This window comes from Mobula hypostoma, chromosome 17 (genome assembly GCF_963921235.1).
Source record: "Mobula hypostoma chromosome 17, sMobHyp1.1, whole genome shotgun sequence".
Classification (NCBI taxonomy): domain Eukaryota; kingdom Metazoa; phylum Chordata; class Chondrichthyes; order Myliobatiformes; family Myliobatidae; genus Mobula; species Mobula hypostoma.
The window spans coordinates 54,638,816-54,782,994 of record NC_086113.1 but is presented as its reverse complement, the minus strand read 5'-3'; the positions used below and the strand labels follow the sequence as shown (position 1 = coordinate 54,782,994).

The 144,179-nt window shown below is 42.4% G+C and overlaps 1 protein-coding gene across 3 annotated transcripts; it reads right to left on the bottom strand.

The window, feature by feature from the left end:
• Window positions 1-47,414: 47,414 nt before the first annotated feature.
• On the bottom strand, window positions 47,415-134,823 carry ripor2 (RHO family interacting cell polarization regulator 2). 3 transcript variants are annotated; one of them, XM_063069374.1, is made up of 23 exons: window positions 134,754-134,823; window positions 112,094-112,217; window positions 107,458-107,613; window positions 106,720-106,798; window positions 102,784-102,807; window positions 101,383-101,436; window positions 93,148-93,297; window positions 85,353-85,416; window positions 84,162-84,205; window positions 83,717-83,842; window positions 79,822-79,970; window positions 77,066-77,195; window positions 71,681-72,373; window positions 70,499-70,665; window positions 67,388-67,550; window positions 65,650-65,785; window positions 59,858-60,019; window positions 56,651-56,806; window positions 53,685-53,887; window positions 51,849-51,932; window positions 49,864-49,954; window positions 48,376-48,458; window positions 47,415-47,721 (listed from the first exon to the last, which is right to left on the bottom strand). In XM_063069374.1, exons 2-23 carry the CDS (start codon window positions 112,189-112,191, stop codon window positions 47,716-47,718), a joined length of 3,018 nt encoding a protein of 1,005 aa, XP_062925444.1. In that variant the 5' UTR covers window positions 112,192-112,217; window positions 134,754-134,823; the 3' UTR covers window positions 47,415-47,715. The 3 variants fall into 3 exon arrangements, with proteins under 3 accessions (XP_062925444.1, XP_062925443.1, XP_062925442.1); XM_063069373.1 differs by adding an exon at window positions 133,387-133,456 and having other exon boundaries at window positions 47,415-48,458; window positions 134,754-134,808; XM_063069372.1 differs by having other exon boundaries at window positions 47,415-48,458.
• Between the last annotated feature and the right edge of the window lie 9,356 nt (window positions 134,824-144,179).

The following is a 144,179-nucleotide window of genomic DNA, read 5'->3' as shown; positions in this document are numbered from 1 at the left end:
CATGTGGGCCAAGAACTGAGCAGCAGTTGATAGCTATGCAAGAGAATCAATTACAGGGAGAAGATTTGGGGTGTGGGATTGGTGGGAATGTGCTGAAAACTGACATGGATTTGATGGACTGAACGGCCTGCTTAACTGTCATAATGAAACAAAAACATGAAATTATCAGGTGGGTTGAATGGCTTGTCGCTATTGTAGACTCCCAGATGGTAAATGACACCCAGTATATTTGGAAGTGCCAGATGTTGGAATAATTAAAAAGAAACAGCAACATTCATCCCTATGGCACAAAGGCTTTGTGTGTTTCATCTGTTTGGATTGTCTGATGATGCTCCATCAGAATTGCAAACATGAACATTGATTGGACAATTATATCAGAGAAGCTTTCCAAATGTGAGTGTCAGGTGTGGAGACGAGTGACTGACAATGCAGTTTCAGAAAGAGCTTGAAGTGAGCAGCTTGAAATATCTAGAGGTGCAAAAAGCTGAGAGAGATTTGGGAGAGGAGCTCTGAGCATTGGAACATGTAAGAGTCAGGAATCCGAGCAGCACAGAATGAGTGCTGGCTTAAGAGTGATGGTACAACGGTGTCAATGAGGTTTGCGGGTACTCCATTTCACCAAGTGCGTTCCCTCTATGTGCAATGGCTTCCAAAGGCACACGGGTTAATCAGACAATAAAAACTCCACCTGATATATAGGTGGCATATAGAATATTGGGGGGGGGAGGTTGATGGAGGGAGTGGAATTAACAGGTCTATGGGGAAAATTGGTTTCGGTGAAAGCGAGAGGGTAATGGGTCGCTATATAAGCAGGAATATATTTGATGGACCAAGTGTGTCATAGAGATGCCAGAGAAAATGTTTGAGGCAGGTATAATATTACTACATAAAAACACTTGGACAGGTACATTGGTTGGAAAGGTATTGAGGGATATAGGCCAAATGCAAGCAAATGGGGTGAGCTTAGATGGGCAACTTGACTGGCGTGGACTAGTTGGGTCAAAGGTCCTGCTTCCATGTTGGTTTATTCTTTGACTGAGACTCTATAAGGAAGTATATGGAAAAGGTAGCAGTGATTGGATGGAGCTAGACTTAGTAGGGGTTATAGACAATGGGGTTGCAGATGGTCCAGAGGAGGTTTGCATGATTCCAGAAATGAAGAGGAGTGCTTTTTTAGCTCAGGGACTGTACTCACTGGAACTTAGAAGAATGAGGGGGATCATATGGATAGGCCTTGATAGAGTGGATGTGGAGACAATGTTTCCAAAAGTTGGGGTGTCTAGGACCAGGGGGCACAGCCTCAGAATGCAAGGATGTCCTTCAGAACAGAGATGAGGAAAGAATTTTTTCAGCCAGAGGGTGGTGAACCTGTAGCATTCATTGCCACAGATGGACGGGAAATTGAAGTCATTTGGGTATATTTAAAGCAAAAGTTGATAGATTCTTGATTATTAAGGCGATCAAAGGATTTGGGGAGAAGGCAGGAGAATGGAGTTAAGAGGTAAAATAAATCAGCCATAACTGAATGGTGGAGCAGACTTGATGGAAATAATGGCATAATTCTGCTTCTATATCTTATGGTGCTGAGGGTTCCAGAGCAGCGGCTCCCAACCTACACTGCCCAACATTGTCAAGGTACACGGCAATGAGAGATTTTTCTGGAAGGAACAAAGATTACAGAGTGTCCACGAGGCTTACATTGACGTGATTTAGTTATTAAGAGCACCAAACTAAAGTTAATAAACTTGCTGTCCCACCTATTAAATAACACACCAATAACTTTGTCCAGACAATTTCGATAAAAGCAAATGTATCTTTCTCTTATTTAAAGTAAACACAATTAAGTTAGCAATGAAGAGTAGGTTTCTTTCAGATCTATCTGCCTTAGCTAAATCTAATGAAGAGTTCTTCTGTCACAAGGGGTCTATCTAACTTCTGTGTTACTCTAATGGGACTTCTGTAGAAAGAAACAAAAACTAGTCAGTTCACTTGGCAATCAGTTAACATTAACCTAAATCTTTAGAGGTGTTGCATGCAGCCCCAGACAATTTTTACTGGTTAATGCTCTGCACTGAGTTTACTCTTTCCAGTAAGTTTGATAGCTGAAGGGAGATAATGAAAAATTATTTACTTATTTTATTTTAATTATTGAGATATTGTGTAGAATAGATGCTTCCTGCCCTTTGAGCCACGCTGCCCTGGTTTAATCCGAGCCTAAACACGGAACAATCTACAATGACCAATCAACCCACCAACAGGTACATCTTTGGACTGTGGGAGGAAACCAGAGCACCCGGAGGAAACCCACACAGTCGTGGGGAGAACTTACAAACTCCTTACGAGCACTGGCTGGAATTGAACCCGGGTCTTCTGTACTGTAAAGTGTTGTGCTAACCACTACACTATCGTGCCACCCAGAATGTGAAGCATGCAGTCATTACTAGTGGTAGTGCCAGTCTGCAGAGCTGAGCAACCTGAGCTCAGGCTACAGCCTGACTAGCGTGTAATGATGCTGCATTAGTCTTCACCTCAGCTCTTGTCTCTCTGGCGTCCTGCTTTAAGAGCTTTATGTTTATTCATCTCTTTGGCCCACTTGGCTTTGGTCTGGCAAAGCAGAGCAGCCATCATTATTCTAAAGGCCGTCACAAGCTGTGATGAAGCAGCTGTTGATATATTCTGCTTTAATGCTGTTTCTGCTCTTCACATAACGAGGGCAGATGGAGTCTGTTTTTCTTGTGCTTGTTTTTTTTATCTTCTTCTCTTATTTTTGCTCTCTTTCTTCTCAGTTGTTTGAAGCCATAACCTCTGCCAAATGATGAGCAGCTGCTGCATTTAATTTATTGTCCTCTGTTAGACTCTTTGCTGAGTTCTGTCTCTTGTTACAAACAGACATTCCAAATCTGTGTCTGTCTATCCTCTCTGGCCAGTCTAATAATGATCGAAGAGAACACGAAGATCACCTTGATACTTGTGTCTCAGTCAGACCCTGTCACCATGTTCTTGAAGGTGGGCTTGTTCAAAATATACCCATGATTCTGACTTGCCCATTGTTTATCTTTAAGTCCATGAATGTTTGTGCTTCTGAAAGCTTATCATGGAGCTGACTTCACTTCAACATGAGAAGCAAACAACCCATCCCATTGGAAAAAAGCAGTGGTATTTTCCAAAAGCATGCTTACATATTTAGTAAAGAATGAAGTTGATAGCTGAGGTTTTACCCTCAATGGCTGTAGTATCACTGAATATAATCAAGAGAGATTATTAACTGTTGAGGGAATCAAGGGTATGGGGTTAGTGCTGAGGAAAAGAACCAGCCAAGATCTCACTGAACACTGAAGGAGCCAGGAGAGTCTCAATGGCCAACTTCACCTACACATATCCAAATTCAGAATGGTGGACAAACAGAGACTTTTAATAATCAAAATGCCCCAAGGAAGACTGTTTAAATGGAAGATTGTCCTAATTCAGAGGAGTGGAATATATACATTATATATTGTCATCTTACTTAAAGCATCAAGGTTGATATTTTGTGTACAAAGTAACCAGAAGATACAGAATTATTTTATTTATTGAGATACAGTGCGAAATGGGCCCTTCCAGATCTTTAAGCCGTGCCACCCAGCAATCCCCTGATTTAATCCAAGCCTAATCACGGAACAATTGACAATGACCAATTAACCTACCAGCCAGTACGTCTTTGGATTGTGGGAGGAAATCGGAGCACCTGGAGGAAACCCACATGGTCACGGGGAGAACGTACAAACTCCTTATAGGAAGCAGCGGGAATTGAACCTGACCGCTGGTACTGTGAAGTGTCCACTGTTGCAATAAGCTACTGTTTTCTATGTCACTAGCTAAGAACCCGAAGGAATTGGAGGCTTAATGAGCTGTTGCGAATGTATTGCTGGAAGTGCATTGATGCTTTTCGAGGGAAATCTATGCACTAGGGGAGAATGGTGAAATTAGAAAAAACGTAAAACTTTTTCAAAAAGTCGGGGGAGGAAGGATGGCCTATATGCTTCAACACCATGGGGCCTTCCGATTCCAGCCTAATTTCACAAAGAAGCTTTGGATAATCACACACTAGTATTTTCCGACATACTGTAGTTTGCGACAGCTAAGTCCACAAATCTCTCCTAATAGCCTTTCAATGAGACACAAATAATGCCATTGTGTTACAGCAATGGCTCTGTCATCTGTGCAGTACAACGGATGACAGTGCCTCTATTATTCGTATATTTCATTAAGAATTAATCAATTCAACTTCGAATATAGAGGTGGCTTTGAAGTTCTAAAATGGTCTGTAAATAACCCTGAACCAATCTTAAGGAGAATCATGTGAGAAGACTATGTTTGAAAATCTGACAATAGTTCAGTGCTAATAGAGTCATACAGCACTGACAAAGGCCCTTCAGCCCAACTTCTGCATGTCAACCAAGGAAATTAAAGTGTGCAATAGAAACCACAGAAAAACTACAGCACAGAATCAGGCCTTTTGGCTCTTCTTGGCTGTGCCGAACCATTTTCTGCCTAGTCCCACTGACCTGCACACGGACCATATCCCTCCATACACCTCCCATCCATGTATCTGTCCAATTTATTCTTAAATGTTAAAAAAGAACCCGCCTTTACCACCTCGTCTGGCAGCTCATTCCATACTCCCACCACTCTCTGTGTGAAGAAGCCCCCCCCTAATGTTCCCTTTAAACTTCTCCCCCCTCACCCTTAACCCATGTCCTCTGGTTTTTTTCTCCCCTTGCCTCAGTGGAAAAAGCCTGCTTGCATTCACTCTATCTATACCCATCATAATTTTATATACCTCTATCAAATCTCCCCTCATTCTTCTACGCTCCAGGGAATAAAGTCCTTACCTATTTAACCTTTCTCTGTGACTGAGTTTCTCAAGTCCCGGCAACATCCTTGTAAACCTTCTCTGCACTCTTTCAACCTTATTAATATCCTTCCTGTAATTTGGTGACCAAAACTGAACACAATACTCGAGATTCGACCTCACCAATGCCTTATACAACCTCATCATAACATTCCAACTCTCTGACGGTGGTGTCTGAAAAGAGGATGCTGTCTAAGTTGCATGCCATCTTGGTCAATGTCTCCCATCCACTACATAATGTACTGGGTGGGCACAGGAGTACATTCAGCCAGAGACTCATTCCCCCGAGATGCAGCACAGAGTGTCATAGGAAGTCATTCCTGCCTGTGGCCATCAAACTTCACAACTCCTCCCTTGCAGGGTCAGACACCCTGAGCCAACAGGCTGGTCCTGGACTTATTTCATAATTTACTGGCATAATTTACATATTACTGTTTAACTATTTCTGGTTCTATTACTATTTATTATTTATGGTGCAACTGTAACGTAAACCGATTTCCCCTGGGATCAATAAAGTATGACTATGACTATGACTATGACTATACTCAATACTTTGATTAATAAAGGCCAATGTACCAAAAGCTCTCTTTACGACCCTATCTACCTGTGACACCACTTTTAGGGAATTTTGAATCTGTATTCCCAGATCCCTCTATTCTACTGCACACCTCAGTGCCTTACCATTAACCCTGTATGTTCTATCTTGGTTTGTCCGTCCAAAGTGCAATATCTCACACTTGTCTGTATTAAACTCCATTTGCCATTTTTCAGCCCATTTTTCCAGCTGGTCCAAGTCCCTCTGCAAGCTTTGAAAACCTTCCTCACTGTCCACTACACCTCCAATCTTTGTATCATCAGCAAATTTGCTGATCCAATTTACCACATTATCATCCAGATCATTGATATAGATGACAAATAACAATGGACCCAGCACTGATCCCTGTGGCACACCACCGGTCACAGGCCTCCACTCTGAGAAGCAATCCTCTACTACCACTCTTTGGCTTCTTCCATTGAGCCAATGTCTTATCCAATTTACCACCTCTCCATGTATACCTAGCGACTGAATTTTCCTAACTAACTTCCCATGCGGGACCTTGTCAAAGTCCATGTAGACAACATCCACTGCCTTCCCTTCATCCACTTACCTGGTAACCTCCTCGAAAAACTCCAATAGGTTGGTCAAACATGACCTACCACGCACAAAGCCATGTTGACTCTCCCTAATAAGTCCCTGTCTATCCAAATGCTTGTAGATTCTGTCTCTTAGTACTCCCTCCAATAACTTACCCACTACCGACGTCAAATTTACCGGCCTATAATTTCCCGGATTACTTTTCGATCCTTTTTTAAACAATGGAACAACATGAGCCATTCTCCAATCCTCCAGCACCTCACCCGTAGACACCGACATTTTAAATATATCTGCCAGGGCCCCTGCAATTACAACACTAGTCTCCTTCAAGGTCCGAAGGAATACCCTGTCAGGTCCTGGGGATTTATCCACTTTAATTTGCCTCAAGATAGCAAGCACCTCCTCCTTTTCAATCTGTACAGTTTCCATGATCTCACCACTTGTTTCCCTTAATTCCCTGGACTTCATGACAGTTTCCCTAGTAAATACTGATGCAAAAAACTCATTTAAGATCTTCCCCATTTCTTTGGTTCCGCACATAGCCAACCACTCTGATCTTCAAGAGGACTAATTTTATCCCTTACAATCCTTTTACTCTTAATATACCTGTAAAAGCTCTTTGGATTATCCTTCATTTTGACTGCCAAGGCAACCTTATGTCTTCTTTTAACCCTCCAGATTTCTTTCTTAAGTATTTTCTTGCACTTTTTATACTCCTCAAGCACCTTATTTACTCTCTGTTTCCTATACATGTCATACAACTCTCTCTTCTTCTTTATCAGAGTTGCAATATCCCTTGAGAACCAAGGTTCCTTATTCCTATTCACTTTGCCTTTAATCCTGACAGGAATGTACAAGCTCTGCACTCTCAAAGTTTCTCCTTTGAAGGCTTCCCACTTACTGATCACATCCTTGCCAGAGAACAACCTGTCCCAATCCATGCTTTTTAGACCCTTTCTCATTTCTTCAAATTTGGCCTTCTTCCAGTTTAAAACCTCAACCCCAGGACCAGATCTATCCTTGTCCATGATCAAGCTGAAACTAGTGGTGTTATGATCACTGGAACCAAAGTGCTCCCCTACACAGACTTCTGTCACTTGTCCTAACTCGTTTCCTAATAGGAGATCCAATATTGCATCCCCTTTAGTTGGTACCTCTATATATTGATTTAGAAAACTTTCCTGAACACATTTTACAAACTCTAAAATAGGTGGAGAATGGTGGAATAAGGATGAATGGAAAACATTTTGAAATATCCAGGGAAGGAATAATGAACACATCGGAACCTTCTGGTTCCATCCAACCTGAGTTAGTTAGTTCTGTTTGCTTGCTTTTGGCCCAATTCCTTTAAACATTTCTTATCCATGTATCTGTCCAAATGACTATAATTGTACATGCTTCTATAATTTCCTTGAGCAGCTCATTCAATATACCCCCTAGCTCGTTCAATATACCCCCCAGCCTCTGTGTGTAAGTTCTGTCCTTGAGATTCCCTTTGCACCCGAAACCTACATCCTCTGGTTTTAGACTTTCCTACCCTGGGAAAAAGAATGGCTATCCACCTCATACATTACCCTCCTTATTTTATAAAGGTCATATCTCAGCCTCCTATGAGCCGGAGAAATCAGTCCCAACCTATTCAATCTCTCCATATCACTCAAGCCCTCAAGGCCTGTGGATATTTTCTGCACAGTTTCCAACGTCATCATATCTTTCCTATAGTAAGGCAACCAGAATTGCACACAATACTCCAAGCGTGGTATCACTAGCGTCTTGTACAGGTGTAACATGACATCCCAACTCTTGTACTCTGGTGTCATGGCCTGAGTAGGAAAGTATGCAATGCACCTTCTTCGCCTCAATGTCTGCCTGTGCTGTTACTTTCAAAGTTCAAAGGAAACGTATTATCAACATATGTATATGTCACCATATACTACCTTGAGATTCACTTTCCTGTAGATATTCACGGTCGAACAAAGACATACAATAGAGTTAATGGAAAAACTACGCAAGGACTGGCAAACAACCAATGTGCAAAAGAAGACAAACTGTGCAAAATAAATAAATAAAATACACGGGTGGATAGATAGATAAATAATGAGAACACAAGTTACATAGGGAACAATGTACAAAATTTCTGTTGTACAGCACTCTCCATGGTAGTGTCATTCAATATGTATGGCCTGCCCTGGTTTAACTTCCCAAAATACATCACTTCACATTTGTCAAAGTTAAATTCCATTGGCCATTCCTTCCACTCTTCTAGATCCTGTGTAACCTAAGACAAACTTCTTCACTGTCAACTGGTTGATTGGCACCCGTCTGCCTCGAAAGACAATGGGTGATGATGATCCTCATCACTAACCTGGGCGGAAGTTATGGAGATCCTGAGACGCCCAGTTGTCAAGATCCCCTTCTCGGCTTCACCAGTGCAGTCAAAAGGAAAGCTTATGAACCAACATGTTTGCCACCAGCTCGGCTGCAGGAGCTGCTGGAAGGATGTTCAATGACGTCCAGCCGCCGTAGTGCCTCCACTCCAGATTTGCCGTCTGGGTTTACTCCCTTGGCCTTCGTCTCTCCCGAGGCTGCCCCCAAGGCAGTGGGGCCATTTACCCATAGCTGGGGATCTGGTTCACGAGCCCCAGGACATGCCCACATACTGGTGGGTCTGCATGCTACATGTTCAGGGGCCAGACCTCCTCCCCATCCTCTGTAGTTCAGCCTGAGTCTGAAAGTTCAGTTTCCATGTGTTGCCAGTGAGGAGGCATGACATGAGAATTGCTGTTGGAGAGGGTGTGTGCTATGGACTGTCCACTACACCACCAATTTTGGTGTCATCTGCAAAGCTACAAACCATGCCACCTACATTCTCATCCAAGTTGTTAATATGAATGAAAAACTACATGGAACCCAGCAGTACAGCACCAGATTGAAACCTGAACCATAACCCTCCACAACCTGAAACTGTGACCCAGTATATTTGTGTACTGGGACTTCAGTCTGAATGGTTCAAAGAGTTAATGATAATATTTTCACTTTAACACCTGCTAAAGGTCCTGTGTACTAAATTCAGGCAACTCTAATTTAGCATTGGCAAGCACAACAAAAGAAAATTTCTTTAAAATTTAATACTTGACTAATTAGTACATATTAGACTTCTTCACTCGGTGAAGATACAAATATACTGGGACTGTCAGGCCATCTAGTTACACAATGGAGAATCGGTTGATGTTGTGTACTTGGATTTTCAGAAGGCTTTTGACAAGGTACCACACATGAGGCTGCTTAACAGGCTACAAGCCCATAGTATTACAGAGAAGATTCTAGCATGGATAAAGCGTGGCTGATTGGCAGGAGGCAAAGAGTGGGAATAAAGGGAGCCTTTTCTGGCTGGCTGCCGTTGACTAGTGGTGTTCCACAGGAGTTTGTACTGGGACCGATTCTTTTTACATTATATGTCAGTGATTTGGGTGATGGAATTGATGGCTTTGTTGCAAAGTTTGCAGATGATATGAAGATACTCGGAGTGGCAAATAGTTTTGAGGAAGTAGAGAGGCTACATAAAGACTTAGACAGATTAAGAAAATGTGTAAAGAAATGGCAGATGAAGTATAATGTTGGGAAATATATGGTCATGCACTTTAGTAGAAGAAATGAAAGGGTTGACTATTTTCTAAATGGAGGGAAAATACAAAATAACTGAAGTGCAAAGGGATTTGAGAGTCCTTACGCAGGATTCCCTGAAGGTTAATTTGCAGGTTGAGTCTGTGGTGAAGAAGGCAAATGCAATCTTAGCATTCATTTCAAGAGGACGAGAATATAAAAGCAAGGATGTAATGTTGAAACTTAATAAAGGACTGGTGAGGCCTCACATGGAGAATTGTAAGCATTTTTGTGCCCCTTGTCTTAGAAAGGATGAGCTGAAACAGGAGACGGGTCAAAGGAGGTTCACAAAAATGATTCCAGGATTGAATGGCTTGTCATATGAAGAGTGTTTGATGGCTCTGGGCCTGTATTCACTTAAATTCAGAAGAATGAAGGCTGACCTCATTGAAACCTATTGAATGGTGAAAGGCCTCGATAGAGTGGATGTGGAGAGGTTACAGCCTCAGAAATAGAGGGTGTCCTTTTAGAACAGAGTTGAAGAGGAATTTCCTTAGCCAGAAAGGGGAGAATCTGTGGAATTCTTTGCCACAGCCAGCTGTGGAGGCCAAGTCTTTATGTACATATAAGGCAGAGGTTGATAGACTTTTGATTGGTCAGGGCATGAGGGATATGGGGAGAAGGCAGGAGATTGGGGCTGAGAGGAAAATTAGATTAGCTATGATGAAATAGTGGAGCAGACTTAATGGGCCAAATGGCCTAATTCTGCTCCTGTATCTTATGGTCTTATGGCCTGGTTATTTGGTGGCTGTGGTTGCTGAATGAGCTCCCTTCCAATCATACACCTTTGGTTTGCCTGAGTTTGATGTTTGCATACTGAAGCATACGAGAGATGGGCCTCACAATCGAAGTGAACAATATCAACATTCTCTACAAATATGGATCCATGGCACCACACTCCTCTTGGGCCTTATAGGTTCGCAACAAGACCCTAGAAAATGTGGACCCCTTCCTAGATCACAGGAGACACTTCTCAGTGGAGTAAACAATTCCCCTCCATCTTCCTCTATTTCCCACACTGACCTTTCACTTCTTCTCACCTGCCTATTACTTCCCCCGGGTCCCTTTCTCCTTCCCTTTCTCCTATTAGCCAGTCTCCATTCCAATCAGATTCTTTTCTTCTCCAGCCCTTTACCTTTCCTACATCCCTGGCATCAACTATCACCTTCCAGCAAGCCTCCTTCCCCTCCCCCTACCTTTTTATTCGGGTTTCTTCCCCATTCCTTCTCAGTCCTGACGAAGGGTCTCAGCCCGAAACATCAACTGTTTACTCTTTTCCACAGATGCTGCCTGGCCTGCTGAGTTCCTCCAGCATTTTGTGTGTGTTGATTTAGATTTCCAGCATCTACAGATTTTCCTGTGGTTGAAACATCTGTAGTACTGTGCAAAAGTATTGGGCACATATAGAGAGCTAGGGTGCCTAAGACTTGTGCACAGTGCTGTATATTATGTTTTTCCAGTTACCAAATAAAAAATTAATACTACTGAGCTAATACTCTTAATTCTGTTTCCCATCCACCTTCCTATTTTAACCAATACACAGCACTGTGCAAAAGTCTTAGGTACCTTAGGTATATATATAATAATAATTTTGCACAACACTGTAGCACACAGCCTATGGTGCATTGAGGAGAAGTGTGTTTAAAATCAGTTTGCATAAAAGCCACAGTCAGTAGAGCTACAGAGATGCCCGCCATCCATTATGCTTTCCATTCCATTCCCATCGTGACCTCTCAGTCCTTGGCCTCCAATAATGCATAAAGGAAGCTCAAGGTGCAGGCCCTTGCCTTCTGATTAAGAATGTTAAACTCTTCCAGCTGTAATGTTCTGTGAATGATTGAGTGCAGGAGCTGAGAATAAGCCTGTTGTTGTGATTTACACCTTCGTGAGCCACCTTCTACTTCTCTGATTATTTCATCTTCACTCATAATGGCCCTGTAACTTCAGTCCTTCTGTTATCTCCTCACTCACAGTTCCCATATCAACATCTCTTTCCACCCTTTCCCTGGTTCTGCACCTATCTAAAATCACTTTTTCCACTTCTTGCTTAAAGAATAACGATCAAAACCTCGCTGCTTCAGTGAAGATCCCTTCTTCTCTGAATATTCTCTCTTGTCCCCCTTCCCAGAAAGCAGAAGGTACAACAGTCTGAAAGCACTGAAACCAGGCTCAAGGACAGCTTCGAACATGCTGTTATAAGACTATTGAAGGGATATCTTGTACAATAAAATAGACTCTTAATCCTTCAGTCTGCTTCACTATAGCTTTGCATATTATTGTCTGCCTGCAATGCATTTTCTATATAACTGTAACAGTGTATAACTGCATTCTGTTACAGGCTGGGTGGATTGATCTGATGAAGTGATCTGCACAAAATAAAGTTTTTCACTGGACATGTGATGATAATAAACTAATTCGCTAATTGCTCTCTCATGGATGTTGCCTGACTTGCTAAATGTTACAATTGTTTCTATCGGAGATTCTATTGATCTCTGGTATTACACCCTTCTATTGCCCATGTATCAGCATAGTATCTTCATTGATCCAATAACTTTGGCAAAGGTCGCATGCAACTGCATTCATGGGCCACAGACGGTGATCATTCACATGGAGGCATTGCTCTTAATTGTTGTTCATTTGACTATTACAGTCACCCAACATATGAATGGTAAATGATCATCGCAAGCAATAGCATGTAACTTCCTTTTGGAGTTGGAGGCAATTCAACATGGCAGAACATGCAAGGCAACAGGCTCATCACCAAGAGAAAGGAGGACTCGACATTCGATCGATTTAAGCGCTGGGCTGTATTGGAAATGTCAGGTACAGGCCAAATCGAGTCAGTGGGGTTCAGGCCCCAGAGGGTATTGAAGTGACTGAACCCAATGCTTGGACGATGATTTAAGGCCGGGCCAGATTGAAAACGTCAGTATGTCGGGGCCAAGGCAGGGGATAGGCTTGTTCAGCTGACTGCTCCATTCTTCACTGAACTAAAAGGTCTGGGGACAGCACTCTCTTTGTAGCTTCAGTTCAAAATGCTATTTGCTTGCATGATTTGTTTGTTTCTCTCTCTCTGCACATAGGGTGGTTAATGATCCTCTTTTTTTAATGGGTTCTTTTGGGTTTCTTTGTTTCGTGACTGCCCGTAAGGAGATGAGTTACACTTACTTCGATAATGATTGTCCTCTCTTGATACAGGCCCCGTCGCTGAATTCATTTATTATACCTTGCTGCCCTCTGGTGGCCATATGCATTACTTGGGCCCACAGCAATAGAAAACCCAGTTACAATGGTCTGAAGGCAGAAATGGTGGGGGGGGGGGGGGAAGCTGCACGTGCAAGAAATCCACAGCAAAAACACAAAATGCTGGAAGCATGCCAAAATCAAGAGGCACTGTTGGGGAGAGAAACAGTCAACATTTCAGGTCAGAGGCCTGAATACATCTGGAAGGGTGGCCATGAGCTCCCAGTCATCTGCCACTTCATTTCCCCATCCACCCTGTCTTTACTTTGACATTTCTGTCCTGCATTGTTCCAGTGATCCCCAGTGTAAGCTTCAAGAATAACACTTCACCTTTTGATGAGGCACAGTGCAAACCTCAGGATTGGATTAATAAATTCAGATAAAAATGTTCCTTTTATTTCCAGAATGTGGTTTTGCATCATGCAGTTTCAATTTGTTTTGTTTCAAATTGATTCTCTATCATTTTATTCCAAATAATTTTTTACCTTCACAACTTTGATTTAAACTCTGTCTTAGACATCCACTGTTCCCTCCACTGCCCCTCTCAGGAGCTTAAATTCCAGTGGTTTCTCACTTTTCCGGTTCAGATCAGGGGTCCTTGACCTGAAACGCCTCTAATGCTCTCTCCTGGGATGCTACCCGACTTGCAGAGCATTTCCACCGTTGTCCATTTTGGTGAGAGGACTGTGTTTGATAAGGTGGACAGGGATAACGGATTAAAGGGTGACATGTAAGATTAGCAGTGCCAAGCAATTAAAGATATATTTCATAAATGATTGCAAAGGGAATGATGCATCGTCTATGACTAACTAAGGATGGTAACAAATAACAATTAAAGGAAAACATATTGTGAAGATTGAGCTGAGTTGAGTTGAGTTGAGGCCTTCTGTTGATCAGAGTTGACCATAGATATTCCATCCTAGCTGTCTAGATATGCTAGCCTGGGCAGTATGATATGGAGAGCAAGCCGGTTCCCATGTAGCAAGCTTCCCCTCTCCGTGCATCTGTGAACCCAGAAGAACAGCAGAGACCAACACAGTTTGGTACCAGCAGCATCGCAGGAGTTGCCAGTCATCATTGAACTCAATGTAGGACTACCTTAGGGACTCCAGCTCCGGATTGTTCCCTCAGGGTTTACTCCCGAAGCCTTCCTTTTAGTTGGTATGGAGCAAGGCAGCGGAGGTTTGAGATCAGAGTTTTCCTTCTCCTGGATGAGCTGCCAACCTCAGCTGACGAGCCCCATCTGACTGAAGCGACTGGTTTTAAGGTGCCAGTAACCTGCCTCTGCCCCTTCTCCACTGAGAAACTGTTCCACTGAGCTTAGTAGCAAAGCCACATGTCAGGAGCTGAACTTGGTTGTCAGAGGCTATTTGAGGTGCATGCCATTGGGAGCATTTAATAGATAGTGGGACAGTGGGAGCTTGTCCCTATTACCACTCCCTTGTCCATTTGTCCCCCCATCCCTCCCCACCGATCGACTGCCTTGTCCATTCGTCCCCTCATCCCTCCCCACTGATCGACTCCCTTGTCCATTCGTCCCCCCAATCCCTCCCCAGCAATCTCCCTCCTGGCACTTATCCTTGTAAGCAGAACAAGTGCTACACATGACCTTACACTTCCTCCCTTACCACCATTCAGGGCCCCAGATAGTCCTTCCAGGTGAGGCGACGCTTCACCTGTGAGTTGACTGGGGTGTTATACTGTGTCCGCTGCTCCCAATGTGGCCTTCTATATATTGGCGAGACCCGACGCAGACTGGGAGATCGTTTTGCTGAACACCTACGCTCTGTCCGCCAGAGAAAGCAGGATCTCCCAGTGGCCACACATTTTAATTCCACGTCCCATTCCCATTCTGATATGTCTATCCACGGCCTCCTTTACTGTAAAGATGAAGCCACACTCAGGTTGGAGGAACAACATCTTATATTCTGTCTGGGTAGCCTCCAACCTGATGGCATGAACATTGACTTCTGAACAATTTACGTTATTTTTTGTATTTTTTTTCTCACGGTAACACGTCGAAGCTGCGCCCTCTCTAACATGCTGGTAGAGAGAGTTTTATTTGTGTTTTTTTTTTAGCGCTGGAAATGGTTACATCCGGACACGTGGGACAGAAGCAAGGTCGCATTGTGTATTCCAGCTAATGGCGGCCGGTTTAGTGAGCAGAGCGGCGGACACCCCTGCTGAAATCTGGAGGAAAACACACAGAGGATGCAGAGGGGGATCACAAAGTCGAGGAAAGAGGACCGGGTCGAGACAACAGAGACTTATGGAGAAGAGGAGTTTGGTGGGTAATTACCGTTCTGCCTGACCGGACGTGCACTGAGCGTAAAGGAGTTGGGTGCTTACTGATCTGGTTAATAACAGATGGTGCAATCCGGGGTATATTATGATCGAGGAATGTGTTTGCAGACTGGATATTGAACTTTTTACTGTTGGACTTCAGCCACATTCCACCGTGATACAACACTTGGCGGCACGGGAGGTCGTTCCTGCCTGTGGCCATCGAACGTGCAGCTCCTCCCGTAGAGGGTCAGACACCCTGAGCCAATAGACTGGTCCTGGACTTACTTTCCATCTGGCATAGTTTACATTTTGCTGTTTTATTGTTGGTGGTTTTTGTATTGCTATATTTACGCTCTATTCTTGGTTGGTGTGGCTGTAACGAAACCAAATTTCCCTCGGGATTAATAAAGTATATCTATCTATCTATCTATCTATCTATCTATTCTCAAACTTCCACTAATGCCCCACCTCCCCCTCGTACACCATCCGTTATTTATCTATATACACACATTCTTTCTCTCTCTCTCCTTTTTCTCCCTCTGACTATACCCCTTGCCCATCCTCAGGGTTTTTCCCCCCTCCCCCTTTTCTTTCTCCCTGGGCCTCCTGTCCCATGATCCTCTCATATCCCTTTTGCCAATCACCTGTCCAGCTCTTGGCTCCATCCCTCCCCCTCCTGTCTTCTCCTATCATTTTGGATCTCCCCCTCCCCCTCCCATTTTCAAATCTCTTACTAGCTCTTCCTTCAGTTAGTCCTGACGAAGGGTCTCGGCCTGAAACGTCAACTGCACCTCTTCCTAGAGATGCTGCCTGGCCTGCTGTATTCTACCAGCATCTTTGATGTGTGTTGCTTGAATTTCCAGCAACTGCAGATTTCCTCATGTTTGCATTTTTAAAAAGACAGGCATAGCTGGGACCCATATGGGTGTCCATGGCTACACCTTTAGTTTGGAGGAAGTGGGAGGAGCCAAAGGAGAAATTATTAAGGGTAAGGACTAATTCGTTGCTTGAATTTCCAGCATCTGCAGATTTCCTTGTGTTTGCATAAATACTATTATGTTTTGCTGGTGAGAAAGTCCTCCATGTCGGAGCTTCCACATGTGCTTGACCTATGGGCCACGTCACAAGTGCCCCCTTGACAAGTGCGCTGGATCAAAGCCTATTGCCAGTCTCCATCTTGTCAGAGGATGATCTCGGAAGAGTTGCAGGGGTATTTGGTGAGATGAGTTTTGAGCATCTGCATTGCACAGAACTCTGTGCTGCATGGCTGTTACCGACGATGCATATGGAGACAAATATCTACTGCCTGAGAATCATCAGTACAGTGACAGGCACCCTTCAGAGCAAGGTCTTGTTCTGCACTCTGAGGTTCAGGAGCACATACATCACTAGAAGAAGCTGTACCCTTTCATTTGGCACCATGTCCGTCAATGTATTGATATATTTATTAAGATACAGCGCAAAATAGGCCCTTCCAGACCTTTGAGACATACCATCCAGCAATTCCCCGATTTTATCCTAGCCTAATCACGGGACATTTTACAATGACCAATTAACCCACTCACCAGAACGTCTTTGGACTGTAGGTGGAAACTGGAGCACCTGGAGGACTCCCAGACTGTTTCAAGGAGAACGTACAAACTCCTTACAGGCAACGGCAGGTAATGGACTCAGTACAGCAAAGCGTTGTGCTAACCACTACACTATCGTGCCACCAATTGTAGGGACCTACTGCCAAACTTGTATCAATCCACTTTCAAATCATTATCGTTTATCCAAGAACAAACATTGCATACTAACTGGCTTACTCGTTTTATTTCAGATTTAATAAAAGATACATGCAGTGAGACTAACAGAATGCAGGCTGGACAACGAGAAACGTTAATAACAATTTATCAACTACACTGCAATTTGTATTTTTAATGCAGTTTTTAGTAAGATGATGTATTATGCAAATATGATTGTTGACAATATGTGGGAATTCGTGAATTAAATATGCGGGAGTTGTTTTATGTGCTTAACAAAAGTTGCAGCTCATTACTTCCATTGCAAACAAACCAAAACATTACATCAGACACCATCTCTTAAAGTGAACCTGGATCTCTTCCTCCTTCCCTATCCCCCCCCCCTTCACTTTCCTCCTCTATCAGATTCTTTCTTCTCCAGCCCTTGACCTTTCCCACCCACCTGGCTTCACCTATCACCTTCCAGCTAGCCTCCTTCCCCTCTCCCCCACCTGTTTAATCAGGTGTCAGTACTTCTCAGTCCTGAAGTGGGGTATCAGCCTGAAACATCGACTGTTTGTTCATTTCCATTGACGTTGAGTTCCTCTGACATTCTGTGTGTGCAACTCAATGATGGTGTTTTAGAATTATGTAAAACAGTTTCTATTCTGATTAATGTGTATCATCTGTCACCTATTACATTACCTTACACAACCCCCCACCCCCTGGAAGTGGCTCGGGGACTTCAAAAAGTGCTAGTGGTGCCTGAACATGATGGTTAGTTTTCACCTGCTGACACCCAGCAGCCTGCACTCCAGTCTCACCCCTCCTTCCAAAGACTGTGCCAGTCAAACTTTAAAGCAACCATTTTCTGAGAAGCCTCCCTGCCTGGTTGCGAAAGACCGTGAATGGAGTTAAAGACGTTATGCCAATAGTTTGCAGGCACTACGGGGCAAGCGTGACCAATTAAGAAATCACTCAGGAGAGAAACTGCTGCATCTGCAAACTTGATGCAAGCCTGTGACTGCTGTTTTATAAGCCTGGACCTCTGGGTCAGCAGCTAGGTCGGCTGCCATGCCACCATAGTCAACCCTGACGTGTATGGCATTGGTAGCGGGCCGCGAGAGGCAATCCGGCACAGCTTTACTTTTCCCTTTGATGTGCTGTATGCCCATCGTAATTCTGAAATGTATGTGTTGCTACCATGCAGAACAAGGGGCTGACGGTTTGGTCGTCGCATGCACGAGGGGTTTGTGGTCAATGAATGCTATGAAATGTGAAAAACAAAAATGGCAGACAGCCAGATAGAGACTAAGAAGCTCGCAGTCAAACATGCTGTACTGCCTCTTATGGGGAGAGGGGGACAAAGCTGCCGGCTGAAAAAGGTGAGTGGCTGCCGCATGCTTCCAACCAACTGTTCAAGCAGAGCACCCACAGCGTATTTGGAGGCTTCAGCAGTGATGGCCATTGGTGTGTCAGGAAATGGGTACACCAGTAGGGTCGCAGTCAAAAGAGCTCGTTTGGTGTCGTCAAATGTTCTGGTCATATCTGCTGACCACTCAGGCATGCAAATAGTGGCACTATACAAAAGGGGCATAAGTTCAACAGCTCGAGGAATGAAACGGTGATAGAAATTCACCACACCTAAAGTCTCTTGAAGTGCTTTGGTAGAGCAGGGCAATGGAAAGTCCCTAATAGCCACGACTTTTGATGGCGGGGTGATAGACGGCTGCAGAAATGCAGTGGCAGAGAAAGTGGATCGTAGACAACCCTAAGTGGCATTTCGCGGAATTAATAATCAGCCCACGTTGGCTCTAGCTCTTGAAAAGTGTGCAGATCAGAAAAGTCCTTGATAAGTATTCAGTTTTGGATGCACTGGCAACAAGTATGTAGACCAAATAAACAAAAAGGATATCTAAGTCTTAGATTCTGTTAGTCATTGCAAAGTTTGTGATCTATTTTCGGCCCTAACGGTATGCACAGAAACTCAAATACGTCAAACAGCAGTTTTGGGAACATCCTCAGCTCACACAGGCACCTGATGGTAGCCCCTAACTAAATTCACTTTAGAAAAAATGATCTTACTGGCTAAGGGTGCTGAAAAGACTTGAATATGTGGGACTGGGTAAAGATTGGGAATGGTGGCCTCTTCAAGGTGGCATTAATCACCACATGGACAGCAACCACCATCGATCTCAGGGACCATGTGGAGGAGTGAAGCCCAAGGGCTATTCGACTGCGTACAATGCCAAACGTTTCCACGTTAGCAAAGTTAGCGTTCGCGCTGGCCAGTCTAAGTGTATGGGTGCAGACCGGTGAGCCAGTTGTGCTTGACTCTATGCTTTGTGGCTGCAGTGGAAAATGTAGTCTTGGTGAGGTTTGGGAAGGTGGCAGTGTTAGCAGTGAGGAGGATGCTAAGAGGATGCAGGGTGACTTGGATAGGTTGGGTGAGTGGGCAAATTCATGGCAGATGCAATTTAATGTGGATAAATGTGAAGTTATCCACTTTGGTGGCAAAAATAGGAAAACAGATTATTATCTGAATGGTGGCCGATTAGGAAAAGGGGAGGTGCAACGAGACCTGGGTGTCATTATACACCAGTCATTGAAAGTGGGCATGCAGGTACAGCAGGCGGTGAAAAAGGCGAATGGTATGCTGGCATTTATAGCGAGAGGATTCGAGTACAGGAGCAGGGAGGTACTACTGCAGTTGTACAAGGCCTTGGTGAGACCACACCTGGAGTATTGTGTGCAGTTTTGGTCCCCTAATCTGAGGAAAGACATCCTTGCCTTAGAGGGAGTACAAAGAAGGTTCACCAGATTGATTCCTGGGATGGCAGGACTTTCATATGAAGAAAGACTGGATGAACTGGGCTTGTACTCGTTGGAATTTAGAAGATTGAGGGGGGAACTGATTGAAACGTATAAGATCCTAAAGGGATTGGACAGGCTAGATGCAGGAAGATTGTTCCCGATGTTGGGGAAGTCCAGAACGAGGGGCCACAGTTTGAGGATAGAGGGGAAGCCTTTTAGGACCGAGATTAGGAAAAACTTCTTCACACAGAGAGTGGTGAATCTGTGGAATTCTCTGCCACAGGAAACAGTTGAGGCCAGTTCACTGGCTATATTTAAGAGGGAGTTAGATATGGCCCTTGTGGCTACAGGGGTCAGGGGGTATGGAGGGAAGGCAGGTACAGGGTTCTGAGTTGGATGATCAGCCATGATCATAATAAATGGCGGTGCAGGCTCGAAGGGCCGAATGGCCTACTCCTGCACCTATTTTCTATGTCCAGCGGGCGAGTGAATTCCCATGTGGTTGTGCATGCGCTAGACAGAGCCATCATGGGGAATTTACTGGAGGTACAGGGTAACGACCCAAAGTCTGTTGTACACACAAGCTGGCAGTTCTTAGATCTACTGACAATCCTTTGGTGCACAGTAAATTTGTGCTGGGCTGAAGTCTAGCAACTTTAGCCAAGACAAAGTCCCATGTGTGGTGTTGTCCACTGAAGCAGAAGGTTACACGTCATGCTCCATAAGTCCAAATCCTGCTGCTATTGACGGCACCAGTGAGGGTCCATTGCTCTCTGCCTTACAGTCAGTGGCTGATACTGGCAGCACACTCACTTGAACGCCCCGTCACACTGGAAGCTTCGCCCTGAAATGGTGTCTGTAGTGAACAATAGACAACCCTGGCAGCTGGAACCCATGGCATTCACAGACCTCCAATGTCCCGACGCAGTTGTACGGTCAAAGCTGTATGGCAGTCGGCACTACTTGGCATTCATACGAGATAACGTACACGATAAAAACATAGACTGGTTCAGAGCCACAGCAGTGAGCCTGCTGCATTCACTGCTGCCAGAGTTCATTGAGACAGGGAAAGGAGGGGGAAGAATGCCCCTCCGATGGTGTAGACTATCAAGCATCTTAGCAAGCTCCCTATAGCCCTTCATGGGTGTATTAGTGAGGGTGCACAAATTTGATCAGGTATCTGTGGCATAATGAGTTCTTTAAAAATAAATCAAGGATGGTGATTGCCCAGGAGAGATAGCATACGGTCCATTAGTTGGGAAGGCCAGGCGTCACTCAGGCTGGGCAAGGAGAACTGCATTGTATGGATCTATTTCTTTCAGAGCAATGACCCCCCCACCCCCACTTAGCTCTACATATTGATCTGTTGTCTACTCATGTGGATTGTTCTCTCTCTCTCTCACTGCAATGTGAATACACCAGTTACAGCCAGCTCCTGTGTGCGCCCTTTTATTTAATCGATATGTAGTTGTGCACAGACACAACAAATTGGTGACAAGGATGAACCTGAATGTCAGAGAATATCTCCAATGGCACCAACTGCTATGGGACAAAACAGCGAGAGTTAGACAGCACAAGAAGGCCGTTACAGATGCTAACAAAGGAATGCGTGAGTAATAGCGAAAGATAGAACATGGAAAAGAAAACCTACAGCAAAACACAGGCCCTTCGGCCCACAAAGCTGTGCTGAACATATAGCTACCTTAGAACAATCTAGGCAATATTAGTACAACTCTCTTTGTGACTCTTCATAGAAACATAGAAAGCCTACAGCACAATACAGGCCCTTTGGCCCACAATGCTGTGCTGAACATGTCCTTACCTAGGCCCTCTATTTTTCTAAGCTTCAGGTACCTATCCAGGAGTCTCTTCAAAGACCCTGTCATTTCTGCCACCATCACCATCGCCGGCAGCCCATTCCATGCACTCACCATTCTCTGTGTAAAAAAATTACCCCTGACATCTCCTCTGTAACTACTTCCAAGCACCTTAAAACTATGCCTTCTAGTGCTAGCCATTTTGGCCCTGGGAAAAAGGCTCTGACTATCCACACAATCAATGACTCTCATTATCTTGTACACCTCGATCAGATCACCTCTCATCCTTCGTCACTCCAGGGAGAAAAGGCCGAGTTCACTCAACCTATTCTCATAAGGCATGCTCCCCAATCCAGGCAGCATCCTTGTAAATCTCCTCTGCACCCTTTCTATGATTTCCATATCGTTTCTGTAGTGAGGCAACCAGAACTGAGCACAGTACTCCAAGTGCGGTCTGACCAGGGTTCTATATAGCTGCAACATTACCTCTCGGCTTTCAAACTCAATCCCACGGTTGATGAAGGTCAATGCACCATATGCTTTCTTAACCACAGAGTCAACCTGCATAGCAGCTTTGAGTGTCCTGTGGACTCGGACCCCAAGATCTTTCTGATCCTCCACACTGCCAAGCGTCTTATCATTAATGCTATATTTTGCCATCATATTTGACCTACCAAAATGAACCACCTCACACTTATCTGAGTTGAACTCCATCTGCCACTTCTCAGCCCAGTTTTGCATCCATTCAATGTCCCGCTATAACCTCTGACAGCCCTCCACACTATCCACAACACTCCCAACCTTTATGTCATCAGCAAATTTATTAACCCATCCCTCCACTTCCTCATCCAGGTCATTTATAAAAATCATAAAGAGTAGGGGTCCCAGAACAGATCCCTGAGGCACACCACTGGTCACCGACCTCCATGCAGAATATGACCCATCTACAACCACTCTTTGCCTTTTGTGGGCAAGCCAGTTCTGGATCCACAAAGCAATGTCCCCTTGGATCCCATGCCTCCTTACTTTCTCAATAAGCCTTACATGGGATACCTTATCAAATGCCTTGCTGAAATCCGTACACACTACATCTAAGCTTAGCTCTACCTTCATCAATGTGTTTTTTCACATCCTCTAAAAATTTAATCAAGCTCGTAAGACATGACCTGCTTTTCACAAAGCTATGCTGACTATTCCTAATCATATTATGGCTCTCAGGATCTTCTCCATCAATTTACCAACCACTGAAGTACGACTCACTGGTCTATAATTTCCTGGGCTATTTCTACTCCCTTTCTTGAATAAGGGAACAACATCCGCAACCCTCCAATCATCTGAAACCTCTCCCGTCCTCATTGATGATGCAAAAGTCATCGCCAGAGGCTCAGCAATCTCCTCCCTCACTTCCCACAGTAGCTTGGGGTACATCCCATCCAGTCCCGGTGACTTATCCAACTTGATGCTTTCCAAAAACTCCAGCACATCCTCTTCCTTAATAACTACATGCTCAAACTTTTCAGTCCACTGCAAGTTATCCCTACAATTGCCAAGGTCCTTTTCCATAGTGAATACTGAAGCAAAACATTCATTAAGTACCTCTGCTATCTCCTCCGGTTCCATACACACTTTTCCACTGTCACACTTGATTGGTCCTATTCTCTCACGCCTTATGCTCTTGTTCTTCACATACTTGTAGAATGCTTTGGGGTTTTCCTTAATCCTGTCCACCAAGGCCTTCTCATAGCCCCTTCCGGCTCTCCTAATTTCATTCTTAAGCTCCTTCCTGCTAGCCTTATAATCTTCTAGTTCTCTATCATTACCCAGTTTTTTGAACCTTTTGTAAACTCTTCTTTTCTTCTTGACTAGAATTACAACAGCCTTTGTACACCACGGTTCCTGTACCCTACCATCCTTGCCCTGTCTCATTGGAATGTACCTATGCAGAACTCCACACAAATATCCCCTGAACATTGGGCTGAATTGAAAATGAAAATAATGGCTTCAGTCAGGAAAGTCAATGAATTTGATAGTGCTAATCAAGGCGGGAGGTCTTTTATTGAGAGGGCTGGTCTGTGTTGTAACACGAACAATATGAAGGAGCAAAAGAAAGCCCCTGTACTTCTTAGCTTAATGGGCCCAAGAGCGTACAGTTTCTTATGCAACTTATTAATCCCTGCAAAGCCAGCAAGCAAGACGTTCAATGAAATTGTTACAACTTTACAAAATCACTTGAGTCCTAAACTGCTTGTACTAGTTGGGATATTTAGATTTTACAAAAGGAATCAGTCAAAAGATGAATGCCTTTCTGAATACATTGCAGAACTGAATAAACCTTCTCAGTACTGTGACTTTAGAGATGGGCTATCTGACGTATTAAGGGATAGGCTTGTATGTGACATGCATAGTCAAAACACTCAAACGAGGCTACTGGCAGAAAGCTAACCTTAGAACTGGAATTAACCTTTACAATATCATTAGAGACTGCAGCAAAGGATTCAGCAGAACTACAGAAAAGGAGATTAGAATGTGAAATGCACAAAATGTCCCTGAATGGTGCAAAAAGCCAAAGTAGTTATCAATGTGATAAATCCTCACATGATGAAATGACTGTTGGTTCAAAGAAAAAAACTGCAGGAAGTGTCACAGACAGGGTCACATAGAGAGAATGTGCAAAGCAGACAAAAAGCACAACTGAGTGAAAAGTCCTCAGGACAAAATTAAGCAAATGCATAAAGTTACTGAATGTAACACAGAATCAGACAACATAGGGTCTGACAAAGGTGCACTTCTATGCCTAGAACTACATTGTGTAACTGAAGCAGATCACAAAATCTTTTGGATTACAATAGTTGTGTCTGGTGTAAATCTGAAAATGGAGCTGGATACAGGGTCAGCTTTGTCCATAATTCTAGAGTCTGACTACAACAGACTGTTTTCTAAGATAGCATTAGAGAAGACTTCAGTGATGCTAAAGACTTGAACTGGTGAAAAAGTGTCACCCAAAGGCAAATTGAAAGTAAATGTGATGTATAGAGGCCAAACACAATAGTTAGAGCTTTATGTATTGAAAAGTTAAGGGCCAGCACTTTTGGACGTGAATGGTTGAGGAAAATACAACTAGACTAGCACTCAGACAAAGCTCTCAATGTGACATCAACAGGCAACTGCAGCCCAAATGGCAGCACTAACCAGAGACTGTCACAGTCAATGCTAAAACTTAATGCTAATAAGAAAGTGTTTGAAAAGGGATTAGATAACAGGTCGAAGACTTGGCTAAAAGCTGTTCAGGATGCTAAAAAGCTCAAAATGCACATCACAGGTACCATTACACCCATGGGAGTGGCCATCTTCACCATGGCAAAGAGTACATATTGACTTTGCTTAGCCATTCATGGACTCCATGTTCCTGATTGCTGTAGATGCTCATTCAAAGTGGCCAGAGGTTATAGAAATGAAGTCAACCACCTCAGCAAAGACTGTCTCCGATCTGAGGACTACCTTTGCCAGAAGTGGCTTATCAGAACAAATTTTGAGTGACAACAGACCACAATAAACATCAGAAGAATTCTGGCTGTTCATGAAAAATGGCACCAGACAGTTCAAGTCAGCTCCTCACCACCCAGCAATGAATGGGTTAGCTGAAAGCTTTATCCAGACCTTCAAGAAGCCCATTAAAATGATGGACAAGGAGGACATTTCTCTACAGCACAAGTTGGACAACTTCCTTTTTGTGTATCGGAACTCTGTTCATGCAATGACAAATCAAACACCAGCAATGCTGTTCATGAACAACAAACTGAGATCTCGCATAGACCTTTTCAAACTAGACCTCTGGAGGGAAGTACAGAATAAACAGTCCAGCCAGTTGCCAAGTGAAGCAGCAAGAAGCTTCGAGATTGGACAGGAAGTCCTAGCATGTGATTACCAAGGCAAGTGAACATGGTAGGATAGTTACAAGAACTTGACCACTGATGTACACAGTTGATGTTGGAGATCAGATATTGAGACATCATGTGAACCAGATACTGGATGTCAGCCGAAGAACATACCTGAGTTGATTGCGTCCAATAGGACGGACACATTACAGTCCTCAGACTTGCCTCTCAGTGATGGAGTCACTGACAGCAATGTGACACCAGAAACCGAAAACTTTGCCTGAGACAAGACACCTCCCAAACCTGCTGCCACTCTATCCTGAAAGAAACAGAGTGCCACCCAAAGGACTGAATCTCTAGAACTGTTATGTTAGTTATGGACTGTTATTGTGGAAGCATGTTTATTTCAAATATGCGTTTATGAAAGGGAAATTGAATATTTTGTACATATCCAGTTTTATGTTGCATTAAACTAAAGGAGGAGGAAGTGTAATGTATGGATCTATTTCTTTTAGAGCAACGACCTCCCCCCACTTAGCACTACGTACTGATCTGCTGTCTACGCATATGCATTGTTCTCTCTGCTCTATCTTGCTGTAATGTGAACACACTAATTAAAACCATCTCCCACGTCCATGCTTTTATTTAATCGATATGTAGTTGTGCAGACACAACAAGAGCAACTATTTGGCACACTCAGACTCAGACAGTCCAAAAGTCTGTAATAGGTGAGTTTTCAGTGACATATTTATCACGTGCAGGCGTGCCCTTTAGTATACTCACCACTCTGGCTGCAGTGGAACTACTTAGCCATGCTATGACGTAGTATAATTTGGTATTGTCCACGGTGATTTCTCACAGCGCAAAGTGTGCTTCTGCCCGTGCAAACCACATGGTAGTGTGCTTCCTCCAAAACTCTACAGCTTCAAATCAACTGTGTTGGTTAACATGTCGTTGAGTACTCTGGAATCATCCAATATGTCCAGCTGACTAATGTACGATTTTGTGACTAAAACATGCACAAGTCATTTTATGTGCTTAACACAAGCTGCAGACTTCATTTCCATTACAAACAAAAGCAGTCACCTTACAATGACGTCATTATGTCAGACACCATCTCTTAAAGTGAACACAACTCAATGATGGTGTTTGTGAGTTATGTAGATCAGTTTCTATTGTTACATAACTGGCAACAATGAGTATTAACCGAGACAGGTTTTATAAAAACCACCAAACATTTATTAAACACGTATAAACGATAAGGAAAAAAAAACAAAGGAAAACTTTAACCGGAGGTTAACAGGTACGCAGCTGTTCACCAACTCCACTTGGCTCTGGTTCTTAAAGCGTTAAATGCGAAAACAGTTCTTAAAGCGATACAGTGAGATATAGTTCTTAAAGCGATAACTTCGGAAGTCCAACAGTTTTACACATTCAATTGGGAGAGACTTCTCTGGAGAAGGATTTCTTCACAGACGCACCTTTACTGCTGGTTCTGTCCACAGGATTCCCAATGCCGAAAATAAACAGTTTAAATCAACTGACTTTAAATTCCTTTAGAGAGAGAGCACCTTTTTGCATGAACTCATTGCCCTCTTGCAAGAATTATCTCAATGCAGATTCTCTCCAACGAAGACTCAATAAGGTTGATTCTTTATTAAACTGCCAAACGATGCCGACTTCTCTCGATCCTTTGACGAATTCTTCACTCTCCCTTCAAATGTCCGAATTGAGTAAATTGGCACTTCCAGCCACAAATTTCCAGTCCAAGTAATATGGAATCTTTCAACAGAACGTACAACCGTTTTAAAAATGAAACTGTGTCACAAAAACAAACGCAACAGAAACAGAGTGACAGCACGTTCTACCTGGAAATCTACAAACTCAAAAAACAAAAACTAACTGCATCACGGGGCACATGCCATCACGTGACCTCACATCGGCAGGAAAATCACATCAGGTGACCTCCAAAAAACCATTACATCATTGTCACAAAAAAAACAGATCTCCTTGAGCATGTAACACTATTATGAACAGTATGTGTCATCTGTCACCCATTACATTACCCTACAAACAGGTATAAAAGGTCATCATGGGTGTGCTAGGCCATTTCTGTACTGTACAACTTCATGACATACTGAGGAATGGTACTTTTATTTTTTGTAACTTTAAAACATTAAATTAATTCAAAGAAACAAAGGGAGTCCAGGGGTTCAGGTCTACCTCATCTTTACTTTAAGTGAGGCACGCATGTGACACCTGATAGTGTGATGACGTATGAAATTAATACATATACTGTAATATGTAATTGATTATTTAAATGAACAAAAACCAATTATATATAATTAAGGTTACTCAAATATTATTGAAATCTCGTATTTGTTGTTTTTGTTCTTTTTTTTGTGCAGAAGGAGAGATTTGGGAATTGACGTGCCTGTTTCATTTTTGTTTGTTATTTTTTTGTGCAAGAGGAGGGATTTGGGGGATGATTATTGTGCTGCCTTTTGTTTCTTTCTTGGTTTCATGGCTACCCAGAGGAGAAAAATTTCGGATTTGTATACTTTGATAATAAATGAACCTTTGAACCTTTGAATATTAAATACACAACAGGTAGGACCTAGGTGGAGGTCTGTGCCTATCTGAAAGTCAAGGTTTGTGCGACTCTGGAAGTAGGGACCTGAAGATCAAATCTGGTGAAGTTCAGAGGACAAAGCTGAAGGTCAAAGACTGGAGGCATGGCCCCGAAGAAGTCACAAGGGTCCAGAGGAGTTACGAGGGCCCAGGTTGGCAATACTTGTGGGCTGCCCCCAGCACATCCTTGGGTGTGCTGGTTTTTACTGCACAGGATACATTTCATTATGTGTTTCAATGTAATTGCAATGAATAAATACGAATTTAAATCTAATCAGTATGAAGGTTCTGTGGAGGACAGCCACAACTTAAGTTCCTCAATTCCTTATAAGTTAGTCGGAAGCTATGTTAAACTCCATGAAATATTTGCTCAAAAGTTATTTCCTTTGTACAATAACTGATATTGTGATTGTATGATAACTGAATAAGTGAATGGACTAATATGAGTTGTGATGAAAATGTTGACTTCTATGTTTTGCATTGTAAACATTTGAATTTTTATGAATAAAACTGATCACGAGTTTCCTTAAGGTTGTTATAGCTGGGGGTGGTAATGGGGACAAACTCCCACTACCTATTAAATGCTCCCAATGGCGTGCACTTCAAATAGCCTCTGACAACCAAGTCCAGCTCTTCACGTGTGGCTTAGCTACTAAGCCCAACTGAACCGTTTCTACTGACAGGAGAAGGGGCAAAGGCAGGTTACTGGTGCCTTAAAACCAGTCACTCTGGGCAGATGGGGCTTTGTTAGCTGTAGTTGGAGCTCATCTGGGAGAAGGAAAACTCTGATCTCAAACCTCTGCTGCCTTGTGGCTATACCCACTCATGGGAAAGACTTTAGGAGTAAACACCAAGGGAAAAATCTGGAGCTGGAGTCCCTAAGGCAGTCCTACATTGGGTTCAATGTCAACTGGCAACTCCTGTGACACTGCTGGTACCAAACTGTATCGGTCTCTGCCGTTCCTTTGGATTCATCAGGTGTGTGGAGAGGGGGAGCCCCCACATCTGAAGCCCTCTCTTGCCCAAAGGGGGCTTAATTCTCATTTTCTCCAGCAAAAATTGATGAGATCATTTTCAAATCTACTGTCTGTTTGAGATGCTAGCTATTTGGGTGGATCTGATCTCAGTGCTTTTATCTACCTGAACAGGGAGAAATTGAAAATTTGTGCATTGGGTTTCTGTGGGATACCAGTTACAATTTAAACAAATTAGATGAAAACATATGAGAGAATGAGCCAAGTTTAGCAAAATACAAGACAAATACCTCAAACACTATTAGGTTACAATTAATAATTTTTCTTTGGCTGCTTCTAGAGGAATGGGAGAAATTCTCCTTATTAATCTACATTTGGCTGACGTTCAAAGAGGTAACGTGATTGCCCGAGCCATGACATCATCAGATATTACTTCAATATTCTTGACGGGGAAAGGAACTACACATTTGGTTTTTAAACTCCCATAAGTTGGACAAATGAGATGGCACCACCATGTGACATTGGCCAGGCAAAGGAAAAAGATTCTAAAAGATTGTAACCTCATTCTCTGGGATGAATAAACAATGGCTCACAAGGCACCCATTGAAGGATTAGGTTTTACCTTGCAAGATCTTAGACACAGTAATAAAGACAAGGGAACACACAACAGTCTACATAGCGGGATCAGAAGTGGAGAGAGTGAACAATTTCAAGTTCTTGGGTGTCAACATCTCTGAGGATCTATCCTGGGCCCAACATATTGATGCACTAGAAAGAAGGCACGACAGTAACTATATTTCATTAGGAGTTTGAGGAGAGTTGCTATGTCACCAGAGACACTCGCAAATGTCTATAGAGCATTCTAACTGGCTGCATCACTGTATGGTTTGGGAGGAGGTGAGGGAGGGGGCTGCTGGCCATTGCACAGGATCGAAAGAAGCTGCAGAAAGTTGTGAGATCAGTCAGCTCTATCATGGGCACTAGTCTCCCCCCCAACATCCAGGACATCTTTAACAAGCAATGCCTCAAAAAGGCAACATCAGTCATTGAGGACACCCATCACCCAGGATCCTGTTCTCATTGCTACCATCAGGGAGGAGGTACAGGAACCTGAAGGCACACCCTTAATGATTAAGGAATGGGGTATTCCCCTCTGCCATCTGATTTCTGAATGGGCTTGAACCCATAAACACAACCTCACTACTTTTTTTTGCGCTACGTAGTTAATTTTAACTATATATATATACTTATTATAATTCACAGTGTTTATTATGTATTGTAATGTACAGCTGCAGCATAACTACAAACTTCCCGACATATGCCAGTGATATTAAATCTGATTCTGATTTTGATTCCGAAATTAATGGAAGATGTGACTTTGGTCTAGCTGGAGTTTTGTCAAATACTATAGCAGATGAATTGAAAGCCTGTATTAAGGCATCATATATTTAGGAAAGTGTTAAATGCTTGAAGGACATAAGCGCACATATTTAATAGGTGATCTGTCTATGAGAGTTTATTACTGATTAGGAAATAGGTAAGTTAAACATGAATACAAAACAGGAATGATTTTGATTTAAAAAAAAACCTGGTTAAATTGTCACTGAACACAATTAAACACAACCTATGGACTCACTTTCAAGGATTCTACAATTTATGTTCTCAGTATTATTTATGTATTTATTTATTGATTAATTAATCATTATTATTTGTTCTTTTTCATATTTGTACAGTTTGTCATCTCTTACACGTTGGATGCTTGTCAGTCTCTATGTGTAGTTTTTCATGATTGGATTACGTTTCTTTGTTCTACTGTGAATGCCTGCAAGAAAATGAATCTCACCGCAGTATATGGTGCCATGTACAGTCTGTACTTTGATAATAAATTTACTTTGAACTTTGAGGCCACAGTGACTGTAAAGTGTAAAATGCCTTTACTCCCTGATAACCACTTAATTTCCAAACTCATTGCTTTGCCCATAGTTACTGTAGTATGTGCTTGTTGCTCCAGAGTTGGAGATAAAAGTAATCTATGCATTTTTACACCAGATTCAAAAGAAAGCAATATAATATATGTCGTATCACTTCAACATTGAAATCAATTGAAGTTAAATATTATGCATAGGTACTTGACCACTTAAAGAGAAGTATATGAAATGGAAGTCAGTGTCTAGATTTTTATTGTTAAGCTAAATAAGGTTAATCCCTTAATTACATTATTCTTGAAATATCTATATATACTAATTTCAAATTTGTTTCATTTATATTGGGTGTTCTAAAGACCAATTGCATGGAAATAAATGCAAACATCATCTATACCAGCAAAAGTAACCTGAGCCACACTGGGTAGAGCAGCTGCTTTTGAAATAAAAAAGAGGGAGAGCAAACATTCTTTAATTGCACCACAATGAAGAAACAGAGCGGGTGTAACTGTGTGTGGGATGGTGAATTAATTCCAAGACACAGACACAATCGTTAGGAGTAACCTGATAATTTTATTTATGAAATAATTGCATGTCTAAGCAACAAACACAAGTTAATGACTTAATAAACTTTTTGTACATAGTTAGAAAGCTCTGTTTGGCTTTTCAAACCCTAAGAGATGGATCAACACTTGAGCGTAATTTTTTGGCCAACCCAACCATGAGATCTCTGACACATGTATTAGGCTGGCGTGAAGATGTTTAATCTTATTGAGGCGCCTAATTACAGGAACATTGTTGCAACACAGTACATTCAGCAAGTAACATGCCCAAAATTTGACCTTGATGCTCATATGGTGAGTGTTTCTGGTGTTGAGTATAGTAACCAGTGTAATCAGAATTTGCAAATCTACCACGAGGTTTTGGTTGCTGGGATTATTGTAGCAGATCCCAGCCAAGCTCTGCAGGACAATGATCTTGTCCTTTTCTGAAAACAGTGTTCGATTCAGGAAGCGAAGGAGATTTTCAATGTAGGGCTGTGCACAATTTGCTGCTTCAGGTCCACCTGGTGGAGATAAGAAATTGGTGTGATCTAAATCATGACTCTTTCCGATATTGATCAAAAAGCACATCAAGGAGGGAAACCACATCCTGCAGTTCATTATTTTATTTCATCTCTGTTTTTGGCTTCCTGATCGAAATACAGATAGGAAGCAAAGCAGGGAAGAAAGATGGGTGGTCCTCTTGCTTGTCTGACAAAATCACAAGAGTATAGTTTCAGTGCAGTGCATTCTTACAAGGCTGAGGAAATTCAGCATGCCCTCAGTGACTTTGACCAATTTTTTAATGCACCATAGAAATCTTGGAATGGCACTGCTCAGACAAAGACCATAAGAAATTGCAGAGAGTTGTGATCACAGCCCCAATCTATCATGAGTTCCAGCCTCCTCCTGTTGTAAAGACCAGAGATTTTGCAGATGCTGGAAATTCAGAACAACATATACAAGATGTTAGAGGAACTCAGCAGGTCAAGCAATGTCTATGGAAGTGAATCAACAGTCCACCCTTCTTCAGGACTGGAAAGAAAGGGGAAAGATGCTGGAATAAAATAATAGGGGAGCAGAAGGAAGACTACCTGGAAGGTGATAGGTGAAGCCAGATGGGTGGGAAAGGTAAAGGGCTGGAGGAGAAAGAATCTGATAGGAGAGGGGAAAAGGGAACCAGGGGGATGTGATAGGCGGGTGAGGAGAAGAGGTAAGAAACCAGAATGGGAAATGGAAGAAAAGGACTGGGAAAAAAAATTACCTAAACGAGAAATTGATGTTCATGCAATCAGTTGGAGGCTACCTAGATGGCTCCACCCTGAGAGTGGCCTCATCATGGCGAGAGAGGAGGCCAGGAACTGACATGTTGAACAGAAATGTGGATAGGAATTAAAATGGTTGGCACCCCAGAAGTTCTGCTTGTGTCAGATGGAAGGGAAGTGCTAGACAAGCGGTCTCCCAATTTAAATCAGGTCTCTCCAGTATACAGGAGGCTGCACTGGATGCAGTAGATGACCCTAACAGATTCACAAGTGAAGTGTTGCTTCACCTGGAACGACTGTTTGGGCCCTAAATGGAGGTAACGGAGGAGGTGAATGGGCAGGTGTTGTATTTCTGTCTCGTGCAAGGATATGTGCCAGGAGGGAGATTAGTGGGGAGGGACAAATGGACAAGGGAATCATGGAGGAAGTGATCCTGAGGAGAGTGGAGAGTGGGTGAGAGCTAAAGGTACATTTGATGGCAGGATCCCGTTGAAGATGACTGAAAATGTGGAGAGTGATGTGCTGGATGCAAAGGCTTATGGGTGGTAGGTGAGGACAAGAGGAGCTCTATCACTGGTAAGGTGACGGGAAGGTGGGGTGAGAACGGATGTTTAGGAAATGGAAGAGATGCGGGTGAGGGCAGCTTCAATGTTGGAGGAAGGGAAATCTCATTCTTTGAAGAACGTAGATACTCCTGATGTCCAATAAAGGAAAGCCTCATTCTGGGAAGAGATGCAGCAGAGAAAAAGGAACTGAGAAAAGAGAATAACATTTTTACAGGACACAGGGTGGGAAGGGGAATAGTCAAGATATCCATGGGAATCAATAGTTATATAAAAAATGTTGGTAGACAGTGTTCACAGGTATGGAGAATGAAACTTTGAGAAAGGGAGAAAGAAATGGACCAAGTGAATATAAGGTCAGGGTGGAAGTTGGAGGCAAAGTTGAGGAAATTGACAAGATCAGCGTGGGTGCGTGAAGCAGCACCAGTGCAGTCATCAATGTAGCATGGGAAATGTCCCCTCTTTTGTCTCTGTTGACACTTTCCTTTGCCTTGGAAAAACAACCAATATAATCAAGAGCCCCTCCCACTCCAGTCATTCTCCCTTCTCTCCTCTCCTGTCAGGCAGAAGACACAACAGCTTGAGAACATGCATTACCAGGCTCAAGGACATTGTTAAAGACTCCTGAATGAACCTCTCATACAATAAACGTGCTCTGCGTTTCCCAGTCTACCTCATCTTGACCCTTGCATTTTATTTGTCTACCTACACCGTGCTTTCTTTAACACTCTACTCTGTTTTTTGCTTTCCTTTTTCACTATCTTGATGGTCTACCTGGAAAGCAAACAAAAGCTTTTCATTGTATCTTGGTACATGTGGCAATAAACCAATGTCAATACCAGTTAGCAAGTAATACGTCCAAATGTTACACTGCAGATAGCTGGGCCAATCCGTCTGCAATTCTGCCCTCTCACTTTGTGCTTTGGAAGGCTGATAAATCCAAGTCCTATAATTCAAACAATTTACTGAGTTCATGTTCTGGCACCATTGAGTTTTTACTTTAGATTCTAGAGTTCTTAATATAATGTGTTGTTATTGCTATCTGGAATTAACACATGTTGATCCATTCTCAAGTCTACCACATCATCTGAGCCTCCATTTGTAATTGCCTGGTGTAATGTTAAATTGTCTTTGCCTGTAGGTCCAGTGACCTCACCTCATCTGCTGGCATCACCTCATTCACTGAATGTCATCTTAGATATTAGTAATGCTCCTCATTGGGTGTTTCCACTTCAATAAATATCAAAGCTGCATGGGTTCACCAGGATGAAGGACAATTGCTGTTTCTGAAACCTAGAGGTACAGTATAGAAACTTCCAGGAACACCGACTGGGTTGTTATCGATCCAATGAGATGCCCCTATTTTTGGATGGAAATATGGAGATCTGTAAGTAGTGGCAGCCCTCAAGGTTGTAGCAACTGTACCAGATTAATAGCTAGCTCCAACAATCCATGAGATAGGTAATTGCCCAGCACCTAAAGGTTTAGAGATGTCGATGTTAATCTGCCCCATTAGCAGCAAGCTAAAGGGCTCTTCCTGGCATGCCAATAGGCATTTTGGTTCTGGTGTCAGCATGCAGAAGTTAGTGGTGGCCAGTGATCTAGGTGATATTCTTTGCCTGGTGAATTTATTCCTTTACACACTGCGGTATTCACCCACAGTCAAGCATATTCACCCACACAAAAGATTGCTGCACACTCTCTAATATTCTCCCTACAGCATTGCAACAGTCACTGTTCATCATTGGAGTTCTCCTCCAGCATCATCTTTGGGATGTGGGAGTAGGTAGACTATTGGCCATTGTAAATTTTCCCTCTTGTAGGTTTGGAGGGCATGTGCTATCATGAGATACTGGACAAACTTGGGTTGAGCAGTGGAGGCTGAGGAGAGATCTGATAGAGGTTTATAAGATTATGAGAGGCACAGATAGAGTAGACAGGAAGTATCTGTTTCCCAGGGTTGAAGTGTCTAACACCAGAGGGCATGTATTGAAGGTTCAAAGGGGATGTGAAGGGTGAGGATTTTACTCAGAGTGGTGGGTGTCTGAAATGTGCTGCCTACATTAGAGGCTTTTAAGAGACATATAGATAGGTACATGAATGTGCAGAAGATGGAGGTATATGGACATTGTGTAGGTAAGAGGGATTAGATTTTGGGTTTTTTTTTGCTTTACTTTTTAGCTATTTCAGCACAACATTGTTGGCCAAAGAGCCTGTTCCTGGGCTGTACTGTTCTATGTCAATGTCTGTAGGCGAGTGATAGAATCTGGGAGAAATTGATGGGGCTGTGGGGAGAATAAAATGGGATTAGTGTAGGATTTGTGTGTGATGGTTGGTTCATCAAATATTAGGGTGCATGGTAACCCTAGCTATTGATCTTTGCATTGATGGTTGAATGAGTTGGTTAGATTTTACAGAGTACTCATTGATTTAATGACTTAATTTTAGCTACACTGGGTTAGTTTTTGCAGTCAGAGAAACATAGAAACACAGAAAATAGGTGCAGGAGTAGGCCATTTGGCCCTTTGAGCCTGCACCGCCATTCAGTATGAACAGAACCCTGTACCAGCCTTCCCTCCATACCCCCTGATCCCTTCAGCCACAAGGGCCATATCTAACTCCCTCTTAAATATAGCCAACGAACTGGCCTCAACTGTTTCCTGTGGCAGTGAATTCCTCAGATTCACCACTCTCTGTGTGAAGAAGTTTTTCCTAATCTCGGTCCTAAAAGGCTTCCCCTTTATCCTCAAACTGTGACCCCTCGTTCTGGACTTCCCCAACATCGGGAACAATCTTCCTGCATCTAGCCTGTCCAATCCCTTTAGGATCTTATACATTTCAATAAGATCCCCCCTCAATCTTCTAAATTCCAACGAGTATAAGCCTAGTTGATCCAGTCTTTCATGATATGAAAGTCCTTGCATCCCAGGAATCAATCTGGTGAACCTTCTTTGTACTCCCTCTATGGCAAGGATGTCTTTCCTCAGATTAGGGGACCAAAACTGCACACAATACTCCAGGTGTGGTCTCACCAAGGCCTTGCACAACTGCAGTAGTACCTCCCTGCTCCTGTACTCGAATCCCCTTGCTATGAATGCCAGCATACCATTCGCCTTTTTCACTGCCTGTTGTACCTGCATGGCCACTTTCAATGACTGGTGTATAATGACACCCAGGTTTCGTTGCACCTCCCCTTTTCCTAATCGGTCACCATTCAGATAATAATCTGTTTTCCTGTTTTTGCCACCGAAGTGGATAACCTCACATTTATCCACATTAAATTGCATCTGCCATGAATTTGCCCACTCACCTAACCTATCCAAGTCACCCTGCATCCTCTTAGCATCCTCCTCACAGCTAACACTGCCTCCCAGCTTTGTGTCATCTGCAAACTTGGAGATGCTGCATTTAATTCCCTCATCTAAGTCATTAATATATATTGTAAACAACTGAGCCTTGCGGTACCCCATTAGTCACTGCCTGCCATTCTGAAAAGGTCCCATTTATTCCCAGTTAGGCTCAGATAGCAGGCAGTTTGAGGACCAGAGAACAGTAGTTATTGTTAAGTGGAAATTACATGAACTTTGAAAGATCAACAGATCTATTCAACAAGAACTAGGGATCTATGAAGTTGACATCAGAAGGACAGGAACATTAAGTCAACAGACCTGTAAAGCTGATTATGCCTAAATATGATGCAGCTTCGAGCTTTACGTTCAGTGGTAAATAAGTCTTCTGTAACACCTGGCCATAGTTTTTAATCTGTTTGATGTGAATATTGTCTTCCCTCAAGTCCTCTTCATTTTCCTCTGAGTTGGTGAACAAATGGTGGCTGTCATTCTTTCGACGAAATATTCTAAACCACTTGAACATTTTATATAGCTGTCCCTACTGTGACTGTTAAAAGTATCAAAAGATTTCAGACAAACCTAATAGATTCAGTTCAGAAAGAATGTGATTTTGGCATAGAAATAATAGTCAACCATGATACCTCCCTTTATGATGTAATCACAATCTATTCTAAGAATAGCTGGGTTTCTTTAATCACCAGTTACAAATGATGCTAAATTCTGTTACATCATACAATAAAGGGCAATGACACAACTGTGGGACTGGTATTGAAATTGCTCTTTGGAACCACAATTTACATTTATTGAGCGTCTTTAATATACTGTAGTGCTGTCTAATGGGGTTCTCTTGGTGACTGTATGGGTTTCCCTCCAGTGCTCTGGCTTCCACCCACATTATACTTTATACTTTGTACTTAATTGTCACCAAACAATTGTTACTAGGGCATACAATCATCACAGCGATATTTGATTCTGCTCTTCCCGCTCCCTGGAGTACAAATTGATAGTAAATATTAAAAATTTAAATTATAAATCATAAATAGAAAATGGAAAGTAAGGTAGTGTAAAAAAACCGAGGGACAAGTCCGGATATTTGGAAGGTACGGCCCAGAGCTGGGTCAGGATCCGTTCAGCAGTCTTATCACAGTTGGAAAGAAGCTGTTCCCAAATCTGGCCGTACGAGTCTTCAAGCTCCTGAGCCTTCTCCCGAAGGGAAGAGGGATGAAAAGTGTGTTGGCTGGGTGGGTCGTGTCCTTGATTATCCTGGCAGCACTGCTCCGACAGCGTGCGTTGTAAAGTGAGTCCAAGGACGGAAGATTGGTTTGTGTGATGTGCTGGGCTGTGTTCACGATCTTCTGCAGCTTCTTCCAGTCTTCGACAGGACAACTTCCAGACCAGGTTGTGATGCACCCGAGAAGAATGCTTTCTACGGTGCATCTATAAAAATTAGTGATGGTTTTAGGGGACAGCCCAAATTTCTTTAGCTTTCTCAGGAAGTAAAGGCGCTGGTGGGCCTTCTTGGCAGTGGACTCTGCTTGGTTGGACCAAGTCAGGTCATTTGTGATATTGACCCTGAGGAACTTAAAGTTTTTGACCTATTCCACTTGCGCACCGCCGATGTAAATTGGGTCATGCGGTCCGCTACTCCTTCTGAAGTCAACAACCATTCCTTCGTCTTGCTGACGTTGAGGGATAGGTTATTGTCTTCGCACCATGCCACCAGGTTCTTAATTTCCTCTCTGTACGCAAACTCATCATTACCCGAGATACGGCCTACAATTGTTGTGTCATCAGCAAACTTATATATTGAGTTTGATGGAAACTTGGCTACACAATCATGAGTGTACAGTGAGTACAGCAGGGGGCTGAGTACACAGCCTTGTGGGGCACCGGTGCTCAGAGTGATTGTAGAGGAGAGCTTGTCCCCTATTTTTACAGCCTGGGTCCTGTCTGTGAGGAAGTTGAAGATCCAGCTGCAGATCTGAGTGCTAAGGCCCAGGTTCCGGAGCTTAGGAATCAGTTTATTTGGAATGATGGTATTAAAGGCAGAGCTGTAGTCAATGAAAAGGAGCCTTACATATGCGTCTTTATTCTCCAGGTGTTCTAAGGAGGAATGTAGGGCCAGAGAGATGGCATCTGCCATTGACCTGTTGCTCTGGTAGGTGAATTGCAAAGCGTCGAGGTTGACTGGTAGTCTGTGGTTGATGTGTGCCATAACCAATCGCTCGAAGCACTTCATAGCAATTGATGTCAGAGCCACAGGTCGATAGTCATTCAGGCATGCCACCTTGCTCTTCTTCGGCACTGGGATTATCGTTGCCTTCTTAAAACACGAGGGTAATTGTCCACTGTATATCATCCTAATCATAGATGTGTAGGTAGATGGTAGAACCTGGATGAGATAGGAGAGTTGATGGGAATATGGAGAAAATATGTTAGGAAGGGAGTGGAGGAAATGGGATTGTTTTATAGACTTGCTGGACCAAATTACCTCCTCCTCTGTCATAAGGATGTATGGCAATCTGGAACTCAATAGCTGCAGTTTGTTTGTTCTTGTAAAAAAAATGTGTATCGTTTCTATTTTTTTCTTTTGACTGGAGTTTATCTGATGCTCAGTACCTGTGATGCTGCTGCTAGTAAGTTTTCCATCGCACCTGCACAGGTACTTATGCAGATAACAATAAACTTGACTTTGACGAGCCTTGAACTTGGTGAAGTGATTTCTGTGAAGAGTTGTGTCATTTGCTACCTAATTCATATAATTCTCTGCGCAGCTATAAGATTCTAATGGGGGAAATGGGACCCAGGTCTAAGCAGAAATAGGGAGACCTCCACTTGATGCAGGTGGCCATTGCCAGATATTCACCTGACACAGTGCTAACTTGTCACTTCATACAGAAGTGGTGATCTCTGAAAATATCCACTGTTATGTTTTGTAGCTTCAAAATATTAAAGCAATTTAAAGGAGGACCTGGGAGTCCAGGAATGTGGGTCTAACTTCGTGTTTACTTAAAGTGAGGCACGTAAGTATCACTTTGAAGCGTGATGACATATATAATTTGTACATATAACTCATAATTAATTATTTAAATGAACAAGAATGCTACATCAACCAATATATGTACAAACTTACTCAAGTAATATTGAAATATTAAATACACAGCGCTCTTGCTGGCTTAACTATAAATTCCAACTGAATAGAGAATGCATCTCAGCTATATACACAGGATAATACACAACTACTAGATACAGACATCCACAGCATAGTAAGTTTTAAATTGTCCCATTCTGGCCTAATGACTTAATGCTATGGAGGATTTCTTACCCTTGTGGGATAACATCTTTCCTGACAAGAGGGATCACTCTGCTCGGCAGATGAGACTTGTGGCTGTGAAACAATCTGAGGTTCTGGGTCCTCCTCCATGGTGGTTGTAGGAGTCGACTCTGGGACTGCAGGAGGGTTCCATCTCTGCACATCTTTCTTCTCCTTCCTTTTCGTTCTTCTAGTTTGTGCATCTTGATCTTGGAAATGTGCATTTAATTCACTAGAGTATTCTCTTATTAATTTTTCTGTGTTTCCTTTACGATCTGATATCTCCTCTTGGTTTTCTCATCCACATCATCTGCTGAATCCTCCACTTTTTTATCTCCATTGAGTCCTTTCTCTTTGGTCTTCCATTCATCCAGCTGGCATCTCCTTCTACCTTAGGCCATGAACATAGCTATCACCCCGATGAGTTACTAACTTCAAACTTTCTGCATAATCACTCAAAGAGTTGAACTGCATGTGCATGTAAAGAGAGCAGTATAACTCATCTCCTTCTACCTTAGGCCACGAACCTATCAATCATCCCTGCTGTGGACACTTTCTCGAGGTCCAAGATCCGTATGCTCCACAACCGCTGGACTAAGTGTGTAAATGTAGGAGGGGACTATGTTGAAAAATAACTGTGCTAGGTTTTCTAAAATTGACTCCTTCTACCTTAGGCCACAAACTTATCAATCACCCCTCGTCTCATTCCCACGAAAGTTATCTTTTCTCCAGTATAAATTCTTAGTTCCATATCTGCAGGCTTCAGTTCAGTATTAGATTATGAGAGCACTCAGTCCTCGTTTATTGTCATTTAGAAATGCATGCATGCATTAAGAAATGATACAATGTTCCTCCAGAGTGATATCACAGAAAAACAGGACAAACCAAAGACTAACAATGACAGAACCACATAATTATAACATATAGGTACAGCAGTGCAAGGCAATACCATAATTTGATAAAGAACAGACCATGGGCACGGTAAAAAGAAGTCTCAAAGACCTGAGTCGATTGACTTTCGAGTCCCCGATAGCAGGCGGCAAAGGGAGAAACTCCCTGCCATAAACCTCCAGGCAACGGCAACTGCCGATGCATTGGAAGCACCCGACAACAGCCGACACTGGGTCCGTCCGTCCGAAAACTTCGAGCCTCCGACCAGCCCCTCCGATATAGCCTCCTGAGCACCATCCTCTGCCAAGCGCCTTCGACCTCGTCCTGACCGCCGAAACAGGCAAAGCCGAGGATTCGGGGCCTTCTTCTCCGGAGATTCCGGACCACACAGTAACAGCGGCAGCGAAGCAGGCATTTCAGAAGTTTCTCCAGACGTTCCTCCGTACTCTCATGTCTGTCTCCATCAAATCAGAATTGTGCACGGTCCCCTACTTGACAAATAACAGACAGCACCACCGAAGTGGCAGTGCGCTGCATCGCGCCGCCATCTTCTCCTCATCCTCCTTGGGCAGTATCTTTGAAATGCCATTTAAACTCATTTTGTGGAATGACTGAAACATCAGAGCCTGTGTCAAATCCCATTTTAATTAATTTGCTCTTCATTTCTGGGTAAGGCATATCGCTTGTCTATTGTTAAGTCTCATATTGTAAATCTCAAGGCAACACAGTCCTGTGTCACTCACATCAACAGCATGCAGATTAGTGCTGTTTTTGAAACTGCAACTTGACTTTTTATCTTATTCTTTTCTCCATGCGGTCCATTTATTTTTATCTGCTTAACATGCCCATTGTATGTGACCTATTTTGCTGTATTTTCTGCAAATTCTGTCTTTAAACCTGCATTTGTTTGGAATATATGAGCCCTTGCCACAATAGTAACACAACTTGTTCAGCCAGGCAGCTTTCTGTTTAGATGCTGCAATTTTATTCCCACTCACTTTCATTCCTGACTGCAACTCAGTTGCATCTCTGTCTGCAGTTTCCATTGAAATGACGATTTCAACTGCTCTTCCAAATGTAAACTGTGTTTCAGTCAGAAGTCATTTTTGAATGTTTTCTTGTAAGATTTCACAAAGTAAACAATGTCTTTCTGCATCATCAAGCCCATTACCGTACCGACAATGCTCAGACAATCGTTTCAATTCAACCCTGTACGCTGAAGTGGACTACCCAGCCTTTTGATTCCCCTTATGAAACCTAAACATTCTACAATTTATTATGACTTTGATTCTAGATGCTCCTGCATTACTTTGACAATATCAGCAAAGCTCATTTCAGCTGGTTTGGTTGGAGCAATTAAACTTCAAAGCAAACAATATGCCTTTAAACCCAATAAACTCAACAAAATTGGTACTCGTTTCTCATTTGCTATTTCATTTGATTGAAAATATTGTTGAAATAGCACAGTACACTTATTCCAGTTATCTTTTGTGTAATAAAAGGCATCAATTTTTTTGATGTAGCCAGACATTTCTGCTCTTTTATATTATCACTTGGTAGTCACTTTTGATGGACCTGTAAATTCTTCCGTTTCCTCCCTTTGTTTTTCTCAACAGTCTCTGCGCATGCTGAGCTGTGTTGTTTTACTTGCTGTTCTTCAATGTGTTTTTTTTAGTTCAAGCATTTCAGTGCATTTTCAACAGGTCACTAGCATTCTCGGGTTTGTTTTACAAATACTTTGTCGTCAATGTTATGTTTTGTAGCTCTGAACCATTGAACTAATTCAAAGGAAGACACAAGAGTCCAAGAATACAGATCTAACTTTGAACAACAGGAATTCTGCAGATGCTGGAAATTCAAGCAACACACATAAAAGTTGCTGGTGAACGCAGCAGGCCAGGCAGCATCTATAGGAAGAGGCGCAGTCGATGTTTCAGGCCGAGACCCTTCGTCAGATCTAACTTTGTGTTTACTTTAAGTGAGGTATGCACGTATCACATTGGCTTATCAACTCATGCAGGAGGCCCAATTTTTGGGCACTTAAAACCAATCTGCACTACTTAAAGTGAGATACAGCATCAGTTGTGCCAACAACTGGTGGATGTTTTCTGAACTGAAATGACCTGGGAGGCATAAGTGTAAGCAGAGAGGGAGCAGGATCCACTTATTTTGATGCTATGCTGCAGGTGCCAAGGATATAGGATAACCTGGCTCTCCAGGGCACCAGGAGGCTTTCCAACCACACACACAGCAAAAGCATATCTGTATGGTGTACAGTTCCAAAGGCCAAGCCTCAAGGACTTACTTGGGTGCTGTTCCACAGGAGATTCTCTGCCTTCCTTCCAGAGTAGAACTGGCAATAGAATCTGAGAAGATTGAACATAGCACAGGAACAGGGACCTCAGCCCACAATGTTTAGCCAATGACAGGCCATTACACTAATCCCTTCTGCCTGCACATGGTCCATATCCCTCCAATCTCTGCACATTCATGTGACTATCTAAGAGTCTTTTAAACTCCTCTATCATAGTTGCCCCCACTCCACCCCAGCAGTGCATTCCAGGCACTCACCACACTCTGTGTAAAAACTTTCCCCAGACTTTGGACTTTCCTCTCTTACTTTAATGCTCATCCTTATTGAGTCAGACATTTCAACTCTGAGAAAATGATGCCAGCTGTCCCTGCCTCTCATAATTTTATAAACTTCTGTCAGCGTCTGCCACTCCAGAGAAAACAACCTTTCCCTCTAGCCATATCCAGACAGCATTTAGATAAACCTTCTCTCTCCAAAGCCTCCCCATCCTTCCTGTAACTAAAATTGAATGAATGCTGTCTAACCAAAGTTTTATAAAACTGCAGCATAGCATCCAAGTGCTTGAGATGACTGTCTCAAAAAACAAAGGCAAACATGATCTATGCTTTCTTTACCACTGTGTCAACTTGTGCAGACACTTTCAGGAAGCCATTGACATGGCCCTCTGTTCACCTCAAAGTTAACTGTATTCTTTCCTTTTACATTTTATCTCCCTAAGTCCACCACTTGCCTGTAGTTTCCCATCTTTACTTGAGATTTCTTCCTGAGAAGCAAGAGCAGTGGAGTCTTTAGTTCAATCCTACCCTTTCACATCTACTTTTCTCGGATTTATCTTGTCCTGGGCTTTATGAGAGAATGGAGACTTGCACAGCTCCAGTACAAATGGCTGAATGGCCTCAGCATCATTTCTGCTCCCCGACTATTGGCCAGTGACCCATACAAGACAGGGAGAGGAGGTTGTGTCTGCAAGTGAGGGAGGCAAGTAGGGGACGCATGAGGTAGTGAAGGACGAGCCTCAACCCCTCAACTCTTGTCCAATAAGTCTGAGGTTCTTGCTCGCTGTGTGGATGGAAGATAGTGCTGAAGGAAAGATGAGCAACCGAACTGTGGCACTATGGTTCAGGGAGTTGTTCAGGAGGGGAGAGAGAAGAGAAATATAGTTGCACTGGAAGCTGGTATAGTCAGGGGACTAAACAGAATTCTCAGAATCAGGTGTATTGTCACCAGCATGTGACGTGAAATTTGTTAACTTAGCAGCAGCAGTTCAATGTAATAGATATCGTGGAGAAAAAATAAATAAATAAATAATAATAATAATAATAAATAAACAAGTAAATCAATTACGTATATTGAATAGATTTTTAAAAAGGTGCGAAAATACTGTATATTAAAAAAAAAGTCAGGTAATGTCCAAAGATTCAGTGTCCATTTAGGAATCGGATGGCAGTGGGGAAGAAGCTGTTCCTGAATCGCTGAGTGTGTGCCTTCAGGCTTCTGTATCTCCTACCTGATGGTAACAGTGAGAAAAGGGCATCCCCTGGGTGTTGGAGGGCATTCTCTGTATGGGGATCAAGAGTCCTGAAGGCTGTGTTGCCTGCTTGGTGTCTGGGTTCAGAACATTAGACCATAAGACACTGGAGCACAATTAGGCCATTCAGCCCATCAAGTCTGCTCCACTATTCTATCATGGCTGATCCATTATCTTTCTCAACCCTATTCTCCTGCCCTCTCCCTTTTTGTTGCCCTGACAAACCCTGATCCTATCAACCTCTGCTTTAAATATACTCAATGACTTGGCCTCCACAGCCATTCGTGACAATGAATTCCACAGATCCACTACCCTTTGGCCAAAGAAATTATGTCTCATCTCTGTCTCAAATGGATGTACGTCTATTTTGAGGCTGCACCCTCTGGTCCTAGACTCACCCACTTTAGGAAACATCCTCTTCACATCCACTCTATCAAGATCTTACAAAATTCAATAGGTTTCAATGAGAGCTCCCTTCATTCTTCTCAACTCCAGTGAGTACAGGCCCAAAGCCATCAAATGCTCCTCATATGTTAACCCTTTTGTTCCTGAAATCATTCTTCTGAGCCTCCTCAGGACTATCTCTAATGACAGTCAAACTTTCCTTAGATAACAGGCCCAAAACTACTCACAATATTCCAAGTGCAGTCTGAGCAATGCTTTATAAAGCCTCAGCAGCACATCTGGGAATGAAAGGGTTAACAGATGAGGAGCATTTGAAGAGCTTTTATTCTAGTCCTCTTGAAATGAAAGCTAACATCACATTTGCCTTCCTCACCACTGACTCAACCTGCAAATTAACCTTTAGGGAATCCTGCACAAGGATTCACAAGTCCCTTTGCTCTGCAGATTTTTGAATTTTCTCTCCTTTTAGAAAATAGTCTACACTTTTATTTCTTCTACCAAAGTGCATGATCATACACTTCCTGACACTATATTCCAGCTGTCATTTCTTTGCCCAATCTCCTAATCTGTAGCCTCTCTGCTTTCTTAAAACTACCTGCCCCTCCACCTACATATCTTCCTATCGTCTACAAACTTGGCCACAAAGCCATCAATTCCATCATCTAAATCATTGACATATAACATAAAAAGAGGCGGTCCCAACACAGACCACTGTGGAACATTACTAGTCATCAGCAGCCAATCAGAAAAGACTCCCTTTATTCCCACTCTTTGCCTCCTGCCAATCAGCCAATGCTCTATTCATGCTAGTATCTTTCCTGCAAAACCATGGGCTCTTAAATTTGTTAAGCAGCCTCATGTGTGGCATCTTGTCAAAGGTCTTCTGAAAATCCAAGTACACAACATCCAGCAATTCTCTTTTGTCTATCCTGCTTGTTATTTCTTCAAAGAATTCCAACAGATTTGTCAGGCAAGACTTTCCTTTAAGGAAACCATGCTGACTTTGGTCTATTTTATCATGTGCCTCCAAATACTGTGAAACCACATCGTTAACAATTGACTCCAACATTTTCCCAACCACTGAGGTCAGACTAGCTGGCCTATAATTTCCTTTCTTCTGCTTCTCTCCCTTCTTGAAGGGTGGAGTAACATTTAAAATTTTCCATTCCTCCGGAACCATGCCAGAATCAATTGATTCTTAAAAAAATTATTACTAGTGCATCCACAGGCTCTTCAGCAACCTCTTTCATGTGTTTCTCCAATTTAGCATTGTGTCAGATATCAAAAAGAGAATAAAACAGTCAAATCAACATTGCAGACAACTCAATATTATGATCTGCCTTACCTGGGTTTTTCTAGTGTGACATAAACTGTTAACTTCACCAAGCAATGAGCACTATTGAGATGTGTCTTTCATGTACTTTGTTTTGTTTGAGAAGTTCTGGCCAGGTGACTTGAGATGCCTAATGAACACACATTCAAGGTAACTATAGGCCACACTGGGAGACATTTTTCTACATATGGGTAAGTTGTGATCTGTAATGGACCACCTGATAACATGGTGAATGTAACTCTAGTATTAATTCTCCAAGGACATTGTTTAATATTGAAGTAAAATTATGTGGATATGGGGAGAAACAGTAACTTAGCAAAGAGTCTTCAACTCTGTTTCTCACTGTTGATATGATGTCTGATCCATTATCCCTCTCAACCCTATTACCTGCCCTCTCTCTGTAACCTTTGTTGCCCTGACAAACGCTGAACCTATCAACATCTGTTTTAAATATACTCAATGACTTGGCCTCCACAGCCATCCATGACAATGAATTCCACAGATTCACTACCCTCTGACTAAAGAAATTACATCTCATTTCCATCCTAAATGGACGTCCCTCTATTCTGACTCCAGAAATTTCAGTTTCTGGTTCAATAGACCAGGACCAATTGAGCAGTTGTACCACAGAGTCAGTGGAGACAGACTGACAGGTTTTCTTCTCTGCTCCATCATTCTGTTTGTTCAAACCTGAGATGTTCATTCAAGTTCAGGATCTAAGATAAATAATTTTTTACGTTTAAACACAATCTGTTGGTAGGGCTAACCATGCTAACCATAGCAGTAGCTGTACGCTCTACTCCATTTCGAAAATTATTTTGTACTTTCTCCATTGAATTTCAAAAGGGGAGTGGATTGTCCATTTATATGGATGTGTAGGCAGTAATAATGAGAACAAAATGTGTATTTAAATTTTTATTTTAAAAATTCTATTCAGGTAAACAAAAAATGTCCTGCTTATACTTCCAAAAGACAAAGAAAAGAAATCAATTTTAAATCAGCTTACTTAATTATACAATACATTATTCGAGTAGTGGCAACTCCCCTCTAGCCACTGTTCCCATTCATCAACAATGCAGTCCTCAGTTTACAGTCAATTTGATATTCCACAGATAACCCTGCATCATAACATTAGAATTCGATCTCACACCGTCACTGCTGAAGAATAACTCTCAGCCTCCCAGCTCCATGTGTAGTTTGGCTGGTGGAGAGATCATAGCCTGCAGGATAGTTATTTTAAACCTGCAAATAGAGAAATGTCCATAAATACACACAGTGACTGTCACATCCTGCAGAAGATACTTTGCTTCTAATTTCTAAAAGCTGAATCACTGCATCTACCATAGATGTAACTTCAAAGGACTAATCCCTATTGGACCAGGCACTCCCCGTGTTTGTTTGGCTCTTGTTTCACCTGTTGCCTCAATGGGATGCCAGAAAGCAAATAGAAAAGGAAGACTACCTAAACTAGAGTTGCAATATGTACAATGTATATCCTGATATTCAATCTTTAAAATGTGCAAATAAAAAAGCAAAACATAACCAGTGTGATCTCGAAAATAAAAAGTGAACAAGAAATTCAGTAGTTAAAAACATTTCAATTGACTCAAAATAAATTAACACGGAATAAAGTGATTGCAATAGAATATGAATAATTTTGGTAACAAAAATATTTGAATAAAATGACTCTATTGTTGATTTGTTTGCTTGCTCTTTGGTTGGTGGGATGTGGTCTGAGGATGATTTCTGCCTGGTTCAGGGTGTGTCCTACATCTCCTGCATTCTCCACCATGCCACAGTGTTCAGCTCAGGACAGACATGAGAGCTAGCATCAGTCTGAGGAGTCCTTAATACTGTGGTGTGTTGCAGAGTTTTGCTTCAGAAGGCAGTACTAACAGCATTTCCTCGCCTTCCTGCAAGACGCACTATTTCATGAGGGACTTTATCCAGTTGCTCGTAAGCCAGGCGACCTTCTTCCCCTAAGAATAGAAGGAACATTAGAATATTAGAGCATTCGAACATTAGAAAGTTTTTGACAAGAACAGTCTTGCCAAATTCATATTCACATAGTGTGTTGAAATAACTATCAAGTTTAGATTTGAAAGTCTCTAAGGTTTTCAATTACACAACTAGTTAGTTTATTCCATGTATCCACAACTCACTGTGTAAAGAAATGCTTCCAGTTGTTAGTCTGAAACCTCCCCTTAACCAGTCTCCACCTATGGCTCCGTGTCCTTGATGATGATGCCCTCACATCCCTCACGCAACATGGAGACCAAAATTATACACAGTATTCAATGTCTGACCTAATGGAACGTGGAATGTGAGAATGGTTTTTTGATAATTAGGCTTGGATGAGGAAGCATGCAATTTTCATGATACATGCTGGTGATAATAAACCTGATTCTGATCTTCAATACATCCAGCATTATAACAATTCCAAGGCAGATGGGCAGACCATAGAGTGACAGAAGTTTATTCCAGCAGAAGAAGTCATCTGTTGCAGCATTGTCCTCACTACCTAAGTTGAATGCAGCTTTCCTGCCAGTCTGAGTCTGTAAAGAACTTGGGTCACTTTTGCTGTGATCCAGGCTTTTCAAACAGTGTACACACCACCATATTCCCTGAGCTGGCTACATCTTGCCTGTCATGTTTCTCTCAGTCCAGCCATGCCACTGCTTCAGGTTATGATAGTAAAGTGACATTTATTCTGTCATTGCTGGGATTGTCCTTGAGAGAAGAAACGAGCTTTGCAGAAACGTGAAGGTGGTGTTCCAACAAGAAATGTCAAAATAACCATTGGAAGGTCACAGGAGCTCCAAGGATTGTCTGATAGCTATGACACATGTAAATTCTTCCATACTGTCAAGACCAATCAACAGCAACAAACAAGCACCCACCTCACTAACAAAAATGATGTAAGGAAAGCTCATCAAGCACAGCAAGCCTGGCAAAGAACATCATTCTATAGGACAACATTGCTCCCTGCTCTTAGGTACACTTCGGAGACAAGGCCTACCCACAGCAGGTACCTAAAATGGACTGAAAATACAGCTTCAGAGCTCCAAATCCACGGCCAAAGCATTATCAGCACCAACATTCCCACCACTGAGGCCATAATTACACTTAGTTGACTCTAATGGATTGATGTAACATTGGAAGAGAGCGTTATTGCAGCTGAATCCTAGGTCAACCCCGGATGATCTCCCATGCATTGACTTCTTCAGCTGAGTAATCAGGTAGGTTGTTAATCCTTTGCAATTACCTCTAGGCCAATGTTTTCCTGGCTCTTCCGACCCAAGATTACTGTAAAACCTCACCAAAATAGATAGGCAAAGCAGTCCTAAATGTTGAACACAGAAGCTGCAATCTAACTGTACTCACCAAGTGAGAGTAGTGATTCAGCAGCCGCTTGTCGTAGAACCTCTCTCTCTGATTGGCACAGACCCACCAGGACATCAATACTTTCACAAGCCTGGGGAGAAAAGTGAAATATATTGAATTTATCAAATATGTATTGATAAATATCTAGCTACCACACAGGTGACAACATAATATGGAATAAACTACACTTTAAGGGACACACATTTGGTAGCACTTCCAAACTTCGAAACTGTTTGGAAAATTTCCTTCCTGACACTTCCTCATTAAGATTTTCCTTTAATCTTCTAAACACCAGGGTCAAAGGCATCCTGCTTGTCTCCCCTTCTGTAGATTGCCACAGATTCTACTTCATCTCAGCAAAACGCTTTCTTCATTTCACATGAGTTCTTGTTCTAATAGGTACCGAGCTGCCAACTGTAGATACAGCTTAGGCAAAAGAACTACAAAACAGTAGCCAGCATACTTAGGCACAGTAAAATATGAACAACGACAGAAACATTTGGAGAAGTTCTCACTTGCTTTAATTCCAGATGGCTGGATAAGGTTAAAAATCTCTCACACAGAATCGTGGATGTTTACAAAGAGACTAGCAGACTGCTAGATGCATGAGGACTGATTAATAAATTCATGGCCTAAGGTAGAAGGAGTCTATTTTGGAAAACCTAGCACATTTATTTTTCAACATAGTCCCCTCCTACATTTACACACTTAGTCCAATGGTCGTGGAGCATACGGATCTTGGACCTCCAGGAAGTGCCCACAGCAAGGGTGATTCATAAGTTCGTTGCCTAAGGTAGAAGGAAATGAGTTATACAGCTCTCTTTAAATGCACGTGCAGTTCATCTCTTTGAGTGATTATGCAGAAAGTTTGAGGCTAATAACTCATCTCCTTCTATCTTAGGCCACAAACGTATCAATCACCCCTGGTGTGTCATCTCTTTGAAAGACAATTCAAAGTTAATTCCTTTACAGTACACCATTTTCAAAGACTTCACTTTACTTCCATTGCACATATTTCTCTAAATATCCATATAAAGAATGCGTCATCTATAAGAATATTGCCTGTGGTAAAATTTCTCTCAACAGGGATATTTCTCCGAACATCACTTCTCGGCAAAACAGTTATGTGAATAATTCATAGTCACATAGTATAAGAGGCTGAACAATCAAAACTCAATGCTGAAATCTCCGTTAAATTTCCCCTGTAGATGAAAACAAAATCATACAATTCAAAGCTGGGTAAGTATATGAAATATATTACAAAATGTTGCATGGGAACAGTGAGGGAAGGCGTTATGAGTATTTCCAGGTATGACATGATGGAGAGCACTTGGTAAATGCTCTGCTAACGCATGTGCATTTACACATACACAAGCATTGCCTTGTCGTTCTGTCATTGTTTAGGTAAGTGCACGTGCTTCAGAGTCTTCCCCGGTATATTCCCACGATGGGTTTTAAACCAAGTTGATGCGCTCTGGTTGGTTTTCCTGCCGTACACGGTGGAATATTTCATTTCTTTAGTAGTGGCAATGTGTAAATGTGTGTATGTTGCTGATACACTGTACTTAGGGGAGATACTTCTGTTTATTTTGTAATATGATTATAATCACATTGTGGGGCGCACTGTATTCTAATTCATGTGTAGCCTTAAATTAACTTTGTGGGTCATTAAAGGTGGTGTGTCGTGGCGCCTAATAAATAGAGCTTGTCACTCTCAGTGCAATCAGGGCTGCCAGTTCACACTGGATAAAGTATGTTATTGTATTTTCTGGTAGATATCTTTTTGTAAATATTAGCGGTTTTGTTTTTTGCTATTTTCGTTTGACTTTTGACACACCTAATAAACACCCTTGCACTATAGTGCTGAACGACTCCAGCCCCCATTTTCCCTTTGGCTGTAACCTATGGATCCAACACTTGAATTGTTCATAAGGTCCTGAGCTTTTCAACATTTTCATTACTGTGGATTTAATCGAAGTACTTACGTTGATGCATTTCAGTGCTGCACAAGCTGCCCTCTGGAATTTGACATTGGGTTGAATGAGAGCCTTGGTGTAGTAAAGCAAAGCCTACGAATGAAAGATAAATGCCTTTTTCAAATATTTAGTTAATGACCTAGATTTCGGTGTCAGCTGCAAACTGAAGGTCATTGCCATTGACATGAGAGAAAATTACCCACAGAAATTGAACAAGCTGTGCAGATATACATTCCCATTTCTGGCATCACTTGCTGCCAGGTATCAGCTCAATGAGATACCACAAATTCAGCAACATGAAACTGTTAAACAAGTCATCAACCTAGAACAGCCTTATTCCTCCCCACACAAAGGTATCTTGGCTTGCTGAGTACTTTTAGCACTTCTGATTTTATTTCAGATTTCCAACAACTGTGGTATTTTATTTTGATTCTAACTAACCTGACATTTGAAACCTAACATTTTTCATTAGGCAAGAGTCTGATATTTAATTATTCTGGTGTGGAATCAAAAGAAGAAGGAAAGTCATTTAAACTAATTGGCTCATCAAATGTTTGGGAAATTAATCAGAAAAATCATCCTGTGAGCAGACAGACAGCTCTCCCTAAACTAAACATTGAGTAGTTGTTGGGATGAGTGGGGAGGAATTGTTTCCAATGATGTGAGGGTCAGGAATCAGAGGGCACAGACTTAATTCAATTGGTAAAAGGACCACAACGAATTACTTACACAGTTAGAAGCAAAGGAAGGATTTCATCAAACAGGAATAGATGAAATGGAAACTAGAGATATGGGTAAATGGCAGTGACAGGTTTGATACCTAGCTCTTAGAAAGAACTGGCAGAAATACAATACATTGAATTGAAAGTCCATCTATTGTTGGATTCTTTAGTTTCTCGAGGAAGAACACGGAAATCATCTAAACTACATACACATGACATACAAATGACATTGCCAATGAGTTGTAGGTAAAGTCAACAACAAAGCCAGTGTTACCACTTTAATCATAAGCACAAGAAAGCTTCTGATGCTGGAAATCCAAAGCAACATACATCAAATGCAGAAAGAATTCAGCAAGTCAGGCAACATCGATGGAATTGAATAAACAGTTCACGTTTTGGGCCATGACCCTTCTTCAAGACTCAAGCCTAATGCTAGCTTGAAGATAATTGAGCAGTGAATAGTGACGTAATTCAGCTATCATGTCTGAGCAAGGAGCAATATGTTCTTGCTTGCTACCTTCTATGCATCATACTGTTGGCATGACCAATAAAACTCCAATAGTCTGGCATGCTCAGGGCTGCTGATGCTGGAGAGCAGATTTTCTGGGCTAACAGATATTATTCTATTAATAACCCAATACGTTTTTAATTCTTTCTTTTTAGATGCTACACAGTATTATAATAAAATTCCCAGTGAACCCAGTAAGTGTAAAGGGAGTGTGAGAAACAATGCAGGAACTGGGACCCCAGCAAATCAGGAGGAAGTCTCTAATACTGGGGCCATGGTGTGTCAGAAGGAAACACAGGAACCATAGTCTGGTGAATTGGAAGAGATGGCAGTAACTGGAACCCTAGTGGAACAAAAGGGAGAGCTGCAAACTCCCTGGTGAAGCAGAGGCTGGGCTATGGCGATCTCTGAACGGTTAAATAGTGAATTATCAGAGTTTTACACTGCTTATTCATTCAAGTTCATGTAAATGTAGGTGCGTGGATAAAATAGCTAATGTTAACTAATGCATCATAGATGAAACTTCATTGCAATTGGATAACACAACAGTAACTAATAAGTGAGGTGGGCAATTCAGAAATTAAATAACTCTCAATAAAATATCAATGCTTGTACCTTTTCTCTGAAGGTCTTGTCCTTTGAAGCTGTGGCAAGGTAGGAAGTCGTGGCGTGTACCAGGTCACTGTTGGCTTCCAACAGAAGGAGAGCTATCATCTTTAATGTCTCCTCTAAAGGTTGAAGGTTCTCCAGTGGCTGTTCTTTCAACATCTCTAACTTCTTTTCTGGCTGCAAGGACTGAAGAGTCCGCAGTATTGAGACTGGGGTTGAGAACAAAGGAACACACACTTCAATTGCCTATTTCCACCACAATTCAAAACTTGGAGTAACAATAAAGAGAGAACTTGCACTTATGGCACAACTTCAGGATGTTTCGATAGTGGCTAACAGTTAATTAAGTATTTAGAAACATAGACACTGTAATATGGGAAAATCAAAACCTTTGTAAACATGAAATCTCAAAAATGTCTCAAAAATAGTTGAACAAATTCAATCATGCTAGCTGAAGGATAAACGCTAAGCATGGGGTAGAAGCCTCTCAAACAATGTGATGAAACTGGAGAGGGCTCAAAGGAGGTTGATGAAAATGATTCCAGGATTGATTGGCCTCTAACATGAAGAACGTTTGATGGCTCTGGGCCTGTATTCACTGGAATTCAGAAGAATGAGGGGTGACCTCATTGAAATCTATTGAATGCTGAAAGGCCTTGATAGAGTGGATATGGAGAGAATGCTTCCTATGATGGTAGAGTCTAAGACCAGAGAACACAGCCGCAGAATATAGGGGCACCCTTTTAGAACAGAGATAAGGAGGAACTTCTTTAGCCAGAGAGTGGTGAACCCGTAGAATTCTTTCCCACAGGCAGCTGCGGAGGCCAAGTATTTATATATATTTAAACCTAGGTTAATAAATTCTTGAATGGTCAGGGCATGAAGAGATATGGAGAAGGCATGAGATTGGGACTGAGAGGGAAATAGATCAGCCATGATGAAATGGTGGAGCAGACTCGATGGGCCAAATGGCCGAAATTTGCTTCTATATCTTATGGTTTTAAATATGAGAAGTTTTGTATTGCCCAATATAAAATTTACAGAATATGTTCACACTACAAATATTTAGAAGCGTTAACACTATAAATGTATATACAGGAAAATCCTATGCACTGGTCTTATTGTATTTCTTGTATCTATGTTTCATGAATAACTTTTTTTAAAGAATACTGCTGGCTAGAAGTAATACTTTGCTCTTCTTCAGATAGTCTCAGAGGGTGCTTTATACACATTGAGAGAAGAGACAGAGCTTTATTTCTATGGTGCATTCAAATGACTACACTTCCTCTCACTCAGCACTGCACAAAGTGCTTAGGCCAGGTCTTCTGCTCTGGACTGAGGCAGAAATCAGATGCTTCCCAGTGTAAGAGTTTCACCTGTCATTAATTCTCAATTAGTCCTGTCCCGTCATGAAATGTCATGTCTAGTGACAGCACTTCCTCAGGATTGCAGCACCATCCTCTAAACTTAACAAGAGATCTACTGTATGTAAGGGTAGCAACATTTTATGCTTGCTGTGTACGCAGCGAACCCTCTTCAGTGACTAATTGCACTTGCTTTGTCTCTCCTAGTGTGTACTAAAGATCCAGAACACTGCTTGAAATTGGTCACTGCTAATCTGTTTATCATTCTCACGTACACTCAGACATAGACTTCTGTTTCAATACCATTCAGGCTGATCATTGCCTACATAAGTACATCAAGGTAATACAAAAGTGAAAAACAGAGTGCAGAATAGTGTTACAGTCACAAAGAAAGTGAGGTGAGGTAGACAAGAAAAGTGCAAGAGCCATGATGAGGTAGACTGAAAATCTAGAGTTCATTCTTATCATATAAAAGATCTGACAGTCATAGCAGATTCCTAATGACACAAATAAACTTAACTGACTGATCATCTTATTTTTGTGGGGTCTTATTTGCACTTTGTTATTCCAATGATTACAATTCAAAAGTAATGAAATGGCCAAATGATTCAAGGCTCAAGATTCAAGCTTGTTTAATATCATTTCCTGTACACAAGTGTAAGGAGAATGAAATAATTGTTACTCCAGATCCAATGCAAAACAAAACAAAACATAAAAGATAAAGAACACAACAATGATAATTTAAAAATGCACGATAAATATAAATACATAAGATAACTCATATACGTAGATTGGTTGGATGGCCAAAAAATGCACGAGGCTGTACATAAGTTGACTAACAGGAAATAATAAAGTAGTGATGCAGTTAGTGGGTAGAGGTGTTGATCAGCCTTAATGCTTGGGAAAAGTAACTTTTTTTGAGTCTGGTGGTCCTGGCATGCTATGTACCCTCCTTCCAGATGGGAGTGGGACAAACAGCCCACAAGCAGGGTATGTGGGATCCTTCATGATGTTACTGCCCATTCTCTGGCACCTTTTTGTTTATATGGAAGGTGCTGTACAAATTCTTCCTTTTTTCCCCTGAGGGGAGATTATTAAAAGGGCACAAGTGGAGAGATAATGGGCTTGATGGCATAGAGAACACTTGAAAACCTGTATTAAGAAGGTGTTGGGAGGGTGCAGTCATAACACTGCCTTAAACATTGTCTGCTCTACACTGGGAAATTTGTATGACAAGCAGCCAAATGGAGTAGATTGGATTAAAATTATCTCTGGTGAAGCACATTTAATGAATTACTCACTCCCAATTCCTCACTCTTATTATATGTCTTCCTATAAATGAAGCCATGCCTTCAGACGTAAAGAGTAGCACTTGACGTGCATTGAATCTACCCAATTATATACTGGGCATCATATAGAAAATCAATGTAGAAGTATGGAAGCATGCAAGGCATCAGGACAAGAAAGGAATGTCAAAGAGAAAAAGGATGGAATAGGAATGGGACAAGTTGATGATAAAACCATAGATCTAATATTTGGAAACAGCTAATTGCTTCAGTTCATAGCGCATTTGCTCAGGGAAGCAATAAACCAGAAATAACCTTATACCTTCATTTGCCAGTCGTGTCAGGTGACTTCTGAGGTCAGATGTGTTGAGGCTTCTCAGGTAGTTGAAAAACTCCCAGATGGTTATCACCTCTTCCACACCAGGGCCAGGAAACATCTCAGGTTTATCTAGGATCTGATTCATGAGTATCTGAACAGCTGGGTAACAGAAAAACAGGAGTAAAATCAGCAAGGGAGCAGTAAGATTAGGCTTAATTACAAGAACCTTTATATGCATCTTAAAATGCTTTTCCTAAACATACCTCATTAGGACCTAGGATTGCCACTTGACACAGTCCGTAGCTATCACTATTGTTCTCTCTATCCTGTTAGATATGGAGTTGTCACAAAGGTTTCCCAGAGTGCAATCCCACTTGTAAATCTTCTGTGGTAACAAACTGTACCGCAGGAAACAAGGCTTGTTCAAGATCTAGTCTTGGGCTAATAGATAGCTTGCGTGTCTTTTCTGTGGTATAAAAGTCTGAGACCATCTCCAGAGAGTCCAACCAACTCTGTCGAAAATTCATTGAGGTTGCCATTATTGAATTAGGGAATATAGGGAAGGCTGGGCTCTGAGTTGGATGATCAGCCATGATCATAATAAATGGCGGTGCAGGCTCGAAGGGCCGAATGGCCTACTCCTGCACCTATTTAAAAAAAAAAAAAAATTCCTTCATCATCAGTATCCCAGGCCAGCCACGTAGGTGTCCTGGTTAAAAGAATAGGTCAGAGCTGTGTATTCTGCAGTGAGTCACTCTCCAACTGCCTATGAGATACAAGTCAGGAGTGTGCTGGAATATTCCATATGCCTGGTTGAGTGCAGTTCCAATTATAAAACAACTCAACATCATCCAGTCTAAAGTAGGTCTGATGCCAGACATACCACCCACCAAAACAGACCTTCAATTCCTCCATTATTGGCTTACCAAAGCTACAATATGCACCATTTACAAGATGTGCTGGGACAACCTACCTAGATTCCTTCTGTGGTATCCTCAAAGTCTGTTAGCTCTACCAGGTTGAAAGACAAGTATGTGGAAGAACTGAATGGGACACCACCGCCCTCAGAGGTGAATCACCACATTCACCCTCTGCCCCAACTTTCCTTTCCTCTGTCACCACGGGGTCTATCTCCTGGAACGCCCCTCCCCAGGTGCATTGTAGGAGTATCTTCACCAGAAGGACTGCGGTGGGAATGGAGCCTCTGTAATTAGGGATGGGCAACAAAAGCTGGCCTTGCCACCTGTACCCACATCCCATGAATGAATACACCACATCAAAATAGTTCACCGTGCACTGTATATTGTTCCTATTCTCAGCCATGACTGGTGCAGCAGTCTCTGAAGAGCAATCACCTGTATGTGATACCACTCATGAAAAGCACCCAGCAAAGTGAGCACAATGGCAGGTGACAGGGTACTAGCACCGAACGCATGGCAGCCTTCTCCACTGCTGCCCAAGCTGCCTGCTTAAGGCTCGGATTCACTTCCCTAGCTTCCTAAAGCCAGCAGATCAAGTGCAAGGTAAAGTTATTATCAAAGTAAGTATATGTCACTATTTACAACCCTGAGATTCAGTCTCCTGCAAGCAATCACAGTAAACACCAGAAACACAATAGAATCAATGAAAGACCACACCCAACTGGGCAGACAACAACCAATGTGCAGAAAAATACAACAAACTGTATTAACAACAGTTTGTATTAACAACAAACTGTATTAATAAACAGATAGATAAACAAATAAATAAGCAGAGGGGCAGATAAATAAATAAATAAACAAACAAATAAATATATAGACAAATAGATAAATAATTAACATAGGGTAAACAAGCAAGAAAAATTTACATAATATATACAGTACTGTATAGCCATTCCAAGCACACATAAAATACAGAATTCAATAAGTGAAAAGGACCAGAAATATGCTGAATTAAAAGAAGAAATTGAAAGACTTTGGAACATGAACAAGGTATATGTTGTTCCCGATACAACTGGCATCATCCCAAATTCATTACACAATAGCTTTAAACAATTAGGGCTACACATTAATACCTATGTAAATCTCGAGAAAGCCACAATACCAAACACCATTAGAATAGCCCAAAAGTTCCTAATACTTGAGAAATGAGCCTGCTTGGCTATGCCTGTACCTCAGGTTTAACTAGCTTGAGCTGAAAAAAAAACACAATAATAATAATAACAATAAATAAGCAATAATTTTCGAGAGCATTAGATGAAGACTCCTTGAATGTCTGTCCAGTTCATTGGGAACAGTTCAGTGATGGGGCAAGTGAAGTTGAGTGAAGTTATCCCCTTTGGTTCAGGAGCCTGATGACTGAGTGGTAATAACTGTTCCTGAACCTGGTGGTGAGGTGAGGCGAGGGTCCTGAGGCTCCTGTACCTACTTCCTGATGGCAGCAGCAAGGAGAGAGCATGACCTGGGTGGTGGGAGTCTTTGATGATGGATGCTGCTTCTCTGCAACAGCTCTCCCTGTAACTGCAACTCTATATTTTGCATTCAGTATTGCTTTTGGCTTGTACTATGTCGATGAATTTCTGTGTTGAAGCGATTTCTATGGACGGCATGCAAAATAAAGTTTTTCCACAGTATCTCGGACAATAGTAAATAAACTACCAGTCACACTGCCGCACTGATGTAGCTCACTAAATAGTGAAGAAATTCAGATGCGTATCTTCAGCAGGCATTCACGATGAAGCACAGACCTCCATCAAGAGATACAGTGGTGCTTAGGAGATTGCTGTGAAGCCAGCAGCTATCCAAAGTCACTCTTTACCCAGCGCTCAGAAATGCTACTTTTCCACCCTTGATGTGCACTGCTACCTTCCTCAGCTCCATCCACGTTTCAGATCTTTCTGAACTTTGGAAGAGTGCTGTTTAAATTAAAACCTTTCTTTATATGGTGTAGAGCAATATCCTTTACCCTTCAAAATACTACTTCTAACTTACTTGGAAAGGAGCTCTTTACACTGACATCTGGAGGATTCTGTGAATGTGAAACAGAAGCAACCCAAAATGTCAAGCAACATCCACAGAGAAAAAGACTGTGTCCTGAAAAGTTACTTCTCTCTCAATTTCTAATGTTGTCTAACCTGCTGAATGTTTTATCTTTTGACGTCTCCATTCATGCACAATTATTTCCTTAATAGGCAGGTAAATGTTGAATCAGAAGGACAGATATTTGCTGTACCTGTTTCACAATGACCAGGACTTGTCTTGTCTGCATTTTCACCAAAATGGATTCTGATTTGTTTCATCAGTCTGTCCACTGGCACATAAAATGCATTTCCGGTGCAGGAACTCTCCAACCAGGTGCACTTCAATTCCAGGTGTCTCTGTAGGAGTGGAGGAACTGTAGAAACAGGATTAAATAATATGGGTCAGTAGAAAATGGGAACATGATAAAATAAAAAATGAATTGTAAGACGCAGAAGGATGCAATAAAAATAGGAGGAATTGATCATCTGACCCCTCCAGCCTGCCACCCATTCAGTATGATCATGACTGATCTGCCCTCATCTCCAATTCCCAATTGCCTTCAATTCCATCAGTTTCCAAAAAATAAATCTATTTTCTTCTTAAATACCCCCAGTGACCTAACTGCCACAACCTTCTGGGATAGAAAAATCTAAAGATTCACTCCATTCCTAAACACCTCAGTTTGAAATGAACTGCCCTAAATCTTGTATAGCCAACCATTTAAGACTTTCCTGTTGGTGGAAATATCTGAGCTTCTGCCAAGCCAAGACCACCAGGAATCAGACATGTTCAGTAAGGTCAGCCCTGACTCTTCAAATCTCAGAAAGAATGCAGAGCCAGCCTCAATAGAGGAGGACAGAATACAGCTGGAACTTGTTTTGTTGCCAGTTGGCATGGAACTGAGACCTCAAGGGAAATTACTATGTCTATATATCCATACTTCAGCTTTGCTGAAATGACCAGGTTCACAAGTTCCCTTCCTGCTGGGGGAATTCTTCTACACTTTGCCTTTTTTGACCAAACTCTGCATGATGAAGGCAAAATTGAGGTGCACAACTTTAAATCAAAGCAGAGAATCCCAGTGTCTGCAACACAAAATGATGGGTCAATACCAGAGGTGTTATTGAGTTGTGCAGCTCAAAAGCAGTCCCTTCAGCCCTGCCTGGCCTTTTTGCTTAGCTACACTAATCCCATTTTCCTACATTAGGGCCATGTACTTCATGCCTTACCTATTTAAGTGGGTGGATAATTTTCCTGCCTGGTGCCTGTAGAATTTATAAGGAGTCATGATCTGGCTAATGAACCCTGTGTGTTCTGTGTACGTCCCCAGCACAGACCAAGTACTTTGTAGTGACTTGTATTGTAATGGAAGTGAAGCACCTTCAATTACTCCAAAAGACTGAGGTTTGGTAAAATACTGAAAGGCTTTTATTTGCTGTACAATACGACCTCCACAGTGAGTGTCTGCCCCCGGACTGAGGGGGAGGGGCAAGGCGAACACCTTTATACAGGACACTGTGGGAGGAGCCACAGGGGCAGTCAGCAGAGGGGTGTGTCCAGACAGGTAACCGAGTTACAACATATATACATGGTTTACCACATTCACCCCTCCTTTTTTAAAAAGAGTCCCACGGGGTGAAGTGACTGACAATATTTACAAGAAGTATATTTACAGGTTAAGTCTATCAGGCGGTCGAGTCCGTCGTTGTGATCTATGTAGCACCGGCGATGGCGGTTGTGCTGGCTCCGGCCTGACTTCAGGTGCCAGCACGTTAGGCGTCGGTAATCCCTCATGCGTGTGCGTCGCGCCCGGTATGGGAGTGTCGTGTGGTGTCTGTATAGGGTTTGGGGTGCACGGTGTCTTGTAGGTACATACATTGGTGGGTACGGGGTCAATAGTCACCACAGAGTGTTCAGGGTAGGGGCCCGGATCTCCTGCGGGCGCCAGGTCACGGATGGAGACCGTGTCCTCCCGCCCATCAGGTAAAACCACGTAGGCATACTGGGGGTTCGCATGAAGTAAGTGAACCCTCTCGACCATCGGGGAGTATTTATTGCTCCCCGCATGTTTCTGAAGCAGCACTGGCCCCGGGGACGTCAGCCAAGTTGGTAGGGTGGTTCCAGTGGTCGATTTTCTGGGAAACGAAAAGAGCCGCTCATGAGGGGTGGCATTGGTGGCTGTGCATAACAGGGAGCAGATGGAGTGGAGTGCCTCGGGAAGGACCTCCTGCCAGCGGGAGATCGGCAGACCCTTTGACCTGAGGGCTAAGAGCGTGGCTTTCCACACTATGCCATTCTCCTCCTCTACCTGTCCATTCCCCCGGGGATTATAGCTCGTGATCCTACTGGTTGCAATTCCCCTAGCCAGTAGATATTGGCGCAGCTCGTCACTCATAAACGAGGACCCTCTGTCACTGTGGATATAGCATGGGTATCCGAACAGAGTGAAGAGCTTGCGCAGGGCTTTTATAACTGACGTGGTAGTGGTGTCGGGGCAGGGGATGGCGAAGGGGAACCACGAGTACTCGTCAATAACGTTAAGAAAGTACACATTGCTGTCGGTGGAGGGAAGGGGGCCCTTAAAGTCAACACTCAGTTGCTCAAAGGGGCGGGTGGCCTTGATGAGTGGTGCCTTTTCGGGTCGGTAGAAGTGCGGTTTGCACTCTGCGCAGACTTGGCAGTCCCTGGTCATCATCCTGATCTCCTCAAGGGAGTAAGGCAGGTTCCGGGCTTTCACCAAGTGGAAAAGCCGGGTGACTCCCGGGTGGCAAAGGTCTACATGTAGGGCGTATAGCCGGTCGATCTGCGCGCTGGCACATGTTCCCTGGGATAGGGCATCGGAGGGCTCGTTGAGCTTCCCAGGCCTGTACATGATGTCATAGTTGAAGGTGGAGAGTTCGATTCTCCACCTCAGAATTTTATCATTTTTGATTTTGCTCCGCTGCTGATTATTAAACATGAACGCGACTGAGCGCTGGTCAGTTAGCAGGGTGAACCTTTTGCCTGCAAGATAGTGCCTCCAGTGTCTTATAGCTTCCACTATGGCCTGGGCCTCTTTCTCTACCGCAGAATGCCGAATATCAGGGCCTTGAAGAGTACGGGAGAAGAACGCCACTGGTCTTCCTGCCTGGTTGAGGGTAGCAGCCAGCGCAAAGTCGGAGGCGTCACTCTCTACTTGGAGGGGAATGGCCTCATACACCGCATGCATTGCTGCTTTGGCAATGTCCCCTTTTATGTGGTTGAAGGCCGTGTGGGCCTCGGCAGAGAGGGGGAATGTGGTGGACTTGACCAGGGGGCGGGTCTTGTCTGCATAGTTAGAGACCCATTGGGCGTAATATGAAAAGAAGCCCAGGCACCTTTTGAGGACTCTGAGGGTATTGGGAAGAGGGAGTTCCAACAGGGTCGCATACGGTCGGGGTCAGGGCCAATGACTCCATTCTCCACGACACACCCAAGGATAGCGAGTCGGGTGGTCCCAAATACACACTTGTCCTTGTTATAGGTGAGGTTGAAAGATTTGGCCACTTGGAGAAATTTTTGGAGGTTGTTGTCGTGATCCTGCTGGTCGTGACCGCAGATGGTGATGTTATCCAGATATGGGAACGTGGCCTTCAGTTGGCACTGGTCCACTATCTGGTCCATTGCCCTCTGGAAGACAGATACACCATTCGTGACACCAAAGGGGACGCGCAGGAATTGATAAAGCCTGCCGTCCGCCTCGAAGGCAGTGTAAGGGCGATCCTCCCGATGGATGGGGAGCTGATGGTAAGCGGATTTTAGATCTATGGTCGAGTACACCTTGTACTGTGCTGTCTGATTGACCATATCCGTGATGCGGGGTAGAGGGTATGCGTCGAGCTGCGTGAACCTATTGATGGTCTGGCTATAGTCCACGACCATCCTATTCTTCTCCCCATTCCGAACAACCACCACCTGCGCCCTCCAAGGACTTGTGCTTGCCTCAATGACCCCCTCCCTGAGCAACCGCTGCACCTCCGACTTAATGAAGACTCTGTCACCAGCGCTGTACCTCCTGCTTTTAGTTGCCACAGGTTTACAGTCGGGGGTCAGGTTGGCGAACAGCGGTGGAGGAGGGATCCTGAGGGTGGAGAGGCCACAAGTGGTGTTGGTAGTGTGGCAGTTGGCATGATGTTGGGTGGGATGTGCGGGTCCGTGTGTGTGTGTGTGTGGTCAGTAGCGGGGTACGTGACATATCTCTACAAAACAGGGGATTTATGACAGTAATTGGCGGGAGGGGCCCATCATACTTCATTGTCACGCTTTGGAAGTCCAACCCCAACAGCACAGGGGCACACAGTTGAGGCAAGACCAGTAACGTAAAGTCCCGATATTCTGTGCCCTACACCACTAGTGTCGCTACACAACCCCCCCGGATGTCTGTTGTATGCGACCCGGAGGCCATGGTGACCCTCTGACTTACCGGCCGTATCATGAGTCCACAATGCTGCACCGTGGCCGGGTGGATAAAACTCTCTGTGCTGCCTGTGTCAAACAGGCAGCTTGTCCTGTGCCCCTCCACCAGGATGTCCATCATTGACCTTGCGAGCTGGTGGGGAGCGCTTTGGTCGAGGGTCACGGAAGCCAGGGTGGGATCGCTGTCTTGGTCCGGCGTGGTGGGGTGGCCTGTGAGCACCTGTTGGTCATAGGCGGTGGGAGGTGGCGCCGACCAAGATGGCCACCCCCATGTCTGGCACGTGGTGGCGGTGTGCAGGGAAGATGGTGGCCCCCATGTCTCGCACGTGGTGGCAGTGTGCAGGGAAGATGGCGACCCCCACGTCTCGCACGTGGCGCTGCTCGATCCCGCTTGCGGTTTTGACTTACAGACCTTGGCGAAGTGGCCCTTCTTTCTGCAGCTGGAGCAGGTAGCTTGTCAAACCGGGCAGCGTTTCTGGGGGTGCTTCTCCAGTCCGCAGAAGTAGCACTTCGCGGACTCACGACTGGCAGCAGCCGAGGTCGATTCGCCGGCGGGTTGCGGGGTCTGCTGCACCCACGAAGCCATCGGGGGATCGCGTGCCTGGAGAGCCTCGGAGTTATGCAGAGCGGCCTCCAACGTATCAGCCAGCTCGATCGCCGAACTTAGGGTAAGATCGGCTTTTTCCAGCAGCCGCTGGCGCACGTACACTGACCTGGTCCCCGTGACGAAGGCATCTCTCACTAGGAGTTCTGCATGCTGCGCCACCGTCAGCTCCTGGCAATTGCAGACCTGCACAAGTGTCTGTAGGGCCCGGACAAACTCAGCACTCGATTCCCCGGATCGTTGTTGCCGTGTCGCTAAGCGATGCCGAGCATAGACTCTGTTTATCGGCCGCAGGTATTGTCTTTTGAGTGCGTTCATCGCGCCGTCGTAGTTCGGCTGGTCTCTGATCAGCGAATAAACCCGTGGACTGACCCTGGAGAGTAGAACTCTGCACTTCGCTACGGGGTCGGTCGCTTTAATCTCCTCTAGATACGCTTCGAAGCAGGCCAGCCAGAGTTCGAAAGCGTTTCCAGCGTCAGGCATTTGCAGATCGAGGTCTAATTTGTCTGGTCTCAGAGCTTGTTCCATGTTTTAAAATGTACAGGGAATAAAATTGAAGCACCTTGAATTACTCCAAAAGACTGAGGTTTGGTAAAATACTGAAAGGCTTTTATTCGCTGTACAATACGACCTCCACAGTGAGTGTCTGCCCCCGGAATGAGGGGGAGGGGCAAGATGAACACCTTTATACAGGACTCTGTGGGAGGAGCCACAGGGGCAGTCAGCAGAGGTGTGTGTCCAGACAGGTAACCGAGTTACAACATATATACATGGTTTACCACAGGAAGCAGGCTTCAAGAAGCTACAATGGCCCCACTGAGCAAAGACCTTCAGTGTGGACTGAGCATGAAGAGAGAGGAGGGAAAAAGAACTTCTTCCTAAGATGAATGCAGTCATCTGTGACTAGTGGATGTCAACTTTAAAGCAGAGCTTTGGTTCCATAAACGATTTCTGCTATTACTGACCTTCTAAAACAGGATCACTGCTCCCCATCTTCTCCATGCTGAGCTCAATCAAGTTTTCTAGCACACAGGTCTGTTGAGAAATCTTTTCCAGGAGACTATCCCGAATGACTGGATATTCTTCAAATGATAGAAGTTGCTGTTAAATGCAAGAATATTGTTAAAATTACTTTGTTTATTTTAATTAACCCTGATTATAATGAGGTGTATTAATGCTCCTCCAAAATTGGAATATCTTCTTTAATAGTGTAACAGCAAGTGACATATTATAGTGCATATTTCCACTAATTCTAATAGTTATATGTTAATTCTTTCCTTCATGGATTACTTCATTTCTTTCCCTCACTGGAAAATTCACCAAAGCTGATCCAGCTTTAGTGCTTAGCTGGACACCTAATCCCCATAAGGCTTTGCATAGGTGCCTGCAGTAATTTTACATCTAATGTGTTAGTGGCTGTCTTATGCTTTTAGATGTAAGGTCCATACCTCAGAAGCTGTGTCCCTGTCAGTTATCATCATGTGTTGATGAACTATCTAAAGTATAAGGACAGAGCCTGCTGATTCACACCAACAAAGCTTTGTTGCCATATTTAGTTAGTAATTATTTAGGATCGTAGTGTTATGGAGCTGTATAGCACAGAACTGGACCCTTTTGGTTAACTTGTCTGAGCCAATTGTGATGCAGTCACTTGCACAAAACCTGGATAACTTTGATCAATAGCTTGAAGGAAAATCTAGGGATAATGACTTTCCACTCCATTCCACTCTAGTCAACTGGGACTAGCAAGCCAGGACTGGCATGCCTATATAGTCATGTGAGGAAGCTATCGGTACCTTTCCATATACTTCATCAGTAGAGCCCAGCGGAGCAGCTCCAATTTATTCAAATTTCCTAGCATCTACCCTGTGGATCCAGTGTCAGACTCTGTAGGAATAGTAGGACAGAGGGAAGAAAGGAAGATGGCGAGCATGTTCTTTTTTAATGACCTGTGTTTTGTCTGCTTTCTCTTTAATGTTTTAGTTGATTTTGTTATTTTATCTTATTTAAGTAACTTGATGATTTTCAACACAAAATAATCTGCAGATGCCCTGACGAAGGGTTCAGGCCCGAAACATCGACCGATCTTTTCCACGGATGCTGCCCGACCTGCTGAGTTCCTCCAGCCCGTTGTGAGTGTTGATGATTTTCAATTTTTCATTTTCAATTTTTCATTTTCATTTTAATGCAATTCAGAAACATTCAAACTGTGCCAGCAGCATTGTTAGCCAGCAAATCTGGTGCTAAGGTTTTACCAGCTGTCAAAGCCTTTCATTGGAGGTTTGGGGCCAAGCTCTTCCATTACATTGTCCAAAGATGAGACAACACTGGGGGCTTTAAGCTGGAGGAACTTCAGGTCGCCAAGGGAGGCCTTTCACACCTTGGTCAGATAGGTTAGGGGTGGACAACACACACAAAATGCCGGAGGAACTTAGCAGGCTAGGCAGCATCTATGGAAAAAAGTACAGTAGACGTTTCGGGCTGAAATGTCGACTGTACTTTTTCCATAGATGGTGCCTGGCCTGCTGAGTTCCTCCAGCATTTTGTGTGTGTTGCTTGGATTTCCAGCACCTGCAGATTTTCTCTTGTTTGTAGATCAGAGGTAGGATATGCACAGGCAGGGTAGATCTCAGCTACAGTTGTTTAGTTAAAACATCAAAAGCCCCATCAAATACCAATTAATAAATGAAGTGATTGCATTACCTGGAACAGATGTTCAGAGTGCTGTAGGTGCTTAATGATAACCAGATCAAGAGATTCATTGCCCGTGGTCAGTGGTAATGGACTTCCTGCAACACTAGTGCCAACTCCAGTGTCTTCTGTCAACGCCTCACTGAGGTGACCTCTGGCTTCCGGGTGCACTGGCCTGACGTCATTGAAAACAAAGAAAACTAATTGCATAACTTACACTCTTTAAATTATGCATTATAGAAGGTAAAATACAACCTTTGATATAAAGAGACATCAACAAACACCACTGTGAAAATAAGAAATTGAAGCAGGAGTAAGCTTTACAGTGACTCGTAGAAGAGCTGTTTCTAATTCTGAGATCATGTACCCTTACTCTAGATACTTCATCCTGACAAAACTGTCTGCCAGTGCTCTACTTTCAATCCTTCACATGCATCAACAGACCCAACTCTCATTCTTCTAAACTCTGGAAGGTGCAGACGGGCCTCATATGTCAATCCCCTCTTCCCAAAAATCAGTGAACGAGCACTGCATTTTCTCCAAGACAAGCCTGTCTATGCAGTTAAATAATTGTACAGTCACACAGCTTTGTACTTTGAAGAATCCAAAATCTATGAAAAATAGCATGAATGCAAATGCATCTGAAAGTTTGTGGTTTTCATTACAGATTTTATAATGTTTCTGATGTATCAAGCATAGGGGCACAGGGTCATTCACTGTCACTCACATCCAACAATGCACCACTCCCAAGATCTGTATTGGCACTGGTGTGGTTACCCAAATGCAACTACTCAATAGTGCTATTGAGGAAATCTACAGGTTTTTAAAATAATTATTCTCCATGTCTCACACTTCAAACTTCTGTTCTCAAATTTTCCTGTCTTTAATCTTGCTGTGTTCTTGTCCTTTATAGCACACCTCAAATTTTAATTTTACGTCTCACTTTGGAGAAGTAATTCTGAATGATATAATTGTACTGTCCAGTGGTGACTTGGTTGCAAACAGGATAATCTTAGTAGGAACACAATATAAGCAAGTATATAACATACTGTAAGTGAATACTTAAATTCCTTTCAAGTAAAACATTGTGAATGGGCAATAATACTCTATCCTTCATTTAAAACCAAAGCAGGCCATGCTGACCATTCTTTCAATGTATAAGTTGGTACTTTTAGTTTTAATTCCCCATGTTAATTGTATATATGAAATGTTTTTGTTTGTCAGATAATGATATTGGGCCAATAACCAGATGATTATGGTTACGGAGCTGTGTCTATCAGAGGGGTAGGTCAGCATTCCTAATGTGGCCTTGAGAGGGAGCCCTTGTCTCACATGGACTGGTTCAGAATGGAGCCGAACATTCCCACTCGGGTTTCAATCCTCAGTGCTGATCAGAACATTTTTCTAATGGAAAGTCTTGACTTTGAGAGTGGGGATAGACATTTAGAAGTCAAAACAAGATTAATTTTAAACCATCTCACAAGAAATTTCTTAGGGATAATCAAGCAGTAACTTTGCAAACCACAAAGTTGATCAATGACCTGCTCATTTTACATTGGACTCCTTTGCTAAGGGAACCTGCAAAAGGGTCTATTTCATTGTGTGAATACTTTAGGTAATCTTAATTATTGCATAATTAGCACTACAAAATCTTATGGAAATTATTGCATGTTTAAACATCACGATAGTCTAGCACTAGATAGAAAGAAACCTCCCAGATAAGGGTATGGGTAACATTTAACATGCAGTTAAGCACTAAAGTGAGTGAGCTTCTGTTTAAGTCTTGGAAGTTTAATTAATTTGCAAAGAATATTAAAGTAAAATGTTACTGTCTCTTCACTAACATCTCTTTGAGGAGAATGAATAATAGAGACTTGTGACCAGATTCTAGAGAATGCACTGAGAGAAGTACGCCTGTAAGGAAACAGATCCAGACCTTTGCCCAGTCTAGACGTAATCTCTGACATTTGCACATTTTATAACCATGACCTTTCATTCAAAAGTTCTATTAAAACTCTCAGGTCCGGTCCTGACATGATATTGGACCAAATTATTATAAGGAATAATTTAAAAAGTTCATATCAAACAATAATTGCTAAAAATATATTTAAGTTTAAGTCATACATCAGTATCTGTCGGATTTCAATTGCCCAATAGTTGTCCCACTTGAGAGCAGGTAAAATACCTCATGATAAAAGCTGAAGAGCAGGGATTTCTCCGAATATCCTTGCCAACATTCAATCAAACAATTTAAAAGAACAGAGTAATTGATCATGGATTTCAATTCTTCCTCTGGGACCTCTCTTTGTACATAAACCATGATTCAAAATGAATTAGTTGAATACTCTGGAAATATGAAAAGAATTTCTTAAATGGAATACCTTACTTCTTGAGTTTATTTTCAGCCTCTAATGAACCTCCATTTATCCTTTAATTCAGGCAAGAGTCTGTTAATCAGTTGAATGACTCAGGCTAAAGATCCCACAACATCTTTTGAGACCAATAATTACTCATTCTGCTCCTTAATAGGAACTTACATGTTATTAAAAAAAACACAAATTTTATAATTGGAATTGAGGTTGCTCTCTGTGTTGGGTTAAGCAAAAAGAGAAGTTGCTTAAAGTGGAACGGAACTTAGGAAACAGAAGAGCATTGTTATGATGTGTTTCCCAAAGGTGCAAACCAGAACTCCATCAGGCAGTGGCTGAATGGGATGAGCAAACTAATGTCAGTATCCTGTCCTAGGCCAACATCTCCAGACATTGAGGTCATCCTTGCATTCAGTCAGCCATTTTGAACAGGCCATATTTTTTTTCTGCCTGCCTGACCCCAGACACTCTCTTCTGACCTCTGCCATAGGAAGGGATGCCAGGTAGATAGAGGAAAAGATTCAAAGATGTGTTTAAAACATCCTTGAAGGAATGTAATGAACTCACCATCCCAAGGAGCACTCAAATTAGTTTTCCATCAAATATTAAAACAATTCAACACCTCACTCAATCCCTATCTCCAATCACTCAATTAACTATAAAGAAAATCAAACTAAAGTGACATCATCCTTTTGCTTATTGAGAAGGAGGTAAAGAATTCTGATACCCCTGAATTCGTTTCTCAGGAACTTACACAGTGTTCTTCTGAGGCTCAACCTCGGAGCATTCAGATCCATCAGCTTCTTCACCGCCGCCATCATCCTCCAGGTCTGAGGTGTTCAGGAAATCAAAGCTTTCCAGGGCACTTTCAACTGTGAGACTCACACTGGACACTCTGCTTTGAGTAGCACTTGGCTTGCACTGCAGGCAGAATACATCAGAGAAGTTCATGGAACCAAACTCTGAGAATGTCAGCTAAGATGGAAAGCGAGTAAACACTGTATTGTTTTGAGAAACAGAATAGGGAGAACTAAAAACAGGGCTAGAAGTGCAGTGGATCTCCCATGGAAAAGTACACAAAGAAATGGAGCTGTTTGATGTATCACAGTATGCAGTACAATGGATACTGAACTAGTAATCCTATGTTTTTCTCATTTTATTTAATCTGTCCTTTCTAAGAGATACAGTGGCATTGGCCTCTTAAATTGTGAATAATTCTTGGGTGAAAGAAGTGAGAGATATTTAACCTTCTAATGACTGAACTTAGAGAACATCAAACATTTTTTTCAAAGGACTCTTCCTTGTCCAGAGAAATAAGATGAAATATTTTTTAACATTTAGGACTGAATGCTGCAAGATCAGATTTGTGGCATTGCAAACTTTCTGGTTATCTGAAATAGGTTATTATGTGCTCCACAGTCATTTGAACTGAATCTTAGATCCAGGTATGAGTGCTCAGACATCTGCCATTTTGAATCCAGCTTGTCCTCATGAACTCATCTTTGGAGGGAAGAGATTGCACTTTATGAGACTTGGATTCTTGCTCAGCTGTTGACGTTCAGAACTATCTAACTAAGCAATAATTCCGCATTTAGGGACAGTCATTTTTAAACAGGCATTTTGGATAACTTGCAAAACTAGATTTTTCACTGTGGGGCAATATGGTAAAATGTTGGCTAACATAACACGATTACAATGCCAGCAGCCCAGGTTCAATTCTTCCACTGTTTGTAAGGAGTTCGTACATTCTCCCTGTGATCGCATGGGTTTCCTCCTCATGCTCCCAAAGACGTGTGGATTAGTAGGTTAATTGGTCACATGCATGTAATTAAGCAGCAAAGGTTCATTGGGCTGGAAGAACCTGTTACTGTGCAGCATCTGGATCTAAAATAAATTATAAATCAATGCCAGTACCAATACCAATTAATATACTGACCTTCAGCAGGTCCTCAATTCGTATGACTTCTTGATCTAAATCCAGAAGTTCTTTATATTGCTCTTTGTGCGGTTCCAGTGAAAGAAGAAGACCTTGTAGAGCTTCCTCCAGACTCATCCCTGAGGTGGACTGCATTCCTGCATAATCACTGGAGATGAAGCATTCGGAGTCCTGCCCCTCAGAAGCTAGCCCCATTTCTGCTGAAGTCAACCTCTTCACCAGTTGCTTGGTTAGATTACCTTCATAGGGATCCAGTTCCACTGGCTTTAGATCAGACATTTCATCTGAATCTTGAAGGATTGCCACTGTGACATTAGGTTCTAAAAATATATCACCGTCATGGTCTGACAGTGGTTGGTGGTGTTTCATTTGCAGAGGTGACATATCCCCAGTGTCTTTGATCTCTTCTACTGGCACTGATTCAGCTGAAGGCGAATCACCAATTCTCTCTATTGTATCTGTAGCTGCTGAGTCACCATCTATCTGTGCTGCTGGTGACTGAGATTCTGAGTCTTCATCTTGAGTATCCGGTGAAATCAAAATAATTTCAGGGTTAGAGTAGACTCGACTAGTGGATGCCAGTTTGGGCTGATTGTCACAGTTGCTATTTGCAAGACAACAGTCTTTAAGAGAGATGGAGTTTTCACCAGTCAAGTTCCCTTCATCAAAGGTACCATTTTCAAGCTGTGAAGACTAGAACAAAAAATACATATCTTAGAAATCTATTGACTGAAACAGTTTATAGTAAATACTCTTCTACAGATAAGATGGCATCTTTGGCAAATTACCGATCAAATTGGACCATAAAACAGTGCATTAACATGGAAGATAAAAGGCTCCATGCTGCCAAAAACTTGATGGACAAATTCTTCTCTAAATGATTGTTGGAGGTACCATTGGAAAGTTTCATTGCATTCAGTACTTTGACGTTGTTAGGAATAGTAAGAGTAGTAGAATAGTAGAATAGGAGTAGAATAGTAAGCCTGCCTTATTTTGAATTCCTCTTGTGTTGTCAGGCAGTTTAAGCAAAGCTATTCCTTAATGTCAGCTGCTTTGTCACCTTTGCAGTAAAGTATGTTGAGCTCATGTTTACAGTCTGGTCTGGGTGAACCTGAAATTGTTTTCCATTGGTCACTATTATGCCAATTGACCACAAAGAGCCACTGGGAATAGAATCAAATGCCTAATCTTCCAAGTTTATAGACCATGTTTACATCAATGGGAATGAAAATCCCGTGAGATGCATTATAGGCAGTGTATTGATAGGGCTGGCCCTACACTCCAGATCAGAATTACCACTGGTACTTCTTAGGCAAAAAAAGAACGTGATAAGCACTGAAAAGGAAAATCCATTTTGATAGCTAATATTGAGCTGCCTTTACACGTTAGTTCTAAAATTCTAGTGAGGAACTGATATTAAAAGACAAAATAATGATGCAATTACAACAGGCGTTGCAAAAATTCAGCAGGCAGCTAATGGAGGGGCCTTTCAATTGACAGGATATCATGAAAATGAATAATTAAAATTGGAAAGCAGATTAAATCTCCCTCAACTTTGCATCTGTTCAACATTCTGTTGTGAAAAGAATCAAGGGCTGGAGGACAGTAATTCCACATCTCCCCCTCACTTCAGCTAGTCAGATTTTCTGGCATGAGAGCTGAGGAACTGGTCCATGCACGAGTGTACACATAAGGAGGGCCATAACTCTTCCTGCTCAGTTTCCTGCAGGAACATCAGGGCTGGAGGGAGGCTGCTCAGGAGGAGCAATAGTGCCAGGCTCTATCAGATGTCAAAGCTGGAGAAAAACAGGCAGCATTCTCAGAAGCTCTGAAAATCTGAAGCTCTATAGGCTCATCAAAGACCTTTAACAATACAGAGATCTTCTGGATGCTTTTCTGTTGCAAAATTAGATACTTATAATAGCAGCTAGATTTTCATTCGAGAAATCTGGTGCCAAGTCTTCACTGCGACCTGGTAACATCACACCTAAATGAATGAACACAGGTGGTTTCAGTTCATATTAGTTAGTAAAACTGATCATCCAACTAATCAGAAGGAAATCAAAACCTATCCAGAACCTGATAGATCAAGAACATGTGAATTTAGTCATTAGGGAAAATCATGTGCTTATATCTGGACAAACATTTAGAGTTAGGTTTTTCACATCTATAGATGACCTGCAATGGTACATGAAAGAATTTGTCTTTCCAGCTCAAGTTTTTGCTTCTTCACACTAACAGGTGGATGTGGAGTGGCACACACAAGAATTCTGGAGGATCAGCGGCAGCTGAGAGAGGAAAACACACACACACACACATGCAGCTGGCAAAATCTCATTTGTGGAAAGAGATCACTCCCACAAAAGCGACTCACGTAGAGTTCCGGCCTTTCCCTAGGCCACAGCCTAAGTGACGGCAGGTCACTGAATGAGCGGCTCCGTTGCAGTTTGTCAAAGAATGTGTCCCGCAGAGCATCTATAAATGACAGCCGCAGTCTGTTTGCTGGCGGCTTCAGGCATTTCTTGAATGTCAGAATTTAAAGAGTTAGTGCATGTCGTAGACGCTTAATGGAAGAAGCTGAACACTTCAACATGTCCCATGTTCGATCTATATAAGAATTGAAGTCATAGCTGCAGGAGAAGGCCATTTATAACCCTCATGCCTGCTCCGCCATTCAATAAGATCATGACTGATCTTTTGCCTCAGCATTACATTTCTGCATTAACTTCTTACCCCTCGATTCTCTCAATGTCTAAATGGCTGAGATAAAAAGCAATGAGCGTTCCTCATCTTCCATATACTGTACATTCAAATGCCATTTAATGAGATTTATTGGCACACAGACTGTACTGCCAGAGTGATTGCTTTTCAGAAGGGAACCATTAGTTGATCATGACTTTGGAATTTCTGACACAGTGAAATATTACAAATAAATTTCTGCTCCTTGCTTTGCCTTTATCGGAGCGGGGGAAGTTCACAAACGCACGCAAGTCTCATAATTTAGGAATCCATCAAAGAGTCACATACTAAATTTGTAATTGTGTTCCTTCTGGAGTCCATAAATTCAGTGAAATCTCTAATCCTGCCAAATGAGATTTATCTTAAATAGTTTCAAGACAGGTTTCTCAAATTATGAGTACCTGCTCCTACTGTGAATCCTCATTCAAATGAAGATGCAGAGAGTGTTCTATCTTCTTCAGATACTTGCTGCTATAATAGGAATTTATCAAAAGGAGCAGTACTATGGATCAGGTATCTTGACGTAGCTCTCAAATCATTGTGACCTAACCTCAGCTAGAATCTTACCAACAATTTTCCTTAAAAACTGAATAAAACCTAGTCAATTTGTTAGCACTCAGCAAAATACATCTGAATTTTACCTGTCATTTTCAACTTTCTATATCTTCACATCAAATTCCATTCACATATTCATGGAATAATGGGAATAATTCTCTATCTCTCTAGCAACACAATAAAGATATATGGTCCACTAACTCCATTGGGTAGTGAAAATTGGAGAGTGGTTCTGTGCCAATCAGAAGAAAAAGCAGCTACTCAGATCATAGACAGATTATGCAAACTAATTTCTTTACATCCTGTAGGTGAGTCCTCTGTCTAAGTACTAGCCAATCTTCTAGATGGCTTACCATTTGACTTTTCTCTTGAGCCCAACTATGGCTCCACAATAAAACATAATAATGCCAACAGCGGGCTTGGTTCCTATATAGTCCAAAAAGATGCATACAGTAGAATTCCAATTAGAAATTAGAAACCCAGAATTACTTCCTAATATGAAAAGCCTGTCTCCCCTCCATGAACTCTATTTACACTTTTCTCTACCTTGGATAAGCAGCTAGCATAATCACAGACCCCTCCCACCCTGAACATTCTCTCTTCTCCGCACTTCCATTGGACAGAAGATACAAAAGCTTGAAAACACACTCCACCAGGCTGATGGATAGCTTCATCCCGCTGTAATGATATTCTTGAATGGACCTCTTGTCTGGTAAAGGCAAACTCTTGACCTCACAACCTACCTTGTCGTGGCACTTGACAAGCTGTGCATTATTGGTCACCTGAACTCTAACTGTAACACCATATTCTCCATCCTGTGCTGCTTGTTCATTTATTTATTTATTGAGATACAACGTGGAATGGGCCCTTCTGACCCTTCGAACCACGTTGCTCAGCAACCCCTGATTTAATCCTGGCCTAATCATGGGGCAATTTACAATGCCCAATTAACCTATCTACAGGCAGTGGTGGGAATTGAACCCCAGTCACTGGTACTGCAAACCGTTATGCTAACCACTATGCTACCGAGTCGTCTCAAATTATTATTGTATTGTATTTCCCCTGTACGACCTCATTGCACTTACATTTGGAAATTATTTGTGTGAATGGCATGCAGAACTGAATTTATCACTGTATCTCTAAGGTGGCAATAATAAACCATTTCAAATCAATTCAGTCGCCATTAGCATCCCTCCCAAACATATTTTGTTCTTAACAAATAAACATAATGTGCTGGTTTCCTTCGGAACCTATAACCTTCAGCTGTTTGCTTTTTTTTAAAGCCAAAAATTTTGTATCTATGACTGCTAAAACAAATTGAAACAAATCTGATTTCATTTGAAGCAGTACATTAAGAAGCACTTCTTTTGGAGGTGTGGGATGGGATTTCACAAATTGGCAGTCCTGACACAGAATGTCACTTATAGGAAGCAAGGTTCTGGAATGCAGAATATTTCATCCATTCAAATTAGCAAATGAAAACTAATGCCCCTGTTATTTCACCTGCAGTCAGAACAAATAATTCAACAACAGGGATTGTATTGTCAAAATGGGGAATGTAAATTCAAGACTTCCTGTTTTTCATCAACTCGATAGACAGAAGTTCTGCAGAACCCAGTGGAAGTTGACTTCTACTCAACTCCAATCTTAAACAATGTCTGCTGTACAACTGCAATGCCCCTTGCACACCAACCATCACCAGTCTAAATGAAGCAATTAAGATCAAAGCTATGATCAGTTTTGTTCTTGAACTGGGTTGGGAATAAGTAGGTTTTGCATTGCAGCTTGACAGTCTGCAGAGAGGTGCAGTTGTTGATTTTTTACTGACATCCTAATGTACATTAGGCTACTCCTTCCTTATTGTGATCAATTGAGGAGTCAAGTTGAGACATCAGGATAATAACCAATGATTTATTGTCCACAATGAATCTTCAAAATCATTGCAATGTGAGACAACAGTCACAAACAGTAAACAAGGGAAGTTAGAATTCACAAAAAAGCAACAAACATACCCTGTTGTTTAAAATATTATTTATAAGCATGCATACTTTACTTAATTTTACATGGTTTTTAATGGAGCATGTTACTTACAAAGAAGGAGAAGTCTTCAAAGGTGGGTGTTTCTGGCGTGCTTTGGCTATATATGGAACTGCGCCTCTGTATACTGGTAGCTTTGTGCAGATTGCCAGTGGATGGGGTCAGGTCTTCTTTATCAAATGGACTGCAAATACACAAGGGAAAAAACAATATCATTACAAGCGCTTGCTTGATAGCAAAATAGATTCCTCCCCCCCCGCCCCCCACCACCACCCGCAGGAGCAAACATGGCAGCTTCGGCATGAGTACAAAATTGAGCAGGAGGGAAGAAGAAGAGTCTGCAGTAGATTTTCTGTAGGTGTCAATAATTGGACCACTGTTATTCTAATACATCTCCTTCTTTGGCTGTCCATCGATTTTCGATGATGACTGAGGCTTGGGGAAGGTTGTATGGATGACCGGCAGTTGCCCATGCTGCAAGTCTCCCCTCTCCATGCCACCCATTTTGTCCAAGGGAAGGACACTAGGACCTATACAGCGTGGCACCAGTGTCATCGCAGAGCAGCGTGTGGTTAAGTGCCTTGCACAACACACTGCCTCAGCTGAGACTCAAACTAGTGACCTTCAGATCACTAGACTGACGCCTTAACCACTTGGCTACGCACTATACATTCTAATACATATACTAGACTTGGATACACTGGGCACAACTTCAGAAAAAACAACCCTGCTATATCTTTCTAAGTGAGACAAGTATAGTAAACAGTGAGGAGGACAGAGATGGACTACAAGGGAGCAAAGGAAAGTTGGTGGAATGGCCAGACAGGTGTGAGGTAAAACTCAAAACACAAAAGTGCGAAGTGACATATTTTGTTAGAAAGAATGAGGAGAAACAAAATAACATACAGGGTTTAATTCTAAAGGTGTGGGTGAACCCCCATGAATAAAGCCATTAGCAGCAAAATAACGTTGGATCTTTCTTAAAACCAGTCTGGACGTAAATGGAGCATTATGTCCCATTATGGGCATGAAATTTCAGAAAGGTTATGAAGGCTTTTGAAAGAGAAATGAAATGATTCAGTAAAATAGTCTGGTGATATGGGACCAATTTGGTGGATAGACCAGTGACAAGAGCAGTTTGCGGGGTGGGTGGGGGGTGGAGGGATTCAATGGAAATATACAGCATCCTGAATTATCCTAGACAGAGTAAGTAAAGTGTAATAGTGACACTTCTTACTGGCATAAACCCATAATGTATGGATTTAAAGGGATTGCCAAATGCATTGGAAGAGTATTTATGATCTGAATGGGTGGTGAAGACAAGTTCAGTTGTTGCTTTCTAGAAAAGTAATAGATAAGGTATTATAGAAATAATATTTGCTAGTCTGCAATAAGACAGCAGGGTATCTGGAGCTTAAAAACCTGGCAGAGGCTTCATGAACCTCTCAGCCTTTTTTCTCTTGTAATGACCCTGTGATTCTATATCTCATGCTGCTGTAGGTCAGAATTCCAGTGCATGTTCAGTACATAACCTTAGAGAGAAAGCAGGGCCCCTTTTGGCATCTAGTCAGCATCACACAAAGACCTACAATCTACTTTCAATTTGAGAACAACAGACACTCAAGACATGTTCTTATGGGTTTTACTAGGTAGGGTCCCTGCAATTCACGGCTAAACTGGAAGTATAGCTGTGCATGTAGTGTCAAAACCTGTACTTTGTAGCCTCACTCTGCAATCCTCATGCTTCACTCCACTGCTAGATTTCAGACTAATTTCATCGAAACATATAGTGAAGTGTGTCATTTGCGTGAACAACCAGCACACCTGATGATGTGTTGGGGGCAGCCCGCAAGTGTCACCACACATTTCAGTGCCAGCAATTAACATTGTTTATTATTAGTAGCACCCTTAGAATAAGAATAATTCTCAAAATGTATTTTAGCAAAATTTCCACTGATTAAAGCAATGGACATGGGTGTACTTTATGATGTGAAAAAGATCTAATGAAATATTTATGTTACAGATATGTTTGGAACATGAAGGTTGTGAAACAGGAATGCCCAGTGCTTTGTTTTTGGCACTGTAGATCCTGATTTGTTTCCAATTATGATGCCATTTTTTAGTAAAACCCGTGCTACTCAACAATGTGTATAGCCAAGGAGCTCAGAAACACGACAGAAAGGACGCGGCCTAGAAGACCAGCACGCCTTCAGGGTGGCGGATTTTCGTGGCTCTGGAGGCGGGCAGATTCAAGGCCGGTGCTGCCACCTGGTGCATTGTGGGAGTACACGGAAGATCATAAGCAGTGAGCTGGCTGCTGGCTGTGTGCCCAGAGACCCGGGTTCTTCGGGCACAGAGCTCGGAAACAACGACACAACAGACTTTTAACACCGTAAATCAGCCAGTTGTTTGTTATGTCTCCCCTCTCGCTGTGAAACGGGGACAATTCCTTTTCCCTTACTAGGGAAAGAGAGAGCCTGTGGTATGTCGAATCACCGGGTGAATGAGTAGTCTTTGGGGTACCTCAGGTCTGTGTCTTTATTGATGCTTTGCTGCATGTTTGAGTGCTTGGTGGGGGGTGCCAATGTTTTGCTGTTGCTTATGCGTGGGATGGGGGAGCTGGGGGGGGCGGCTTCGGGGTTCTAACATTTAACCGTCATTCATTCTTTGGGGCACTCCTGTGTTTGTGTGGATGGTTGTGAAGAGAAAGAATTTCATGATGTTTATTGTATACATTTCTCTGACATTAAATTGAACCTATTGAACTATTGAAATTTACGGAATAATAGAGGTCAACATCCATTACTTACTACCACGTCACCTCCAGGTTTAGCTTCACAGTTCCAAGGTCATTGATGTCGACGGCAACCATTTGAGGTTGGGCTGTGAATAGGTCTTTTGTTTCACAAGTGACACTGCCGACCAGGAGATGAGTTGCCAGACCCTTCAATTCTGACACCTAGAGTGATGGAGAGAGAGAGAGAGAGAGAGATTAAATGGAGAAAATGTGTCATTCTGGTGGTGTGATTCTCAGTTAATAGATGCATGTGGTTTTACCAATGTAATAACAGCTCCATGATCTTTGTTGGCAGTCCTATTCTGTAGTGTCTTTGTCCTTAAAGATTCCTGTTTAGTGAGCACAAACTCTCTCTGCTGCTGCCATTTGCCAAGTGTACAGCAGGTGAAAGCTAATCTACCCCAAAGGTCACATCAAACGGAAGTCCAGAATGTTCATTATCCACATTTTCCCTTTCACTAGTGAGTCCCCACCAGCAATTTCTCCAACACAGCAAACACATGGGTGCAAAATTGAATGCAACATAATCTGCTTCTTGACCTCACAGGTCAGTAGTTCTAAGTGCAAAATCATTAGTAATGTTATTTTTTAATCTTTGCATGAAAGAATTGCAGTGAATTTTAAATACTTGCTGAGTTCAACGATGTCCAAAAACCTGTGTTTAAAGAATAATTTAATCTCAAGCATTTTGCACCCTGAAGCTACTTTGAAATGTAAACCAGGCAACAAAAGCAAGCAATCTACAATATCACCATTCTTGATCAGCACTGAGATAAGAAATCGATTAAACAACAGTGAGTGACATTGGTTTAAGAGAAGAAATTCATCAAAGCAACAAAATCAACCAGCAGCCAAGGAGAACTTTCCTGTTGAACTGAGCAGCAGACCAGGGCCTGGGCCACGGTCACTAACACTAATAGCTTATCTTTACAATACAGCATTAGCCTTAATTGAGAGTTTGTAACTTCAACTTTCTCAGCCAAATGCATCATTGAGAAAGGAGTCAAGTGAGCATCAACTGAATGAATAGTGATAAAAAAGATACTGGATTCCTGAAAGCGATCATGTTGAATTTACTACAAACAGCTTGACATGAAACAGAGACATCCTTCTAAGGAATTCTGAATGCTCCATTGATGCAATTTCAATCTGATAGCTTAAAAAACAATTACTTCAGCTGCTGGATTTCTGCTGTATTTCTGCTGTGACTGATAAGACCAAAGAGCTTGTAGTTAAATTCATTTAACTGCTCTCCCTTTTCTCCAGTGTCAGCATCAAGCCTTTCTTTTAAATTTACAGAAATAGTTGGGACCAACAGCCCAAAAGGACTATCCAGTAACTTCATTGATAAATGTCAGGGTAAATTCTGCTGGGAGAAATTTGCAGTAGCGTATTTCTCCAAAGGTATGTCATTTCTCAGAGCCAGTTCCAATTCAGAAACGTTTCTGAAAGATAATTGTCTCAGAAGAAAAGAAAGGCATGAGGGCATTTAATGATCCAAGGAATGTACAATTAGATGCTGAGCAAAATGCAAGGAAAGGAATTATGTTATAGACACACAAAAAATGTAAGATGAAGCTACAATCTTTGCACAGACTGCAAAACAAAATCAGAATGCCACAGACACTGCTCTGTTTTTGTGGGATCACTTTTCACTTTGTTCAAAAGTATAGATGCATCGCATTTAAAAACAGTGCTGGAAACAGGAAAATCTTCCTGGTTGGATCTGTAAATCATCCAGGCATGGTGAAGTCTTTATCACACGGACCAGATGGAATGCACCCTCGTGTTCTGAAGGAAGTAGCTGTAGAGATTGCGGAGGCATTAGCGATGATCTTTCAAAAGTCGATAGATTCTGGCGTGGTTCCGGAGGACTGGAAGATTGCAAATGTCACTCCGCTATTTAAGAAGGGGACAAGGAAGCAAAAAGGAAATTATAGACCTGTTGGCTTGACATCAGTGGTTGGGAAGTTGTTGGAGTCGATTGTCAAGGATGAGGTTACAGAGTACCTGGAGGCATATGACAAGATAGGCAGAACTCAGCATGGATTCCTTAAAGGAAAATCCTGCCTGACAAAGCTATTACAATTTTTTAAGAAATTACCAATAGTCTAGACAAGGGAAATGCAGTGGATGTTGTATATTTGGATTTTCAGAAGGCCTTTGACAAGGTGCACACATGAGGCTACTTAACAAGATAAGAGCGCATGGAATTACGGGAAAGTTACATACGTGGATAGAGCGTTGGCTGATTGACAGGAAACAGAGAGTGGGAATAAAGGGATCCTATTCTGGTTGGCTGCCAGTTACCAGTGGTGTTTTACAGGGGTTCCACAGTGTTGGGGCCACTTCTTTTTACATTGTACATCAAAGATTTGGACTATGGAATAGATAGCTTTGTGGCTAAGTTTGCTGACGATACGAAGATAGGTGGAGAGGCCGGTAGTGCTGAGGAAACAGGGAGTCTGCAGAGAGACTTGGATAGATTCGAAGAATGGGCAAAGAAGTGGCAAATGAAATACAATGTTGGAAAGTGTATGGTTATGCTCTTTGGCAGAAGAAATAAATGGGCAGACTATTATTTAAATGGGGAAAGAATTCAAAGTTCTGAGGTGCAATGGGACTTGGGAATCCTCGTACAGGACACTCTTAAGGTTAACCTCCAGGTTGAGTCAGTTGTGAAGAAGGCGAATGCAATGTTGGCATTCATTTCTAGAGGAATAGAGTATAGGAGCAGGGATGTGATGTTAAGGCTCTATAAGGCACTGGTGAGACCTCACTTGGAGTACTGTGGGCAGTTTTGGTCTCCTTATTTAAGAAAGGATGTGCTGACATTGGAGAGGTTACAGAGAAGATTCACTAGAATGATTCTGGGAATGAGAGGGTTAACATATGAGGAATGCTTGTCCGCTCTTGGACTGTATTCCTTGGAGTTTAGAAGAATGAGGAGAGACCTCATAGAAACATTTTGAATGTTGAAAAGCATGGACAGAGTGGATGTGGCAAAGTTGTTTCCCATGATGGGAGAGTCTAGTACGAGAGGGCCTGACTTAAGGATTGAAGGGCGCCCATTCAGAACAGAAATGCGAAGAAATTTTTTTAGTCAGAAGGTGGTGAATCTATGGAATTTGTTGCCACGGGCGGCAGTGGAGGCCAAGTCATTGGGTGTATTTAAGGCAGAGATTGATAGGTATCTGAGTAGCCAGGGCATCAAAGGTTATGGTGAGACGGCGGGGGAGTGGGACTAAATGGGAGAATGGATCAGCTCATGATAAAATGGCAGAGCAGACTCGATGGGCCAAATGGCCAACTTCTGCTCCTTTGTCTTATGGTCTTATGGTCTTTTATTGGAAGTCAAACAGAGAATGCAAACATCAAAACAGAGGTAGGTTGAGCTGTGAAATTAAGTGGACTGAAAAGGGAGATGAATGGCATTGGCCGAAAACCAGATCCAAGATCCAGCATATGTTGTTGAAGTAGGAAAGTATGAAAAACTTGCAAGAAGTTAACGTAGCAAAATGACACAGAAGTTTAGTTAACTCCAACGTCAATCCAAGAATTCTGCCCCTGACCCATTGAATGGCCTGATCAGGTGCAGGCTGTACCTAAAGTATTACCATTTACATTCTTTACTGCTGCTGTGCGGCTGAGAGCCACCTTCAGTTTCTGTTTCATTTTAAAGAACTATGACCATTTTTGCATGACCGCAGTGGCTTTCACCTGCATGAGAGACATACCTTCAACGCATTCGGTTCAATAGCATTTGCAAACCACAGCATCATGTGACTAGACCTTCTGGCCAAAAGACACACATAATCGACCTTCAGAAATGGCAAGTAATATAATGTCTTTGAAAAGCATAGTAGTTTCTGAATTACTCCAATGCTTATAGTTAGCTGTTCATGTACCTTAATTGAGAATAATTCATTAATCAGAGGCAAGAAGATCATTTCTTCTCCATCCCAGCTTTGCCGGTCATTGATTTCTATTCTGCCTTTTAATTTCCACCTTTGACGACCATAACGCATAAAGATCTTTGTAAAGATAAAACAAATCAGTTAGCATGCACAGGAACATCGCTAATTATATTTCAGAATTTAGGAAATGACTTATTCTGTTCTCAAACCACCAGTTTCATTAACAGGAATGATTATTCTGAATAGGAACATTACTCAGATTTTCAGAACAACAAGTTACTGAAAATGTGTAGCAAAAGGTGTGAAGTATGTTTATTTTTACTACTATTAGGTTGAACTAACCCATTATCAACTCAATGAGGATCAAGGTTCCTCTCACCAATTGAACTGCTATTGTCTCACTTGCGTGGCTAAAGCTAAGGTACAAACCACTTACCTCATATTGATCGCCAGGACAAAGGCGGGCAAAACCGGCTAAACCTGTGAAGTTCAAGGTAGATCAAGACAATGTTAGAACTTCCAGCCTGCATAGAATCCATTTCAAAACCTCGCACTTTAGGCAGCTGAGTTGAGCCTTGGAACATCAGCTTGGGATATCAACTCTATTTCACTGTTAGTGAAGGGGCAACTCCCTGAACTCCGACTATCAGGCCAATGGGATTTTATTAAATTATTAAAGAAGGCCAGGTGTCTTTCAGGTGAGAGAGAGATGTACAGAGTACTTCAATGTGTCAGCCTCATTGAGCAGCATCAAGAACCTGTCACATCCAATATGAAGAACATGGATGCAAGAAGCCAGAGCCCTCTCTACTTCTGCTTGTGAGGGCAACAGGTCCTCAGTTTGCTTTCAGCCAGAGGCTGAGACCTGCAGCAGTGTGGCACTGAATGTCAGCAAGCAGGCGCAATGTGAACCACAGCAGTGCAGTTCAGAGGTGGGGTTTCTACTGCAGTTCTATAACCGGGAGGTCACCAGTTAATTTTTTCAAAAAGAATCACCAGTTAATTTTTTCAAATAGCCATTTTCAAGTTACTACAAAAATAGCAAGTGGGTTTTAAACAAGAAATTCTTGCAATACTAAACCTATTACTTGAACATAAAAAAAAGAGCATTCAAGAGCAAAGGGGGATGGGGAATGGATAGTGAGGCTGTTACAGAGAAAAAAATACTGGGAAATCCATCTGTGAAATCTACTCAAATCTATGTTAATGAACTAAAAAGGCAAAATCCCGCAGATTCTGAAAATCTACAGTAAAAACAGAAAATTGCTGGGAACCCTTAGCAGGTCAGTCAGCATCTGTGGAAAGAAGAACAGAGCTCATGCTTTTGGTCAGTCAACATTCTGTGTGATCTGTTGAGTGTTTCTGCCACTTCATTAATGTTCGATATTAATGAATGTTAACATTCTTGACACCAGAGATAACTTCGTGGCTATGATATTCGTTGCGATAGTTCTTTGTAGGTGATACAACTTCAAAATACAAGCACAAGAATTTCTATTTTGGATTACATGCTAGAATTTCTATTTCATTTCCCATCAGGCTGTGATGCATTAAGAGTGCACATAAAATTATCCTTTACTCTACCAACAAACATAACACATACCAGCTTTCTTCTGTGAATACTTGCCTTTCATCTTAATGTGAAATTCTCCAAGCAGGTTTCCAATCTCCACCTCCAGCGAGCACAGGGCCTGAGAGTAAAAGAAATTATTGTCAGTTCCATATGTATTAGATGTATATGTTACAATACAGAAGACTAGTGCAAATTATTAGATATGTTAGTGTTGTTTAATGAGATACCTTCTCTTGCCTGTTCAAGATTTCATGAATAATAGTTATTACTTTTGTTTTGGAAAAGGAACTCCTACTTGAGAGCAATTCATGAAACGTATAGAGTGGATGTGGAGAGGATGTTTCCTGTGGTGGGGAGTCTAAGACCAGAGGAGACAGGGGCATCCTTTTAGAACAGGATGAGGAAGAATTTCTTTAGTCAGAGAGTGGTGAATCTGTGGAATTCATTGCCACAGGCAGCTGTGGAGGTCAAGTCTTGATGTATATTCAAGCAGTGGTTAATAGATTCCTGATTGATCAGGACATGAACGGATATGGGAAGAAGGTATGAGATTGGGGCTGAGAGGCAAAATGAATCAGCCTTGATGAAATGGTGGAGCAGACTTGATGGGCCAAATGGCCTAGTTCTGCTTCTATATCTTATGGTCTTATGGACTTATTTTCACAGGTGCCACACATGAGGCTACTTAACAAGATAAGAGCGCATGGAATTACGGGAAAGTTACATATGTGGATAGAGCATTGGCTGATTGGCAGGAAACAGAGAGTGGGAATAAAGGGATCCTATTCTGGTTGGCTGCCGGTTACCAGTGGTGTTCCACAGGGGTCAGTGTTGGGGCCGCTTCTTTTTACATTGTATATCAACGATTTGGATTATGGAATAGATGGCTAAGTTTGCTGACGATACAAAGACAGGTGGAGGGGCCGGTAGTGCTGAGGAAACGGAGAGTCTGTAGAGAGACTTGGATAGATTGGAAGAATGGGCGGAGAAGTGGCAAATGAAGTACAATGTTGGAAATTGCATGCTTATGCACTTTGGCAGAAAAAATAAACAGGCAGACTATTATTTAAATGGGGAAAGAATTCAAAGTTCTGAGATGCAATGGGACTTGGGAGTCCTCGTACAGGATACTCTTAAAGTTAACCTCCAGGTTGAGTCAGTTGTGAAGAAGGCGAATGCAATGTTGGCATTCATTTCTAGAGGAATAGCGTATAGGAGCAGGGATGTGATGTTGAGGCTCTATAAGGCGCTGGTGAGACCTCACTTGGAGTACGGTGGGCAGTTTTGGTCTCCTTATTTAAGAAAGGATGTGCTGACGTTGGAGAGGGTACAGAGAAGATTCACTAGAATGATTCCGGGAATGAGAAGGTTAACATATGAGCAACGTTTGTCCGCTCTTGGACTGTATTCCTTGGAGTTTAGAAGAATGAGGGGAGACCTCATAGAAACATTTCAAATGTTGAAAGGCATGGACAGGGTGGATGTGGCAAAGTTGTTTCCCATGATGGGGGAGTCTAGTACGAGAGGGCATGACTTAAGGATTGAAGGGCGCCCATTCAGAACAGAGATGCGAAGAAATTTTTTTAGCCAGAGGGTGGTGAATCTATGGAATTTGTTGCCACGGGCGACAGTGGAGGCCAAGTCATTGGGTGTATTTAAGGCAGAGATTGATAGGTATCTGAGTAGCCAGGGCATCAAAGGTTATGGTGAGAAGGCGGGGCAGTGGGACTAAATGGGAGAATGGATCAGCTCATGATAAAATGGTGGAGCAGACTCGATGGGCCAAATGGCCAACTTCTGCTCCTTTGTCTTATGGTCTTATGGTCTTATGGAAAGGGGAAAGAATGTGCAAGGAATCCAATGGCTACTGATAATTTCAACTTCAGTGTGAAATGCATTGCGGATTGCTCTACAGAATAAACCACAGACTTCCTCCTTTAAAGTCTCAGTTTGGGATCTGATGCTAGTTTTCTCATTTGATAATTACTTATGTATCAATATCCTTCCACTGTGAAGTATTTTGCTACTGGCCCGTGGGCAAGGAGAGTAGTCCTTGCTCAATGTTCCAACAATCACAACAATGTGACAATGATAAAAGAATCAAGATGTTGCATTATTACAGTTCAAAACTCTCTAGTCTGGCATCCTTGAGACCTGACCAGTGCAGGGCTACAGAAAATGCCAGATCACAGAAATTGCGCCATTCCATCTTCCTCTAGGTAGAACTGTTGGTTTAACACTATTCTTTTAGATGTTCACTAGGTCATATGAAGATTCTGTGAAGTGTCCGTAACTTAAAGTTTATGTACATTTGAAAAATTGCCAGCTGAGATTGCAAGATTTCGCGGGGAAGTCAATTAGCTGCAGATTAGTACAGGCCTTAATAATTTTAGATCTTAGTTAGAATTAATTAGTACAGATCTGTGCAACGTATTGAAAATGTGCCAGGTGGTCTGAGTTATCAAACTACGAAATGCTAGACTAGAGATTTTCAATATGTAAGGGTGACTTGATTGATTACTAATAAAATGCAGTTCCTTAAGTTTGTTATAGCCGGGGGTGTTGTTATGTTTTGTAACTCAAAACATAAAATCTAACTGAAAGCAAAAACGTGGAATCAGGATGTAACTCATGAATGTTCATTTTTACTTTAGCGAGGTGCGCACTTATGATGTGGTGGTGTGATGACATATGCCATTAACGTGCTTTTACATATAACTGTGACAAAAAACCAAGTTATCAGAAGATTGATGCTAATGAGAGAGAGATAAGTGAGACAATGGAGAAACATTCAAAATGCTAATAAGAGAGAAGAGAGAGATTAACGAGAAAGAAACACATTTCAGAATATTGACAGACTGGTTGCTTTGAACCTGAACTGTTTGAAGTTTGATGGACAGGCGATACCCCAGCTTAGGGATAAAAAGAACAGGTTTGCTAAGGCACGACACACACCAAGAGATCACGAGATAACGAGACCCTGGAAGAGCGGTGTGCCCTCACAAGTTGGTGGAAGTTTGGAGGTCGGATTGAGGGAACCGACCATAGACGCACAGGGTGAAAAGGTTACGATCGGTGGGAACCTGGTGTGTGTGTCCGCCCTTGCATGGGTGCTGGGTTCACCGCGGAAGAACGGTCGTATCCGGAACGGAGGGGTCACAGTCGGTGACCACAGAAGACATAAAAAAGGGTCCGCCCGAAAGCTAACTGTGAAGAATATCAAAGGTCTGTTTGAATCAAAATTTGCATTCTCGCTCTCTCTCTCCAACGGCACAACAGCGATTATTGCGAACTGTACTAAGCTGAACTGAACTCTGCGTCACTTGAGACTGATCATTTTACCCCTGGACTGCAAAAGAGCTTGATTGATTCCTATTGCCCTAGTTCTGTGCACATGTGTGTTTTATCATTGCTAACCTGTTGCATTTACATCCTTACGATTAGAGTACTGTGTTACTTATTTCTTTAATAAAACTTTATTAGTTTCTGTTAAACCAGACTCCAACTAAGTGGTCCATTTCTGCTGGTTTGGCAGCCCAGTTACGGGGTACGTAACATAAGCCATAATGAATTATTTGAACAACAAAGAATGCTTAATCAAACAATATATTTACAATATTACTCAAGTTTTTACTGAAATATTAAGTACTCAATGCTCTATAGACACTCACAGCATAGTAAATGTTAAATTGTCCCATTTGGGCCTAAAAATTTAATTGCAGTGGATGCTCTCCTACTTTTGTGAGATAACATCTTTCCTGACAAGGGCAATCACTTTGCTTGGCAGGTGAGGCTTGTGATGTGAAACAATCTCAGGTTCTGAGGCTTCCCCCATGGTGGTTGGAGAAGTTGACTATGGGACTGCAGAAGTGGTTTTGATAGCTCTAGCCATCTTTCTTCTCTAACAATTGACTCTGCTCTCCTCAGCTGATTGATGCTTTATCTCCGGATGACATCAGATGCAATCTCCATTGTGTAGGTGAGCTGTTCAGTTCTGTCCTTATTCTTTCCAATATCCACTTTAGATCATAGATCATTAGACATAAGAGCAGAATTAGGCCATTCAGTCAATCAAGTCTGCTCTGACATTACATCATCGCTGAGTTATTATCCCTCTCAACCCCATTCACCTGCCTTCTCCCCATAACCTTTGACACATTCATTAATCAAGGACCTGTCAACCTCTGTCTTAAATATACCCGATGAAATGGCCTGCACAATCTTCTGTGGTAATGAATTCCACAGATTCACCACCCTCTGGTTACGGATTTTTTTCCTCATCTCTGTTCTAAATGGATGACCCTCTATTCTGAGCCTGCGCCCTCTGGTCTTAATCCTAGACTTTCCCACCATAGGAAACCTCCTAGCCACATCCACTCCACATAGGCCTTTCAATGTCCAAGTACAGGCCCAGAGCCATCAAACATTCCGTATATGTTAACCCTTTCATTCCTGGAATCATTCTCGTGAACCTTCTCTGGACCCTCTCCAATGCCAGAAAATTGTTTCTTAGGTAAAGGGCCCAAAACTGCTCACAATACTCCAAGTGTGGTCTGACCAATGCCTTATAAAGCCTCAGCATTACATCTTTGTTTTTATATTCTAGTCCTCTCAAAATGAATGGTAACATTGCATTTGCCTTCCTCACCACTGATTCAATCTACAAGTAAACCAAACAATGGTGTGACCACAGTAAGTGATGCTTGGTTTAAAGAATTCACACCTGTTGCATCATGCTCTGATCCCATAATCCTCTAATCTTTTTAATACTGTCTTGAGATTTTGGAGATGTTCCTTTTCATCCTTGCCCATAACAATGATGTCATCCAGGTATCACTGAGTGCCCGGGCAGCCTTGCAGCACCTTGTCCATAGCTTTTGCCAGAGTGCAGGTGCAAGCGCTACTCCAAAAATAAACTTATTTTGTGAGTTTGTGAGTGTTTATGGTGAAAAACACTTTGGACTCTTCTTCCAACTCCATCTATAGGTAGGTAGCTAAGTCTTGCTGAAGTGTTTTCCTCCAGCAAGGTTTGCAGAGATATCCTCTATCCTAGGCAGAGGGGATTGATCTACTTTCAGTACTGGGTTGATGGTGACCTTAAAGTCACCACACATGTTGACAGACCCATTCTTCTTGGTTAGTGGGACCACTGGCATTGCCCATGGGCTACACTTACCTTTGAAAGAATTCCTTCAGCCTCAATATGATCGATCTATCTCACTGGCTTCTTTATCATGGATGGTATGAAGAACCTGATAGGTTTTGTAAGACTTGGTTGTGGCATTTTTATTTAACATTATCTTACCCTTGATATGCTTGAATTCTCAAATGCCATCCATGAGCACTGCTGTGGCCTCAACCAGTATCTTTCTTTATCACTTTCAGTTGACTCTTTGCCATGCAGCCAGTCACAACCCCACTATGCTAGCCTTCCTGTTTTTACCACATACAAGCCCAATGTGGCTTGTTGGTTGTTGTGTTTCAATGTTACAATGTCATTCCCACAGGAGTTATGCTGTTTTCTGGTATAATTTCTTAGTTGGATACCTGTAAGGTTCAGTCCAGTATATTTAAAGCACTGTACATTATTCAGTTTCAATGGTTCAGTGGAATAGCTAAGTAAAGGTCAACAATATAAAAATAGCCATTCGAAGTTATTCACAAGTCTTCAACTTCAAACAATGGCCTTATATATTCTGAACTCTATACTACTGCCGTTGGCAATCCTTTACTCAGAAAATGCTAGACCAATTAGCTTCAACTCTTACCTCACTACACTTAACCACTCAGCAATACACACCATTCTTCCTCTCTTCATCTTTCCAAGAACTTTTGCACTATTGCCTAGTCTAACTTATTCTCTCCTTGGCTTTGACAATCGCAGAAATGCTTACTCTTCTCACTCCTTTGGATTCTGCAATCCATAAGCTTCCTAAAAACCAACTTAATCATTGCAAATTATGAAGAAAAATCTCATTGATTAATTCACCAGTATGGATGAGGCTGAACTGCATCAGTTACAGAGAGAAAACTCAGTAGCAAACACGAGGAAATCTGCAGACGCTGGAATTTCAAGCAACACACATCAAAGTTGCTGGTGAACGCAGCAGGCCAGGCAGCATCTCTAGGAAGAGGTACAGTCGACGTTTCAGGCCAAGACCCTTCCTGACGAAGGGTCTCGGCCCGAAACATCGACTGGACCTCTTTCTAGAGATGCTGCCTGGCCTGCTGCATGTGTGTTGGTGGGAACTCAGTAGGTCAGGCAACATTTATAGAGCAAAGTGGACAGTCAAAGTTTCAAGTCTAGACCCTTTATTTGGCTGAATTAGTTGTTTGCAAGTTTGCTTCTGCAGTCAATTGTGGCATTATGTGCCTTTCCCCTATTTCCTTAGTCTATTTTTTTCTTCTTTTCCATTGTAAGTCTGTATTCAGGCAACTGAAATGCATTGTGTCTCCCCTCTTTTTTGTAAAGTGATGCCAAAATCATCCCAATTTCATCTTGTATAAGTATTCACCTTTGTCCATACACTTTTCCTGATTCTTTGCATTATGGGTACATCATGTATTCTTCTCAATGGAGAAGACAGGTAAATGGGATTGAGGTGGATAATAAATCAGCCATGATCAAATGGTGGAGCAGATTCAAAGGGCTGAATGGCCTAATTCTGTTCCTATGTCTTATGGTCTTTTGGAGCAAAGTAAAAATTGGAGGAACTCAACAGTCAGGCACCACATGGAGGTAGAGGAATGGTTGAGATCCTGTACTGCATATCTCCATTCCTCTCAGTGGACTCATTCCTACGGTTAACATTTTGCTTCCAACAAATTTTCTCATATGATTATTTTCATAAAACATAAGAATGGGAGGAGAACCAAATCCTCTCTCCAGCTGCAAAGCCTGCCTTCTTGACCCAAGAAAGTAGGCTTGGCAGGAGAAAGGAGGATTTGACTGAATGATAAATTTCAAAGACTGAATGGTCTTCATCTTTGCTCAACAAAAGACATATCAATCTCAGTTTTAAAACTGACAAATGCCATAGGATCAGCAACCTCTTTGCACTCAAATTCATATAATAACAGGGAGGTAAACACTGCTTCCTTATCTCTGTTTTTACATGAAAGCTTTTACATAACCTTCAGTGACAGTATGTCAAGTTTTTCTGATGACACTTACAGATTCAACTACTGATCTTCTATCTAGCCCATTTAATCAGGACTTTCTTACTAGTGGAAGCACTTCATCACCTACCCTGTTATCTCTCCAAAGGATCTGAAATGTTTCAACATGATCACTCCTCATTCTTCTAAACTCCAAAGAACATACACTATATTTCTATATCTTGCAAATCTGTTCTAGATGTTTGAGTTAAGGTTCTTAACTATTTTAAGTCTCAGATTATTAAAACATTACCAAAAAAGGAGAGACATCCAATATTGTTTAAGCTGTAGTTACATTTCTGCTTTTCCTGCTTGATTAAATAGCTCAGATAGTGGCTTCCATCATTAATACCCCAAGGAGTCCATTGGAACCATTTGTCAGCCCCTATCCGCAATGCCATGCTAAAAATGCCTCCATAAGTCTTATAATATACATCCTCATGAAATGTTATGTCCCTTTGTTGTTTGTGTCTAAAGCCTGATGATCATTTTTGAGATTGCCAAAATGATGAGGGTCTAAACCTAAGTTGTTAGTTCAACTGAAAGGTAATCACTTGGTCAGTATCTCCTACCTGACTAAGTTACACTTGTTTTACGTTCCTGCTAAGCAAATTATTGACGCTGACACGTACTGCATTTTTCAGTCCTACTGCAAATCCAAAAGCTGATTCTATTAAAGCAAAGACCATACCTCTGTGTTTTCCTTGTAACTCCTGTTTATTTCTGTCAGACTTTCTCGGGCACCTTTAGAAGAAGGCGACATTTCAAAGGCCTGTTTCATTTTGGAGGCTCCATCTCGGAGTCTTTTCTGGATGCAAAACGTCTCATACAACTCATCCACCTGCAAGCGGAGGATACAAAAACAGGCTGATTAACTGAAGTTTCATGAGCTAACTTTTTTAAAACCAGGAAAATAATTGAGAATTATGGTGGATTTTTAATTGCAGGCAGGGAAACTATTAATCCCTTATCTCCTTATTCCATCTATTCAGGAAATCAATTTCAAGTTGTTCAGTACTTTTAATTCATTGATTGCAGAGCGTGAAACATCATGGTCATTGCTCCCAATATCCACTATCTCCCAAATACTTCATTGGAACAATCTGAAACTTGGATAAACCTGAAAAGGAATCCACTTTCACCCACCTTACATCAGAAAATGGTTTCTTTACACAAAGTAGCAAAGAAGCCTGAGTTAGTGAGCATAAGCTGTCAGGAGATGTTGGTCAAACTAGGGTTGTTTTCTCTAGAGCATCAGAAACTGAGGGGAGACCTGATAGAAGTTTATGTAATTACAGGAGGCCTAGATAAGTTCATTGTACCCTATCCAGGGTAGGAATGTCCAATACTTTAGGTTGATACGGCAAAGTTCAAAGGAGATGTGCATGGCAAGTTTGTTTTCGTTACATAGAGAATGATGGGCTGTCCGATATGCGTTGCCAGGGGTGGAGGTGGAGGTAGCTATGATAAAGGCATTTAAGAGGCTCCTCATGTGTGAATATGTGGAGAATGGATCATGTGCTTATAGAAGGAATCAGTTTAATTAGGTGCCATTAGCTTAATGCACCTGTCACAACATTGTGGGCAGAATGGCCCTGTTCTGTGTTCCATGTTCTAAACATTTCTTGCTCTGCTATAGAAACATGGAAATCTACAGCACACTACCGGCCCTTTGGCCAAACATGTAACCTACTCTAGAAACTGCCTAGAATTTCCCTACCATATAGCCCTCTATTTTTCTAAGTTCCATGTACCTATCTAAGAGTCTTTTAAAAGACCCTATTGTATCTGCCCCTACCACCTTCGCTGACAGAGCATTCCACATACCCACCATTCCCTTGCCTCTGACATCCCCCTTGTACCTACTTCCAAGTACCTTAAAACTATGCCCCTTTGTGTTAGCCATTTCAGCCCTGGGAAAAAGCCTCTGGCCATCCACACGATTGATGTCTCTCATCATCTCGTACACCTCTATCAGATCACCTCTCATCCTCCGTCACTCTGAGGAAAAAAGGCCAAGTTCACAACTATTCTCATAAGGCATGCTCCCCAATCCAGGCAACATCCCTGCAGTTGTTCTCTGCACTCTCACTATAGTATCCACATCCTTCCTGCAGTGAGGTGACCAGAACTGAGCACAGTCATCTGGTCATGCTGAGTCATTCAAAATGTTGCACCTAGTGGAGGGGATAGGAGTCTGAATTTTGTCTCTGAGAAGCATCCTGTCTGCAGGCCACCCTTCTTGTTTTTACTCCTGCCTGCATGTGTTTTCATGGTTTTTGAGTGATAGAGATCAAACAAGAGCACTTGGGTTATCGCCCTCATGTATGCTTGGCTACAAGTATGCAAAGGCTAGCTTTCTATACAACTTCCATTTAGCTGCACAGCTTCAGAAAGCTGCATTGTAGAGAAAACCTCCAAAGAGTCTATGTGGAATGATACACATGACATAACCGGAAGTTAAGTACACCATGTTGGCAACCAAATAACCACTGATTATGGGGTAATACTGCTCATTAGTCCAATAAACTTGGAACCAGCTCAGGAAATGAAATAATGTGGAACCTAATTAGAGCCTCTCATCAAAAAACTCTTTGAAAAGGAACTGTATAAATAGAGATTTTGTAAATAGTGTTTTAGAAACAATTTTTTAAAAATCTAAGGTGTGCAAATATTGCAAAGTCTGACAATATGGTTGATAGTGGTCAGGGTAACTATAGAGTACATCTCTACTTTTTTGTTTTTGTTCTTGAACTACTTATTTAATTTAACTACTCTCTCTCTCTCTCTCTCTGTATATATATATATATATATATATATATGCATGTATCGAGAGTATCCTGAGTGGCTGCATTACTGACTGGTTCAGAAATTGCACCGTCTCGGATCGCAAGACCCTGCAACGGATAGTGAGGTCATGCTGAAGGGGTCATCGGGGTCTCTCTTCTCACCATTACAGACATTTACACCACACATTGCATCCGCAAAGCTAACAGTATTGTGAAGGACCCCGTGCACCCCTCATACAAACTCTTCTCCCTCCTGCCATCTGGCAAAAGGTACCGAAGCATTCGGGCTCTCATGACCAGACTGTGTAACAGTTTCTTCCTCCAAGCCATTAGACTCCTCAATTCCCAGAGTCTAGTCTGACACCAACTTACACACACACACACACACACACACACACACACACACACACACACACACTATCTCTCTCAACTGAACACCACTCCACTCCCTTCGCAATTTTTGCTCATTTCTTTCTCAATTCCTGCTAAAACGGTGTTTATATTTACATTTACATTTACATTATTTATTATTATATTGTAATTTGTCCTTCACTGTGCCTATTGTCTTGTTTATTAATTATTGTATTGTCTTGCACTGTTTTGTGCACTTTATGTAGTCCCGTGTAGGCCTGAAGTCTAATGTAGTTTTGAGTTGTTTCAGGTAGTCTAGTGTAGTTTTGTGTTGTTTCATGTAGCACCATGGTCCTGGAGGATCTTGTTTTGTTTTTACTGTGTACTGTACCAGCAGTTATGGTTGAAATGACAATGAAAGCAACTTGACTTGATATTTATTTACTGTAATTTGCAATTTTTTCTCGATTATTATGTATTACATTGAACTACTGCTGCAAAGACAACAAACTTCACGTCATATGCTGGAGATGTTAACCTGATTCTGATTCTGATATACAACACAGAATCAGGATATTCCCTCAGTCTGTCCTCCCACTTTCTTCACCTAACTCTTTCAGCATAACCTTTTATTCTCTCAATATTCTTCAAATTCTTGCCTAGCTTCCTCTACATTATTTGTTTCAACCATTGCCCATGGGAGTGATTCCCTTTGGTGACTGGGCCAAATTGAAAAGCGTCGGCAAAACAACAAACAGCAGAGGAAGATGGAGTTTTTCACTCAGAGCTAGTGGGGCCTGTAGCATTCTGCCTCAAATATGAAGCTCAGAAGGGAGGATGCCACATACAATTTAACTAGTAATTGGAGATAAGGAACATGCAGCATGATTGTCATGAAACAGGAATGTGGGACTAAGCATTAATGTTTTTTCAAACAGCCAGCAAAATGTGTATGGCAATTTAAGAACTTGTCCTGTAAATAACCATGAGGGAAGCTGATCGGTGGTGCAGTGGCATCAGCACTGGACTTCGACGTGAATGGTCCTGAGTTCGAATCCGGCTGGCCCCTTTGCATGCTTTCCATTCGTGCTGGGTTGAGCGCCAAGCCAGCAATTCAGCCTCGTTAAAAAAAACAGTGATACTGATGCGCCACAAGGTGTGAAAACGAACAAAAACAACCATAAGGGAATAGAAGTTGTTCCAGACTGCTTGAGGACCTGAGCAGGAGTTACACACTTCTCCACCAATGGCAGCGTATAGTGGGAGCCTCCGTTCATCCTTTTGAAGGTAACATTCTATTCTGCCAACTAAAAGTGAGCAAGAAACTTCAATAAGAGAAAAGGGAAGCCAAAATTCAAGCTACTTTCAGAAGTTCAAGTAAGCATTCAAACGGCTACCTTTACCTACATTATTGCTAAAAGTTATTTATGTCAAGTGCACACACAAAATGCTGGAGGAACTCAGCAGGTCAGGCAGCATCTATGGAAAAGAGTAAACAGCCGATGTTTCAGGTCGAGACCCTTTTTCAGGTAGAGGGAGGGGAAAGAGGCTTCTGGAAGGTGATAGGTGAAGCCAGGTGGGTGGGAAAGGTCAAGAATTGGAGAAGAAAGAATCTGATAGGAAAGGAGAGTGGACAATAGGAGAAAGGGAAGGACAAGGGGACACAGGAGGAAGTAATAGGCAGGTGAGAAGAAGTGAAAGGACAGAGCAGGGAATAGATGGGGGGGTGGGAGGGATTTGTTCACCAGAAGGAGAAATCAATATTCTTGCCATCTGATTGGACAGTATCCAGACGGGATATAAGGTATTGCTTCTTCACCCTGAGGGTGACACAGAGGAGGCCATGCATCAACATGTCAAAATAGGAGTGGAAAGTATTGCTTTTGCATTAAGTTGCTTCTATTTTTGTTGATGCCCAGATGCTCCAGTTTCTGCCCACATTGCAAACGTTTTGTAAGCTAACTGGTCACTGTAAATTGCCCTAAATGAGTAAGTGAGTCATGCAATATGGGGGAATTTGACGCAGATGTTTGGGAGAATTAAATGGAATTAGTGTATATCGATGTGGATTCAATGGATCAAAGAGCCTGTTTCCATGCTGAATGCCTCTATGACTCAATTAAATCTTCTTTCACCTTACTCCATAAAAAGCCAGTAATCTAGTAACCTAATATTAACAACTAATTGTTAAACATTTCAATTTACATTGATAAATATGGACAGACTATGACCATAGCAAGTAACGGTTGGAGGTAGAAAACATGAACTCTATTTTTCAGATTTCCTCCTAGAGAGAACTACAACAGAATTCAAAGCATATGAAGAGTCTTGGTCTGAAACATCAACCGTTTACTCTTTTCCATTGATGCTGCCTGGCCTGCTGAGTTCCTCCAGCATTTTGTGTGTGTAGCTTAGAGTTCAAAGCATGATTTAATGAAATAAAAAGATCAAATTAGTTTGGTCCTTTGCTTCAATTCATTATTTGCCGTCAAATTCACAGGCAGGTTTGCTACTCATTAACAAGTAAATCAAGGGTGATCGTATTATCTGAACTATGCCACTGGTATTCAATTGACTTGGCAGCTCTTTGGAGTTCCTGCCGTTTGTCATCCAAGGTACATGAAGTCATGGAATAGATCTAGTTCATTTACCATTACACAGTTAACTGCACCTTAGTTTTAAATACTGACACTGTTCTCCAAATCAGAGCCTTGTATTATTAAAAAGAAATTAAAGTACAATAATATTGAATCTTCTCATTCAATATGATTTATATAGAGAAAGGAACAGAAATCTTGTTCTGAGTGCCAGCCCATCTCTATTTATAAGGAAGTACTTTAAAGCTTTGCCATGAATTGGTTAATTTCAAGACACAAATCAACTGCTATCTGTCACTTGTAATTTCTGCCACCTGTTACACCATTTCCTCTTAGCCACAGCCTGTTTCCTGTCACTAATTCTACTAGGACACTTGTTCCTTTGGTTGAGTCTGTTGAGTACAGATATGACCAGTGCGAATCTTGCCCAATGCATGCTGATGCCACATCCTCAGAGCAATACAGTTCCCAATTCATGAGGTCAGGAAAGGGTCACTGCAATTGTGGCAATCCAAGCTAGGCATTTTAATGAGTGCTGGAAATGCATTAAAAAATATTAGCACATTTGAGAAAAGTTTTAACCAGAGGAAATTAGTGCTGAAATAGAAACTGTACTTGGGAGTTGATTAAGGATCTGCAACAAATCACAAGAGAAAAGACACAGGAACGTTATGGAGGGAGTAGATGACTGATCTTACTTGAGAATTACTTCCTTTCTATATCCTGTTTATCTTACTGCCTTACTCTGGTGTGAGGATGTGACTTCCTTTTGTTCATAAAGTATGTAAAGTAATGGCACTCCTGTCAGAGGTATAGAAAACCTCCCCACCCTCTTTCCTTTCCCACCCCCCACAACTTGGTGCATCTAACTACCATCAATAAACCTAAGCAGCTTTTGCTGGATACTTTTGCTAATCAGTGTGGACATGGTGGAGGATTACAAGTACCCGGGGATACGAATTGACAATAAACTGGACTGGTCAAAGAACACTGAGGCTGTCTACAAGAAGGGTCAGAGCCGTCTCTATTTCCTGAGGAGGCTGAGGTCTTTTAACATCTGCCGGACGATGCCGAGGATGTTCTACGAGTCTGTGGTGGCCAGTGCAATCATGTTTGCTGTTGTGTGCTGGGGCAGCAGGCTGAGGGTAGCAGACACCAACAGAATCAACAAACTCATTCGTAAGGCCAGTGATGTTATGGGGATGGAACTGGAGTCTCTGATGGTTGTGTCTGGAAAGAGGATGCTGTCCAAATTGCATGCCATCTTGGACAATGTCTCCCATCCACTACATAATGTACTGGGTGGGCACAGGAGTACATTCAGCCAGAGCCTCATTCCACGGAGATGCAACACAGACCGTCATAGGAAGTCATTCCTGCTCGTGGCCATCAAACTTTACAACTCCTCCCTTGGAGGGTCAGACACCCTGAGCCAATAGGCTGGTCCTGGACTTAATTCCTGGCATAATTTACATATTACTATTTAACTATTTATGGTTTTATTACTATTTAATTATTTATGGTGCAACTGTAATGAAAACCAATTTCCCCCGGGATCAATAAAGTATGACTATGACTATCTCATTATAATCCTTCCCCTAAGGCTACTGCCATGCCAACTCTTTGCTCTCTGCAGAGTAGACATTTCCCACTTCTTAAAACAGGCAGAAAATCGAGAGCTAGCACGTAATATACGCCCCACATCTTTATTTTTCAGATTTGGTGAAAGTGTCTTGACTAAAATTGCTTAGTTGTGTTATGTTTGTGATATTTATTTTGCACCTTAATTGTCTACCTGCGCTGCACTTTCTCTGTAACTGTAGTTGTAGCAATACTTTAACCATTCCGTTATTGCTTTTCTCTTTATACTATCTCAAAGTATGGAATAATCTGCACGGACGGCATGCAAAACTAAACTAGTTACCAATTACCAGTTTAACTGAAACATTTCCAGCAGAAGTAATATGTTATTACTAGCATTAAACAGATCTTTACCTCCCATCCCACCCCCACTCTCTGCATTCCGCAGGGATCGCTCCCTCTGCAAGTTCCCTCTCAGTACTTATTCCTGCAAGCAGCTGAAGTGCTACTCCTGCCCATTCATCTCCTCCCTCACCTCCATTCAGGGCCCCAGTCCTTCCAGGTGAGGCAATACTTCACCTGCGAACCTGCTGGGACCATCTATTTTGTCTAGTGCTCACGATGCAGCCTCCTCTACATTGGGTGAGATCTGTTGTAAATTGGAGGACTGCCTCATCGAGCACCTTCACTCTATCCGTCAAAAGGGAGCTTCCTTTTAATTCCCATCCCCACTCCTGTTCCAACATGTTGGCTCATCGCATCCTCTTGGGTCAAGATGAGTCCACCCTCAGGGTGGAAGAGCAAGTCTTACAATCTGCCTCGGTAGCCTCCAACCTGATGCCATGAATATCAGTGCCTCCTTCCGGTAAAATACTTTTCCCTCCCCCTCCACTCTTCCTCTATTCCCAACTCTGGCCTTTTACCTCTTCTCATCTGCCTATCACTTACCCCTGGGTCTCCTCTTCTTTCCCTTTCTCCTATCATCCACTCTCCTCTCCTATCAGATCCCTTCTTCTCCAGCCCTTCACCTTTCCCACCCACCTGGCTTCACCTATGACTTTCCAGCTAGCCTCCTTCCCCTCTACCCCACCTTTTTATTCTGGCGTCTTCCCCCTTCTGTTCCAGTCCTGAAGAAGGGTCTCAGCCCAAAACGTCGACTATTCTATTTATTTTCGTAGATGCTGCCTGACCTGCTGAGTTCATCCAGCATTTTGTGGGTATTTTTTTGGATTTCCAGCATCTGCAGACTTCCTTGTGTGTAATATGTCCTTGAACCCTTCTATTGAATGTAACCATGAAACAAGCAGATTGTACCTATCTTAACTTTAACTAGCTTGCTAGTGGAGAGAACCTCTTGCTCTTATTACAGTTGAATTATTCTAAAACTGATACAATCTATCCTTATTCTTAGTTCAGACATTCAACACATATTCTTGCTTCTGTCTCATCACCTCATTAATGTAACCTAATTAATAATACTGTGAAGGAAATGTCTTCCTGTTAGCCCGTCGTCTTTCAATGTGCATTGATTCTTTTTTCATTTGAATGAGAATTGTCTTCTTATTCCAAGATTGATTTAAGTTGAGCTGTGCCACTTTTGATATCTACCTTACTGATGTGGAACTCCAGTCTTCTCACGTATCTCTCTATAGCTTTGATTTGCTGCAAAGATAAGTCATATTATTAGATTCCACAACCAAACATAGAGAACTGAGCAGAATCTGTAGCATTGAAGCGGGAGCAGAAAATGGTTACTCAAAGAGTTGTGGGACATCAGAATGCTCTTTACTTCTCTCATTGGCATGGTTGTGTATAGGGTCCCAAAATTTAATTCGTTTAGCCAAGTTATGGTTGAAATACTCATCAGATTTTTTTTAAAAACCATGAACTTTAATGATTTTAACAAAATCTTCAAACACTTAACCCAAGGACATTTTAAACTACTAAACACAAGTACCTAAAGTTTTCATATTGTTTTAAATACCACATGCTATTATCGTATCCCTCATTATTGGCATGTAACCTAATTGTGGACTGGGTATACCCTCTTGGCAGGAACATTACAGTCACAAACAGTTGATGTATGAAACAGAATCTCCTCCAGGGTTTCCCCTGAATGCTACTAGATATTAAAAACCACAGAGGAACACAGAGTGAACCCTCCGTCAATTAGGGTGACAGAGTATTGGCAACACTAACAGGTTTCCACATCCTTGGACAATAGTACTGGTTCTCTGCTTGCAAAGCCCCCCAAGTGCAGTTTCCTAGAATGCATCTGGAACATTACTTTGACACAAAGACTCCAACAGGTGGCTCACCACTAACCAACCTCCAGAAATTCGGTGTTGGGAGGGGGAGCAATGAATACTGGCCTTGCCAAGGATATGCACATCACACAAGATAATAAAAACACCTTTATGTCATCGCCATTCTGCATACAGCTGTACAACTGTTGGAAGTTGGCAGGAATGTTCAGTACAGTGGGAAGCAAGCCATATTATCTCTGATGGCCAGATCCTGTAACATGCCAGTCTGAAATAAGTTCCACTACAGGGAGCACACACGGAGCTTAACCTAAGCAGGCCACTTCATTTCAGCAGAAGCTCTGTTCATACACGAGGAAATCTGCAGATGCTGGAAATTCAAGCAACACACACAAAAAATGCTGGTGAACGCAGGGTTAGGCCTGACGAAGGGTCTCGGCCCGAAACGTCGACTGTACCTCTTCCTATAGATGCTTCCTGGCCTGCTGCGTTCCACCAGCAATTTTTGTGTGTGTTGCTCTGTTCATACGTTTTCAGGGTGTCTGTCATTGTGGAAGCTATGGAAACATATCAGAGCAAAGCTCATCACCCACGGTTGAAGCTGGTCCAGCAGCTGGTTGGACACCAGGCCCCTCCACCATGTCAGAAAGAAGGGCCCTGAAGCAGAATATAATATCCTGCTATACAGCATCATTTAAACAAAGCCTCATCCCATAGAAGGAATTTACGCACTGTAATTACTCACCTTGTCAAGTTCATACAAAACTCCCTGCAAAAAAAGAGACATAAAGTATTAACTGAAAATCATAAAAATAACTGCAAATGTTGGAAATTTAAAATAAGGGCAGAAAATACTGGAAATACTCAGTGGATCAGGCTGCAGCTGTGGGAAGAAAGAGATGCAGCCTAACCTACTAGTATTTCTGTCACTTTTTGGTTTACTTTAAAGTATTAATCGATTGTGTGCTGCATTACATTTTTATTTCGTATTGAGTAGCTATCCTGGCAAAGATTAGCATCAAAGCTCTCCTGCATGCTAGTGAGAGAGAGTTGTCTATAAGATAGACTTAATTTATTGTTGCAGTGTTTACCACTGCGTGCTTTGGGTATTTATACGTGCCATCTACAGTGCCATTCAACCACTCCAACCTCGGTTGCAAGGACACAGGGCTGATGGAGAGAGAAAAGAGACGTTAGCAGCTGACAGTAAAGAACAAAATGCACTGTACATTGTGCAGATGTAGACTGGACAAGGACAGCCAAGTGGTGGTCTTACCACAATGGACTCACTCATGAGCATGAACATATGACATGGATAGCACAGCACTGTCACAGGCTTTCCGGCCCACAATGCCCGTGCTGAACATGATGCCAAGTTAAAGTGAGCTTTTCTGCTATATCTGTCCGTTCCCTGTATATTCAAGCCTCATGAATGCTTCTATCTTATCTGCGTCCTACCACCCATGGCACTGTGTTTCAGGAATCTACTACTCTCAATCAAAAATTTGCCCTGCGCTTCTCCTTTAAACTTTTCCCTTCTCCACATTAAACCTGTGCCCTCTCGTATTTGACATTTCTGCACTGGAAGAAGCATACTGGATGTCCACCCTTTACTAAGTTTATCATAATCCTGTCAAGTCTCCCCTCAGTCTCCTTTTCTCCAGAGAAAACGATGCAACTTCTTCGAATGCACTCCAAGCTTGTGTGGTGTGAGGTGGCCATTTCACATGGATTCTATCTGGAAATTGTAGCATATTTTAAGAGATGTGCTACGTGGTCCAGGTGCTCAGTGGTAGTAATGTGGTCTTAGGTGAGTCTAAGACGAGATGAGTCTGGGTGCTCATAGGCAGAGCAGGTGAAGAACAGCTTAGCTGTTAGAATCCCAATCACAAGTTGGGATGCACAGGAAATTGGTGTCGGTGGGGTCAGTGGATCTGTCGACCCCAATGATGGGAGCTCAGGAGAACCAGGATTTTGAAAGATTGAGAGCAAGTAGGATTGGGAAGGAAGGGATTAAAATCCGTGGGTGAAGGTGGAGATGGTCTGTTGCTCCAGCACAGAAACTTGGATGTTGTGGGAATGGCCAGTGAATGCCATCCCTCAGAACAACATGATCTAATCTCAGACAATTTTCAAAAGGAGTATTCCATGGAGAACAATATGCATGGTTGGATCACAAGCACAATTCATGCCAGTAGGGTGCCTGTTCAAACATACAGAACAAAGTCAAATGGCTGATTTCATTCAACCACAATTTGTCCAAATGACATCATTTAAGTAGATTTACCACTCCAGCCTTGCTTTCCATCAAATAGTTCGCTAACAGAAGCTTCTTTCAAAAAACGCATAGTTTGCCACTGTTTGGCTCTGCAGGTCAGGTGGAATCCCCATGACCTTTGCTGGGATTGATGTGGGGTGTCATTTAATCTGGAGGATAATGATGCCAAGACGCATCCTAGGATGTGCTGGGACACATCATTAGTGATTCAACCTGGGGTCATCAGGTGTTTCAGGTCAGACACTCTTGCCCAGGTGACCCAGCCAGGGCTGATCAGGCCCTGGTTTGTGTCCCAGCAGCATTACTCCACAGGTCACACCTCTTGATTCACAGCAGCCTCTGTGACGGTCCTGATGGCTCTTCTTTTTGCTGCCCCCATAATGCCAAGGAGAGAGTGGGTCCTACACAGTAAGCAGCCCGCAAAACCTCTATATCCCACCTCTACAGGCTCATATCACGCCCTTCAGCACAATGAAGATTAGATTACTTCTCCTCATCCAAATCAAGTGAGCCCAGTTGCAAAGATTTGCCTGTAATATCAGAAAGTGTTGAACTTACAAAGCACAATGAGCAGAGTGGCACTATGTCGAAGACCTGCTGGAGATTGTCAACTGTCCTTAAGTAAAGGATTTGTTGCTTTCAGGCAACAAGAAACAATTTTGCTTTAAAGGGAAAATCTTTATTTGGTTCTCTTGGTACGATTTAGAAAAAACTGTGATTGGATGATGCTTTTCCCATTTCTCTTCAATGCACGATCCTGCACCGTGCATTGCTGGTTTGAAGCAAAATGGAAAACAGTTTTGTCCCAGAGGACACCACTGCCTGTCAGCAGCAAGTAAAACCTTTGCAAAGAGTAAACAGCCAGCACAGCCAGAATGAAATTAGTTACTGCTGGAATGGGTAGAAAGACCTTTGTTAGAAATCACTCCCCACCCCTCTCCTGTTACAGCATTAAGTTTTTTCACTTCTTTTGCTGCAGCTTTTTCAATAACTAAGGGAAGAATAAGGCAAGAAAACAAAATTTCAGAGCTCAGAAGTTGCAAGAATCATATTAGCTTATTTTTTTCATGTGCTATGCTCCCAACTCAAAGGATAAGGGCAGGATAAAAAGCATTGGAGTTCAGGTTCCCTGTGATTAAAGAATCCCAATGAGATCAGAGATCAGTGCTTTAGTGGCAATCTATCTGCCTTTAGTTGAAGAATGGATCATTAAGGCTAGTTGCACATCATTCAGAATAATTGGGAGATATATTATTAGTCGAATGCCTCATCTTTTATTTAAAAGAGAAAGACTTGCTCATGCAGTGAGCCAAATAAGATATTGATGCATTTCTCTTGTGTCAAATATAAGGCGGTGAATTTTCCTTTCCCACTGATTGTCGTGAATTACTTTACATTACTCAGGGTATTTCTCTAAAAATAGACAATGGATTTTGAAGGTCGGTGATCATTTCACAGTGTGTAGAGGAGGCATCAATTTTCATGAGATAATGACCTTACATCACGCAGCATCTAGATTTATTTTTATATTGACATGAGGTTATGAATAAAATGAGAAACTGCTCCACTTACTTGAGTTCCAAAAGTCATGCACCCCAGATTTAGTCATTGGCTTGTGTTGTTCTCAATAATTGCACTCAACAGTTTTGTTAATGAGAGTGAGAGATGTGTGTGGAGATTACAGAAGGAGCTCTGCCACTTCGTATGCATGGGTGCACATGTATGCACATGTGTACTGTCTGTTCATATGTATGTGAATCATGTGTGGTGCATGCATGGTGTGCATTAATGTGCATGGACTGAGAAAAGTGCTTACATTGTGTGTATACGTGTGATTTGTTCATTTATGCTATGAAAGCGGAATGTGCAGTGTGTGCTTATGCATGGTGCATTTGCGTACGTGATATCTTGTGAAATTATTGTGTGTGTGTGTGTGTGTGTGTGTGTGTGCGTGTGCATGATATGTATTGTGTTTCCATGACATGTTTGTCAGTGGTATGTTTGAGTGTGTGGCTGTGCTCCATGGACGATACTTGATTTGCCTGAGAATCTCTGTTCATCACTGCGTCAATATCAGTTCTCTAAATATAAAGTAAGTTTAAGGAATCTTGCGCGGAGCAAGAACTCCAAATGGAGATGTACCATGGCAGATCGATTGCAAGAATGTGGTGAGTGAAAATGTGGCCAATCAATCTGATGTGCTACACTAACAAAGTTTCCAGCATGCAATTTCATATTAGGTGATAAAATAAGGAGGAAGATCTAAAATCAATCTGGGAAATGAAGGAATTTTCTAAAGGGCCTCTGTTCTGATAAAGGGAGACATTGTTAATGCTTCTGACCCCTCTATGGATGTCAGCTGAGCTGCTGTGTTTTGTGTTGGGCTGTCTAGACCCCACTCACCAGTCTGGAGTTGCGTTTCATGTCCTTCATCTGAGTAGTGAGCTTGTCCAGCTCAGTCTGGTGCACTTCCAGGTACTCACTGTTCAACAACAAAGAAAAAATGGCTTACAATCAGAAATCGCTACACTTCTGGCCCTTCTCAGTTCATTTAATACAATGAGTATTTATCTACTGCTTGTGTGGAACTGAGCATAACCTGACCTCAAGGCTGGCTGATTACATCTCTGATCAACACATGAGATAACTGGCTGGATGCTACACCCTTGTCTCTTAGAAATTTATCAGTCTACTGTTTCCAAATAAGGAAATGGTGAAAAACTAAATGAATTTATTTATTTACAGATTCGGTGCAGAGCCGACCCCTCCGGCACCGCCCAGCAACCCACCAATTTAACCCTTGCCTAATCACAGTACAATTTACAATAACCAATTAACCTACTAACTGGTAGATCTTTGGACTGTGGGAGGAATCCGAGCACCCAGAGGAATCCCACGCAATCACGGGAAGAAAGTACAAACTCCTAACGGGCTGCACTGGAATTGAACTCTGAACTGTAGCATATGCTGTGCTGTAATGACAGTTTGCTAACTGCTACACTAGCATAGCGCCAGTATGTGTGTGAATCAAATATGCTACTAGTTGATGCCCAATGGATTTGAGAACAAATAATATCTATAACTGCTTTCATCTTTAAAAAATGATTAGTCAAGGATGTTTTAATATTCATAATTTCTTACGTTAATCCCTTCTTCAGTGCCTCATACATTTCATCCATTCGCTTTGGTTGTACGTCCTTGGGTGTGGTGTTGTTCTTATGAACCGAAACATTCATTTTCTTTAATTTCCCCTGTGGTTTTTTGAGGATTCCGTTATTTCCAATGAAGGAGTGACTCCTGTTGGGAAGTTGGATAGTTTGGGATCAATTACAAATAGCATTTCAGTGAAAGGCAAGTAACAAACTCTGCACAACTTAGCTGCCAGAAAGCGTAAGATTCGAAATGCTGAATGAAACAATTTTCTGGAGTATTTGTGTAAATAACATTACAAAATTACTTATAACTTTGGGTAACTTGATTTCGGTCTGTATCAATCATTCATCTGTGATATTGGAACTTGTTTATTGCTCTCCCCTCTGGGGGTGATGCCACGCCCCACTTGACCTGCCAGGTATCACTTCTTGCTCTGTATTTCACAACACCTGCTTTCTTTTGTCTATATGTTCTCATTTTCTAAAAACTCCTATTCACTCATTGATGAGATAACTTGTTTGCAGTCTATGCCCAGAGCCACCCTGATTTTTCCCAATCGGAGACTACCACTCCTCTCCCCTCCTTGCAGCTTAGCAAACTTCTTTCATCTCCTCAGTTCTGATAAAGTCTTCAAACTGAAGGTTAGCTCTGTTGCTCGTCCCAAAACTCCAGCCCAACCAGCGGAATTTTTCCAACATTTCCTGCTTTGAATTGTAATAGTACGACGTTGCTTTCACCCAACAGCTTTGCTGATGAGGAAGGCGTTGAGAACTTGACAATGGAATTCAGCAGGCTCAATCCACAGGCACAGAGTCAAAGAATGATCACAGATCAAGCCACCGAGTCCATTTTAAACAGTTCATTTCCAGCTCAGAGTTCTCCAGTTAAGATGTGGAAGATCATAATGCTCACATTGATGGTTGCTCTAACCTTCACTACTGATCTCCCGTGCGCATTTCACAGCTTCACCGCTGATCTCCCGTGCGCATTTCACAGCTTCAACGCTGATCTCTCGTGCACATTTCACAACTTCACCACTGATCTCCCGTGCGCATTTCACAACTTCACCACTGATCTCCCGTGCGCATTTCACAACTTCACCACTGATCTCCCGTGCGCATTTCACAACTTCACCACTGATCTCCCGAGCGCATTTCACAACTTCACCGCTGATCTCCCGTGCGCATTTCACAAACTTCACCGCTGATCTCCCGTGCGCATTTCACAACTTCACCGCTGATCTCCCGTGCGCATTTCACAACTTCACCGCTGATCTCCCGTGCGCATTTCACAACTTCACCGCTGATCTCCCGTGCGCATTTCACAACTTCACCGCTGATCTCCCGTGCGCATTTCACAAACTTCACCGCTGATCTCCCGTGCGCATTTCACAACTTCACCGCTGATCTCCCGTGCGCATTTCACAACTTCACCGCTGATCTCCCGTGCGCATTTCACAGCTTCACCGCTGATCTCCCGTGCGCATTTCACAGCTTCACCGCTGATCTCCCGTGCGCATTTCACAGCTTCACCGCTGATCTCCCGTGCGCATTTCACAGCTTCACCGCTGATCTCCCGTGCGCATTTCACAACTTCACCGCTGATCTCCCGTGCGCATTTCACAGCTTCAACACTGATCTCCTGTGCACATTTCACAACTTCATTCCTGATCTCCCGTGTAAATGTCACAACTTCACTACTGATCTCCCGTGTAAATTTCACAACTTCACTACTGATCTCCTGTGCGCATTTCACAGCTTCACTACTAATCTCCCATGCACATTTCACAACTTCACCACTGATCTCCTGTGCACATTTCACAACTTCACCACTGATCTCCCGTGCACATTTCACAACTTCACTACTGATCTCCTGTGCACATTTCACAACTTCACCACTGATCTCCCGTGCACATTTCACAACTTCACTACTGATCTCCCGTGCACATTTCACAACTTCACTACTGATCTCCCGTGCACATTTCACAACTTCACCACTGATCTCCCATGCACATTTCACAACTTCACTATTGATCTCCTGTGCACATTTCACAACTTCACTACTGATCTCCTGTGCACATTTCACAACTTCACTACTGATCTCCCTGTGCAATGCTCTGCAGGAGACACTGGCTCATGAGATGTGCATCTGGTGGCCTGTTGACCAACAACTGGAACAGGGTAGGTAATGCCTTCCGCTTCAGATGTGATACTTTCAGAATCAGAATCTGGTTTATTATAACCAGCATGTGACATGAAATTTGTTAACTTAGCAGCAGCAGTTCAATGCAATACATAATGTAGAAGAAAAAAATAAAATAATAATAATAAAATATAAGTAAATCTTAATGTATACTTTATGCAGTATACTTATATTGAATAGATTAAAAATTGTGCAAAAAACAGAAATACTATATATTAAAAAATAGTGAGGTAGTGTTCAAGGGTTCAATGTCCTTTAGGAATCAGTTGGCAGAGGGGAAGAAGCTGTTCCTGAATCGCTGAGTGTGTGCCTTCAGGCTTCTGTACCTCCTATCTGATAGTAACAGTGAGAAAAGGGCATGCCCTGGGTGCTGGGGGTCCTTAATAATGGACGCTGCCTTTCTGAGACACTGCTCCTTGAAGGTGTCAGGTACTGTGTAGGCTAATACCCAAGATGGAGCCAACTAAATTTACAACCCTCTGCAATTTCTTTCAGTCCTGTGAAGAAGCCCCCCTCCATACCAGACAGTGATGCAGCCAAGAACACTCTCCCTCCTTCATCACCTCCCTGACCCACAAGACCTTATTTGGTGTTTCCCATCACCCCAATCCTTCATCCAGGTATCCAACCACTTCAATCACTGATTCTCTCAACTTTGCTGGGATTCCCTTCCCATTTCACACTCTGTTTTCTTACCGCCCTGCTAACACCAACACCGCCCTCCACCCTTATGAACCTCCCCACGCCACCAGCCTTTCCCACAGACATCCTGAATCTATCGCACAACATACTTTCTGCTGTTCTCCACTCTTCATTGTGGCAAGAGATTGGGGAGGAAAGGTTTTTGTATGCACTTGTACATGAAATACCTCATCTTTCATCCACTACACAGAGGAGTATTGGAACCTTGAAACATGAGTTAGATACACAGTGCAGTATCAATAAACCATCGTATGTGGCATAATTTTGAAAAGTACAGGTGAGTGAAGAGGCAAACACACAAGTCCAGGGGAGATTTAGTTATTGTAACCCTGCTTCAGTATGATTACAGCAGCACATATCAAAGTTGCTGGTGAACGCAGCAGGCCAGGCAGCATCTCTAGGAAGAAGTACAGTTGACGTTTTGGGCCGAGACCCTTCGTCAGGACTAACTGAAGGAAGAGCTAGTAAGAGATTTGAAAGTGGAAGGGGGAGAGGGAGATCCAAAATGATAGGAGAAGACAGGATGGGGAGGGATGGAGCCAAGAGCTGGATCCTCTCATATCCCTTTTGCCAATCACCTGTCCAGCTCTTGGCTCCATCCCCCCCCCTCCCCCTCCTGTCTTCTCCTATCATTTTGGATCTCCCCTCCCCCTCCCACTTTCAAATTTCTTACTAACTCTTCCTTCAGTTAGTCCTGACGAAGGGTCTCGGCCTGAAACGTCGACTGTACCTCTTCCTAGAGATGCTGCCTGGCCTACTACGTTCAACAGCAACTTTGATGTGTGTTGCTTGAATTTCCAGCATCTGCAGATTTCCTCGTGTTTCAGTATGATTACCTTTGTTTTGTTTTTGCCACTTATCTGTTTTGGTTCATTACCATCTTTCTAAGGGTGAAAAGCTTTGGGCTGCCTTTGAGCTCCAACGGAACAGTGGAAATTTTTATTCACTCTCAAAGGCGACTGAGCAGAGCTTTGCAAATGTTTAACTTCTACAGATGTACAGTGGAAAGCATTATTAGTTGCATCAGGGGTTGGTATGGGAGCTCCAGTACACAGGGGAGCAAAAGAGTGGTGGACATGGCCAGCTCCACTCCATCGTGGGTACAGTTCTCACATAATCAAGGGCAGCTACAGGAGGTACTGTCTCAGAAAGGTGATATCTATCACTAAACATCCCCACCAGCCAGGTGATATTTGCTTCTCATCACTGCCATCAGGCAGGAGTTACAGGAGCCTGAAGACAGACACCTCAAGGTTCAACTGCAGTGTCCTCCCCATGGCTATCAAGTTGTTGAACCAACATGAAAAGCTCTACTTCTACATCAGACTGGATTTCACTCGTTCCTTTAATGTCATTATGAATACATCCTGATGAAGGTTCTCAGCCTGAAACATGCTGAGGTCCACCAGCATTCAGTGTGCGTTAATGTCACTATGGATTAATTTGTTAAATAAATTATGCATAATTTATGTTAATTTAAATGTATTAATTAATATTTGTTACATTTGTATTTCATTTCGCTGCTGCAGCAAAGACCTCGTTTTCATGGCATTTGAACCCTGGGTGTGTATACCCATGACAATGACCTTGACCTTGAACTTGCGAGAGCAGTCGTCTGTACACATGATGCAGTGTGCAGACACGGAGCTCTGATTCTATGTCTGTGCTTGAAGATAATACCGTGCCGCAGAAGAACGATTACACATGGTTGAATACTCACCTGCCCCTCCTCTCCTGCTGTGCACTGAAGCCGGCGAAGGACTGGCTTCTAATGATACCATTGGGTCCACCTGGGGAGGAGGCCGATTCTGCAGACATGATGACTGGTAACCTGGAGGAGATTTCTGTTTAAAACAAAAGTAGAACTAAGCAAACCTGAAAAGCACACAAGGTGTATCACATCATGACAATACTCAATCCCTACTACCAATTGGGGTTTGCTCAGCATATCGGACTGTGTTGATCTCAGGAGCAGTGGGCAATACAGGTTATTCCTGGAATCAGCATAGTAAATCAGTACTTATCTCTGATCCTTCAGTATATTCCCACTCCTTTTATGGTGGCTCCAGAACTCACCACTTTCATCCTCAAACGTCCTAACCCAATGTTCCCTCTAATCTGTAATGACCAGTGTGCACAAAAATCTTGTGCTGTGCAGTTTTTTGCCCAGTGACAACAACATGTGCGCACTGAATAATTTCTTCAATAAAACAGTATCAATAAGCCGGTTTCAAAATCTGCAAATCATCGCAAGCTCCATGTTGTCATTACTGTCCACATCAGAAACCAGAAAAGGAAATGTGATTGTGTACGATCGTGAAAGATACTTAAGATGCCAACGAGGTAGAGGGTCACAACCTTTTGTTTGCAGTTTAAATTCCTTTGTTTGCTAGTAGCAAAAGATGTGTGCGTATACACACACTCACACCTGAGAGGGAGCGTTGTTCTAACCCCATGGTCATTGTCGCTCCCCCCACCACACCAGTGAGCTCCCCAACCCCTGAATTCCCCCAATCCCAGCAACTCACCAACACCACACACACAAAATTCTGGAGGAACTCAGCAGGTTAGACAGCAACTATGGAAATGAATAAACAGTCGACGTTTTGGGCTGAGACCCTTCTTCAGGACTGGGAAGGAAGGGGGAAGATTCCAGAATAAAAAATGTGGGGGAGGGGAAGGAGGCTAGCTGGAAAGTGATAGGTGAAGCTGGGGGTGGGGGGGGTGGGCCGGGGGGGAAGGTCGAGGACTGGAGAAGAAGAAATCCGATAGGAGCACAGAGGGGGAGAAGTGAGAGAGGGTTTCACTGATGCATTGGGAGAGGCTTTCACTGATCTCTTGTCAAAGAGAGGATTTAAGCTTCTTCAGAGTAGGCATCCCTTGAAGAGACTTCACAGTCAAGCAGCAAATTCAGAAACACTTGAAAGTCTGCAGCTGCTGAAAATTCAAAGCAACACGCACAGAATGCTGGAGGAACTCAGCAGGTCAGGCAGCATCTATGGAAATGAATAACCCTTGAAGAGGCTTACAATAAGGCTAAGCTCAGGCTGAAGGAGTAACATCTCATATTCTGTCAGGGTAGCCTCCAACCTGGTGGCATGAACATCGATTCCTCTAACTCCCTGTAATCACCCCTACTTCCACCCCATTCTCTCTGTTTTCCCATTTCCCATTCTGGTTACCCTCTCAGCCCTGCCCATCATGTCCTTCTGGTCCTCCTCCTTCTTCCCTTTTCTCCATGGTCTCTCTTAAATTCCATCTTCTTCAGCTATTTACCTCTTCCACCTACCACCTCCCATCTTCTTACTTCATCCGCCTTCCCCTTCACCTGGTTTCACCCATCACCTGCTAGCTTGTACTCCTTCCCTTCACCCCTACCTTCTTATTCTGGTTTTTGCCCCTTTCCTTTCCAATCCTGATGTTGGATCTCAGCCCAAAACATTGACTATCTATTCCCCTCTATAGATGCTGCCTGACCTGCTGTGTTCCTCCAGCATTTGTGTGTGTTGTTCAATATTTTCTGCATCTGCAGAATCTCTTGTGTTTCTGTTTAACGTATGTCTTTCTTAGAAACATAGAAACATAGAAAATAGGTGCAGGAGTAGGCCATTCGGCCCTTTGAGCCTGCACCGCAATTCAGTATGATCATGGCTGATCATCCAACTCAGAACCCTGTACCAGCCTTCCCTCCATACCCCCTGATCCCTCTAGCCACAAGGGCCATATCTAACTCCCTCTTAAATATAGCCAATGAACTGGCCTCAACTGTTTCCTGTGGCAGAGAATTCCACAGATTCACCACTCTCTGTGTGAAGAAGTTTTTCCTAATCTCGGTCCTAAAAGGCTTCCCCTTTATCCTCAAACTGTGACCCCTCGTTCTGGACTTCCTCAACATCAGGAACAATCTTTCTTGTGAGTGTTGTGTATCTGATGCTATGTGCCTGTGATACCATGGCCTGAGGGCCTGGTCCACACAACAACCAAGGCCACACAACTCCCCTTCCACTGGCCTCTCCAATGAACCAGTGAACCAGACTTACCCTATTTTGCATTACCGATGTCCAACAGAGTCTTGTGATTGTAAGAAAAACACTTAAGACAAACCTTTGCACTACTTGTTGGAGCTGGAGAGGCTATTGTGACCAAGTGCACCACCATCTTACCAGAAATCCTTTATGAATCTTTTATGTGCATGCTTTTGCAAACCTAATCAAGGAGTTTTATCATCTTGAATTGGTGGAAGCTTCATTCAGACCTTTACCACCTCTAGGCTTGATTATTTCAACACTTTCCACCTCCTTGGCCAAAGTATTGATCATCTTCCTTCGCCCAGTGCTCATTATACTTTGAGAATTTTCATGACCAAATGGCTGCTAGTTATAGTTGCTGTTTAAATTTCTGACTCCCCTTCCACACTTGCAAATACTCATTGATAGTGGTTTTCAGAGTGTTGATTGCAGAAATTAATGCCAATAGTACTACCTGAGAAGGCTGCCCTGCCTACTGAAGCATGTAATCCTGAGACTTCAAAAGTAAAATGTTGCATCGTGCAGCCCACCGCTTCTTGAAATTGCACCTTTGTTTCATGTCATAGTTAGAATTCTTTATAACATCTAATGTTTGGCAAAGATAACAATGTAAAAGAACGCAATAGATGATCTTCCATGTAGCACAAATTCTCTATGCCTGGTATGGACAGATTATTTTGCATACTCAGCTTCTAAACTGTTACAAGTTTACGCACGGATAACATTAATAGGTTCACATAGAATCCTCTAGTAATGAGCTAAGTGAATAAAACAGCACCTTCCAGTTACACTTCTAGCTTTGAGTTCAACCTCCAGTACTTCAGTTGCCTCCTGCCCCGTACCAGTGGCCTCATCGGTCACTTTAGAGCCCAGAAAAGCAGATTAGCATCAAACCTTCTTCTTTACTGAACATTCTGCTGTTTACACTGTGAAATATTTCACTAAAAAACAGGAACTCTCAATGTGACAGGTTCTGCAATTAATGCAGCACCAGAAGCTGTAACAACATAGCACTGCATGAGTGTCGGGGTTAATACTGAAGAGAAGCGTGCATTTGTGCTAGTTGAGATTCTGGCATGGAGATGCAAGAGATTGCGGATGCTGGAGACCTGATGCAGGGTTTCGATGCCAAACATCCTCCCACAGATGCTGCCCCACCCATCTGTGAGTTCCTCCAGCAAATTACTTGTTGCTACCAATTGACACATACTAGTTTCAACAGTTCTGTCCTAACGTATAAACTGGCAACACAACTCAGACATATGGATGCCACAAGGCACAAACTAGAGATAGTACATGCACTTTTCATGTTGAGTTAATCAGTTGTCTAATTAATGATAATTATACAAATGTGTGTTGTTGATAAAAGAAGTTCTATTGAGCAGCCAGGCATCCTGAATATACATGGGCATATAAACACTGCAGTCTAGAAAGTCTTGAGTACCCTAATGGATGCATTAGATGCTCTAACAGCAGAATATCACAAGCTGTGGGTCTGTTGCCACAAACTTCAGTATTCCCTGAGACACGACAACAACAAAGTCCAGTACAAAATGACCTGGAAAACGTCATGCTTTGTTTCATTGGCACGTTAAACTTCCAATTACATAATCCTCAAATAAGTGGCAACATATATTTGAATCCCGAGGTTTGTTTAGTTACATTAAGATGAAAAACATGGTAGCGTAGTCGTTCGCAGAATGCTTTACAGTACCAGTGACCTAAGTTCAATTCTCACCATTGCCTGTACAGGGGTTTGTATGTTTTCCCCGTGACTACTTGGGTTTCCTCCAGGTGCTCCGGTTTCCTCCCACAGTCCAGAGACGTACCAGTTGGTAGGTTAATCAGTCATTGTAAATGCTCCTGTGATTAGGCAAGGGTTAAATTGAGGGTGGGGGGGGGGTTGCTGGGCAGCATGGCTTGAAGGGCCTATTCCACACTGTATGTCAATAAATGAAATGGGCTGAAACTCAGGACCAATGCAAAAGTACTAGACTATGCAGCCAATATCAGCAACAGACATTTGTATTACAAGTCCTTGTCTGTGAGGGACTCATACACAAATACTTCTTCTATTCATTAGCAAACCTGCTTGTTTCCTCCACAATATGAAGAACATTGCCTCAGCTATTTTTAGAATACCCAAATCTCAATCTTCAGTTCAATTTTTGAGTAATTTTCCCTTCATTTCTGCAATTGAATTAACAATAGCTTGACTTCCAGTTAAGCAAAGATTATCATTTATAAATTTAGGACAAAAACCGAGAACTCTGCAAGTCCCAGAATTAAATTCTAAACTATTTAAAGAGTCATTTTAATTAGATACATAGGAAAGGCAAGAGGTTTACAGCAACAATGTAGCCAAATGGGAGTAACATGAATAGGTTTCACAGTCAGCAAGGAAGAGGTGGCCCACTTCTGTGCTGTATCATCTTATGAGTTTATAACTCAATCTTCACTGAACTAGGTTATTGAGGTCAAGGATAAGTTAGTTGTCAGGTTAATTATATGAGCAGGTTCAATTATTTCAGGACAATATAATAGGTGTAATATGGTATTTACCAATTTGCTTAATTGCTCTTATTGGTAAGTTGGTTTATTATTGTCACATGAACTGAGATCCAGTGAAAATCTTGTCTTGCATACAGATAAAGTCATTACAACAGTGCATTAAGGTAGTACCAAATTAAGCAATGGAAGATTAAAGCATTACATTTACAGAGGAAGTGCCGTGCAGGTGGACAGTAACATGCAAGATCACAATAAAGGAGAGTGCGAGGGCAAGAGTCCATCTTATTGTACCAAAGTACCATTCAATAGTTATATAACAGTGGGATAGAAGTTGTCCTTCAGCTGGGTGGCATATGCTTCCAGATGTTTATATCTTCTGCCCACTGGGAGAAGAGAGGATGTCCAGATTTGGTGGGGTCTTCAAATAAGCTGGTTGGTTTACCAAGGCAGAGAGAAGTGGTGAAGTTCAAAGTGGACATGCCAAATATCTTTAGTTTCCTACGGAAGCAGAGGTGCTGATAAGCTTTTCTGGCTGTAGCATTTATGTGGTTGGACCAGAATGGTTATTAGTAATGTTCACTCCTAGGCTCTCAACCCTCACAATATCAGCTTAGTTCCTGTAAACAGGAGCATGTGCATCTTTGTATAGCTGACATCGAGTGAAAGGTTGTTATCAGTACAATATGTCTCTGGCCTCTTTATCTCCTTCCTGTACTCTGGCTCATCGCTAGTTGCGATATGGCCCTGGATACTAATATCATTTACAATCTTGTAGATGGAGCTAGAGCAGAAGCTGACCTGACAGATATGAGCAAACTACTAGATTATAGGGGAGGGCTGAGCGGCAATAATGCTAAGGATTATTGTAGCAGAGGGTGTTGCTGCCTATTGTTACAGATTGCTGCCTGTTGGTCAGCAAGTTGAGGATGCAGGTGCAAGAAGAGGTGTTGACTCCCAATCTAGGAGTTGGGATTGGAATTTTCTTGGAAGGATAGTGCTGAAGGCAAAGCAGTCCTACACCCTTTTCAGCTGACAACAATGGTAGCAACAACCGCTCGCCTTTAGCAAGCACCTTTAAGAACGCAAAATTCTCTGGTGCTCTGGAAGGGTGGGTACTTACAAAATCATAAGTACCAAATGACCCATGGTGCTGTCTGTGTGTAACTTGCACATTCTCCTTGTGATCATACGGGTTTCCTTCAGTTTCCTCCCACATCCCAAAGATGTGCGGGTTAGGGGGTTAATTGTCCATTGTAAATTGTCCCTAGAATGTAGGTGATTGATCGATGGGAATGTGAGAAGAACAAAATGGGATTAGCTTGGAATAGATGCTTTGGTAGTAGGCATGACTTTGATGGACCAAAAAAAAATATCCAGGCTGTAGAACCCTAAGACTAGGGCTAAAATGTAAAAGTTAGCCCATTTTTGCGATACTGGAAAAGCTGATGAACTACTTGGTTAAAGGGCTAGATAAAAAAAAATTAGAGTTGCAGGGAGTTGGAAACCAGAGCACCAGACCAGAGAGTGGTGTGATTGCGGAGAAAGATGCTGCTAAGTCTACGTACAAAGTCAAGAATCGAAAGGTTAAACATGGTGGGAATAATGTTTTGAGCTGCATATATATTTCAATGTAACAAGTATTGGAGGAAAGGCAGGTGAGATGAAGGCATGAATCAGCACGTGGAATTATGATGTTGTAGTTATTAGTCAGATTTGGTTGCAGGAGGGGCAGGACTCACAGCTCAAAGTTCTGGGATTCCATTGTCTTAGACATGATAGAGTGGGAGGGATTGGAGAGGTGGCTTTACTAATCAGGGAAAAAGTCATGGCAGTGCTCAGTCAGGACAGACTGGAAAGCTTGTCTAGTGAGGCTTTATTGGTAGAACTGAAAAATAAGAAAGGTATGACCACACTAATGGGATGATATTATAGTCCACCCAACAGTCCATGAAATATAGGGGAGCAAAACTTTGGAGAGATCACAGACTATTGTAAGAAACATAAGGTTGTAGTAGTAGGTATTTTTAACTTTCCAAATATTGACTGGGACTCTAGTACTGGAAAAGGGCTGGATGGGAAAAATTTGTTTGGGAAAGTTTCCTTAATCAGTACATAGAAATCCTAAGTAGAGAGAGTGCAATACCAAATTACCTATTAGGGAATGGGAAGAGAGAGTGAGGCTGACGCTGCGCAACTCTCCCTCACTTAAATCCAAATCACGCGCTAGTCTTGACACCATCATTATGGTGTCGAGGTCCTCATCGACGTCAACGATAGACGAACAACTATTAGGGAATGAGACAGGGCAGGTGACAGAAGTTTATGTAGGGGAACGCTTTGCATCTTGTGACCATAATGCCATTATTTTCAAGGTTATTATGGAAAAGGATAGGTCACTCTGTATTGGAGAAAGACTAACTTTGATGGTATGAGGAAGGATCTGGCAAGTACGGATTAGGACAGGTTGTTTTCAGGTAAAGCTGCACTTGGTAAGTGAGGGGCCTTCAAAAGTGAAATTTTGAGAGTACAGAGTTTGTATGTTTCTGTCAGAATAAAAGGCAAGGATAACAGGTTCAGTGAACCTTGGTTTTCAAGAGATATTGAGGCCTTGGTTAAGAAAAGAAAGGAAATGTATAGCAGATATGGGCAGGTAGGAATGAACAAGGTACAAACATACTTGAGGAGCATAAGAAATGTAAGAGAATATTTAAGAAGGTAATCAGGAGGGCTCAAAGAAGGCATGAAGCCACTCTATCAGACATGGTGAAGCAAAATCCTAAGAGCTTCTACTAATATAGTAAGAGCAAAAAGGTAGCAAGGTACAAAATAGGTCCTTTGGAAGATCAGAGTAGTAATCTATGTATGGAGCCAAAAGAGATGGGAGAGTTCTTAAGTAATTTTTTTGCATCTGTACTTACTTGAGAGATGGACACAGGGTCTAGAGATGTGACAAATGCTTTAGAGAAGTCATGGACAGAGGAGGAGGTGTTTGCTGCCTTGAGGCAAATTAGGGTGGACAGATCCTCAGGGCCTGACAGGGTGCCCTCTCGGACCCTGTGGGAGGCTACTGTAGAAATTGTAGCAGCCCTATTTAAGATGTCCTTAGTCACAGGTGAGGTGCTGGAGCACTGGAGATAACTGATCTTGCTCCATTGTTTAAGAAATCCCTAAATATAGACCAAGAAATTATAGGCTGCAGAGCTTGATGTCAGTAGTGGGAAAGTAATTGGAAGGCATTGGATGTACTATAAGTACTTGGATAGACAGGGACTGATTAGGGATGATCAACATGGTTTTGTGCATGGTAAGTCACGTCTAACCAACCTTATAGAGGTTTTCAAGGAAGTTACTAGGAAAGTTGACGAAGGGATGTTGTCTACATGGACTTTTGCAAGGCCTTTGACAAGGTCCTGCATGGGAGTTTGTTCAAGAAAGTTCAGTCACTCGGCATTCAAAATGAGGTGGTAAATTGGATTAGGCGTTGGCTCAAGGAAGAAGCCAGAGAGTGGTAGCTGCCTCTCTGAGTGGAGGCCTCTCACTAGTGGTGTGCTGCAAGGACTGGTGCTGGGTCTGTTGTTGTTTGTTACCTATATCAACAATCTGGATGATAATGTGGTAAAATGGATCAGCAAATTTGTGGATGACACTAAGATTGGGAGTGTAGTGGACAGCATGGAAAACTATCAAAGCTTGCAGTGGGATCTAGACCAGCTAGTAAAATAGGCTGAAAAATGGCAAATGGAATTTAACGCAGAGAAGTCTGAGGTGTTGCACTTTGGGAGGACCATCCAGGGTAGTGATAAGGATAAGAAATGCAAATGTGTGGTAAAAACTAAAGGATCTATAATTTATCGAAAGTGGTATCACAGACAGAGTGGTAAAGAAAGCTTTTGACGTATTGGCCTTCATTAATCAATATACTGAGTACAGGAGTTGGGATGTTATGTTGCAGTTGTATGAGACATCAGTGAGGCCTAATTTGGAGTATTGTGTCAGTTTTGGTCACCTACCTACAAGAAAGATGTAAATAAGATTGAAAGAGTGCAGAGATAATTTACAAGGGTGTTGCCAGGATTTGAGAACCTGAGTTATGGGAAATGTTGAATAGGTTAGGACTTTATGCTGTAGAATGTAAGACTGAGGGGAGATTTTGTAGAGATATACAAAATTATGAAGGGTATAGATCGGGTAAATACAAGCAGAATTTTTCCACAGGTTGAGTGAGACAACAACTACAGATCATGGGTTAAGGGTGAAAGGTGAAATGTTTAAGGGGAACATAAGGGGGAACTTCTTCACGCAGTAGGTTGTGGGAATGTGGCATGAGCTGCCAGCACAGGTGGTGATTACAGGGTCGATTTCAAAATGAAAGAGAAAGTTAGTTAAGTACCTATACATGGATCAGAGAGGTATGAAGGACTATAGTTTGGGTGCAGGTCGATGAGACTTGGAGAATTAATGGTTTAACATGTACCAGATGGGCTGAAGGGCCTGTTTCTGTGCTGTTATGTTCTATGACTCTCTTTTGGAGAGCATCCTAACAGAAATGATAGGAACAGACTAGTGGGAGGTTCAGGGATGGGATTCCCACCAGTTTTACCAGAAAGCTACAGATATTGCCTGCTACAGAAGCAGGACTAACATCAGGTGTGACCTAGAAGTCAGAAATGGACGAGCAAAAGAAGCTTGATGCACCATGAAGCATAAAATCACATCAGTTCCCACAAGCACCAGCCAAGTTCCCACAACTTATTCGAGCTGTCACATACCTGATTTCTAGAATCTCATCTACCCACTATGGGCCTCACCAGGTAAGCCAACATATTGGCAAATTCAAGACGGAGTTCATACAATTTTCCGAGACTTCCCATAAAAAAATTGTTCCAAATGGATTTCAGGGTAAATAACTTGGGCAGAGCTGAGCACTTTCTAAATGAGAAAAGGTAGAAATATAAGACTGAAGGGGGTTTAGTAGTCAAAGGTAGCAGAACAGGAGGCCATTTAGCCCTTTTGAGTACACTACCCCTTTGAGAGAGTTATTGAATTAGCCACACCAGTTCTCTTGCTGTCTCTTATTCTCCTTCAGGGACCAGCAAATATTCCCTTTCCAATAACACATCCAATTCCCATTCGGAAGATGCAAATGAACATGACCCAGCCGCCTCACCTGTAGTGCAGGCCACACTAGCAACTTTCCTACTTCCGAATCAGAAGGCTGTGCTGGAAAATCCATCTCCAGACTTTCTAACTTGTTATGAACACAACACTGAGAGTCCCATAGAAACAAAGTCAAGGGTCATCTTTCTTCAATTCAGGACTGTCTGCATCACCACGATAATATGACAACAGGATTACTGAAAATAATCTTCACAACATTTTCCAGGGTTAGATGCTTATAACAGTGCAAGGATGTTGAATAGAAGTCTCCCTCACTGCAATCTCGCTAGAGCCCAGCACACTCATTGACACATTGGGTCTTTGTGTGGTTATTGGAGGGACAAGTCAGATATATTCAATGAAGTACCAAATGCCCAAGTTCACATTTTCCATATATTTCTAATTTCATTTTGAATTCTATCAAATTAGAATCCATCAAATACCTTATAAACAATCACAAATGTTCCAACAACAACTCAGCAAAAATATTCCCAGGAGTTTAGGTTGGTTAATGCAATGTGTACCATGTCCAAGGGAGTGGATGACCTCTCCCAGAAGAAATGAAAGGAGTGATCAGATAATATTGACATGATTAAAACTGACTGAACAACAGACACATACCTCTCTATCTTTATTAATAAAAATGTTTTAGTTAGTGAGGGTCTGCTTGATTTTACTTTGTCGTTAAATTGAAATTGGCATCTCACTGAACAGCATTTCATGGATTACCCTGTTTATTTAAAATCATTATTAACCCTAACACAGGATCAACACAGAAACCTCATTCTTGAACCGACCTGCACAGCCCTAATGCTAACTCAGCGATGGAATATTATGACTACCTCTTGCGCTACCGCGGATTTGTCTTCAATAATGTCAGTGATTATTTCACAAAGGCCTTGCTTTTGCAGTGTTCATTTGACTGCATTGTATAATGTTATGTATAATTTAATCCAGTATGTTGTTTGTAACTACGTTCCTGTGATGTGGCTGCAAGCAAGTTTTCCATAGTACTGTACTTTACTGTATATGTGCACTTGACAATAAAATCATCTTAATTTTTAAGGAACACACACAAAATACTGGTGGAATGCAGGAGGCCAGACAGCATCCATAGGAAGATGCACAGTCGACATTTCGGTCCGAGACCCTTTGTCAGGACTAACTGAAAGAAGAGATAGTAAGAGATTTGAAAGTGGGAGGGGGAGGGGAGATCTGAAATGATAAGAGAAGACAGGAGGGGGAGGGATGAAGCTAAGAGCTGGAAAGTTGATTGGCAAAAGGGATACAAGGCTGGAGAAGGGATTTTTAAGGCTTAGTTTTACTGAAAATATTGTAGGAACTGTTGTCGCAAAGGGGATTCATTCCCATTTAAGCAGTCATCCTTACCTACATTGCTTGTAAACATCAGAAATTCTGGATCTCATCACTGCAATAGTTTGTACCGATTAAGAAACATCTTCAGAGTTTGGACATCTCACTTGCGAGGAGACTCCTTTTCATGCTCTTCATAATAAGTGTTGTCTGGCTAGTGTTCCCTCTCTAAAATTCCTTTGCTTGTCCAGATGGTGAGACTCTGCTACCCACAGTCAGGCACCAACAAGTCTGTCTATGACCACTCCAGGCAAAATGTCTAAAGACGATTTCCTTTTGTCTTCTACACACGGTTGCTGACTGTGAGATGACTGATGCTAAAAGTAGTTGGCTCAGGGGATAATTTAGAGAGAGAGAAACAAAAATCCCTAGGTGCAGCTAGGGATTCTGTGTCATGTGTTAACAAAAAGTAAGCAACTGTCAGCTGTTGCATGGTATAGCTTTCTACAGCTGTTTATTTAGACATCCCGACTATTTAAATAGTTTCATAACTCACACGTAGACCAATCCAATACACATCAATGTATAAGAACTGCAATCAAAAAAATATTCGTGCACTCGCCTCTTATGAAACAGTGGTGACTAGTGCTGACCAAATCTCAGAGTCTCATTTGTATTTCAATGTCTTGTAATAAATCATTCAGTTGTCTTGGATGTTAATTGGTTATTATTTTATACAATAGCATTATAACAAGAGAAAAAAATTGCAGACTCCTTATCACCAAAGTAAAATAAACACTAGGAAAGATATAGCCTCCAACTGATTAGCAGATCACCCATTATCTGTTCAAACTGACATCATTTCACTGAAAACACTGCCTGAAGTAGCAATGGGTGAGTCATTCTTTCACAGCTCATCAGTCAAATAGGAGGTGGTCGAGGCATAATTGAAGAGCTAGTTTATTACCTAATGCTTATAATTCTTCTAATTCTTCCTTAGTTGATAAAGAGTTAGCTGAGTGATCAGCCATTGCCTCTATATCACTTCAATCATTTTTAAAAACTAGCTAACTCCTAAATTATTTTCTCTATCTAAACAATCTTAATTCAAATAAACATTTGTAGATATAAGATCGAAGTAAGTTGCAGAAACTTGCAAAATCAGTCAGCTCTAGTATGGTTACTAGCCTCCATAATATCCAAGAAATCTTCAAGGAATGGTGCCTCAGAAAGGCAGCGAGAATCATTAAGGACCTCCATGCTCAAGACATGCCCTCTTCTCATTGTTATCATTGGAAAGGAGGTACAGAAGCCTGAAGGCACACACTCTGCAATTCAGGAATAATTTCTCCCTCTCTGCCAACTGATTTCTAAATGGACATTTAACCCACGAACACTGCCTCACTACTTTTTTTAATTTCTCTTTTATTTTGCATACTTATTTTAACTTAATTATTTAACAGACATACATGTACTTACTGTAGTTTCATTTTTCCTCTATATTTATTTATCATGTTTTGCATTGTACTGCTGCCGTAAAGTTAACAAATTTCACAATGTATATCGGTGATACTAAACCTGATTCTGATACTGATTCAACAAAAGGGTATATTTGAAACAAAAAAAATGTCAGTGGCATGCTTCAGTCCAGTAACATTGGACAGATTTGGTGCTAATCTGGGTAAGCTGCAGAGAGACAGTTGAGTTATTCCTGGCTGTGTCCCTGGTAACCAACCCCTAGGCCTATAGATAACACATGACAGATGATTTAACTTTTCAATGCATTTCTCAAATCGCTGCCAAAACCTTTTACATTTCTATACCTGTCTAGCAAGCAAAATAACATATAGTGCAGCAAGTTTAGCTTCAATAGTTTAGTCAATTTTCAGGATAGAAAGATTTACATTTAATTATGCCTTTCAGAACCTTAAACAAAACCAGGGCTTTACACTTACTGGTGTGCGTTTTTGAAGAATAAAGACACTATAGACAAAATTCTTTATGGAAGCACTTTCAAATGTCAAATAAATAAGTTATCAGATCATCCTTTTTATAGGTATTTGTTAGGCCATTAATGTTGGTTTTCAGAATTCCTCTGAGCTTTATCAGATATTGACAGCTATTATCCCCATAAGAGGGCAATTGTAAGCCTTAGTATGGTACATCAATGAAAGGGAGTACTTACAACACTTACTCAATATTCAGTCGACAGGAATTCTGCAGATGCTGGAAATTCAAGCAACACACATAAAAGTTGCTGGTGAACGCAGCAGGCCAGGCAGCATCTCTAGGAAGAGGTACAGTCGACGTTTCAGGCCGAGACCCTTCGTCAGGACTGTCCTGACAAAGGGTCTCGGCCTGAAACATCAACTGTACCTCTTCCTAGAGATTCAATATTCAGTACTGTATGAGCTGCAGTTCTCAATCTCACACTCATGCTTAAAACACAACCCCAACAACAACCTTTCATCCCCATTGGAGGAGTCTTTCCACTGAGCTCGGACTGCATCAGCAGTTCAAAATCAGTCATAGCATTGTGCTGCCTATCTAAAGCAAGTAAACTGCCTTTAGTTGTTGGTGCTGGGGTGTTTGATGCAATACGAGGCAAAAAGGGCTCCGCGGGCGTGGCATAAATTTGCAGACTATTTCCTCCAATCACAACACAATGGGAGGGATTTTTTTTGCATTTACTTAAGAAAGTAAATACCAAAGCCAAATCAGAACTGCTGATGTGGTCTGAGCTCAGTGGTGGGACTTCTCTACTGGGGACCAAAGCTTGTTGCTGGGGCTCTGTTCTAGGCATGAGTGTGAGGTTGAGAATGACAGCTCACACGGTACTGAACAACTGTTCTAAGTGTTACCTTTCAACTGGAGGGCTAAACCAAGGTTTACAACTCCTTCTTCTAGCAATGAAAGCTGTCAAAATTTAATAAAGAGTAATATTTAATAAAAGGAGTTTTGTTAACCAACATTTATATCCTAACCAGTACCCAAAAAAGGTAATCTGGACAGTTCAAAGTGCTTCAATAAAACTAGTTGACTGTAGTAGAAGAGAACAGGCCCTTCAGCTCATGTTGTTTTGTCAGCCTTTTAACATACTCCAAAATCAGACTAACTCTTCCCTCCTACATAGCCATAACTCTCCATTTTTCTTTCATCCGTGGTCATGATGAAAAAAATGATGGATTGCGCATTTTGGATGAATGAAGCTCATGACAAGTGACAGACAGCAGAGTTATGCCTGAGAGGTCAGCAGCATGGTTCCTATATTATTGCAATGACTATACTTCAAAATGCATAGCAATAAATGTAAGGCACTGATTTTCTATAAGGTTGTGAAAGGCATAATTAAATGTGAACCTTTCTTTCTCCATCTTGACTATTGACTAAAAGCTAAACTTGTTGTACTCTGGGCTATGTTACTGCAAACCACTCTGGATGTTGATTCCTAACAGCCTGAGTTCAGTAGCAAATAGGGATGGACAGAAGGTGGTGGCATTGGCAGAAATGCAGCCATCCTGTGAACAAACAGGAAAACATTCCTGCCCTGTGAATGACAACTCTGGAAGTTGCTTGAAAGGTGAAATTGAAGACATGGAGTGAATGAAACCAGTTGGCGCTTGGGCGGTGAGTGGACAGGTGTTATTTGCAGCACTGCTGAGTGTCAGTGAGAGTGGAGACAGAGCAGGAACAGGGAACATGATCACCACTTTTTCCAGTCAAACTGTCCCTGGTATTCCAAGCATCAGTACAAGTGACCATATGGTGCAGAGTTATCCATTCAACCTCACATTCCTCCTCATTGTCGATGCAGTAGGAGCCTTCGTCAGAGGAAGAGAGGCATGCGGTCCATTGCTCCTCCACCTCCAGCCATTGCTGCTATAACCTATCGTGGCACAGCTTCCCTCAAACCCCCACCAGAGGTTGTGACCAGACCCTCGCAGACGCTTGGAAGTGAACTTCACCTAACCTACAGTGTGCTGGGGAAGGAACGTGCTCTTGCATTGAGCTGTGCTGGTAATCATCATGGTGAGATCAGCACTGACTTTCCCATAGCACTGGAGGTCCACGCTTCATCCAACATGCCCTTAAAAGCGCAGTTGAAAACAAGAGGACTATCACCACTCGGGACACTAGCAGCTTATCAGTTAGTTGCTGGTTATTTGCTGCACTTCTACACATGTTCGGTGTTTATCACAGCTATCTGAAGTGGTAGAACTCTGTGGGGAGCTGTGTGCAGGTGCTCAAGGACTCTTGGCTGCTTTCAAGGTTTCAGATCCAACAGGTTGCTTGTCAACACGGGTGAATGACTGGAAAAACCCCTTTGCAATTCAGCAAAGCAGGGTCAGCTGCTCTGACAATATTAGCCAGATGCCAAAACCAGGCATCAAAAATCAGTGTGGTTAGAGCTGGATGAATACTGAAATCTTTGTAATTAGCAAGTGGGCACACAGCTTGCGTTGCACTGAATGGGGACAGCTCATTTGCAGTCCTCTAGGTGATTTTCAAGAGGTATTCAATGTAGTCATCCTAGAGTCATGTGAGTGTTAAATCCGAGTTTAGAGGAGAGCATCCTAATAACCAACTCTTAAAGGGTGGTTTCAGGTCCAAAGTAGCGTTCACCATTGGTCATTGTTCTGTGAAAGAATCAAGGCATTTCCCAAGGGATCAGGCAAGGACCAGCATGAACTTCTCCAGTTTGAAGTTCATTTGCTTCCGGGAGGCATAGAAACCCCAGTCCGAGCCTCTGTCTGTACGCAGTGTTGGGGGAGTACGGCTTGTATTAGAGAGGTACAGCTATCTACAGGCTCAGTTGTCCCCTTTTGTGTCGACTCTACCGCAACATCCTCTTGCTGCTCTGGACATCGTTATCCTCTGAAATCCAACCAAAAGTCTGTCTGGTCCATTAAATTAAACAAATAAATATTTTTCTATTAGCACATACAAAATGCCTGAAACGTTGACTGTGCTTTTTTCCACAGATGCTGCCTGGCCGGCTGAGCTCCTCCAGCATTTTGTGTGAGTTACTCGGATTTCCAGCATCTGCAGATTTTCTCTTGTTTGTGATTTTCCAATTAGTGCTGCTTCCACAGGAACTGAGGAAACAACAGCTTTGGATCTGAGAGCTCCTATCATTCTCAATATCTCTGATTGTGAAACATTTCCATAAAATTCCACTTCATCGCCCCTGCAATATTGTGCCAAGGTTCAATGACAAAATCTAAAAAAAAGTCTATTTAAGCATTATAATTGCTGATACCTCGCTCAAGAGCTTTAACCCCGAACCTGCTGCAGTTAGTTATTGGGAGTGATGACCAGACTAGGCTTGTTTTCCCAGGAGTGACAGAGGCCAAAGGGTGACCCAATTGCGGGTGGATTAAGTTATTTGAGGCAAAGATGGGGTACTTATTCAAAATATTTTTTGCACGTGACAGGTATCAAGAATAAATAAGCATATTTTTAAGGTGAGAGGAAGGAGTTTTAAAGGTGAAAGTATGTTACTCAGGGAGTGGTAGACATTTGGAATGTGTTACCAGGGGAGGTGGTGGAATCAGACACATCCTACCTCTGAGAAGCATTTGGGTAAATGTTTAAATAGAGAAAGGGACAGAAGGTTACTGACAAGTAGGTTATTGAAAATGGGCAAAAAGTTTGGCATGGAGTACTGGGCTGAAGGACCTGTTTCTGTGCTGTACAATTTTATGACTCTGTGGAAGTAGATATGGGAGCGACCCAGGTTTCCCATTTCTACCAATTAAGCCTTACCATTATCCTAAAGGCACCCTGTCAGTCCTGTGTGAGAAAGGGAGAGAGGGAAGGGAGCAGTGGCAGGGGAAAGCAGGTGGTGGTGTGTGAGCTGCCTTTGAAGTTCCCTCCTCAGTTTTACAAACAGAAAAGGCAAGAAGCTATGGAGTGTCAAGACTTAGAAAACAATCTCTAATTTATTGTGTGAAACCTTTATTTCTACACAATGAAGATGTAGAAAGGAGGAAATGTGTGTCGAACAGAATATTTTCAATGTCAATAAAGTAAGGGAGATACAGTCATCCACAGAGGTATGAATAGATTAGCAAGAGAAAATGGCAGATGTAATGGAGGGTAAAGCTTATAAAGAGTGGCTCACCAGTTGGGATCACAAGTATTTGTAAATCTGACTGTGTACATCTTGAGGAAATTGTTAAGGATAGGGTGCAACTCAATGATTAGAAATCAAATAAGAAATATGGTGAACCAGCTCAACCTCTTTCTGCCACATTGAAAGCCACCTCTGGCCCTGCAATGTTGTGAGTGCCTGGACCTCATACTCAAGAATGTTATCCCATAAAACGTTATGGATGCCTCTCCTCCTCCTCCAGGTCAAAGGCATTTCCACAGCTGCTGCCTGAACTACTGGGTATTTCCAATTCCTTCCATTTTTATTTCAATTTCCACCATTTGCAAATCTTGCATTTGGAATACAAAGTGGAAGAGAAAGCGAATGCAAATTCACAATGAAGACCTGCTTTGCCAACATCATGTGGTCTTCAGAACATTTGCATCATTAATATTAAAGGAAGCCAAAACACTTGAGAGACAAACATTTGATGCATAAAATTTCTTGCATAAATTTTTCAGTCAATTCTTATGAATCTGATAAAATAATCACTGTCATTTGAACTAATTAACAGCTGTACATATATTCACTTGTCAAAGTTGTATGTGAGATTAAAGAATTAAGTAAAATTTATTTCTGTAAAATTTATTAAAGGTCTTGTATATATATTAATGACCTCTACCTCACCTACATTTCATAAATTAAAGAATCAATGACATGCAGGAGAAAAGCGTACCAGAGCCCTGCGGTGTTGAAAGACAAGGGACACGGTGATCATCCATGGGTATGTGCAGGTATGTATGGTGAACCAGTTCCTCCTCCCTCAGCCACATTGAAGACCTCCTCTGGCCCTGCAGTGTGGGGGCCTCGTACTCAAGAATGTTACCCCTTAAAACTTTTTGGCTGCCTCTCCTCCTCTTTGAAGCCATCTGCTTTCCATTCCAACAGTGCTTTTTGTGTTAGTCTCAAATTTTGCCTGATAGTGAAGTGCCTTGTGATGCATTTTTATTTCATTTGTGTGTGAAATGTGAGCATTGTTGTCATAACAGTGAGTTGCCTTTGTAAACCACTTCAGTACTTGTGGCAATATTGGGTAGAGAATTCGAAGACCTTGATCAGTAAGCAATGAAAGAACAATAATGTATTTCCAAGTTCAGGTCAAGGTGTGATTTGAAAGATTGAGCAAATTAAGGAATATTTCCAGTGGGCTGACCCCAAAAGCTTTCAAGCTACTCATTTCAAATGTCGCATGCATAGGGCTGCTTTCAGGTGACCAGGAGTCTCCTACAAAATCACTACAGTCCTGACAATTTTTGCAAACTATCCAAGATTCAGGTATGTAGAGTGTCCTGGTCCTCACCTACCACTCCACCAGCCTCCGGGTCCAACATATTATTCTCCGTAACTTCCGCCACCTCCAACGGGATCCCACCACTAAGCACATCTTTCCCTCCCCGCTTCTCTCTGCATTCCGCAGGGATCGCTCCCTACACAACTCCCTTGTCCATTCGTCCCCCCCATCCCTCCCCACTGATCTCCCTCCTGGCACTTATCCGTGTAAGCGGAACAAGTGCTACACATGCCCTTACACTTCCTCCCTTACCACCATTCAGGGCCCCAAACAGTCCTTCCAGGTGAGGCATCACTTCACCTGTGAGTCGACTGGGGTGATATACTGCGTCCGGTGCTCCCGATGTGGCCTTTTATATATTGGTGAGACCCGACGCAGACTGGGAGACCGCTTTGCTGAACATCTACGCTCTGTCCGCCAGAGAAAGCAGGATCTCCCAGTGGCCACACATTTTAATTCCACATCCCATTCCCATTCTGACATGTCTATCCACGGCCTCCTCTACTGTAAAGATGAAGCCACACTCAGGTTGGAGGAACAACACCTTATATTCCGTCTGGGTAGCCTCCAACCTGATGGCATGAACATTGACTTCTCTAACTTCCGCTAGGCCCCACCTCTCCCTCGTACCCCATCTGTTACTCATTTTTATGCACACATTCTTTCTCTCACTCTCCTTTTTCTCCCTCTGTCCCTCTGAATATACCTCTTGCCCATCCTCTGGGTCACCCCCGCCCCCCCCCGTCTTTCTTCCCGGACCTCCTGTCCCATGATCCTCTCGTATCCCCTTTTGCCTATCACCTGTCCAGCTCTCGGCTCTATCCCTCCCCCTCCTGTCTTCTCCTATCATTTTGCATCTCCCCCTCTCCCTCCAGCTTTCAAATCCCTTACTCACTCTTCCTTCAGTTAGTCCTGACGAAGGGTCTCGGCCTGAAACGTCGACTGCGCCTCTTCCTATAGATGCTGCTTGGCCTGCTGCGTTCACCAGCAACTTTGATGTGTGTTGCTTGAATTTCCAGCATCTGCAGAATTCCTGTTGTTTGCATGTAGAGTGTCCCCCAGTTTGATAGTGGTGTTCCTTTAATATGTCACCCTTTGCCTTTCAGGTTGTAGAAGTTGGATGTATAAGGTATTGAAAACTTAAAGTGATGAGTGTTGAGGCTGCCAAGCATGTCAAGAGGACATACTGTATGAGGCTCATCTTGCTAAATGAACAGTGGACTCCTTGAAATTGATGGCGGAGAAATCGATACAGGAAAATTCGATGCTCTGGAACAATGCATTGACTGAGTTGATTGATTTACAGTTATCATTATTGGTGTTGCATGACAATTATTTAAATTTAATCATTCAAACTGCTATAATTCAATTTGAACTCACATTTCTAGAATATTAATCGCAACTGCAGGACTTCTGGCCCAGTAACATCACAACTAATCTACATAAGCCCTTTATTCATTAAAGTTAGTCACTGCTTGGCATTTGTATAGTAAAAATGTGACTTCCCGCTTGAGTGCCTCAAGATTGAATGTTTCTGGGTTTGGCTGTGTGATGCAGGCTCATTACCTGCAGAAATAGGGATGGAACTGAACAGTGTACAGCCTTCTCCAAGTACCTTTATCTGTGACAGACAATGGAGGGGAAGTTCAATGATTAAACAGCTGAAGGCGGTGTTCAGTATGAAGGGCCACTGGCAAGTATGTTCCAGATCAGGTCCTGAGACTTCAGGACGTCCAAGTCAAATTCTTAGGTTACTCCGTCCTGGCCACACACTTCATAAGGCAACGGATGGTCTTTGTGTTAGTCTCAAATTTTACCTGATACCACAGTGTCTTGTGATGCATTTTTATTGCATTTATATGTGAAATGTGGGCACTGCTGTCATGACAACAGAGAGTTATCTTTGGAAACCACTTCAGGGCTTGTGGAACTATCGGGTAGCAGCAGTCCAGGGCATTGGGTGAGGAATATGGCTTCGTGAGAGAAACTGATTTGGACAGTGATGTGGAGAATTCTCCCAGCTTTGCCACTCGCCTGTAGTGTTATCAAGGAGGAGTGGGGAGGTTTGCTGCTTTATCTGATTTTATACTTATTTTGCTTAAAGTGGCAATTCCTGTTGATGTACATCTCCACACCAGGTGAGGTTATCAGCTTCTCTTCACTAAAAAGGCTTCATGATTTATATTTTCATGACAGTCAAATAGCTTCACACTTACCATCAGTAGTACTACCTGACCTGGAGCGTACTGATGAAGGGTCTTGGCACAAAATGTCAACTGTTTTCTCTTCTCCACTGATGCTGCCTGACCTGCTGAGTTCCTCTAGCATTTTGTGCGTGTTGCCTTACATTACAATTACTTTCAATTCAACTCACAAACTATTATTATTAGATTTGAACCCACATTTCTGGAATACTAATTCAGACTTTAGAATTTCTGGCCCTAAACATAATTGTGTGGTGTAATTGTAATTTGTTCATTAAAATGATATGTGAGTGCTGGTTATTGCTGTTACACATTCCATTCATTTGGGGAATGTAAGCTGTGGATAGCACTTACTTCAGTATTTCTGGGAATTCCTGCCGTCACTCTGCAGTTAAGTCCAGTGGGATAGCATTGCTGGGAGGTGCTGGGGAGACAGAGAGAGGAGCAAGATGCCAGTGATAACCAAGACACTGGGGATTCAGAGGGAGAAAGGTAACACACAGAATGAAACAGAGAGGAGCCAGAACATGGTCATGAATTGCAGAATACTGAATCCAGAATAGGCCATTCATCCCCTCCGTTCTCTGTGTTACCTCTTTCACCCTTCTGTGTCAATTGAGGAGGAAGGTCAATGGAACTGGAGAAATACCTGAGACCATTCACATTTCTTTTATGTTTAGGGATTCCACCTATCACACACCCATTACAGCTAGAAATAGGTAAACCATTATCTCTTCAAGAAACCTCCCATAATGGCACTTGCACATAATAAGGAACAGTGATGGTAAAAGAGCATTATTGGGAGGTAATCTTAAAGGAGCATACACATATAGAGTCTGTGCATACATATCCTGAAATTCTTATCAGGCACCACTATGGGGCCACCATTACCACAAGGAATGCAAGGGTAGACCCCACCACGAGGAGGAAATATATATCACGTTGTCATTGTCATTGTCACCCATATGCTGAAAGACAGTAAACATTCATACACATACACACGCACACGCACGCATACCAAAGGATCACACACACACTCATATAAACATGCATACATATGCAACTGTGCACATACATGCTGATATTCAGGCATTTAATGGACCCACAAGCACGATCAGACAAACCCATGTGCACAACTACTTATCTGCAATCTAAACATATACTAGAGTAACTATAGTATAGTTGATGGCTCAAAAATTCTAAATTGATTTGAAATTACAGTATGAGGATCAGTAAATGCTTACTGCCTAGCCACGTTGCAGTAAACAAATCTATGTCTCATGTTATTAAGAGTAAAACATTGTTAATTGTCTCAGGGGCCCAAGGAGAATATGGTTTGCACTTCAATTAATTATATTCCAGCACAATGCTCCTTTTCAAAATTTTCCTAGCCCATCTATTTCTCAAATAAAGTCAGGAGTAAGGAAGGATCAGTCATCAGATCAATCATCTGATCACCAAATGCAGCGAAAGCCCCTGTCATACTGTTTACGTCTTGGTTGCCTGGCTACTCACAATCTCAAAGGGTTAAAATGCAGATCACTGAGGGTACACTTTCATATTGGAAAACAACAGTTGATGCAAGACAGCTTAGAAGACAAAATTACTGTTTCTCTCTAGGTTATCTTCAATACTCAATGCTACCTCAAAGATAAATAATAAATGGTCAAACTGAGATCTATCACTGACCAGATGGCCACAAGAAGTTTGCATGGCGTTACCTGAATTTCATCTACTGTACGTCTTCACGATCTCCTCTGCATTTGAGACTCGTGCAATGGTCTGCAGCTGCCCTGCTAGCTGAGACACTTGAGTTATTTATAGTGCTAAAATTATCCATTCATCGTCACTTCCTCCTCACAATTTCAGCAGATGAAAGATAACCGGGACTTCTGCTCTGAATCGTTTTATAACTTGAAGACAGTGAAAACGAAAACAAGACATCTTTGCTCTCAGCAGGTAGTTAGTAACCCACGTACCTCACTAAAACTGGAGATCACTACATACCTTCAGCTCCTTTGAGAGTTAAAAACTTTATTTTCTGCTACAGTGGAGAATGAGTGACAGCAAGCTGGCAGCCCGTGTTGCACCTTTCTTTCATTTCAGTGATGTTAGTAAATCTAAGATAAGGTTGCTCATTTGGAAACTCATAATTTACAGCAAATACCATTTTCTGGGCGTCTACAGCAAAATCCCTCAGCCACAGAGTCAAACAGTCAAACGGTCTCAGAGGCTGACATCAAAACATCTCTCGTTGCACCTGGGAGGGCAGTGAAAACCTGTAACAACCAATTGGCAGGAGTGTTCAAGGATATCCTTAATCTCTCACTGTTGTAGTCAGGAGTTTTCACCTGCTTCGAATGGCCGTCAACCATACTAGTGCCCAAGAAGAGGAGGGTGACCTGTCTCAACAACTAGCACCCAGTGGCACTCACATCTACTGTGATGAACTGCTTTGAGAGGCTGATCATGGCTAGAACTAACTCTTACCTGAGCAAGGACTTGGACCTGCTGCCATTTGCCTATCTCCACAATAAGGTCTACAGAGGCTGCAGTCCCGCTGGCTCCCCACTCAGCTATGGACATATATCTACATTAGGCTACTGTTTATTGATTCAGCTTAGCATGCAGCACCATCATCCCCTCAGTACTAATCAACAAGCTTCAAAACCTGGATCTCTGTATCTCCCTCTGCAACTAGGCCCTTAACTTCCTCACTGGGAGACCACAGTGAATGCGGATCAGAAGTAACTTCTCCCCCCTCGCTGAAGATCAACACTGGCACACCTCAGGGATATATGCTTAGCCCACCACTCTACTGTCTCTGCACCTATAACTGTATGGCTAGGCACAGCTCAAATGCCATCTACAAATTTACCAATGGCACAACTGTTGAAGGCAGAATCTCAGATGGTGAAAAAAAAAGGTGCGTAGGAATAAGATAGATCTGCTGTTTGAGTGGTGTCACAACAACAGCATTGAACTCAGTGCCAGGAAGACCAAAGAACTGATTGTGGATTGAGGAACAGGAAGTTGAGTCCTCATTGTGGAGTCAGCTGTGGAAAGGAGGAGCAGTTTTAAATCCCTGGGTACCAACATCGCTGAAGGTCTATCCTGGGCCCAACATATTGATGCAAGTATGAAGACAGCATGTGAGCAACTATATTTCATGAGGAGTTTGAGGATTGCTTCACCATCTGGTACGAAGGGAGCCACTGCACAGGGTTGGAAAGGGGTGCAGAAGGTTGAAAGCTCAGCCAGTGCCATCATGGGCACCAGCCGCCCCATATTCGAGGACACCTTCAGAAGACGATGCCTCAAAAAGGTGTGATCCACCATTAAGGGCCCCCACTTCTCAAGGCATGCACTCTTCTTATTACTACCATCAGAGGGGAGGTGCAAGAGCCTGAAGACACACACCTAATGTCTTGGGAACTGTTTCTTTCCTTCCACCATCAGATTTCTCAATGAACAATAAACCAATCCATGAACACTACCTTACTATTTTTGCTCTCTCTTTGCACTAGTTATCTAATTTGATTTTATAATTATATTTCTTACTGTAATTTAGAGTACTTGTATGTATTGTACTGTATTGCTGCCACAAAACAACAAATTTCATGACATACATCTGTGATAGTAAACCTGATTCTGATTCTCAACAGCATAGAGACCAAGATATCTCCCTCACCGTTAAACACGATTTACACTAATCTTGCACTAATCCCATTTTACTCTCTGCACATTCCATCACTCCCCCCGGACTCCACCATTCAGCTACAATACGTGCCAAGGAGGACAACTGACAGTGGCCCAGTGACTGACCAGCCTGCAGAGCCTTGAGACATGGATGGAGACTGGAGAACCCAGGGGATACCCACATGGCCGCAGGGAGAATGTGCAAACCTCACACAGAAAACATGGTTCAAATGGTTCAATTTAATATCAGAGAATGTATACAGTATACAACCTGTGATTCTTACTCTTCACAGACATCCATGAAGCAAGAAACTGAAAAGAATGAATGATGGAAACATCAGAGAAAACCTCTCCCACAGAGAAGTACCTACCCCCCCCACCCCACTTGCAGCAGCAGAAGCACCAATCCCACTCCACCCCCCAAAGCAATAGCAAAAGCCTTCCAAAGAGACCTTGATCTAGTGTTTATCAAAAGCTGCAGTCCATAATCCAGCACTTCCGTATCTAATACAGACGCTCTCTCTTCAGCGAGGGAGAGAGAGTGTTCACTCCTGCAACAACGAAGGTGCAGACCAGCAACTCGCTGTTCCGATGTTACAATCTTCCGCATCGCTTCTCCAAGCCCCCCGCCTGAGGACCGACAGGCTCTCACTCAACATCAAAGGGGAGAGAGACAGGGAATGCTGGAGTACAGGGGCCATCTTCCAACAGCAGCACATATTGCCTGCTGTCCCGATGTTTCAGTCTCCCATGATTCTTCGGCAAGGAACCAGGTCACCTGCAGGGCCGCTCCCTGAAGGCATATGCCTTCTAGGCCTTTCCTGGAGATAGCAAAGCACCAGGCCACACAACCGGACTGAAGACCTACCACTTGCGAAGAACCGTAGTTTGAGTTGTAGATCACGGACTCCAGCAGAACCCCAGCCACCTCAGGGTTCTCAGGATTGAATGTGGTTCACTGGAGATGTGAGACAGAAGCCTAGTGGTTGTACCATTCTGATGCATGGACGACTCCTTGAGACAATAAAAATGGGATAATGAACTTGGATCTTATTTCCAATATAGGCTTCCAGTCTGTGATGCTTTATTGTCCATTCTTCCTACGTTTCTTGGACTACAAATAGTTGTCCGGTGAATGACAAGAATCAAAGACTCAACAGCAAGACCTTCCCTGGCAATGAAGTATGGACATCAGTATTTAGGAAATGCTGCAGTCAATTTGTTCACAAACGTCATCCGCAAATAACAATGAATTTGGCTACCATGTTATAACTTAAAATTTGCCTAATTGTTCTTGTTCGAATAGTGGCTTGGGTCTTATATCCATACAAGGGGACAAAGTCTGTAATAGTGCAATGCCGCACCATAATTCACAAAATTAAAGGCATGTTGCTGCCTTGCCGCAATGCTTTTATATAAATTATACTGGAAGTTGCTAATTTCTGAGTGAATGAATATTATGGTCCTTCAAAATATGCAAAAATAACACTTTATTAGTGAATCAACACACACAGTTCCCACAGCTCACGGAGGAACAAAGACAAATGGACTGCTGGCCGTGGCTATTATCAGTCCAATCCTACTTTTCCCAATGTGCTGTCACCATTGGCAATCTAGAATGCTTGGACCAATAATGCTTCATCACACAAAACATTGAAAGAACTCCTGTGTTGTGGAATGTAATATGTGTTCTAATCTATGAATAAGGAGAACATTTGAACAAGCTGATTATAGAAGTTCACTTGGTATTAACCACAGGAAATCCCATCATAATACCATCACATCAGGATCCTGCAGGAACTCTACTCATATCCAAAACACTCATGAAGCCAGCGCAGGATGGAAACAGCAGGACAGAGCAGACTAGAAGGTTCATCACAATATAACACACAACATACTGGAGGAAGTCAGGCAGCATCTACAGAAGGAAATGGACAACTAACATTTCAGGTCAAAACTCTTCTTCCAGACTCAAAGATAGAGGAGCAGTAGATGGTATAAAAAGGCAGAGGGAGGAGAGCTGCACAAGTGAGAAAGCGATACATGGATCCAAGTGAGGAGAGGTAGTAGGCTGATACCTATCACATCCCAGTTCATCACAGGCAAAGCCCTCCACACACCACTGAACACATTTAAAAGTAGTGCAGCCACTAGAAAGCAACATCCATCATCAATGACCCCCAGCATCCAGGACATGCTCTTTTTCTCTACTGCCATTGGGCAAGAGGTACAAGAGACTTACGTCTCACACCACAAGGTTATTACCCTACAAAGATAAAGCTCCTGAGCTAGCATGGGTAACTTCATTCACCTTAATGCTGAACTGACTCCACAACCTATAGACTCATTTTCAAGGACTCTAAACTCATGTTCTCAGTATTATTTAATTATCAGCACGATTTGCTCTCTTTTACACATCGGATCTTTGTCAGTCTTTGTTATGTATAGTTTTTCATAAATAGTATTGTGTTTTTTTATTTTCCTGTAAATGCCTGCATGAAAATCAATCTCAAGCTAGAATATGTTGGCATATATGTACTTTGATAACAAATTTACTTTGAACTTTGAACATTGAGGAGGAAGGAGTGGAAATGGGAGCAGAAGCTGGGAGGTAATAGGTGGAGGTGAGAAAGGGCTGGATATAATGGAATCTGATAGGTGGCACACGGACATAAATAAGGGAGGTGGGGAGCACGGGGGTGAGGGGAAACAAATGGAGGAGTGTGTGCACAATAGGCAGGTGGAGTCAGTGGAGGAGGTGAAGGAAACAGGGCGGTGGGGCTTCAGGTAAGTATTGGAAGAACCAGGACAATCGGGAGGAAGAAAAAGGACAGAGGGGGAGCAGTTTATAGGAAATCAGAGAATTCTACATTTTTGTTCCCCTCCTATCAGATTCAGCCCCTTCTTGCATCTACCTGTTACTCCCAGCTACTCCTCACTGTCCTTGCACTCAGCTGAAGTGTCTTGACCCGAAATATTGACTGTCCATTTTCCCCCTCAGAAGCTGCTCAAACGCCTGTTTGTTTCTCCGCATCCCAGCATCTGCAATCTCTTGTCTCTTCATTCAGGCTCACCTCAATAATCGGGATTTGTGAGGGGTGATCCTTCCCATCAGACTGCTGGGCTGCTTAAACCTTGCATCTGCTTGGCTCATTCAAGAAAAGGGCACGGGGGTCATTAATATTCTGCTGGTACACCGTGAGAACTCTACAGCAAGGATGGTGAAAGAAAATTAATGTTTGGGGCTTAAATTTAACCCAGAAATAAGCAGAACTGCTCAGGTGGGAAGTCAAAATTTTGAAATATTTCTGAACTGACTTGATTCTGTCACAGCCTCTCCCACTGCTGATTTAATTATGAGAGCTGGAGGTGGTCTAGGCAGCTAATTTGCTCCTAATATCAGCATCAATCACTGTATGTTTCCAAGCAGCTTGCATACCTTCATTTTCATAGGCTTTCTAATGTCAGCTAGATTCCTGGGTCTCAGAAAATTTGGCACGTAGAAAGAGATGGTAAGAATTGAATTGTTATGACAACTAGCCTTGTAAGACTGCTTGTTATTAGATGGAACCATTCTTCAGAATTTTCTCTCTGTAATTACTCCCTGTCCACTACTCTTGACACCCATATGTGGGTGCCAACTTCCTCTACCTCAGGAACCTTCCAAAATGCTTTGCAGACAGTACACACTCAAACGTCAGTCAAAAAATATCAGCTAACTGTTTTCCTTAAGTGAGGTATAAATTGTGACCTGCATAGGATTTTTTTCTATCTCAAAGTAATATAGAACTTCTTCGCATCCATCTGGCAGGGACATGCTTTGCTAGGCCTCATCCCTAGATGCAAACTGTAAATTTTCTCTTTCCCTTTGTAATGGTGAGAAGGTGTCAGGTTTGATTTTGGTCTCAAGTCTTTGGGAGTGAGTCTTGAACCCACAACCTTCAAACTCTGAGGTTTAAGGTGCTACCTACCAAGCCAAGCCTGGCTCTATCTTAATTATCTCTGGGGCTGGCAGCTAAGCAGGCAGGGAGAGGGGGATTGGTAGATGATTGTAATGCAGCAAGAAATCCAAAGTGTAGTGTTCCATTAGATTTCTGTACAGTCAAAGGCTCCTGTACTCCTTACCAACAAGAGAAGCTGCTGCTGGAAACATTCATCAATATACATGGAAACAGATCACCTTTTATTATTTACTACATCTCAGCTTACAATAAATATATAATCTCTTCAGCGAATGAAGCAACCAATCCTGCAGGCACCAAAATCTCGACAAGGAGCCGGCTTGTCAAAGCTCATTCATGTCAAGCAACATTTGAGCTACAGAAGTGCAGGCTCTCACCACGTCCAGCAACGGAAACTCTAGCCTTGCTTCCAAGTAGCACTATCAGTTATTATAAGCCTGCCCACCATCACAGAACATAGAACATTACAGCACAGTACAGGCCCTTCAGTCCACGATGTTGTGCAATCTTTTAACCTACTCTACAATCAATCTAATCATTTCCTCCCACATAGTCCTCCATTCTTCTATCATCCATGTGCTTGTCTAAGAGTCTCTTAAATGTCCCTAATGTATCTGGCTCTACCACCAACTACCACGCTCTGTAAAATACTTACCTCTGACATCTCCCCTCTACTTTTCTCCAATCAATTTAAGATTATGACCCCTCATATTAGCCATTTCCACTCTGGGAAAAAGTCTCTGGCTGTCAAGTTGATTGCTGCTTCTTATCATCTTGTACGTGTCTGTCAAGTTACCCCCCATACTCCTTCGCTCCAAAGAAAAAAACCCTAGCTTGCTCAGCCTATCCTCATAAGACATGCTCTCCAATTCAGGCAGCATCCTGGTAAATCTCCTCTGCGCCCTCTCCTCCAGAGTTTCCACAGCCTTCCTGTAATGAGACAGCCAAAACTGAACACAATATTCCAAGAATAATTTAAATAGGGTTTCATACAACTGCAGTCTCACCACGATTTTATAGGACTGTCAGCATCCTAGAGATGACCATTGACCAAAAACTCAGAATGACCAGCAATGAATGGGTGGATACAAGATGCAGGTCAGAGGATATCCTATAGACAGTGGCTGATCTCTCTACTATTTAACTGGCACAAGTCTGGAATGGTTTGGAATAATCCCATTTGATGGGAAGCTCATGAAGCTTAACACCATCCATGTCAAAGGATCACATTCACTGCTTCAAAACTTGCATTTATAGTGGCTGCAAATGTCTATTATGTGAAAAATACACTGCATTTACTTGCCTAGCCACTCTGAAAACATCTCCTGAAGCTTTTGTCTTCTACCACCAAGAAGGACAAGGGTTTCAGGTGCATGGGGACACCATCTGTATATTTCCCTTCAAGCCATACGTCATCCTGATTTGGAATGCCATTGTAGAATTGTTTTTCCCAGAAAGATTGCAGTGGTTCAAGCAAATCACTCACCACACTTTCTCGAGTGATGTTAGAGTTTGGCAACAAATGCTGGCTTTGACAGAAAAATGAAAAGATAAAAGCGGCTGGCCAATTTACACATGAGATCTCAAACAAGCAATAATGTGATAATGGACAATTGAATTGTTTCTCAAGTGTCTGCTGAGGCATAAATATTGGTTAATTGATCAGAGAGAATGTCCTTGTTCTTGACTGGATTACTGTCAAGGGATCAGATACACGCATCAGACAGGAAACTGTTCAGTAAAGTGCATTGAGAAGATCATGTGGGATTATTTTATGAACTTGCACTTGTGGCATGAAGCTTCAAAACAACAATTTAACATAGGTGGTTTTAAATCTAGAGGATACCGCCTTTCAATGCTTTTGCTCAAAACTAGCAGGGTGCAAACATTTCAAAAAGAATGGATGCCCACGGAGGTAACATTTTGCAGCTCCTCATTAAATATTAACATTGCCATAATAGCTTACAACATTTGAAACTAACTGAGAGGGACTGAAAGAACTGGCAACCAAGAGCAGAGGTGAAAACTAAGTCTGTGCTTAAGAGACAGAGAACTGATGCCCCCTAAACCAAGGGTTCCCAACCTGGGATCCGCAAACCTCTCAATTAATGGTAGGGGTCCATGGCATTAAAAAAAAGGTTGGGAACCCCTGCTCTGCTCTAAACTCTTAAGTGGTTGATAATTGGACTTTTCTGCTTGGCAGCACAAGGTATGTGGAAGAAGGCTTACTGTGTGAGTCTTTCACCATGGAGAGTATCATGAGCGGGAGTGGACAGCTGGTTAATCAGAATTAGAATCAGGTTTATTATCACCGGCATGTGTCGTGAAATTTGTTAACCAATATTGAAAAGGCCAAGGATAGATAAATTTTCCAAACTTAAACAAAGCGAAGTTTCCAAGATTGCAGCTTTTGCCACATTAAGCTCTCACATGCAACTACGCTTCCTGCCATGAGGTTGCCACAGCGGTCCACAACTTAGTGATGCTTGTTCTACCCTGAGCTCCTGCTCTGTCTATGTAGTCGTTGTGTGGCTCCCTGAAACTGGGTATGTTTCTTACAGTTTTGTCCCATATCTCAAAGACATGCTGCTGATTGGGTTAACTGGTCACTGTAAGTCACCTCAAGTGCAGGTGGGTAATGGAAGAGTCAGGTCGGAGTTGATGAGCAGGTATACGAGCAAGGGTTACATTGAAATAACTGGAGGAAAGGGGTTGCTCTGAGGGCTAGCATATGTTCTAAGAAAATATGAAATATAAAATTTCTGTTATTTCATTATTTATTTAGAGATACAGTGTGGAACACCTCCAAGAGGACCATAACCTTGTCATAGGGTTTGGGGGCCTGCATGCCACAATGACCCGGAGAACTATGTTGGCTAGAGTCAGGGCCTTTTGCTTTGGCTGTTGGTAGGGTCATCCATGCCAAACAGGTCAAAGGGTAGAGATCAGACTAGGGGTGGTCCACTAGTCTTCCAGGCTCAGGGGTTCGTCCAGGGCTAACAACCCTGACTGGTCAAAAAGAAATTGTTATGGAAACAGCAGTGAAGAACCCTATATCTGTGTGTGACGGTAAGGACAGACAGCAATGGAGGACCTTCTTTGCTGCCCGAAATGCCAGCCGTGTAACAGGCCGTAAATAAGTACAGCGTGGAATAGGCCTTTCCAGTCTAATGAGCCACGCTGCCCAGCTACCCACTTGTTTAACCCGAGCCTAATCACAGGAAAATTTATAATGACCAATTAACCTACTACCCAGTATGTCTTTGGACTGTGGGAGGAAACTGGAGAACTCACACACTGAGGGGGGAGAACATACAAACTCTTTACAGACTGTGTTGGAATTGAACTCCAAACTCTGGAATGGCCTGAGCTGGAATAGCGTTGCACCAGCTGCTACATTACCGTGGCACCCGTATATGAGAATACTTCACCAGGATACAGACAATGCCAGAGTATACAGATGTAATCCTCAGCACACGCACTCTT

What these genes read in the sequence shown, in the direction of transcription:
- ripor2 (XM_063069372.1), bottom strand. Translation starts at nt 112,191, where the DNA reads ATGTCTGCAGAATCGGCCTCCTCCCCAGGTGGACCCAATGGTATCATT. An exon ending in CAGCAGGAGAGGAGGGGCAG is followed by an intron (nt 107,614 to 112,093) that starts GTGAGTATTCAA and finishes ACTTCCCAACAG; the next exon opens with GAGTCACTCCTTCATTGGAA. An exon ending in GAATTGAGGACCTGCTGAAG is followed by an intron (nt 70,666 to 71,680) that starts GTCAGTATATTA and finishes TTCTGCCTGCAG; the next exon opens with TGCAAGCCAAGTGCTACTCA.